General features: G+C 39.5%; 7 protein-coding genes across 8 annotated transcripts; 2 read left to right on the forward strand and 5 right to left on the reverse strand.

The window, feature by feature from the left end:
* The first annotated feature begins 8,824 nt into the window (after positions 1–8,824).
* Positions 8,825–13,458, forward strand: glipr2l (GLI pathogenesis-related 2, like). The gene is made up of 5 exons (XM_080896717.1): positions 8,825–9,187; positions 9,751–9,859; positions 11,569–11,672; positions 12,086–12,163; positions 12,801–13,458. Exons 1-5 carry the CDS (start codon positions 9,175–9,177, stop codon positions 12,965–12,967), a joined length of 471 nt encoding a protein of 156 aa, XP_080752843.1. The 5' UTR covers positions 8,825–9,174; the 3' UTR covers positions 12,968–13,458.
* A 2,636-nt stretch (positions 13,459–16,094) lies between these two features.
* Positions 16,095–28,407, reverse strand: nacad (NAC alpha domain containing). Its single transcript, XM_080895416.1, has 10 exons — positions 28,088–28,407; positions 24,670–24,956; positions 19,042–24,553; positions 18,666–18,899; positions 17,954–18,045; positions 17,461–17,529; positions 17,193–17,339; positions 16,977–17,111; positions 16,744–16,866; positions 16,095–16,250 (listed from the first exon to the last, which is right to left on the reverse strand). Exons 1-10 carry the CDS (start codon positions 28,170–28,172, stop codon positions 16,236–16,238), a joined length of 6,699 nt encoding a protein of 2,232 aa, XP_080751542.1. The 5' UTR covers positions 28,173–28,407; the 3' UTR covers positions 16,095–16,235.
* Positions 28,408–33,923: 5,516 nt separating this feature from the next.
* Positions 33,924–40,272, reverse strand: tbrg4 (transforming growth factor beta regulator 4). The gene is made up of 11 exons (XM_080895621.1): positions 40,180–40,272; positions 39,204–39,713; positions 38,769–39,089; positions 37,923–38,097; positions 37,604–37,761; positions 37,404–37,514; positions 37,166–37,310; positions 35,524–35,766; positions 35,326–35,437; positions 35,064–35,178; positions 33,924–34,474 (listed from the first exon to the last, which is right to left on the reverse strand). The coding sequence occupies exons 2-11, from the start codon at positions 39,624–39,626 to the stop codon at positions 34,373–34,375; spliced, it is 1,905 nt and encodes a 634-aa protein (XP_080751747.1). The 5' UTR covers positions 39,627–39,713; positions 40,180–40,272; the 3' UTR covers positions 33,924–34,372.
* Positions 40,273–43,616: 3,344 nt separating this feature from the next.
* LOC308406020 (potassium-transporting ATPase alpha chain 1) lies at positions 43,617–52,287 on the forward strand (the record flags this gene model as incomplete). Its single annotated transcript, XM_080896828.1, has 24 exons — positions 43,617–43,622; positions 44,066–44,170; positions 44,399–44,458; positions 44,599–44,802; positions 44,995–45,108; positions 45,249–45,383; positions 45,695–45,812; positions 45,973–46,241; positions 46,433–46,511; positions 46,974–47,093; positions 47,183–47,292; positions 47,545–47,679; positions 47,802–47,994; positions 48,194–48,369; positions 48,475–48,611; positions 48,770–48,920; positions 49,191–49,359; positions 49,568–49,722; positions 49,956–50,079; positions 50,819–50,964; positions 51,083–51,216; positions 51,635–51,736; positions 51,969–52,060; positions 52,151–52,287. The coding sequence occupies 24 exons, from the start codon at positions 43,617–43,619 to the stop codon at positions 52,177–52,179; spliced, it is 3,063 nt and encodes a 1,020-aa protein (XP_080752954.1). The 3' UTR covers positions 52,180–52,287.
* On the reverse strand, positions 52,207–89,260 carry LOC308405306 (DENN domain-containing protein 3-like). The gene is made up of 28 exons (XM_080895845.1): positions 89,161–89,260; positions 86,550–86,698; positions 86,156–86,348; positions 85,886–85,978; positions 84,432–84,547; positions 84,158–84,282; positions 83,861–83,972; positions 83,609–83,728; positions 83,404–83,502; positions 82,789–82,908; positions 82,521–82,636; positions 81,146–81,301; positions 80,953–81,049; positions 80,728–80,831; positions 80,221–80,408; positions 79,929–80,088; positions 79,550–79,745; positions 79,295–79,463; positions 78,036–78,322; positions 77,777–77,947; positions 77,028–77,157; positions 76,770–76,877; positions 76,324–76,463; positions 56,167–56,327; positions 55,892–56,028; positions 54,799–54,917; positions 54,295–54,432; positions 52,207–54,102 (listed from the first exon to the last, which is right to left on the reverse strand). Exons 2-28 carry the CDS (start codon positions 86,631–86,633, stop codon positions 53,893–53,895), a joined length of 3,849 nt encoding a protein of 1,282 aa, XP_080751971.1. The 5' UTR covers positions 86,634–86,698; positions 89,161–89,260; the 3' UTR covers positions 52,207–53,892.
* Positions 89,261–91,472: 2,212 nt separating this feature from the next.
* LOC308406268 (solute carrier family 45 member 4-like) lies at positions 91,473–103,320 on the reverse strand. 2 transcript variants are annotated; one of them, XM_080897175.1, is made up of 13 exons: positions 103,121–103,320; positions 100,754–101,060; positions 97,635–97,823; positions 97,357–97,536; positions 96,319–96,983; positions 96,087–96,200; positions 95,745–95,993; positions 95,525–95,644; positions 95,210–95,309; positions 95,051–95,146; positions 94,828–94,958; positions 94,398–94,466; positions 91,473–94,262 (listed from the first exon to the last, which is right to left on the reverse strand). In XM_080897175.1, the coding sequence occupies exons 2-13, from the start codon at positions 101,007–101,009 to the stop codon at positions 93,951–93,953; spliced, it is 2,481 nt and encodes an 826-aa protein (XP_080753301.1). In that variant the 5' UTR covers positions 101,010–101,060; positions 103,121–103,320; the 3' UTR covers positions 91,473–93,950. The 2 variants fall into 2 exon arrangements, with proteins under 2 accessions (XP_080753301.1, XP_080753302.1); XM_080897176.1 differs by having other exon boundaries at positions 91,474–94,262; positions 95,051–95,131.
* Positions 103,321–106,299: 2,979 nt separating this feature from the next.
* gpr20 (G protein-coupled receptor 20) lies at positions 106,300–109,819 on the reverse strand (the record flags this gene model as incomplete). The annotated part of the gene is made up of 6 exons (XM_080897525.1): positions 109,486–109,819; positions 109,107–109,373; positions 108,773–109,017; positions 108,134–108,218; positions 106,652–106,777; positions 106,300–106,485 (listed from the first exon to the last, which is right to left on the reverse strand). Exons 1-6 carry the CDS (start codon positions 109,810–109,812, stop codon positions 106,300–106,302), a joined length of 1,236 nt encoding a protein of 411 aa, XP_080753651.1. The 5' UTR covers positions 109,813–109,819.
* Between the last annotated feature and the right edge of the window lie 7,957 nt (positions 109,820–117,776).

Raw genomic sequence — 117,776 nt, forward strand, 5'->3', positions numbered from 1 at the left:
GTATCGACAGTAACTTACATTTATACTCACATATTTGCACTATAAGATTAGCCGATTTTGAGCGGTAGAAGTAGATTCTTGCACTTGTCACAAGAATTTCTGACTTCAGCATCCTTAGGCTAAATTAGTTTCCGAAGATGCATGTAGTTGAAGTTGACTATTTATTGGTAAATCCCACAGATACAGATACCTGAGAAGAGGTATGCAAATAAATTAGAATTACACTAGTGAAAGCTGGACAGTGCGTGCAAAAGCTCCTGTTACAGGCTTCTTCTTCTTCTTTCAGCTGCTCCTTTCAGGGCACAGCCTCAGGTATCTCCATCTCACTCCATCTCTTGCATCCTTTGCTGTCACGCCAACTGTCTGCATGTCCTCCTTACATCCATGAATCTTTTCTGTGGCCTTCCTCTTTTCCTCCAGCTTTGGCAGCGCCATCTTCAACATCCGATTCGTAGTAAATCCACCATCTCAACCTTGCCTCTTTTATTTAGTCTCCAACTCGCTCAACCTGAGCGGTCACTGATGGGTTTGTCTGGCACAGACCCACCGCTGGAACGAGACAATTCTACTACAATGGCAAAAGCAAGACGCAAGTCACCAAAGTTCTTTGGTAATCACGTGCACGAGGGACAGAACTGTGACGAGTGCTGTTCCTGATGCTCGAACCCCAGTCACTCTCAGTCAGCCCCCCCGTAGCACTGTTGTTTATTGAGGTTACATGAATATGCATAGTCTCATTAAGATATGACATCTTACATAGGTGTACATGTGAACAAAGAGTACCATCTGTGTGTATGTGTAAGTATGCGTGTGTGTGTATGTGGGGGGGGGGGGGGGGGGGGGGGGGGGTGACCCCATGAACGAGTCACCTGCTAAACAAAAGGCACTTATACCTAAACGGACATAGATGTGATTCCAGAGCACTCTGGAATGCATACAGTCTTTGCAGACCACTAAGGATCACACATCCTATCACTACACAATCGATTATACACCTCTAAGAATATATGGTTATATATTTCTAAGCATAAATGACAATCCACAATATAAACCTAACAGTCACTCTGATGTACTCTTTTCTAATCACAAAGCAAGCCATACTATTTGTCAGATAATTGTTCAGGTTTAGTGAGTGGAATTAGCAGAGGTGAAGACCAGCATACAGCTACTGGCCACATGTGTTACAAGTGTCAGTCCAGGCTGTCAGACTCTTAATTATACAGCCTTTAAGTAATATAATTTAAACATCTTATAAAAGCTGGGAAACTTGGACACATCATCTCTACCACATTATAACCATGTTTATTTCTGCTGTAAAGTTGCACATTTTAATATGGGAGTCTAATCAAATTCTCATTTGGAGCCAGCTTCAAGTGGCCACTCATGTTAGTGCGGTTTTTGCCACTTTGAGGCTGTTTTAATTTTCCAGACATGGAGGCTGTTGCTTGTACGCACTGCATCTCTATCGAACATGACCTTCGTAAAAGTTAATGAAATTAGACTGCAATGGGCTGGATGCATTAATTCCAATCATGACTTACAGCCATGTGTGACAGTCAGGAAGACTATGCTTATATTTGTATTTGAGAGGGGCACAATGGTGCCAAATATCTTATTCTATGTGTAGTAATGCAACAATGCTCATTCACATTCGACTCTTCAGTGCAGTGAGGAGGCAATCAGTTCACAGCACTGGAGGAGCAGCAGATTGAAGCACAGATACAGTTCTGCATGTACTGATTAATATCATAATTTCCTATCTGCTAACACACTGAGAAAGTTCCTTAAATCTGCTCTAAAGCATGTTTGAAAATCTAGTCCGCTCAGGAGTTACTATTTTTATCATGAAATATTCATTAACATGTGATAGTCAAATACCCCAAGGACGTATGTATGAATATTTGAAGAGTGCTTACTTGCTGTAATGTGGTTTAAGATGTAATTCCTGCTGGGTTTGCAGCAGTTGGTTTGATTAAATTCCATGCACGAACTCAGTTCATAATACTCACACTCTGTTCATCGTGTCAGCTTAAACACAGCAGGGTGACAAATTGTTGCTCATATGAAAAGGCCTGCATATCCATATGCATAAGCAGTTCTTGGATATGCATGCCTACTGGTGGATGCAACAGACTGCAGGTGACCACTGGCAAAAAATATCCTTCCTATCGTTCAAGAGTTGATGGCTGAATATTATTCATGTCTCTCTCCCTCTCTCTCTTTCTTTCTATGTTTTTCTATGTGTGTGTGTGTGTGGGGGGGTGGGTGTGGTTGACAGTCTGCTGATGGACTAACACCTTTTTTCCCTCTCACTAGAGCTTTGGAGACCCATTCAGCATAATAAATGTCCCTCAGATCCATCTATCTCTATATTCACAAGCATGCAATTAAGTCTGTAAGTATTCGGACAATCCAAAAATTGTCCTAGTAGTTTTCGTCCTCTGTCCATCACAATGATCAACATGTGATTGAAGTGCAAATTTTCAGCTTAATTCAAGCGGTTTTAACAACATTTTGGGATTAACTGTTTGGGAATTACATACATTTTATACACAGGACCAAATTTTAAATATGAAGATAAATGATGAAAATCATTTTCCCTCGATGCCTGCATAGCCATGAGCCAGTGGACATCACTAAATGCCATGTCCCCTTTGCTGAAATGATTTGGTAGGCTTTTACTGCAGCCGGCTTAAGGTGTTATTTGTTTGTGGGTGTCTCATGCTTTTGTTTTGTCCTTCATAACTGAAAATCATTCTCTGTTGGGTTGACACAAGGTGACTGACTTTTTCATTAAAAATATGCCAATTCTTTGGTTTGACAAACTCTTTGGTTGCTTTTGTAGTATGCTTTGGGTCATTATCCACTTGTCAGTTTTTCAGCATTTGGCTGAATCTGAGCAGAGAGCATAGCCCTGTACGCTTCAGATCCTGCTACTTCCATCTCCACTCACATTATCAATAAAAGCTAGTGACCTGGTTCCACTGGCATCCATACATGCCCATGCGTAACACTGACAATCTTTCCTTCTTGTTCTTAAATGTAACCAGGGGTTTCCATCTTGTTGTAAACCAAAGATGTCAAACTCGTTTCACATCAGGGGGCACACACAGCCCTCTTTGATGGTAAGTGAGTCATTCCAGTGAAACTTTGCTTTCTACAAGTGTGAAGAAGTGTAATTACACATTTGATGTCTGTGATATTTAATATAAGAAGAAGAAAAACAAAGCACACAATTTCAACAGCAAATCTCAATTTTCTTTCAGTGTGATTAAAAAAAATGCTGTCAGTGTGACTCCTGGGGCTTAAAATGCAAGAAATAAAACATAAATGTGAAAAATTACAAAAAAGACTGTCCTTTAAATATAATGCAGGCTGTTAATTTTAATTCACAGGTATTATCATTAATTTTTATTATTATTTTAAATTGTGGGCTCATTGTAAAAACAAATGATATTTTTAGAGAAACGATGAAATAATTTTAATTTCACTGTTTGTCTATTGCTTGTTTATTTTAGTGTAGCGTAATTGCTAATAGGGGAGGACTTTGTCAGCAGGAAAAGCTGTTAAAATGATCCAAATATAGCTCAAGGTCAACAAATTTTCCAACACTGTCCAGTGGACTAGATTGGAGTCTTTGTCGGGCCCCGGGGCCTCGTTTTTGACACCCCTGTTGTAAACGTTCTGTATTCCATTCAGCAAGAAATCACTTGACAAGCTCTAGACTTTGACAATAATACACTTACCTCCCCCAGATTTTGACAATGATACACCTACCTCCCCCAGAGTGTTCTTGAGTTGGCTAGACATTTAGAGGCTAGAACAGGGGTGGGCAATCTCAGTCCACAAGGGCCGGTGTCCCTGCAGGTTTTAGATCTCACCTTGGGTCAACACACCTGAATCACATGATTAGTTCATTACCAGGCCTCTGGAGAACTTCAGGACATGTTGAGGAGCTAATTTAGCCATTTAAATCAGCTGTGTTGGTTCGAGGACACATCTAAAACCTGCAGAGACACCAGCCCTCGTGGACTGAGATTGCCCACCCCTGGGCTAGAAGATTTTCTTCTTCTTCACCAAGGAAAGAATTTCACGATCATCCACTTTAGTCATATTCTGTGGACCTTAAGGGGTTTTTTTTTTGGTGTTGCTGACCTGGTAAGTGCATTCATTCTTTTTTAAAATGTACCGGATTTTCAATTTGGCCACTTCAAGTTTTTTGCTAGTTCTCTGATTGGTTCATACATGTATCCGTTCTCTTTGACTTATTCTTATCAGGGATGGGGCGTCTAGAGCCTGTCACAGCTACCATAGCGCAAAGGCAGGTTACACCACGGTCCAGGCCTTCATATTAAGAGTTCCAGTGACCAGCTACCAAATGAAAGTTTAATATGCATTTTTTTTATCTGCTTAATTTGTCATAAAATAGAGAAAAAGACTCATCTTTCTGCGAAACTGCTTGTCAGTCAATTGTCTAATTAACTTTGAGATTCTGAAAATGAGGGGATATGTATGAAAATGATTTTAACTCCTAAACAGCTGAGGTGATGCTTTTGTTTACCCCTTGTATTAAAGCTGAAATCATGCACTGCAGTGCTGTACTGAGGCAAAACTACAACAATTGTGTCGCTGTGCAAATACGTGCAAACCTAATTGTGGCGTTTAAGGGAACTTTATTTAACGCTAACCTGAAGAAACACCTTAGCATTCCCAAAGCAAGGTCATGAAAAAGTACTTAATGATACAAGCACAGCCCAAAATAAACCAAAGAGGCACCATCTAGAAATACAAAATTAGCAAGCCGCCAAGCCCAGCCACAAAAGCTGTCCTAGATGCTGAGAAAAGCGCCTTCGGGAGCCCATGCAGAATGCTTAAGGCTGGGTTGTTATTTTCAGAGGCAATAATTAGGGTCTGTAGTGTCAAGAATTCTCCCTGGCTCTGCAAATATTATTTTGTATGACAACTATTAAATGGCATTAAATCAGCCCAAGAAGCGTATTAGCTATGTTACTTGGGCATAACTATTTAAACTTGAATATGCATAATGCCGGGTGAAAAGAAGCAGAGCAGAAGGAACGGGCAGCAGATCCAAATGCTAAAAAGAGTTAGAAAGCCTCTTTAAACACTAAGAGCTAGAAGGAAATTGAAATTATGTACAAACAGATGGACGAGTGGGAAAAAGTTGATTGAATTCACTTTCTTCCTTGATATCAATTAGTCATGACCCCCTTAGACTTAATACTAAATTATAAATACCTTTGCTGGAACCTGTCAATTATTACACACATCACTTTTAAATGGAACTAAAGGGCCCTTGAAATAAGTAATTACTGAAGATTATTATATGCTGTCGGAGACATCACCGACCCGTCGACTGACAATTGATGCGTGAGAGCCTGCAGTTTTCTGAGAGACTGGCAGTCTCCTTGTTTTAATCAAAACATGACTAATCAATGTATGTCAAGGTCAAATAATACTTGTTAGTGCTGCTCCCATAGATCCACATCATAATCAGCCTGTTACTTTCTCCTCTTTTCACAGTTCAAGGTATCAGCTGACACACAGTTCTCCACACACTTCCTGTGAACATGCATAAATGAATGCACGCTTGCTGAAGTGTGTGGTTTGAGTGCGTGCATGTGTGTCTGTATGAGAATGAGGATGTGAGGATAATTTAATTATGGTCCAGATAGAGTGGGTTACTGGGGTTAATATCCTGCATGCACTCTGTTCCTCTCCGGACACAGTAATTGCTTTAAGCACATTAGGAACTTTATTGACTGTGATGGCCTTTTAAGACATTACATTTCTGCTGCTTAGTGTCAGACAAGCGTCGTCCAGCTCTTACTGTCTCCCACTATCTCGTTTTCTTTCTTTCCCACTCCAAGCCTTCCCTCTCCTACCCCTGTCACTCTCTTCTTTATGCATGTGTCTCCTTGCCTGTATCGGCTTAATTGAGGCTCCATAAATATGATGAGATTTGTATAGCGCCTCATCCGTAGAGGCGGCTTGATGAGGTTTGACTGGCAGGTGATTAACTCCTCTTAACCCACAGAATCATTTGTCCTCCATGGAACAGTTGCACTAATGACACCATAAAAGACTTCTTCATGTGTCAAATTCTGGAGCGGAGCTCTGGAGAGACAGAATCCAACAACTGCCTGGAAAAAAAAAAGTGCAGCCCCCTCACTTTCTTTTTTTTTTTTTTCTCAGCCGAGATCAATCCTCTCAACACCCCCTCAGTAGATGTCTCCATTTTCACTCAACTAGACCCCTTAATAAGGATGGAGGTGAATGGAAGGAGTTATTAAAAAGTCCTCACCTTCCTCCTGGGACCGCTAAAGAGGAATTATATGAAACTAAGTGCACTTACAGCCCCAGTATGAGTTATTTCATATTTCTGTTCTCATAAATCCACATCCACTGCAGTCATGACAGGAGTGGAAAACCTGTTCTGTTCAAGAAAGAATTTGGTTTTCTCTTCTCTTTAGGACAAGACCTGCGGGAAGATTCCTCGGAGGTTTCAAGTGGAAAAAAAAAAGAAAATTACAGGTTGACGGTGTGGTGGTCCGGGATACGAGACCTGGAGAAAGAGATAGGGATGGGGAGAGAAGTTAAGGAATGATGTCACAGCTGACAGGGAGGAGAGCCAAGCAATATCTACAGCAGATAAGGACAGTGTGCAGAGATAAATGATCTAATATCTGCATGGATCAATGTCTGTACTGTCCCTCTAAAAGGGGCTCTCCTTATAAATTGTGCTATCCCTGTTACCACATGCATACAAACACACACTTTCGCACTGCGTATACTCTTTGATATTACACACTCAACAACTATCTCAATTAGTACGAATTAAGATATATTGCTGTAAAGTTCCGGCGTGTCGAGAGCACTACGTAAATGTCTTCTTCCAGCTGTCCAGTCCCATCACTCTGCAGATGGTAGCAGGGAGGAAATCTATTTGTTAAGATAGCACTATCCAGCTAATGAGAAATCAAGTGGCTTGACTTTTCACATGAATCCCATCATGTCCACTTGTATTATGAAACCAGGATGCCATTAGTTGCACTTAGTGTGACTAATGGCCACACTGAGTACCTTTGCTAACAGACCCACCTTGTGGCAAATGAAATAATTACAATTCAAAGCATCACAGAGTTTGTCAGTAAAGTCTTATTTTCATTTATTAAAGATGAGTGGATGATTGCCTCAGTAGGATATATAACTAACTTTAGCTATGTCTCACACTTATTTAACCACCATTTCTGGATTTGTTCTTGAATTTTTGGCCCAGAGAACAGCACATACGTCGTCTGACAAAACAAGGACCCATTTTCCCCACTTTTCCAAATTTCACATTTTTAAATGCTGAATCATTTCGTTTTCATTGCATCTCATTAGAGACCAACACCTGAAGCCTATACTGCAAATTAACATTCAGCTGACTCATTTACGAAGTTGTCTTTGGGATTACCATGTATTGTATTCACGGCATGAACTGCTGCATCAGTTGCCAGAACAGCAAAAATTACAAACCGTTGCAGAGAGCATAGCCTCAGTACAGAGCTACTTTCATCTACCCCCTTATTCACAAGGGGTCACCTCTGCAGGTAGTTCAACATATTTGATTTAGCAGATTTTTACACCAGATGTCCTTCCTGACACAACCCCAAAGGGATTTGTGTATCCGTCTGGGATCAAAACAGGGATCTTTCACTTGTTAGGCAAGTGTGTAAACCGCTGCCCTACGTAGTCAAATATAAATCCTTTTAAGTCTGAGAGGTTTTACAGCGGTCCTCTAAACTACACGATAACACTAGCACAGCAGTAGGCTCACGAAATATACAACTGTTTATTCTGTTCAGTTGTTGAGCATGTCAGCATTACTGCCAAATGCAAAATACAGCTGAAGACATGATTAGTTTTGTATTTATGTCATTATAAATAGACTGTCAAGATTTTATGGCGTGCATCCATCAGTCTTTAAAATATCTGCATATTTGCAAGACGTTTAAATATCTTGATCCTACGTGCATTCATATTCCGTGCTGCGTGTCCTCATTGGCCTTGATTTATTCAAGCCCAGCAAACTGTGGCTGAACAACTGGGAAATTAGCCAGTAAAGACTCTGCATCATCTGCTTTTAAACATTAAGCAGTTTCCTCAGAGCACTTTGGTGCTGACACAATGAAATCCTATTGATGGCAGTAAGAAAGCTGTAAGAGTGTTTTGTTTTCTAAAGTATTCTTTACACAAGCTGTAACATGAAGAAAATACTCCAGACACGATTTCCAAAGCAGAGTCAGACAGATGTGTGATAAAATATGAGGTAATTCTATGTGAGGTTTTGCTGCAAGCCAGCCCTGCTTTTATTATTTATTTTGAAATGACAAATATCTTTGGTAGAAGACATGGATAAAGTGTGGTGGTAACATAGCAAAAGCTCTGCAGCTTTTCTGTAGCATGATGAATATTGAATCACTTTGTTTCAAGGGGAAATTTGTCAGTTACTAATTTCAATCCAGGGAGGGAATTAAGGAATCGCTCATTTTCATTTGGGTGCACTGGGAATAACAATGGAACATATTGATCCTCGGGGTATTAAACGAGTTCCCAGTAGTGAAAGTGAAAGACATTTATTGTCCTTAGTGCACACTATTTAGCTTAATTCTTCATCATGAACATGTAGATTGTGAGAAAAGAAGTACAGGGCTACCAGGGGCAATGTTTTCCTGAATATTAGGAGTTCAGAGCCATATATGGGCATGTGTCTCACAGAGATGATGTCACCAGTGACTGCAGGGGCTCCCCTGCTTGGGTGTGTGCTTCTCTAGGCCAGAAAGGAAGAAGTAGGGCATGCAGATAGTATGGTGTGTGGCCAAAGGAGGGACAAATGAAAAAGAGGAATAGTTGAGCAATAATTGTTACATCCCGATAGAGCTAAAGGGGAAGACTGCAAAAGTTTATGTGAGTTCACGGTAGAATGAGACAGGAAAAACCAAGAAATAAATGCATTAGAAGCACTGTCAGAGTGCCAGCATTACACTGCACTTAAGAAAGAGAAAGTAACAGTGAGAGAGTTGAGTCTGAAAACAGCACAGAGGAGAGGCTGCTTCTAGTTTGCTCTAAGCTTGTTCCTGATCTTACTTGAAGGCTTCCTGTGTCAGCAACATGGGAAAATCAGGTAAGCAGATATTACACCCTGAAGCTTTTGATGTTTATTGTTGGCTGAACTTTGTCCCCATGTAGCTGTACAAGAGCCATGTTTGTTTACTGTCTGCATTTGTGGGCAATGCTCTTTTAAAATTAGAACAGACCACATACAGAAGTCTAAATCTAGTTTCTGTCCGATGTCCTTTTCCGTTATTAATTTACTGTCCTCTTTGATGGCACTAAATTGTAAGGTAAGCTTAATAGTGGTGCTGCATGCTTTCTCTCAGCCTTGTTGTTTCTGCGGGGCTGTTTCAATGTGCCTATTGTGTGAGTGCTCAAGAGACTGTGAGACTCATGAAAAGCCCCATGAGTGATAGGCACCAGTGGTGGTATGGGGGAGGGGGCTGATCCAGATGATGTTTTCTACTTCATCACCTGTCACCAAGTTGGTACTCGCTATCTGAGGTCACTCAGGCTGTAGGTTTCAGCTTGAGTTTGTATTCTACAACCTTCCCCGAGTCTTCATGTTGCATCATTACGTCTGTTTTGTCAGAGGCTGACTTAGTCTTCCTGTCTGTCCTGTTTGTCTCCCAGCCTCAAAGCAGTTTGCTGAGGAGGTGCTGCGGTGCCACAACGACTACAGGATGAAGCACCAGGCTCCTCCGCTAAAGTTGAGCAGCAAGTTGAGCAAAGAGGCTGCCCGGTGGGTTAATGCACAAACAGATCAAATTAGAAACCTAATTAGCAAGGACTGCACATACTAGTCACTGTCAAACTGCTCCAGATAACAGTGACAGTTCCAGCGTAGCCTGTCAGATGCAATAACCACAAATTATAAAAAATATATCTTGGGTGTTTGGTTTGTTTTCATTGTAATTACAGGTTTTGTTGACAATTTGTTGTCACTAATTGCAGCTGCATTAGCATTTTATTCAAATGAAGTTTGAATAAAGCTTCATTTCCACTAGACTCTTAGAGAAGCTCCACAAGAGAGTTAAATCTCTCGAGTATGTCAGCTTGTCCACCGCTGTCAGGAAGGACCGAGGCAGCTGTCATAAAAGTCTTTCTCCATTTTCTTGAACATGTGTGATGGTGCAAAGCAACAATAACATGGTGCTAAAAACCTCTTCAGTTGTGTGATCCCTCACAGGAACATTTGAAGCACAATTAAAATGACAGTATTATTTTAAAAGCCATGTATGAACTTAACTGTAATATCTATCAGTATTCCAATATCAGTATTGGAATTTTGAGATAATCTGATGCTTGCATGGAAAACTCAGTTCACTGGAACTCGACGAATGGGGTCTGTCTCACTCTTTGTGTAAACTGACTGGGCACACAGCTCTTACACGCTGTGTGTCTTGGACATGATTTGTGTATGAAAAACATAAATAAACTAAGTTTAAAGCACAGTTCAGCCAAAATGGATAACAGATCTCACTGCTTCCACAACATATGTTTTTCTTTTCATCCAAAAACCCCAAATGACCTCGACAAGGAAGAATTTAACATGTATTCTGGATCCACAGCACATTGTGTGGGTCAATCAGGCCACTGCACACCTATATGAACAGCTATGCTAACATGTGAAAACTGTAGAAACTACCTTGGAATTGATTATAAATTAGAATAATCTGGACACTACTCCTGAATTATATCACTACAAAGTTCATAGGACAGCAGTTACTCCTATATGTTTGTAGTGAGTTAACTTTATGACTTTACAACATCAAATTAGTCTATGAAAATTTATTTTGACCCCTTGAAATGATCCAAGGGTTGGGCTAACCCAGATTGTTTACAGAGGAAATGGTTTCTGTTTCTGCCCCACAGGTTTAAGGTTGTTGTTCTGTTTCTTGTAGAAGTGGAGAGCAGGATATTGCAGCAAGCTTTAAAAATGTGAAAGCTCTTGAAATTATTCTTGATGAAATATGTCTGTATAAGTTCCCAATCATCCAGGTAGTCCTTTGAGCTTTTCAAAAAGAAAGAAACTAGACTTATTTAAGAAGAAAACATCTCGTCTAAGACCTTTCATCCAACAGGCTCCTTCAGTTTTTAAAGCAAAAGCTGGAGTATTGCAGATATTTTGAGTGGGGGGGGGTCGAAGCACCTAGGAAGAGACTGATAGTCCAGTCTTGAGATCCCTTACCAGGTGCTTCAACCCCCACTCACACCTTGCCTGACAACGGCCATCTCCAAAATATCTGGAGACTGTTCACTGTTTGTTTTTAGAACTGAAGAAGTCTCTGACATGACAAGCGAAATTTCTTTCCTTTTTTCCTAGCTCTTCAATTTACTGATGAAGACTTGGACTTTTTAAAGTGTGCATCCACACATGCATCACCCAAAGTATAAATGGGAATTAACTCAAGCAGTACACTGTACAATTTTCTTTGTCTCTCTTTACAGTTATGCTGAAAGTCTGGCCAGCACACGGATCCTAAAACACAGCGTGGAGTCCAGTAGAGGGAGCTGTGGCGAAAACCTGGCTTGGGCCTCGTATGACCAGACAGGTTATTTTCTGCATTTGAATTTGTCTAAACTTTACAGTAATTCAGATGTCCTGTACATGTAGGTTTCTGTGAGAATGTGGCAGGAAAATCTAATAAGACACCTTCTTCCACAGATGCATTATTTTAGCCTGTGAAGCCTAAATTAGATCCTCTGTGGTGTCTGCCAAACCCTGCAAGTGAACAGCTGGGATCCATTTCCCTTCCACTTCAGATACTATGACTCAGTGCAGAAATATGTCAGCACAGACCGGTGTATTTCACAAGATACACACACAGTGAGGCACAGCGTGACAAAAAGTGCAGCACTGTAAGCAGGAGCTTAAGGAGGATTTGTAGAGTGCTTTCTGCTTACTGTATGACACAAGGCTAATTTGATTTTCCTTTAAGTTCAAGCCAGTTGTTTGCATGTGCAGGTAAGGATGTGGCAGACCGCTGGTATGATGAAGTGAAACAGTACAACTTCAACCGTCCCGGTTTCTCCTCTGGCACCGGTGAGATTCATGCACATCTATCTCTGTCTTTTTTCATCTTCTTTTTTTCCAGTTTGTTGTTTTCTCTGTTTCTTTGTCGTTTTTTTGTTTACTCGATGTCAGTTTCTCCCTCTCAGTGTCACATTTATTCAGGCATGGAGAAGGTTGTTGTTATTCTTGTGCTGATGTCACACCTCAGACAACGTGCAACTGCTTGACTGTGACCAGCCAAGGAGAAACTGAGGGGAAATTACAATCCTATGCATCACTTCTAACCCTGCATGTCACATCCACTGTGCCTTAATTCCTCCAGATGGTTTCCCATAGCCTCAGACACCAGTGTACATGAGCTGGTGTAACTTAATCACACATGAAGCAGATCACTAGTAGGCCATCGCAGTGATTCACACTGAGTCATGCAAAGTTCCCTTAAGAAAGGACTAAAGCGGTCGAGGCAAGAGGAGAGATTTCGAAGCGATGAATGAGAGAGGAATTAAAATTCCTGTGTCTGCAAATATTTGGATAAACTGAAGAGCGTGTGAACTTAGCCTCAACTGTTCACTACAGTAAAAGCACGTTTCTCTCTCTCTTACGTGGTCCAGATTTTGCCTTTCTAATTTCTTTCTATTCATCATTTCTCCTTTTATATGTCGCCTAGGCCATTTCACAGCAATGGTGTGGAAGAGCACTAAACAGCTGGGTGTCGGTAAAGCCATTGCATCAGATGGTTCTTCCTTTGTGGTGGCCAGATACTACCCAGCAGGGAACATCACCAACCAGGGACACTTTGAGAATAATGTCCTCCCAGCCAAAAGCAGCTCTTAAAGAGATATTGATCTCCTGGCCTGACTCGGGCCAGAAAAGGTATTTATTCAGTTTTCCAGAAGAGAAGTTGCTGCTCGAACTGCTGTGGAGCACATTGAGGTGATAACCACTTTTTGCTGTACTACAATTTTGGATGAATTTTGATGATACAAAGCAGGCTTTAAGTCCTATGTTTATATTTTGGAAGGAACTGTGTGTGTTCATAATGAAAGATTTACCACTGTTTGATGTTTGCTAACAGTACATTTCCACTGACCATGGTGACTAATCTTATTTTATAGTTGTTGGGGTTTTTCCCCCCCTATGGCATCATTTTCCTTTTAATACGATCACAGACTGAAACAGACATACTGTCCTTCACATCTGCTTTTGATGCTGCTTTTACATGTGGGAGTTAATTCAGTCAAAGGAACAGGCAATACTCATTAACAGTGGTCATTGCTTGTAATTTGATGATTCATCTGGATCAGTGTGCAGGCTTTTTTTTTTTTTAACAAAGCACCCAGTAAATGTCAAATGTAGGTAGATCACCCACACTAGCAAGTAGATATTTGTACCAAAAATGTTATGCAACAGAACACTGAACTTTAGTGTCAGTGACACATATACATAGTACGTATTATTTTCCCTTATTTTTTTTATAGTTGTGTTTAAGTTTAAATGATTAACCAGTGATCAGTCATTGTGCTCTTGCCTCTACTTGTCAAAACAGACCCAGCATTTCCTCATCTATGCCTTGTATTTTAACCACTTTTGTACAATAAAAAAAATCATTTGGCATCTCTCTGTGATTGTTTTTTTTTTTTTTTTCTTCTTTTTTGTGGCATTGTTATATGTAAGTTGTGAGGGTGAATTTTCAGTTTAGGTCACATACACTTAAGATTGCCTTCCAAAAACATTAAAACAATTACTTGTAATGTTTGTTTAAGATACAACCTGCGGCCAGTTAAATAAAGGTCATCGATATACAATATATTGTGCCAAGCATATTTTATACAGTCTTCATTTATCTCACACATTTAGGCCACAAGACAAGACAGTTTTTTGCAGTTTTGCCTTTGTACATGACCACAGCGCATTGGAAATTGACTGATCATAAATATGTATGCGTGCAGACTTTCAGCTGTAATTCAAGGGATTTTAGAAAAAAACTGCATTAACTATTTTGGAATTACTGACATTTTTATACATCCACCTCACTCATTTTCATAGGCTCAAATCAATTAACATTAACATGGTTTTTAATATTTGGATAAATATTGTTTGCGCCCAATGACTGCCTGATATCTAGACCAAATGAAAGTCAATAAATGCTCTGTTCTTCTGAGCCTTTACTGCAACCACCTTCTTTGTGGGTCTTTCTGCATTAAGTTTTATCTTCAATAACTGAAAGGCTGCTCTGCTGAACTAAGATTAGGCAACTGACTTTTTACAGAACATCCCATTTGTTTGCTTCTTGGGCTGCCTTTGCTGTTTGCTTTTGCTTCTTACCTAATCGCTTTGTCTGGGTCAGTCAGAGTACAGCCCTGTACACTGCACAGTTCATCCTGCTGCTTCTATCAGCAGTCACATCATCATTCTCTTCTGTTTTTTTTCTCCATACAGGTGATCCAGGTGTTTTGTTTGTTTTTCTTTTTTTTTTCTTTCTCCCCCCCCCCTCTCACCATCTCTTCTCCCCTTTGGTTTTCTTTCTCTCCCTCTCTTTCTTTCATTCTTTCTCCCTGTCCTATCCCCCAGTCATGTCTGTCCCGTTTGTAGCAACTGAAAATAAAATAAATTCATAATTATAATAAAGGTCAATCAAATGGACCAATATGGCAAGGCCATGATGATCCACTTGGTAAAATAAATCGCTTGGCATCTTTCTTGGCCTCAAGACAACAATTCTGATGGCTAAAGATCCAAACGGGACACAAAAAGTAAAAAAAAAAAAAAAAAAAAAGCAGTCACATCATCAATAAACAGGCATTATATCCATATTTGACAGATGATGTGGTATGCTTTGGATCATGAGCTGTTTCTTTCCTTCTTCATACTTATTTCTTCCACCATTCTAGTACTATATATTGGAGATAAAATATCTGAATTCCAGGAGCAGGACCACGACTCCAAACATGCCCCTTCTGGGTCTTATCTATATATGACACCCCCAGTTCTAAGGGCTGTTCGTTCTTATTTCCATGCCCCACCCTCCTTGCCCTTTTTTCAATTCCTTCACTTCTTCACTTTTCATTAGTTCATGTGCCTTTATTCACCTTTATCTACTAAATAACGCTGCAAAACCTAAACTGAGGATGTGGGCCCAGCTAATGAATCCTCTTTCATCTGTTTTCTGGAAAAGTCTAATTTGGATTTCTTGTTCTTGCTTGTAACTGGTCTTTTGCACCTTGTTGTAAAATGTCTGTATTCATATTTTCTGCATTTGTGACGGCATCTCTTGATTATAGACTTTGGCAATAAACCTTTTCAATATAATTCTTGCCTTAGTTAAATTCTGTGAAGTGGTTTTTCTTAACCATGGAAATAATTCTGCAATCATTTACTTGTCGTCTGTGATCTGTCAGACTCTTTGCTGTTGCTTAGCTGGTCAGCGCATTCTTTCTTTTTAATAATCTAACAAATTGTTGATTTAGTCACTTGGTGGATTTGGTTTTTCAGCCAACTGACGACCTTCCTCACTTGCACTGATATCGTTTAACTTCATATTTTTAAATTACAGTAAAATGCTATAAAACACTGCTTCATTCCTGCTTCATTTGTAATGAAATTACAAGAGACTGAGCCTCAACTGGCTATGAAACTGTTTTCCACTCGATTTTTCTCATTATTTTTGAGCTTTTCAAACATGGGATTTAAAATTGTTTGATTTAAAATCCCCTGTGGTGGTGTACAGATGCAAAACTGCAAGAATGATGTTTTTGTCCAATAAATTAAGGACGTAACTCTAGCATGGAATCGAATAGCACAGATTTTGCTTCCAATAACCAATCAGAAACATTTCGCCTCTTCTTTCATTTAAATATTTTCAACTTCTCCTGAAGTGAAAGTTGGCGTAAAGGATCAATATAGCATGTTTGATTTAATGAATGTGAAAGACTAATCTTTTCAGTAAGATCAGTTTCAGGGTCCAGTCAGAGCCCACGTTGGAACAGACTTTATTTAGCAGATATTGGGGATGCAACATATAGTAGCAGCGATATAGAAGAGTCAGGTGTTTAGGCTTTATAGGCTGGAATAAAGGGGTCAGGAGTTGAATCGTCTTCACCGCTCACATGGTCAGCTCCTGTGGAAATGCAGGGGAGAAAAGTGAAGGTGAGAAAGAGAAAAGGTGGAAAATTGAATTCAAGATAAATGAAAACAACAAAAATACTATCTTCACTTCTACCCAATGAAAAAGATGTGCCACTGTGGAACATATCTCTCTTTGTATATAATTAAAAGGGATACTCATTATGTGAGGCTTCATTTCCCAGTTATCTTAATAGTATTTTATCCTGCATCAAGAAACAAAACATCTGCGTCACTTGAACAGCTCCAGTTCTTATGAGAGCACTTGCTGCCATCTAGTGGCCATGAGACTGTACTGATGACCTACAGAACAGTGGAGGTTATTCAGTTACTGGGGAGAAATTCTACTTGTCATTTGTCCTCTGCTCTTTCATCTCACCCCCTCCCTGCTCACTGGCTGTGACTCATTATTTTATTCACCATCTGCCCTCCCTCCACACTCTCTGTCTTCCCCTCTCTTTCCCGCCTTCAGCCTCATCGTTTCTCACCATGATAGCATTCACAATGTCATTCTTGTTGTGTTTCAGCGCACGGACGGCTTTGGCTCGTGACACATTGGCCTGAGCCATCACCAGCTCAATGTCTCTCTGCTCAAGGCCTCCCTCATCCACCTGATGTATAGAAAGAAAGAAAGAAAGAAGCAAGGATAAAGAGAGATTTCAGAACATACGTTTTAACGGTTGTTGAAATAGGTATTCAGAAACAATAGTTCAGAAAATACCTCTTCTTCTTCCTCTTCACTCTCCTCCTTGATGGTGAGGCTGGGTGGGACAGGTGGGGCTAAGGGAGAAGAGGTCACAGGCACCTTGAATTTCTCTGCGGCTGCTTTGTGAGCCTGCTGAGACAGGTCCTCAATCTGAGGAGAGAAAAGGACCGGATAAGTAAGCTAAAACTGAAAGCTGAAACTTGAGTAACCAAATAGACAAACAGTACTCACCTTTGCCTCTCCGAACACAATATAAATGTCTGATACGGGGCTTTTGAATACATCTGGTCTGCTGATGACAAACAAGATGCTCTTGGACTTCCTAATAGTGATTCTGGTCACACCGTGGACTGGCTTCAAACCCAGCTTAGACATGGCCTAAATGCACAATAGAGAAAACAAGAATTAGGGATTGAAATGAAAGAAAAAGAATCGTATCACTTTTAATATTATATTTGACCACTTATTAAGTTTATGTAGTAGCATATAGTAGTCCAACCTTGCGGGCCTTCTTTTCACTACGGCTCTGCTTTGGCCTGTTTAACCCTTCATCCGCAGAGGAGATAGACTAGAGAAAAAACAGTTAAGTTTATGAAATAATCCATTATGCTTTTAATATGCAAATGTTGCTAATATGTTTATGCTAATATACCTAAATATAACTCATGATGCTTCTGTTTTGTTTTGTTTTTTTGCTTTTTGCAATAGCAGCAACATTTTGATTAAAGTTTGCCTTAAAGAGTAGCTGGAAATCAGGGCTGCCACTGCTACTGGCTAAATAGCAAAAAGGCTAACATCTGATGAATATTAGATTTTATGAGTTTAAAATGCAATGCTAGTTGAACAACATGTTAAACAACATGCTTGGCCAGAAGTACATTGTGTAAAATATATATACTATATATATATGTATATATACTATATACTATATACTATACATATACATATATATGGAAAGATGGTCACCTTTAAAATCCCATAGACAAACTCACCTGTGGCTCTGATGGTCTCAGTGGTTCCAGTTCTTCCAGCTCAGGAACTGAACCCTCACTCTCAGACTCATTACATGAAGCCAGCACTGAACCTTCACAAAAACAAATTCAAAGCACACATATATAAAATAAGTCCATAGGAAAACTAGAGTAAAAATAATTTGTCTATCTATCGAATGATCTTCCTAATTAGTACATAATTAGCCTATTTTAATGATAGATAGATAGATTAATTATGTACCAATTATGTACATGAATAATCTATATCTGATATCTAATCCGTACCAGAGACTTTAATTAGCTTATGTTGATTAAAAATATAATAAAAAATCACTATGTGATATTCACGTCTTTTGCAATGTGGCTTCACAATAGTATGTAACACAACGTAGCAGTGTGCTCAACTCCAGCCTGAATAAACATGAAAATGACAGAATGCTGGCACACATTGATAAGTGCACTTTCCTTGCTGGGTAATAACACTTCATCCATAATTTAGGTTACAAACTTTGAAACAGTTTAAAATATCCTCTCTGTCAGTAAACTTATAAATGTAAGATGGAGAGAGCGTTATCACGTTGCATAACCTCAAAGAGAGAATCAAAGAGAAAGAGAAAGAGAAAGAGAAAGAGAGAAGGGTGGGTTGTATAACACATAGCTAAAGAAATTTTGGGGGATTTCAGTGCCCCAGAGGAGGTATGAAACCACTTACAATTGCTCTGGAATGATAGGTCAGTCTCTTCACAAATGTTGTGGCTGTGTTTCATAGGACAGCTGGGCCGCCTGCCTGTAAGTTGGTGGGTAGAGAAGGGCTGAATTTCCCTTTGATTGGCTGAACCAGAGTTTTTCTGTAGTGATCCATTTCTGCTTCCTTGAACTCCTTTGGGCTGGGATGTTTTACCTCCATCGCCCTCACTGTCTGTCTCTTCCTCAGCCAAACTAGGACCTTACAAAACACACAATGATTATCACAGCTTTTATGATAACAGTGTTAGGAAGTGTTTACCTTTTCTTTGACAAACTCGCTAACTCAAATGTTTGGATTAGAGAGGGAATGTTTGGTTTGAGGTAATCATGACTTTACTCACCTTTGCACCTGTCTTGTGTGCTCCATGTGTGACCTTGACTGACTTGTTTGTGAGACTGTACTCTTGCGTTAGCATGAGACTGGGAGTATGACTGAGACTGGGGATGGGAACTAGAGTCTGGAATACAGACTGCATCTAAATTCCCCAGCTCGGGTAAAGATGACTCCTGGGCAGACTGAAACAGACTTAATGGCATGGCAGTGGAGAATAAGGGTGAAGAGACAGTTGTGGCAGACACAGTTGATGTACTGAGGACATCAGTGATCTCTTGGAGGTTAGTGGTAGGAAGGAACTGGGAATTAGGGGTGTTCTGTGTTGTAGGGGAGGTTGACAAACGGACAGGGGTGGTGTGGCACGTGAACAGTGAAGGTTCTTGCCGTTGTTGGGCTGAGAGGTCAGGTTGGGATTCCTGCACTGGTGTGGAAAGATCATGCTCTGGGTCTGTTGAGGCACAAGGTAGAGAGCAGGAGGAAGAGGAAGAGGAAACAGGAGATGCTGAGAAGCAAAGTGGATTCAGAGAGTATGGTATGGTATTGTGGGTAATATCTATGTTGTTATCATTAATGTCCACTGTAAGTCCTCTCTGATTATCAGGTAGCGGTCTATTATCAAGAACTTCCTGCTGTACGTCTTGGTTCATCGCCACAACAATATTTAGGTTGTCTGTTGTGTGTGTGGTAGAGACATCAGGACTCGGATTGTTTTCTACCTGGAGCTGTGAACCAGATTCAACCTTGTCTGTCCCAGGCGTCTTCTGTTGACAATCCAGTGATGAAAACTTGTTGCTTGCATTATGTCCTGTCTTAGATTTGGATGTTTCTGCATTCCCCTTTGACCGTACCCCTGGTGTGTTATTTAAAGGAACAGCAGGTTTCTCTGGATCAACAACAGATTCGGGGCTAGAGGCACCTTGACTGTCTGTCAGAGGTGCCCTCTGTTTCTGCCTTCCTCTCCTTCCTTTCTTTGCATCAAATGATGTATCTGTGCAATGTCCCTCCTTGGGGCTGTCACAGGGAAAGTGCTCTGAGTCATTTTGTGCAGAACGGGATTTCCTTTCCTGTTTCTTCTTCTTATCTTTTTTTGCACCTCTCTCTTTTGCTTTCTCTTCCACTTTGTCTTCTTCATTGTCTTCCCCTGAGTTATAAACAACATGCTGTTGTTCTCTAAAGGCATCTTTAGTCTTTGGTTCATCGACAACTTTGTCCATGAGGGGACTGCCATCACATTTTCTTTGGCTTTCTGTCTGAGACTCCATTATCTCTGTTTCTGACAAAGAACCAGTATTGACCTTTTCTTGACAAGCTTTACTTGGTTTGGAATCATCGGATTTGCATTTAGGAGTGAATGATCCAAAGGAGCCCTGTACCAAAGAAAATGATGTGTCACTCTCTGGAGTGATTGTCTGACACTCTGGGCCTGTATGACTTCTTAAGTTGGTTTCATTTTTTAAATCAAAGTGTTTGTTTGTTGCAGCTGCATCTGAGTGAGTTTCAGTTAATGGCACAGAGATGCTGGAGCCACCTTTCTCGGGGAATGGTGTCTGTGTTGTTTCTGGTGTCTGGTTTATCAAACTATCTGTTGATTTCCTGTCTCCATCAGGAATCATGTCCGAAACCTGAGGTGGCATCTCCTCAAGTGGAATATTAGAGACAGAGTCTCTAACACTGACACTCACACTCTGGTGTCTGACTTCCTCTGACAGAGCATTGAGACTCCCATGAGCAGAGCCAAATGCAGACTCACTGTTATTGTTACAATTCTTCCAAGTGTTTTGTATTTGTGTTTCTGTGTTATCGCCGTCATTGTGTGGATTTAGATTACTGATATCATCCTCCAGGAAGCTGCCGTTCCCGTCTTCTCCCCCTCCTTCTACTGAAATCTCCTCAGTGGACTTACAGCGTGCCAAGTTGGACTCAGAAACTCCCTCTCCAACCAGTTCTTCGGTATCTGTTTGGCGCTTCTCTCCATGCAAACTGTTGTTATCGTCTTCATCTAGCATAGACCCGAGAACATTATCATAATTTCTGCATTCTTCACTGTTCATGTTAGAAACCATGGCCGTCTGCTTGCTTTGGCCTTCTGCATCACACATGAGCAAACTTTCCGCCTCTAACTCATACCTCTTCCCCAGAGACAATGATAGAGATTCCCCTGCTCCCCAGACACCAAACTCAGCCTCTGCTCCTAATCCAAGACTGAACCCCATTCCCACCCTGGTGTCACACCATGCCCCTGCTACAGAACCCATCTCTCTGCTTGTGTCCATTTCTGAATTTTCCCTTTTCGGAGAGATGGCAAAAGGTGAGTGTGGGGAACCAACAGCTCCCAGTACTCCCTCATCAGTACTGAGGGTGTTTTCCCTTAGGTTCTCCTGGGAAGAGTCACCAGGGCAGTGTTCAGGTGTTAGGGCCAGATTGTCAGCTAGTTCTGAGATGACTTCTGGAGAGGTCGAAACAGGGATATTACTGGGATTGGGACTAGGGTCTTTAGGACAAGATAGAAGAGGAACACCTTTATTCAAGTCATTAGTAGCAATGACATTGTTCAGAGACGGACCAGAATCACTGATTCTACACTCCACACTCACTGACTCTGCTGAAGCATTCCCATTCTTCTGGTCAAGGTCAATATCAGACTCACTGTGAATACTGGTTCTGCACATGGCCTCTGCCCCTACAGGCACATCATATTTACTGCAGAAAGACTTTGACAACACACGTCTACTTGCTCCCACAGTCCTTTGGCTTTCAGAGTGATAGTGGCGAGGCTTGATGAGCAATTTGAAAGAATCTCTTTCTGGCCCATTTATGGGCTCAGTTACTGAGTTATCACTGTGTAATTTCAAAGAGTCTCTTTCTGGTTCTTTTTCCACTGTGCCACTATTACTGGGCAATTTGAAATCAACATCTTTGCCCTGGTGATCTTCTTCTGGAAAAACTGAAATGTTCTGGTCTGTTGTTTCCTGCACAGAAGTAGCAGAGGGAGGAATGTGGGACATGTGGGACTCTGTTGCAAAAGAAGGTGACACATGGCTGGTATCAGGAGTGGAGGAAGGGTTAAAAAAGGGACTGGGCTTAGGCCCCTCAAGAGGATTGGAGAAAAAATCAAGATAAGTCATTTCACTCTCATTTGCACTCTTATTCGGGTCGTCGGAGTCTGACAGAGAAGAATTCGCTTCTGCAGGACAGGATAGTTTCTGGTGATCCAGTGGTTTGTCTGTGCTTGCTTGTAGAGGGAAATGTTTTGCCTGACCTGTTTCGCTGGTAGATTCTAGTTCAGGGTCTGATTGGGTCTCAGGGATTTTACATGCATCCACAGGACTGGGATCTACATTGTTTCCTTTAGGGTGGGCAGTGGCTTCAGACAGACAGGTGGTTTTGCAGCGATCCGCTAGTTCATCCATGCTCTGCTGTGAGGGCAAAGGTTCATTTTGTACTGTGTCACTGACAGTTGCCCGTTCAGGTTCTGATTGTATTTGACCTGGATCAGGTCCATCTGCTGATGTGGGCTCTAATGATTGTGCATGCCTCTCAGTGCTGTACAGACGTTCGTCTTCCTCCCCGTTGTAGGAGGCAGAATCTGATGACTCCTCTGTATCGTCTTGGAAACAAAAAGACTCATCCAACCCCTCATTAAGAGAAGTTTCTGAAAGCGAATGAAGGAAGGATGCTGAGCTATCCTCATCTGTGGGATCCTCCACTGCTCTGCTATGACATTCATCATTGTCGTCCTCATCTTCTTCTTCTTCCTCCTCCTCCTCTTCGTCCTCTTCTACCACTTTCACTTCCACCTTAGCTTCCTCGCCTGACTCTTTACGGTCATCACTGCCATCATCTTTATTAGTTTTCTCATATTCATCACAGCTGACAGCACCATTAGCATTACCATCAAAATCATCATCATAATCATAATCGTCATCCTCTTCGTCTTCATCGTCATCTTCTACATCTGCCTCCTCTTCTCCCGCTGCATAGGCATCAACGTCCTTTTCTTCGTTTCTGTCATTAACTTCTATTTCATTCTCTTCTTCAGTGGGGAAGAGAGTGATTTCCATTGAATCAGCCTTAAAGATAAGGCTGGTGTGAAGGGGAAAGGAGATGAGGGAGGCAGGGATCATCCTCTCCTCCTCTGGTATATCATCAGCACAGGCTGCCTGGGATAGTATGAAGGAACTGGGACCAAGCCTATCAAACGCTCCAGGAAAGAAGGCATCCAGGGAGAGGACAGGTGAGTCAGGGCTAAGGCTTGATGAGGCCATGGTCATGTTCTCTGTGTCAGGAGTCAAGGCGGTTGAAGGAGGCTCTTGGTGGACATCCATCTGTCCATAATGTTCCTCTGATACGCATGCCTCAAGTTGCAGTCTCAGTCCCGACTGGATAGGTCTAGACGACTCAGCACTTTCTATACTGTCCTCATCTAGAGGGCAGAGTGAACTTTCATAACCCCCTCCATCCTCCTGGGAGTCACTACTGCTACTGCTCCTCAGAGGGGATGTGTCCTCAGTTACCCAGCAGGGGCGACAGCTTTCTCTAGAAACACTGACCTCGTCCCCTTTTAAAATTTCTTCCTCCTCAACTATGACTGTGTCTGTTATACCTGTTGGGGAATTCAAAACAAAATCCCCCTCATGGTACAGACAGAAGTCCCCTGCCCTTTCTTCCTCGCGTTCTGGAACTATTCTTCCCTTTTCCTCCCCAACTTCATCTCCAATTTCAGACAAGGACCCCACAAAACAAGCAGGAGCCTCCTGTGTTTCTTCTGTGAGGAGTGGATTTGGAGATGTGGAGGGGGAGGTGGAAGATGTGTAAGAGGAGGTCCAGCTGCCTCCCTCTGCTGTGATGTAAGAGCCAGAAGGAGAAGTGAGAGGGGAACAGAGGTCCTCACTGTCAGAGGGAGAACCAGGGGACAGTGGAGAGACAGGGGAGCCAGGATATGAATGATGTTTCAGGTGTGAAGAGCGAGATGCCATTTTAATTGGGGTAGAAGGAGCAGTGTAGTAAAGGTCAGGGTCAAGACATGAGGGGACACCCACTCGTAGTGGGTCAACAGCACAGACTGGCTCAGAAAAGGACAAAGCAACTGGACAGGAAGGCTCAGAAAAAGAGTGGGAAGGCACTTCATCTTGAGAGAGGCTTTGACACTCTTCTTTTTTCTCCATCAAGCTGTCATCTGTCGTGAGTGACCCTGGGGAGGTAGAGGGAGGGAGCAGGGGGTTGTGAAAAGGCATAGGGAGAGTCGCTGAGGGGTCTGCACGGTCTTTTTGCTGAGCCTCCTGTTTTGGGGATTGATTTTCCTCTTTTCTTGTTTCCAACTGAGTCTCTTTTGCCTGTGCCTGAGGATCTGAAAAGCTTTGAATATCTGGTAAAGGTACAGCCTGATCACTTGGGGCAGTAAAGGGATTCCCTTTCTTGATCTCTGTTGTTTTCAGCAGTGTTTCTTCACCCATCACCACCCTTGTATCAATAGTTTGTGGCTCCTGGTAGTCACTCTCCACCTCAGAACCAGTTAAGACCTGGGAATAAAACATTTTACATACACAATTACAAATGTTCATAATGGTATCCTAAGTGCTATGAAGCTACAACATGATCAAACACACATACATGCACGCACACACAAGACACGCACCTTGATTCGCTCCATCTTAACAGGGACATGGCGGCCACATGGTCCATGGCCACCTAATTTTCCAGACAGTCTGGGTGTGCTGTTGTTGCGATGATCGGAGCCTTCAGGTTGAGGTCTTGGGGTACCAGAAGAGCTAGGGGACACATGAAATAGTCGTGGTCCAAATGGAGAAGTGCATGCTGGGAGCAGCTTTTGTGGAGTACTGGGAGAGGCACTAGAACCACTGTCACTCGGGGATGAACCACTGTCACTTGGTGTGGAGTCAGTAGATGGGTGTCTGGTCATGTCTGAAAAAGAGAAATGAAAATAAATCAACTTCATAAGTAAAAGAAAAAAAGATCAAAACAAATATTAACCTCCTATGACCCGAACTCTTCCACGACATGCATTTTTGATTTCTCTTTGATATTTGGGCTGACTGGGGCCAGATGAATGTAAAAACAAAGAATTACCAGATTTTTTTTTACCTGATTTTTGTTTCTAAAAAAAATGAGAGACGCATATACGGATATTTGTTTAAAATTTCAATAGCACAGTAGAAGTATAATGTCCTCATAAGTGGATATCAGACCCTTGTTGAGCAAAATTGAATATTTTGGTCTAAATAACCCAAAATGTGATGTCCACATATGTGGACACCAGGTCCTAGGAGGTTAAGAGTTCGGATATTAATACATTTGAACTCTGAGGAATTAACAAAAATATCATATAAGCAAGCTGACTAAATCACCTTAGTACCACGGCACTAGACGTGATGTGGAAAGTCATGCCTCTTTTATTGTATAATATTAGACTTTAGATTTCTGTGTTTGAGTTTCACTTATCTTAGCCCACACATTAGTTCAGAAAGAGCAAAAGAAAATTACACCAAAATGCCAGTCAGTAAACAAATACCCCTCAGCTCTCATGACACAGCAAATGGCTTTCAGTAGAAAAAAAAGAGTACTGAGACTTAAAACAAGACTGTTTTAATGTATTTATTATTATTATTTTTGTAATGCGTGCGGCAATCCTCCAAAAGCTTGGTCTCTATAGATGGAAGTCAGAAACAATGTTTCTTCACATACACAAGAATCTTTACCTCTGCACGTCTCTTTCACAATTAGCACAATTAGCCAGAGGCAAAATAAGCTGTTATTCTATTACAGCGTTCTCTGTCCTCTTGTCCTTCTGGACCTTGTTATCATTTTGTATCCTCACCTGTCATTGGGAATGGAGAAATCACTGAGATGAAATGTCAGGCTGAATGAAGGAAATGAATCAAGAGGGAGTAGAGGAAGTCTTGGGTATGAGTAAGAAAGTAAAAAGCAAGAAGATAAAAAAAATTTAAAATTCTATTTGTCATCTTAAATCAGTTCTTTGATGCTCTTTGATTACTACAATGCAAAATTGTACTTTTTTCAAAATATCCCTCAGAAGATATGCTCTAAGCTCTTTGTCATCCACACACCGAGAACAGAAACCTCATTTAACTGGGCCATTTGTAGGGTGACCTCAATTCACATGCTGATTGGTCATTACAACACACAAGTGGCTCAGCTCAGTGCCAGCCACATATACACCCTCACTGACACATGCACGTGTTTTGTTCTCCATGGAGCATAGATATCACATTCACTTACTGTTATGTAGCTCATTCTTTCTATCACTCCCTTATATTACTCCTTAGCCTTTTCCTAGCTGATCCTCGCTTTGGCTCTGCTTTGTACGCAGATGTATCTAGCAGGGCGTAGTAGTAACTAAGCACATGCTCTTTTCTTCTCCTCCCTCGCTACTGTCCTGCCCTCCCTGGGGAGGTGGCAGATGCAAGCATCAGCACTTAGAAGCTCTTCCCGATCACTGCTCCAATATTAAGATGAAGGTGTGTTTGTGTGTGTGCTGAGTCACGCCACATAGACTAAAAGCTGCTGTTAGGTCAGAGAGATGCACAATACATAATACACAAAAGACAACTCTTCTGCTACAGCACAGCCTAGTCTCAACGGAACATAAACAGGCTGATTCTGATTGTCTTCTCCTGCAGGAGCTCAACAAAACCTCACTATGCTACGGTGACAAAGGCTAATATAGCACTGGTTTTCAACAGCATATCTGAGTTCAAGAAAATCAAGCAATATATACCTTGAAAACACATCTAGAAATGCTCTATCGTGCTTTAGTGACAATCATAGGAAGTACATAAAAACTGTTTGGCTAGGCTGCTAAATAAGTCAGTGACATAATACGACTGCCTGGCCTCGGAGCCTGGTCTCAGGGAATGCAGTTAATCTGAGCACCTAGCTTGCTGTATGAAGAACAGGCCGCAGTTGAGCAGACTAAAGCTGCGTCACAGTGGATGCAGTGCTGGATTTGCCACCCCCAAGAGCGAGTCTCTGATCTATCTATCTATCTATCTATCTATCTATCTATCTATCTATCTATCTATCTATCTATCTATCTATCTATCTATCTATCTATCTATCTATCTATCTATCTATCTATACTCTAATAAGATCAAAGTAATTTATAATTATAATATATAACAATATAATGTATAATATAATACAATAGAATGATTATAAAGTTTAAGGTAAAACTTTCACTATAACCTATAACCATATTTAATGATCTTATATAGTAAACAATAAACAACAAAAATAATGAAAGCTCTTGTACCTGTGAGGTTGTGTTTTTGTGTTAAACTGTGCTCTGCCATGCTGCTGTGTCATGTTCCTGTTGAAGCTGGGGGGTAGGGAGGAGCTACGCCACACTGCTCTGCACTTACAGCTTGCATAAAACTGATGTAGAGATGGGGATGCGGATGTGGCATGAACATGGGGCAGTGGGAGGAGTGATAGAGACTACGGGGGCCAGATTTAGGGTGGGGGTAAGAGCACTGGGAATCCGATGAGGACTGAGGCTGGATGCTGGGGGGGGGGGGGGGGGGGGGGGGGGCAGTTACACAATGAAATTAGTCGGTACATACAATACTGTGGTAGCTGAAAGGAACATATTGCTAATTTGGATTCTGTAATGGGGAGTAAAAGGAGACGAGGTAAGAGTTGATGTCTAGGGGTGGAATCTCTTGGGAGGCTGCTAATAGCTGCAAGGGGGAAGGAGAGGCAACATGCAGTTTACCGAGGAAGCAAACATGCAACTGAATCACAGCTTACTCAGCCTGCACATGTCAGACACACAGAAATCACCCAGGTCTAAAGTGAGATCTCCCAGGTACTTTTGAGCAGTTAGTGCTTGTCAAATAATCCTTTACCTTTGCTTTTCTTCCTGCTAATACTTCAGTCCTTCCTATCCTATCTGTTAAATACTACTTGCTCAACACAGTCTTGAGCCTTTCTTCTCGATTACGCCCTGGTCTCTGTCTCAATTAGTATCAATGGAAACCCTCTCCTTTCCCAGTGCTCAAGCCCAGTGGTCCTACCTGGTCCAGGGAGCCCTGTTTCCTCAGGTTCCTGCCCTGGATGCTTGCCGCTGGGCACGGATCTGTGAGTGCTCTCCCCCGGCATGCTTCTCGCTGGCTGTCTTTGACTCTGACGCAACGATAAACCATACAGCCAGAACAGACAAGGTGAACGAGGAGAGAGAGTGAGAGTGAGAAAGAAGAAGAAGGGGAGGGGGATATGAATGCTCAGCGACCCAACACTCAGATCTTCCCTGCAGCACGTGTCTGCCTCTATGTGTGTGTGTGTGTGTGTTTGTGTGTGAAAGAGAATGAGGCAAACAGAGAATGAAAGAGGGAGAGTCAGAGATGGGAGTATAGGCTGGTCTCTCTCTGTGGTGCAGCACAGTGATGCTGCTGTTGTGGGCGTGTGCTTCAGAGCCTCATGATCCAGTTCATCGGTGTGTGCGTGGTGTGTGTGTGTGTGTGTGTGTGTAGAATCTGAGAGGGAGCTGCAGTATTCTCTCTTGATGCCCAGTTCCTGCTTTCCTCCCTCCTCCTCTTCCTCGCATCTTCCATCCTCCGTGTATCTCTCTCCCTCCTCTCCTCCCTGGTCCCCCACCCTTCCCTTCACGCCCATCCAAGCTATGACTGGATCTTTGGAGATGATGTCAGCACATTTCTGCTGATCTCTCAGTGCTGCCCCCAACCTTAAAGGAAAGAAGCGGTACTGCAAAAACAAGAGTGAAATGGATAAATCAAATGGAAAACAAAACAGACAGTGGAAAGAGAAACCTGGAACACAGAGAATCGAATGCGCAGAAATGAATCCTGAAAGTATACTGCTGATTACACCCTCTGCCTCCTGCTCTGATTTGATCCAACAGGAATCAGGAAGGAGATATTTGCCCCAAGGGCCACTAAAACATCTGCTTCTGCCCTCCATCTTCATCTCTCATTAAGACAGCATCATTTAAAAAGCCAATTCAAAGTGCCTTACAAAGACTAAGTGGGTAATAGATGGTGTTAATCTTTGAGCAAAGGATTTTGGGACCTCAAGCTATGCTTATAGCAGCTCACTCTGATAGTTAGATGAGGAACATGCACATGAGTATTCTGTTGGGGTCATTTTGTAGGGCTCTAGGAGCACTCCTCCTGTTCCTCCTCCTACAAAGGCGCAGATACAAGTCCTGCTGCCAGGCTGATTCCCTCCTAAGGCCCTATCCTTGTGTAACAGCCATTCTCCTGGTATCTCTCTTCAGACTCTGCTGGGAGATACAGAAAACCTTCTTGCAAGGAGTTGGTTTAGCTGTAACTTGAATGGGCTGCAGGTACAATATCATACGACATGCAGTGGACACTTGCAACAAGCAAAACTGGAGTAAAATCAGTCAGGGGGGATAAGGAGATAGCAATGACCCGTAGCCACCACCTGCAAAACCATCAATTTTCAGGAGGGTCGTCTTGTTCACCTGGCTTACAGTGGTTTATGCCTCCATTCTGAATGGACTGATATTGCTTAAGTTGAGGTGACTTTGTGTTATACTGTGATGATCAAGTATCACACTCTTTTGAGCTTTTGTACTTTATAATGCTCAAGTAATCTAGTTCTAAGATACCTGATAGACCAAAGTCTGTTGTTGATATGGTTGATGGGCTAATTCTTTTGTATATTTAAGTGATATGCCAAATATTTCTCATCTAAAGGGGAAAAATAAAATAACAGCAGGCCAGAAACAGAGTGGCAATACTGTTTCAGTGAAGCTATAATTGATAATAACAGCCTCAAATTGCAACAAGAAACAAAGTAACAGTAGAACAAAGAAACTCATCAATCAAAACCACAGAAGAAGAATAAAGATTTTCATTGGGACTGAAGCTGCTATAATTAGATCAGATGTGAATAATCATGGAGGTGATTTCATGTGTGTGCAGTTAAAAAAGCTTCTGTTTGTTTGCTTCAGACTCCATAATGACCTAAGAGCTCTCGATACTAGGTTTATTCTTCATGAGAAATGTGTTTAGAGCCAAGACTGCTTAAATGGTAAATGGACTGATTCTTATATAGCGCTTTTCTACTCTCCCAGAGTACTCAAAGCACTGTATACAACATGCCTCATTCACACCCAGTTCTAAACACAAGTGCAAACTAATCTACATTCACACTCTGATGAACACATCAGAGAGCAACTTGGGGTTAGTATCTCGCTCAAGGATACTTGACATGCAGACTGGGGAAGCAAAGGATCGAACCACCAACCTTCCAATCAGTAGCTGATCTACCACCTGAGCCACAGCCACCCCTGCTTATTAACATTACATTAATATACAGCAGCACTTTAGCATAAGCTAATGCTGTGTTACACTCTTGGGGTATTAAAGTATTAAAATAGTTACTCCTGAAAATGAAACCACGAATGAGCTCCTCTTGGCAGGATACGTGACCTTTAATGTCTTTCTTCGAGATAATAGAGCTTGAGCATGTCATGCAAAGCTGTGATTAAAATTATTCTCAGATAAGATTTTTACCAATGAAAGCATTAAAACCTGGAAAACTCCAAAATGTTGTAGTAGTCTGCTTAGATTTCAGGACTGTGAAAGATAATATCTGTCAGTTTTCCAGTCTGCCCAGAAGTTTTTCTCACCTAAATGGTAGGGATTATACCCATCCCCAGCTCCATGGTCATGTTATCTCCCTTTACCCTGCCTTTAGGCCAACTTTGTTACTTGATTGGCTGCTCCTTACAAACAGCAGGACCAAAAAGAAGATAAGTTTATGGCTAGAACCTCTCACATATGCATCTGCACTTTCCTCATTTCATTCAACATGAATATGATCCAACGGTATGCGCAAAGACGATATTAGGACCAATCAGTACCATAAAAGATGTTTTATGTCAATATTTTTTTTAAACAGCCAAACAGCATTCTCAGTGTCATTTTCAATCACTCTGGCTGAAATGTGACCAAAAGGGCATTTGCATTTTCCTTTAGGAAAACATGTTGAGAAAGCTATTTTGAATAACTTGCCTCCAGAAATGCAAATGCCCTTTTGGTCACATTTCAGCCAGAGGATTTAATAATGGGTCTGTATTAAATTAATAATTCAAGAAACAATGGCGTCAAGGTCAGAACAGCAGGTGGATGAATTAAAATGCTCCATTATGTCCTCCAGAGTTTCGACTTTGTTGGCTGTACAGTGTAGCCAGTTCATTTTCTGCACACCTAGAGCAGGAACCCTTGTTCCATTGTTCAACATGGAGCAATTTATGGCCACTGTCATGTTTTCAATTAAAAAATGGTGCAAACTCATTACATTTACTGAGAGATAAGAAGTCAAGGGTAACTGTGTTGGGGATTAGTCAGAGCCCAAGCAGTGATAAACAATAATTTATTCCTGCTGACCGTGTCAAAAAAACTCTTGTTTTTCCTCATTTATGTCAAACTAATGTCTTCTTGTGTCATACTCAATCTGAATGCGTTTTCCTCTTCAGTGGAGCTGCTTCCTGATTTTCAAAAATGTTCTTTTACCTTTTCTCATAAAATTGCAAGAGTAAAAATTTGGTGTCTCATTGATGTAAGTGCCACAGAAAGAACTCTAGCATAACCATTATAACAGCAGAAAACAGCAAACTACTGAAAACACTGAAGCTGTCAGAAAGGCGTTAACAACATTGCTTAAAATATCTTCTTTTTTCCCCAAAAAGAAAACCACCCTGTGGCCTTGAGTGCATGTGTGGGTTCCAACAGCTCGGCTTACCTCAGAAGTCCTCAGCAGTTTTCTCTTTATTGTTGTGAATAAATAAATAAATAAATAAAAATGTGAGACAAAAGATGAAAGCCTCTCAGTGATTTTTGTCAATCATTTGTCTCAGATTATGACTCTTTAAATAATCAACTGCCTATCAATCACTGGGTTTTTTCCCTCCTCTTTTATAGACAACTAGCGAAGGAAATCTAGCCAGAAATAGAAAGCACGAGAGGGGGTGGCAGCAGTGAGCAAAATAAACAGCAGTGGTAGTTTCCATGGCAACCCAAAACTTCCCATGATGGAGTGCCAGCTCAGCACAAGTAATTAATGCTTCACTGGTCCGATAAAGTCTGATAGACTCTGTGCAAAACAGTTTACCTCAACCTTCAAAGCTTAAAAAACTGAAAGAAAAATGTATTTCTGGGTTTTCAGCTCCCAGATTGTCCTCTCAGATTGTGAGTTTCATGTGAAAGTGCTGCTGTGCCCATTAAATCTGCACCTGAAGCCATGTGCTAGGAGCAAAGGGGATTTAAAAAACAAAAGCAAAAAACATATATAACAAATAATATGGCTTGCTTTGTGGTTCAATACACTAACAGCTGGAGCGGGAGAAGCTGACAACAGACAGAATATTTTGGATGAATTTTTCACCAAGCATGTAACGGTTTTTCTTGTCTCTGTGCTGTGCCTGATATCATACTATATAATACTAAATTAATGACTTCTCTTAATCTGCATTTGGACATTGCATCATATATTATGACGTGCTTTGAGGGATGGTGGAAACTCAGCTTTCCCTCATCAGTGACGTGAGGCCAACAGATCTAATCTCATTTTACGTCACTGCTTGTGTGAAGCTCTGTTAACTTCCTGGTCTTGATGGAGGTTAAAGAGTGGAGCTGAGCAAAATAGAAATGTAGCAGATTTCCAGAGTACATGCTGTCAGCATAGCCATCACCAGTGTTCCCATTACACTTCTTCTGTTCTGTTATTACTCCTTGATTCAGGTACAGAGCTTGAAAATGCCTGCAGTCCTGCCCAAGTCACTGATTGACCATCAGAGAAAGTGTTCTTTAATATCAAGATGCCACACTTTTCCTTATTTGATTTCACTTACTTTAACATCAGCAATCCCACTAAGCAGTCACAGGAAGGTGTTATCAGCTAATTTTGTCAAATCTGCCAATATTTGTGATTAATAACATGCAGAAAGTGGGAGTCAAAAGCGTGGACCATAAACACACATTTAATTTTGTGTATTGTCACAGTGCCACCATAGCTTGTTCATGTGAGACACGCAACACAAAAAGTTACACATTTCATGTTTTTGTTTTTTACCAGAAATACTGTTCAGGTCATGATTTAACTTTAACCCTATCTTACTTTTATCATGAAATTTATCTTAACACCACTAAGCTGCAACTTTTAAACAGCAGGAAACAAAGGAGAGAAGAAGCAGCAATCTCAAATCGATTTCTTTGGAAAGTGCATTCGAGTTAAGTAATATTTTCTTTCTTGCTGCCTCATTCTTGGCTCTGGTTTTATCCACGCAGTGCTTTAACCATCGTTAAGTTCTCTCCTCTGCCCTGGTTTGCAGTTGTCAGTCTTCCTTTATACGCCACAACTGAGAGCTGCTGCAGCTGTCCATGATGATGTGTAAGCAGTTTCAAGTGAGCAACGTGTTTTATCAGTGAAGTTTACCCTAGCATGTTTCATCGTGGCAGTACTGCTGGGCTTCAGTAAACATGCACATTAATGCACATGCATATGAAGTTTGGAAAAATTACTTCAAATGCGGTGGAGTTATTTAAGAGATAACGCATTCACAAAATTCATGTTGCCGCTCAATACAGAAAATCTGGGCATCAAATGACTCGTCATTTTATCTGACATAGCAGTGAGAAGATCCACACACACACACACACACACACACACACACACACACACACACACACACACACACACACACACACACACACACACACACACACACACACACACACACACACACACACACACACACACACACACACACCGGTTGCGAAACACAGAATTGAGCATCTTGTATCTGAGTGCCACTCAAAGCAAACGAATGCAACAGCATTAAAACACAAAGGGAGGTAAAAGAAAATTAAATAAAACAATTTATTCCATCACAAGATGACACACATTCAGAGATAAGTTATTTCAGTATATTCACACCCTGACGCTGAGCACATTAGGAACAAATTGAAACACAGCCGTGCTGCTTCGGTTTTGCCTTGTCACCACTGATGACTTAGTCCTCGATCATAAAATTTCTGCAGAAGCCTTGTGTTCATTTCAGCCTCTCTCTGGCTCCAAAACTCTATCACTGTCACCATGGAAACAGGGAAAGCCCCACACGTTTCCAAGGGAACCAGATGGAAATTATATGCTTTTTTTTTTTCCTTTTCTTTTTTTCGTGCCAGTATATGAGAGCTTCTCTGCAATGCTGCTCTGTTCTGAGTGTGTGAACGTGGGTGTGTGTATTCCCGGTGGTCCCACATTTGATTGGGAAAGCTCCGATTTAGCTGAGCCTGCAAATGTTGCCCAGTTCACTTGGCCATGTCCTCGGCCACAGCCTTCCCCATTTTATCTTTGAGGTAGGCTAATTTCTGCCACTCTGTCTTGAGCTCCAGCCACTCGTAATACGGCACCTGAAAGAAAATAAAACAGACAAAGCATGTGTTTACAGAGCTGATGACCATCTGTCACCATTAAAGATGTATATTTAAAATAAAATGTTGGTTTTCACTCTTAGATTCATATAGTTGGTCAGTTAATACAGTCTGAAACACTGCAACCCGACAAGCAAGTGAGTATACAGTTGGCTAAGGAGATTGTCCTAGATGAGAGAAGAGACAGAGCTTGGATTGGCCTAGATGAGGCAGAGCTGCGGCTGGAGCTCTATTTATACCACAGACTGCAGCGGGGCCCACCTGACTCTCAGCTCTACAAGTATTAGCTCCATTGTTTGCACACAATCAGCCTGACAGAAACAGCAGCAGCGGCGGTGCTGGTTCTCTGCTTCTTTTCTTTGAAATATTGCTCACGAGCAGAGAAAAAAAACAGAAGATCTCTATTTCAGTTGGCTTTAGTGTGAGTTTGAGTTTGGGCAATAAAAAAAACTAATCTAAAGAACAAACAGAGCTGTTCAGCCTATATAGAGAAAATTATTCAGTCACTGTGGGGGGGGGGGGAAACACCACCATCTCAGGCACTGCTACAACGCTGGCTTCTACTCACCTCTACTGTGATGAAGCCAGCCAACTGAAGATGTCGCTTCATCATGACAAAACGTCCCAGAAGGTCTTTACTCTTTGAGCCAAAGTTGGGAAATTCCCAAGATAGGAAAGCTACCCTAAAAAAAAAAAAAAAAAAAAACATATGTGGGGAAACAGGAGGACAAATATATTTAGATTCCTGGAGCAAAAGATGCTGCAACATTAAAAAGCTCAAAATAAATCTTTAAGTACCCAAACCCACATGACTCTTCCCTATGACTCACCGTCGTGCTCCTGTGGGTAAAGCCTGATCTCCTCCTCCGCTTGGTAGATGAGGGGCTTTTATTGTTACCATGTCAACTGGTTTGTTGTCAGCATCCACGACGAGCTCACCATCTGAGAACATAAAAAACAAAACCGCTCTAGTAGTGATGAAGCATGTAATCTCATATTATATCTCCAGGCTTATTATATCTCCTTACCAATAGTCCATCCATACACTGTGTCAGCACCAATGCGAAGGGCTTCTGACCTCCCGCCCACAAACTTCAGTAATGTTTCTCTCAGGGTTCTCTGCAGAGGGGACAGGGGGGAGCTGCTGGCCGGGAAAGACGGGACACTCTGAGAGGACAGAGTATCCAAAGAACCAGGATGCTCCAAGCTGAGAGTAGCAGCGATATGCAAGAGCTTCAGTTTGTAGTTCTCTGCTCGAGCTGGACTTCCTTCTATAGTGAGGGGAAAAAAAAAAAAACAACACAAAGGAAAGAGAAGGAGTGACGACAACTCACTGGCAACAGGGCTTCCAAAACCCTTACAAGAAGGTTTGAGGAAACAAAGCAATTTTTTGTCTCTACAGGAAAATGGGACTGATGATCAATCTTGTCCAGTCAGAAGTATAGTGGTGTGGTACTGCCATCTGCTGAGCAGGAATGGTATTTAGGTAGTTAACCATAAATGCCCAGAAAGACACTACAACACAACGTTAAAAAAAGAGAAAAAAAGATGGGAATCAGAGAAATCTGAGGTCTTTTATATATATTTTTTTTTCTTTTTTTCCTTAAAAGTTTCCTTCCTGTCTTGCCTATATAGCCCAGACAGTTTCGTGGTTAGCATCCCTGCATTGCAGTTACATTGATTCAGTCACTCAGCTCTACTTCACCAGCTACTGTGAGTGGTAAGAGGTCTATACAATTGTCTTTGTTTGTGCACACCAACCACAGTTAGGGCTAAAACCTGTGATTAAGAAAACTACGGGGCCAATTTATTTTCATTTATCTATTCCCTTTATTTAACAAGGAAGTGCCACTGAGATCAAATCTGGTTTTACACGGGAGACCTTGCAAAGGTAGCAACCGAACAAACTCAAAATCTCTCAAAAACTGAACAAATACAACATAAAATGCAAGAGACACTCAGAGAACGCAGACCACCACCAAGGCAGCTCAGTATTTATTTTAAAGGGAACAGTATCATATTTTGTATCTAAATTCCATTTTCTTTTAAATATACTTTAAGAAGTTTGCACTAAAGGTAAAACAAGCATTAGATTATTGTAATGCACATAAAGTCAGAATAAAATGAATCAACTGCACTAAAAAAGTATCCCATGCCAACATGTTCCTGTCAGCTCTTTATTCTGGTATGACTATTTAGTTTACAATCTTTGAGCTGCTTTATGTATCGGTCTCCATGACAACTGTGGTGAACATTTCCTCCATGTTTCAGCTTGTAAAACTTTCAGCCTGTGGTGTCACATAGGTGCTGTGTGGGGATTCAGCTCTGAATTGTGGGAGGGATGTTTTTCAAGTCTTTTATTTTATTTGGCAAAACAATCTTTGTGCTGGTTTTCTGGGTCTGATTGGATGTCCTGCTGTTATCATCTGTTGTTTCTGCCTCAACGCATACCAGGAATTTTGGTAATGTGCTAGGGGCTTCCTTATCAGTTACCTGAAGCACATTCACCAGCCTCTCCTACTTTAAAGGAGCAGGCCGTGTATTTCACCCTGAACGTCTGACAATTTAGAGGAAACCTGATTTACTTGTGTGAGCCTGCTGTGTCACATAAAGCGCATATCTGCAGAACTGAGAATTGAGGATAAACGCACACACAGTACCGATTCTTACCTGAAAGTTTGGAAACGTGATTTTGCTGTATGAGGGGAATGAGATAGTGGGGTTTGGCCTGCTGTAGCACACACAGAGACCAAACCACATCCGTTTTCAGAAAGGGTTCCAGGCCTGAGACAGCCTTCTCCAACACAGAGTGCACCTTTAATCAAAACAGCACAGAGAGCAATCGTTTCAGTTAGGAAGAAGAACGAAATGTGCACAATCAACAAAAAGCCTTTAATGACATTAGCACCTTGTTAAAGAACTCTTCTCCTTTGCTGGGCTGAAAGCCCAGTCTGGCAAAAGTCATGAGCAGATTACACAGCTGAGAAGTAGTATACTTGTCGCTGTTTGCTGTGTAGTGCTGATAAAACAAAATGTATAGAGAGAGAATTTGAAATCACAGATGCACAATGTTTTGAAAATGACTTTTATCAGGGGCTGATTACTCACCTCAGCAAAGGCTTCAAATAGAGGCATATGGAGCCATTTGAGAAAACCAAGTGACTTAGCACAGCGTGTGATGTCAGCAGAACTGAGCTCAGGGACTCTGGGTAATAACTCTGAGGCCATTCGCTGAAATACCTGAGAATGGTGGAAACTCAGCTTCCCTAAAAGCAATGATAAAGGTTCTGTTGTTAGCAGCGCAGAGCGTGTGAGCAGACAGTCATATACAAAACACAACAAAACCTCATTCATCAGGTTTATCAAACCTAATATAAAGACTTGTGATGATAACACATACATAGCCTATTATTTATGGTGTTATTACCGTATGCAAAGGCCATGTCCATTATCAAAGGTGTGGTGAACTCTGCCGAGGGTTTCTGGAGAAGGTGGTAGGACAGAGCCCTGAGAAGTGGGACGCTTCTGTGACTCTGAGCTGCCAAAGATACACAGACTTTGCGAATATCTTCTCCTGAAAAGCCCTCTGCAAGCTCCAAAGCCTAAAAGTGGAGAAAGAGGATCCTTCATATGATTTCAATATATGTCAAGTCAAATCAGTGTATTCATATAGCACATTAAACACAACTGATCTTGCCCAGCTGCATAAGCAATTAAAATTAACAAAGAAACAACACAAGTAATTAAAGAAGAATAAAAACAATAATAATAATAATAATTAGGGAATGGAGTAATAATATAAAAATGATAATAGTGAGTTACGGTAGATGAAAACAGTAAAATGATATTAGAATAAATGCACAGAGGAAAATGACAGTAAGCTTAGGTTATATTTATACTCCAAAAGAAGAAGATGACTGTATCGCTGCCTTAAATACTAGGTAAAATCTCTGTACAGAGTTTTATGTATATGGACACAGTGTCTAACTCTAAGTTACTTTCACTGTGCTGCCACTACAGACACAATCATTTTTATCATTTCTAATCAACACATTAATATTTCAACTTTTTCTATAATATATATATAAAATTTCACACGTGCTTTCTCCATTTAGCAATCTCAAGGGATTGCATGTAAATGACTTTAACCCAGTGAGAAGGGCCAAACTTTTAAACACAGAAATCTGCCTAAAACACTGACATTAAAACTTTAAACTTCAAAACTGGAACTTTAACCGTGTTTTAAAGGTGACCGTTGTTTGAAGTCTGATACCTTGTCCTCCAGTCTGTCCATCAAGCTTGGCGACATGCGTTCTCCTTTGGATATCAGCGCACTGACAGTTTTCGTATCATCAATCTCAGTCCAGCGCAGTTCAAGTTGTTTAAGCGTAGCGTTCACTAGTTCCACATCCTGCTGAGCTTTCCTGCCTGCTCCCCAGTCTACCAAGTAGCCCAGCTGTCTGTACGTCAGCCTTCGAATTCTCCACAGGACTTCTGTCTGGACAGAACTGAGCACCGGATCACTGGGGGAAACACCCATAATCCAGAGAGTTCGCAAGACAGACACTAGACTGCTGTTCCACACAGAGGCCACCTTGAATACACAAAGATAAATGAGATATTTATCTCAACAGACAAGCTTAAAGTTCTTTTGAATGTTGATAACTTTAATAGATGAGGGCAGAGCTAGTGCACTTCACTCATGTACCTGCCGAGATAAAGTATTCATCATATCCAGGAGCCTTGAATCCATCATCAGTTCTGGTTGTTGTTCCTTAAACTTTCCCTTGGTTTTTAGTACCAGCTGGGCCCACTTCATGAGGGCGGTGGCAGCTTGATTACCATTACCTCCATACTTTTCCCAAGCAGACAGGATGTCCTCTGGCACTGTTGCCTTGTCCACCGATTCGTCCAGCTGTGTGCGAGTAGGGCTCACTGAATAGTGGTCTTCTTTGGTAACTGCTGTTCTTTCACACATTGACCTCTCTGTGAGCCATGGCCAGCCCTTGGCTCTTTGATACTCTGCAGGCCCAGCAGCAGATAGAGGTAGGCGAGCAGCAGCAGCAGCTGAGGCCTGAGAGGAGGACCTGCAGAGCAGACGGGCACATCTGCCCAGGAGGCGGCCAGCCATGGAGTCTGAGAGACAGAGAGTGGCTAAAGACAGGAAAGAAGGGCTTTCTCACGGCTCAGCAGCTGGTGTCACCATCCCACTTTAAACCTGAGGGGGCAGTAAAGAATTCAACATTAAGTGTGGCTATAAGAAAAGGGTCGCCTTTTAAATCTCACTACAAGTTAACACATTTTCAAGTCCGCCAAATGCTTTAGCCATGTTTCATCTTCTACTTGTGATACAGCTTTCCTGAACAGCGTCGCTAATGGTGATAAAAGTGGTTGTGTAACCAGTGGTACGCAGTTTTTCTTCGTCAATAATGCATCTAAGCCTAGCTCTGCAGTACATGCCACTGTAACGCTGATTAAAACCCATCTTCTTTACACGGAACCCGGCAGCAAGAGAGAACACGCTGGTCTTGTCATGTAACGTTGAATCCTGACCTTGTAGAGAGGAAGAGGCGCAGTGAAACGCCGGTCTGCCATCTACCTCCCCTCATAATACTCGTGTCTGTGCGTCGGAGAGCAGACTCACTGCACGGTTTCACCGGCTACCCAAATAACCAAAGGCTTACCTTTAATTTACGATCATTTTGGCGAAAGTTGTTCACATGGAAAGTGTCTAGGAGAGGTGGTCGCAGAAAATTGACGTCGTCGGACGCTGTCACGTGATCAGCGGATGTCGCTGTCATTGGCTGGAGTCGCCCGACAAGAATCGAGAGTCCAGGTCGCGTTCAATAGTGTGTGTTTGAATCTATTTTATAATGTAATGCATTTCTATATAAACCAAATCCAAACGTTCGCCAGTTCATGAATGAAATGAAGCTCACATTCAGGGCAAATCTGTCTTATTTGCAAGCTACTTAGTTTACCGTCACAGTTGGTGTGAACGCTCTCATCACACTTGACAGGAGAAAGCACTGTGCAAAACTCTTGAACCACCCATTGCATTACTTTGTTATATTTTGCTTACATTTTTTTTTTCTTCTTGAGCAATAGTTCTACAGATTTTCTGAGGGTCAGTCAATCTTTCGACATTGGCTGCTTTTTCATTCGTCAGCACTGTCCTTGTACCTGGCCATTTTCACAGGAATTGGGCTTTCTCTTTTTCTTCTTCTTCTTCTTTTTTTGTTTTTGATCAGCCACTTAACATTGACCAAAGAATCATTAAAAAAGGGGCGAACCAGTGCTGTGTCTACACATAACAGACAACTTAGCAAAGAACTAATTTTAAATTCTATCTTTAGGCACAAAAACCCATCACTAGTTCCCATTTTATTTTCCATATTATTGTAGGTTACCATTTTGACAGGCAAAGTGATTTCCAAAGAGCTACAGCAAAAACAAAAACTTGGGGAAACCAGAGCGGTGGAGGCAGGGCTGGACTGTCTGAATGTGGCATACCTGGATTTAATGGGCCAATGGAAAGTCTAATGAAAGTGGTGAAAAGGTAGAGCTGAAAAGCTGAGAGAGAGAGAAAAACAAACAGAACATGAGATATGCATCTGGACCTTTATTCTACCCATCTACTGTTTGCTTGAGCCTCATCAGAAATGGTCTCTGTGCAAGGTTGGCTGTAATGAAGACATGCTTAAGGAAGAGAAACGGGGAGAAAAGAATCAGAATCAGAATCAGAATCAGAATACTTTATTGATCCCTGGGGGAAATTATTTTTTGTTACAGTGCTCCATTTTAAACCAACATTAAGACAAGACAGACAATACGCTAACTAAGAATAGTACAATATATACATATATATACATACATACATACATAAGTCACTCATAAATAAATATTTGGAAAAGAAACATGTGTAGCTGTAGCAGCAAACAGTGTGTTAAGTGGATGCGTTGTACAGGGAGATGGCCACAGGCAGGAATGATTTCCTGTGTCGTTCAGTGGTGCTTTTCAGTAATCTCAGTCTCTCACTGAACGAGCTCCTGTGACTGACCAACATGTCATGGAGTGGGTGGGAGGTGTTATCCAACATTGTCTTTATCTTGGACAGCATCCGCCTCTCCGACACCACCTTGAGGGAGTCCAGCTCCATCCCCACAACATTGCTGGCCTTACGGATCAGTTTATTAAGTCTGTTGGCATCTGCGACCCTCAGCCTGCTCCCCCAGCATGCAACAGCATAGAGGATCATAAAAGGCTGATATATGTCAAATTACATAAACTGAACAAAAATCAGTGGCGAGAGGTCTGATGGAGCAATATTTAAAAATTTGAAATTTTGCGTTCAAGCCATTGTCAGTATGTATAAATGAGGAAGGGAGAGTGGTTACAACAATGAGTGTCTGCAGACATCTGTAAAAACACGGCAGAGGCTCTGTCATGTTTGGGCCCTGCAGACGACAATCTGAGCAGAGAGTTTCCCCTCACCTATCCACCCTCCAGCACTGCGTTCTTAGAGCTGATAAAAGTACTTTGATTATCTAACCACTGTACAGACTATTATACAGTGTGGTATAATATTGACTCTCACAGCTTATCGTACCTGCTATTTATCTTTTTATTTACACAGCATGCAAAGAGTTCTACGTAGGAACAGGTAAGGGACAGTATGACCTTAACTCCGTTTGGTACATAACCACAGGCTATTATAGTTAAAGTATATGTTGATACATAAATCAACTCTGAACTGTCCATTTATTATTTTTAAATGTATTTCTAAAAATTACATATTTTTTCTTCTTTGCGTCTTTCCAATCTAATATCTGATAAGCAAAGTCCAAACTGAGTCAAAACTACTAAACGTTTTGTCCCTCAACACGACGGTCTCTATACAAGCTAAATCTTTTTTTGTACTTATTAACCAAATAGCCTATTCATCATTACAGTTTTTTGATTTGGATTAAATCGATTGATTTGCAATTGCTAATGTTTAAAAATCAAATAGCCAGTAAAGGTGGAGATTCAGAATAAGGTAGAAGGAACTGGTAAAATTAATTTGTAGTTTGGGGTTAATGCTGTAAACGGAGGAGGATATGGGCTTAGACCGAACGAGTATGAGCTGTCACAGTGCCAGTCTCTGCGACACTCAGCTTGCAGCGGGAGGCAAGCGACATCAGTGAACACGCTGACACCATTAACCTTCCTCTGTGGTCGAGGTAACCTGCTCCAGCACCGCGGATAAGCTGAGATTGGCAGCAGGTGTGACAGCTGATTAACACAAGCTGCAGGCAATTTCCCCTCTGATGTTTTTGTTTGTAATTTGCTTTGTGGAGCTGCAGGCCGTCATTGGCTGTCTGGTCCTGTGGCACAGCTGTTAGGGTGTGAATTTTAGTTATGTCTGTTTTTTCACATCTTTTCCATCAGAACTACATTTTATTATATACTTATATAATTAGTAATAATCAGTGAATTATTTTCAATAATTCAGTCAATTAGATGTCTGAATTTATCAGAATCTATCAATGTAAAGTAGATTGTTGTTCAATATTGAGAGGTAGTGGGTGCACTGCAATGTTAAGATTATGTGGTTGGAATGACATTGGTCTCTATTAACCTTCACTGTTCCTTGCTTTTAATTTCATTCAGTTTATCAGGAAAAACATGCTAAGGTTAGATAAGAGATACACAATACAGTTTCACTCGTATCATAAGCTTGTGTGTGTGTGTGTGTGTGTGTGTGTGTGTGTGTGTGTGTGTGTGTGTGTGTGTGTGTGTGTGTGTGTGTGTGTGTGTGTGTGTGTTCCGTGTAACCTGACTAGAGGTGACATTTTACGCAGGCTGCTTGATAAACACGAGTCTGTTTCCAGCAGTGGGAGTGCGCATGTGCAAATTAAAAGGACTTTTTGAGGTATAAAAACCTTTCCCAGAAAATTTGTTGTGTCTCAGACCATTGTGTGTGTGTGTGTAAGATCGCGTGTGTGTGAGAGAGAGAGTGAGAAACAGGGCGCGTGTTCGGGACTGTACCTTAAGTGACAAAATTTCGGGGGCAAAGAAGGACAGAGTGGTGTGGACCTCCATTGATTTGGGAGAACCTTCCCGTGTCACACCTGCAACCATGAAAGTAGGTGACACAGAATATTATGAATTAAGCGTGAAAAAGAGCAGCAGGTCGATCTAATATAAAAATAAAATGGACCTGTTTTGTAGTTTCTGGTATATTTGGGAATGGGTTCAAAAAAGCGTATATGTTTATAGATGTCTATAAATAACTGTGCAGTATACAGAAATGCCTCAGTTGAAATAGCAATACATAATTTCAGATATATACATAAATACATAAGTATTATTTATCTAACTGTACAGTTCATCTGTGGGTTTTGTAATGAAGTGGTAAAAAAATAATTTAACAAAAAACTCATTTAAGAAGCATTTAATGTTAGCAATACAAAGGTCACATTGAAGGGTGCTGTGTATACCAAATGTATGAAATTATTTTTGTTTTGGTCTCTTCACCATCAAAAATATATGGACTTAAGTATTGTTTCCATATCTACCTGCATTCAGGACTCATACGACATGTTCGAAATGAATGGCGACATGGACAAGAAGAAGAAGAAAAAGATGAAGAAGAAGGAAAAGCTGGAGGGCATGAAAAAAGAAATGGATATAGTGAGTGATTTTAAGAAAGCTCTGTTCTTTTATCACCTTTAATCATGTAGAAAGGATTGGGAATTAGTTGAATAAAGGCTCTATCACTTTCCACGTTACTTTTATGACTTATTCCAGCTGCTGTTGAGATCTGACCAAATGCATCAATTTAGATATGAGTACATAACCTTAGCTCACTCCCCTTTGGAAGATTTCTGAATCTGTAATTTTGTCTGTCTCCTTCTGCAGGATGACCATGAAATAACAATTGAAGAGCTTGAAATGAGGTACACCACCAGTGTCGATAAAGTAAGACATTTCTCATCTTTTATTTCAGTCTTGTTTATTTATTCTTTATTATGCAACATTAAACAAGACAAAGGCAGTGCCTCTGTCCTTTTTTAAAGTTCACTTTTTTTCATGTGTCTTGCTCTGTACTCCATCCACAGGGCTTGACCTCCTCATTCGCCCGAGAGGTCTTGGAGAGAGATGGTCTTAATGAGCTGAAGCCTCCTAAAGGAACTCCTGAGTATGTGAAGTTTGCCAGGCAGCTGGCTGGAGGCCTTCAGTGTCTCATGTGGGTTGCCGCTGTTATCTGCTTCATCGCCTTTGGAATTGAACTTGGAAGAGGGAACCTCACAAGCTTTGATGATGTGAGTCAGCACTCTTCCCTTTCTCTTGCTTCTCCTTTAGTGTACAACTGAACCGAATGCATTATGGCTCATGTAAATTGATTTGAGCAGGAAGTATCGGAGAGAACTGGGAGGCAAATGAAGAGAGACTGTAGGAAGGAGGGCAACGACGTCCTATTTTAACATCCTCTGTCTCTCTCTCTCTCACTCCAGCTGTACTTGGCCATTGTCCTTATTGCTGTTGTCGTGGTAACCGGTTGTTTTGGTTACTACCAAGAATTCAAGAGTACTAACATCATTGCCAGCTTCAAAAACCTAGTTCCACAAGTAAGTTGCACAAATGCAGGTGTCAAAATGTTACCAAATGTTGGCCTATATTATTAATGACGTCTGTTATATCTCTCTGGCCTTCATGTTTTAATCCTCTTTCATCTTGTCTAATCTGGCAACCCACTCTCCAACATTAGCAAGCCCTAGTAATCCGTGATGGTCAGAAGAACCAGATCAATGCTAACGAACTAGTGGTGGGGGATCTGGTGGAGATCAAAGGAGGAGACAGAGTCCCTGCTGATATTCGCATCATCACTAGTCAGGGCTGCAAGGTAAAATACACACATACTGCAGTGCACTGTGGACAGGATACTGTCCTATAGCATTGGATACTTTATTAGAAATGTTATAATGCTATGTTATAATGCAGGCCTATGGTCAAAGTTTAAAAAGTAAAATTTCTTTAAATAACACGAGTTGATGATTTGAATAATGGAGGGACACTAAAAGGTTCACATTTACTTGGCTAATGGAATTAAAAACATGAAAGAGCTCGGTCCATTATCGCACACCTCTGTTTCTTATCTCGATTTCAACATGCAGATATGTAGGAAATCTTTTGTAAATATACTTTGTGTGCCAGGTTGACAACTCGTCCTTGACTGGGGAGTCTGAACCACAAACCAGGAGCCCCGAATGTACTCACGAGAATCCCCTGGAGACCAGGAACATTGCTTTCTTCTCCACAACCTGTCTGGAAGGTACATTAGATAACAGGGTTGGCTTTTGTACTCTTTAACACATTATCTTTGCCTAAAATAGGTCTATGATGGCTTCTGCTAATATTTTTCAGTTTGTTGTGAAGCAGAAGCAGTAACTAAACACGGTAAACAAACATACAGTATCTCCTCTCCCCTCCAGGTGTGGCCACTGGCGTGATCATTAACACAGGCGATCGTACCATCATCGGTCGGATTGCCAGCTTAGCAAGTGGTGTAGGAAACGAGAAGACACCTATCGCTATCGAGATTGAGCATTTTGTGGACATCATTGCTGGTCTTGCGATCTTTTTTGGGTTTACCTTCTTTGTGGTTGCCATGTTTATTGGATATGCCTTCCTGGAAGCCATGATCTTCTTCATGGCTATTGTGGTGGCTTATGTGCCAGAAGGGCTACTTGCTACAGTAACCGTAAGTTTCACATCTACTATAACATCTGTGTGTGTCAAATACCTGTCTGTCTTATAATAAGAGAACCCAGCTTTACAAGTGCTCATTTTGAAGAATCACGTGTTGTGTATTAGTACACAGTTACTCGTTTTCTCTGTGGTTCTTCTTTGTAGTAACACACCAGCCCATAACAAACTGTTTCTTTTGGACAGGTTTGTCTGTCTCTCACTGCTAAGCGACTTGCCAGGAAGAACTGTGTTGTGAAGAACCTGGAGGCCGTGGAGACATTAGGTCAGCATATCAGACTGTTACTCAGCGGAGACAGCTTATTATAAAATCACTTCATGATGAAAGGGATCATTTTATTTATAATTAGATTATTTAAAGTCTCACTGAGTTCAATTGTGGTGATAAAATCATTGCAAGTTTGGCAATATTTAGATATTAGTTAATAATAATGTGCTGAGTGGTTTTCCACAGGCTTGACAGTTTATATCTGTCTGTGTGTTAAATTGTTTTGGTTTTTTTTGGCTGTTTTATTGTCTCAAGTTATAATAAACCTACATTTTTTATGTTTTCTCTTTCATATGAAGCTTATGTAATGAAATGTCTTATGAATAAAAACTGTCATTGCCATTCATCAAAAAGTTTATCACGTATGCAATTCATAACATCGTAAAAATGTCCTCATAAAATCCAGTCTCTCGTACGTTTAGAAGACGCGTGTGTAACCTTTGACCCTTGTGTGCTTAGGCTCCACTTCAGTGATCTGTTCGGATAAGACGGGCACACTGACCCAGAACAGGATGACTGTAGCTCACCTTTGGTTTGACAACCACGTTCACGCTGCTGATACCACAGAAGATCAGTCTGGTAAATAAGCACATTTAAAGCAGTGCCTTTTGAAATCACCCAGTTGTATTGCTGTAAACAGTTCTATAACAATAATCAAATATGCATAGGTCAAAGTTTCGATCAGTCATCAGAGACATGGCGTTCCCTGGCGAGAGTTGCAGCCCTCTGCAACAGAGCTATATTCAAACCGGACCAGGAAGGAATACCCATTCCTAAGGTACAGGATGATCTCTGGTGTTACTGTCTCATATGTACGTAATTACGTGAACTCTGTGCTATTTAATTAAACTTGGTTTGACTTGATTTGGAGTCAGCTTGCATATAGTGCAACTCTGGCCCTGCAAAATGTTGCATTTAGTCTTGCTTTATTATAAACATTATATAAAGTTATAGTAGCTCGGTGGCCCATTATCTAACTCTTTCATGAAAAGATTTGTTCTCATCACATTGCTTTTACCGCCTCTCATAGCGGATTGTGGTTGGAGATGCATCTGAGACCGCTCTGCTCAAGTTCACTGAGCTCACTGTAGGAAACACCATGGACTACCGAAACCGCTTTAAGAAAATTGTGGAAGTGCCTTTCAACTCTACCAACAAGTTTCAGGTAGCAACAGAGATATTTTGTCATGCTTGATGAATCCCTGCATTCTTAATGATAAAAAAAAAAAGATCATTTTGTGGTCACCTGGAGCTTTACATTACTTAATTGTCTTGTCTGATCCTTAGCTGTCTATCCATGAACTAGAGGATCCGCTGGACCTGCGTTATCTGCTGGTGATGAAGGGAGCACCAGAACGTATTTTGGAACGCTGCTCCACCATTTTGGTAAAAGGCCAGGAGCTGCCGCTGGACGAGCAGTGGAGCGAATCCTTTCAGACGGCTTACATGGACCTGGGAGGGCTGGGAGAAAGAGTACTGGGTTAGAGTGCTTCTCATTAAAATGTTGCTAGAGTTGTTTGTTTTTCCCGCCACACACTGTTGGAGGTTTGAGCAAATCTTTCAAAACATTTTCACTGTAATCAGCTTTGTTTTATGGCCCGTAATAATTGATAGTACATAATTAATTTTGGTGGCGCTTTGGGTTTTGTGTTTTTAACCATCCTTCCCTGCGCTCCCAGGTTTCTGTCACCTTTATCTAAATGAGAAAGAGTTTCCTCGTGGCTATCAATTTGAAACGGATGACATGAATTTCCCCACATCTGGATTGTGCTTTGCTGGCCTCATCTCAATGATTGACCCACCAAGAGCCACTGTACCCGATGCAGTGATGAAATGCCGTACTGCTGGTATCAGGGTGCGTTACTATGGCCACACTTAAACGGCTTGTTTTTTTAGATGGTTTGAGTTCTAAAAAATAGTTTTTACTCACGTAATGCAATTTTTTTTCTCATAACTTTAGGTTATCATGGTAACTGGAGACCATCCAATTACTGCAAAGGCAATAGCAGCTAATGTTGGCATCATCTCAGAAGGCAGTGAAACAGTTGAGGATATTGCCCAGAGGAAGCGCATACCTGTGGAACAAGTCAACAAGAGGTGACTGCATTGCTTCAGACCACAGTTTAAACAATTCCCATTTCAGTGGCTTATACATTTGACTGTCTGTACATTTGAGTCTAATGTTTATTTCTCACAATCATTCAGCATATGTTGTGACAAATAAATAAACGATGTATATGTATGTGTCTGCACAGTGAAGCTCGTGCTTGTGTGATCAGCGGTGGCCAGCTGAAAGACATGAGCAGCGACGAATTGGACGAGGCGCTGCGCAACCATCCTGAGATGGTGTTTGCAAGAACATCCCCTCAGCAGAAACTGATTATTGTGGAGAGCTGTCAGCGTTTGGTAAATACAAATACACTGTGATCTCTCACTACCCTGCCTCCACCTCATAACTCGCGGCCTGACTTTTAAACTTGTTGTGCACATGTTTCATAAAAGCATATGCTAATATCTTACGGTCCCCTTACAGTAAGATATTAGATATTAGACCTTACTATGGCCCCCCTGTGAGGACAGTGAATGAAGAAGCAGCAGGGGAAGAGATTGGTTTGCTCATATCATTTTACCCAGTGTGTTCAGGTTAATGACTGTTTTCATCTTTCACCACCCCAGGGCTCCATTGTGGCTGTGACAGGTGATGGCGTGAACGACTCTCCCGCTCTTAAGAAGGCCGATATTGGCGTCGCCATGGGGATCGCTGGCTCAGATGCTGCGAAGAACGCAGCAGACATGATCTTACTGGACGACAACTTTGCTTCTATTGTCACCGGAGTGGAGCAGGGTGAGACTTGAGAAGAAACTCTGCTGTGTATTAAAAGTGGTCGTATGTAGAGTGAATTTATATTTTCCTACTTAAAGTACTATTGATTTTGAGGTAAAACCTGTGGTAATTATAAACATCCTGCAGTTGCTTGTACTAAGCAATGAACAGTTAAAGCTAAAGCACATTGAGTCCTTTTGTTGTCACACCTGTGTATGTGTGTCTGTAGGCCGTCTTATCTTTGACAACCTGAAGAAGTCTATTGCCTACACGCTAACAAAGAACATTCCTGAGCTGACTCCATATCTGGTCTACATCACCGTCAGCGTGCCTCTTCCTCTCGGCTGCATCACCATCCTGTTCATTGAACTGGCCACTGACATTGTGAGTAACTATGTCATTAGTACCAGTTCCTTAAGGAAGAAAATTGCTTAATTACAGTCATTACGCTGATAATTTGGTTTAACTAGTGATGATTGCTGTTATCCTATATTTGCTTGCACCACTCACACACAGTTTAGCCCTTAACAGTGGGTGATTTAGTGATATTAATATATTCTTCACTCTCATATGTGCTTTGGACTGATATCTCGTATGTTTATTTCTCTCTGGTGTAGTTCCCCTCGGTTTCTCTGGCATACGAGAAAGCAGAGAGTGACATCATGCACCTTAAACCTAGGAACCCCCGGCGTGATCGCCTAGTGAACGAAGCCCTGGCTGTGTATTCGTACTTCCAGATAGGTGTGGCTATAAGTGTTTGTGTCATTAAAATATACATGCAGTACAGTTTTACTATTGGAATTGCTTATCCCAGTTACCCTTAACTGAATGACAAACACAAAACTATCTCAGTCCATCCTGTAAAGTGCAGCAGATGAGATAATAATAATAATACATTTTATTTAAATAGCGCCTTTCAAAGCACCCAAGGACACTGTACAACAGATAAAAACTGGAAATATACACAATGATAAAAATAGAAGATAAAAGTTAAAACATACAGAAATTTAAGAATAGGCAATTTTAAACAGATGAGTTTTGAGGGTGGACTTAAAAAGAGAGAATGAACTAATATTTCTGAGGTCCGGGGGTAGGGAATTCCAAAGTCGAGGGGCAGAGCAGCTAAAGGCCCTCCCTCCCATTGTGATCAGACGAGCAGAGGGAACAGAGAGAGAAAGAGAAGATGAAGATCTGAGGCAGCGGGATGGGAGCTTCATCTGTAATAAGTCAGAGAGGTACGGTGGAGAGAGAGAATGAATAGCCTTGAATGTATACAGAATTATTTTAAAATGGATGCGAAATTTGACCGGGAGCCAGTGAAGTTGCTTCAGGATTGGGGAGATGTGGTGGGTAGAAGAAGTCCTAGTAATAATACGTACTGTAGATGGTACTGCTAATACTTAGAATATCTATTTTTGTCTCTCTGCATCTACATACTGTTTAGAAACTTCTGACCCTTTTTATTCTATGTATGTTTTAGGAGCCATTCAGTCTTACGCAGGTTTTACTGATTATTTCACCGCCATGGCTCAGGAGGGTTGGTTTCCACTCTTATGCGTTGGCCTGCGGGGTCAGTGGGAAGACGTCAAACTTCAAGACTTACAAGACAGCTATGGACAAGAATGGGTTAGCTTAGACCTTCTGTTTTACTTTCAGTGTTACTATAAGTGTTTTTGGTAATAGGGATATTTGTAATTTCTTTATGGAAGGACTTACTCTCTCATTTCCTCTTCTCTGTGTGCAGACCTACAGTCAGAGGCTGTATCAAGAATATACGTGCTACACCGTGTTTTTCGTCAGTATAGAGATTTGCCAGATCTCAGATGTGCTCATCAGGAAAACACGACGTCTCTCTGCATTCCAGCAAGGCTTCTTCAGGTCAGCAAAGACCCGTCTATACCATGACTTGCTACTAGCTAAATGTGAAGCGGAAACATTTCTAGTTTGTCAATAACTGTGAAACCAGGATAAAGTAGAAAACCAGCATAATTCCTGTCTGAGTGTTTAACTGTTATCCAAGATGGCTAACCCTGCTGATTGTCTTGAAATTAAGCAAAAAGAGCTTAAAGTGCAACACATGAAACTAGAGTCAGGAAAGTGGCAACATTAGATGCTTGTATAGCCACTTTTCTTAAGAGCTACAGCTGACTACAGAGTCTTTGTTAAACACTAATTTTGCAATTCCTAAACACAAAACACAAGTTTGATACATTTATCTGGGAAATTTCCCATGTGTTTGGTCTAATAAGTGACTGTAACAAGATCCAACTGGGAGATTTTATGTTTTCGTGTGCAGGAACCGAGTCCTGGTGTCCGCCATAGTCTTCCAGCTCTGCCTGGGTAATCTGCTTTGCTACTGCCCTGGAATGCCCAACATCTTCAATTTTATGCCCATCAGGTAAAAACACAGGTCCTCATTTACATGGTCACCATCTTAAAATCATAGTTCAGACTGGATTGGAAAACAAATTGTCAGTAATCTACAGAACACATTTTTTATTAAAACATAATATTGAGACAATAGGTAGAAAATGTTTAATATTATACTTACTAACTTACACAATCATTTTTGCTTGTTAAAAACCAAAAGGTTCTTTAAATGTTAACACATTGGGTTATTTTCTCTTCAGGGTTCAGTGGTGGTTTGTTCCAGTTCCATTTGGTATTTTAATCTTTGTCTATGATGAGATCAGGAAGTTGGGAGTGAGAAGACACCCAGGAAGTAAGTTTAAAAATCTTCTTCTTCTTCAATCATCATTAAATTAACCATTCTCATTCCATGACGATGAATCTATCTCTTGCTGTTTCACAGGTTGGTGGGATCAGGAATTATACTACTGAGATCATAGAAGAAATTTCAGCCTTTTGTCCAGTGACATGCATGAAAGCATCCTTTATTCACAGAACATGACAAACCAGGAGAATGTCACCCAATTCAACAATTATCTACATTTCACTGAGATTTATGTATTTAATTTAATTTCAGAAATTTATGAATTTTCAAAACTTCCTAAATGCTTTTGACAAAATAAAAAAGGGTTAATCGCTATTTCAAAACTTCACAGATGTGTGTTTTTGCAAATCTTTGACTGATTGCATTGTATTTATATTAATAATGAATTTTATGACTGTCAAATCAATTACGTGTCTTTTTAATAAAATATGCTTCATGTGTGCTGACCTTTTCCAACCTACAATGTGTTTCACAAATGTTAACACTGCACATGTGATTCAGATTTTGGGTTATCAGTTTTAATGGTTAAGGATAACCTTTTTAAATTAATTTGGCAGAGGTCTTTATAGCTAATATGCAGTGCAACTGTCATAAATACAAACACACACAGATATTTTAGAAATTTGTCAAAAAATTATTTAAACTAAAATTATATCGTTTATTAAACAAATAATAAACAATTTGGATTTTTACACCCAAATTTGAGCTGGCACATTGGACTTCTATTCAAATTAAAATAATTTTTTGATTTAGGATCTTAATCAAAAAACAAAATTAATGATTTTTTGCAAAACAGTACATTTGCAAATTTTTGACTAACAATGATATTTTGGCATTACAAATATAACTTTGATTAAAGACCTTGCACACATTGGTGTATTGACGATTAAAAACATAAAAAAATGATTTTGATAACTACGAATACTGTTAATTTGCAGCAGCTGTGACATAAACCTTACACTGGGAGGTGGTCTAATACATTTGTTAAGCACTGTGTGCAAAAGAATTTCTCCAAGAGAAATTTGATTTCAGTTGTTTTTGAAAAACACCAATAAACTGACAACAATTCCATGTAGAACTGATATTTAAAGGATGGGAAGCATATGAATTAAAGTTTAAAATCACACAATCATGTGGCAGATTGAATCTTTTTACATGTTGTGAATATGCAAAAATTAAAATCTCAAAATGCCATGTTTAAGGGCTTTTTGAGATTAGGGGTTTTTTGTTCTTAGATATCATTTACATTTGAAATATTGGTACAAATGTTTTCCCCTTTTTTAGTCTTCAGCCTTTTCAACTTTGTTGTATTACTATCACAAATGATCTGTGTACAGTAACAGATAATGTGTCTTCAAACATGAGATATGAATTCATTTCCTGTGATATTTTGCTGTTTCATTAAAAAAGAAAAGTGTTGCAGCTCTTTTGAGGACTCCTTTTAGGAGTTTCCACTTTTTCCTTTCACAGAGGTAAACTTTGCATTAAAGTCTATTTTGCCATTATTTAGTGAACGTCACGCTTAAATACGACTTGAGTAACGACTTAAACCATAAATATTTTAGACAAGTGTTTACTGATGGTGTGAATAAATGAGACGTAGGGTCATTTTTCTTCCACACATTCTTTTTTCAGCCAGATGAGTTGCACCCTGCTTTTTCGTTTTCTTTTTTTTTTTTACAAAAACAAATGTAATAATAATGCTGGTTTAAGACATGCATTGGCTTTCAGACTAACAAAACTGTTCAAAAATAGTAATTCTAGTAGTTCTTTTTTCTCTTCTTCTTCCATCTCTTTGGATCCTTCTTCTTTTTTGGACTCTATTCGACCTTCCAGATGGCGATCTTGCCGTCACGACACGCAGAGCCACTGAGGACATATCGATCCTCGGCAGAGCAGAGCGTCTGAATGCTGTCTGAATGGGCCTGCAGCTCCTTTGCTACCGTGTGGCTCTCTATGTCCACTACCAACACTTGGCTACTCAGCTGACCATTACACTGACCCCCAGCATCACTCCTTCCAACCCAGATCTAAGAATACAAAAGGACATCAATGAAAGGTTTCATTGGATAAATGAAAATGTTTTGAATGATTAAAACAACTGAATGGTTGACATGTTTGTGTAAACCTCACAAGACATGCTGACAACAATAGTAAAAATATCAATACAAAGCAGCAAACATAAGATCATTTCGTGACCTGACATGCTAATCACAGCTCACCTGGTCTTTGACACGAATCATACATGTGACCCCTGAACTTCCAGGCAGGGAGATTATTTTAAACGGATGCCTGTGATTGTTTGTGTGCCAGAGACACAACTCTACTGAGTCTGCACAGCCTGTCCACAGCTGTCCTCGCTGAAACAAACACACAAAACACATGAACAATCCTGTAACTGTAGGAGTTCAGAGTTAAGAGGTCAAGAGTTAATGTTTCCATTGTAACCCCTCCAGATTTGACAGAGAAACACTCATTTTTAACACTCGGTTTTAACTACTATCATTTTACACCTCAGAGTTACATTAAAAGAATGTGACTCTGCTTAGAGTAAAATTAACTCTACTTTTGCAAGAAGACTATTAACACCAAAACATTTAACACTTTTGAATTTGCTGTGTACACTGTGACTGCATGCCACCTACTGACTGAGACATGGATTGACACAATGAATCACCACTAGCGTTCTTAATTAACAGACATATAAGCAAGGATTGTAAAGTCACCTCTGGTATATAAATGAAGCTGCTGAAACTACTGGGCATGCTCTGTAGGTCCTTATGAAGTGTTATCTTTCTTTGTGGTGTCCCACTCTTTTTCACTTCCACAATGCCGTCACCACAACCTGCACGAACACACATCCTCAAATCATCATCCAAACACATTTGGCTTAAGGTGGCTTAATGTGTAGACATAATTGATCTACTTAGACCACCAAGAAAAAAATGTTAGGCATTGTCCCAGATACCTCTGGGCAATGTATGTAAGCAATGAGAACAAGTGGACTGTCATGCTCCTGGGCCTCCAGCCCAGTGTTTTGTTTTGTTTTTTCTGCACTTATTATAAACTTCCTTGGATTTAAGAAATATGCAAATTCAAGCTCTGTATTACTGAGTCTGGAGTTCAGTATTCCCTAGTACCACTGCACTTTTGTTATTTATATAGTTAATTCTTGGTTCTTGTTTATGTTAGTTCCCTTTTGTGTCCACTTCACCCTAGTCTCGTCTCCGTGTCTTGTCTCTGTGTTTTGTTACCCTTTTTTCTCCCCGGTCTGGTCTCCCTGTGTCCTGTCTCTGTGGCTGTATGGTTTCCCTGTCTTGCCAAGTTGTTACATCTTAAGCCCTGATCCCCGTGTTTGTCCCATCCTGTCCCTGTAGTCATCTCTCTGTGTTTCATCCTGTGTTCATCCTTTTTGTGTCCCCTTAAAGTCTGTTAAGTCTCTGTTTTTATAAGCCTTTCGTCTTGATCAAGCAGGTATGTCTTAGTCTCTGCCTCAATGCTTATGCTTCCTGTTTTATTTTGACACTCCGTCGTCTCTTGTGCAATATGTTTGGTTTAACTTGCCATGTCTTTGATTGGCAGCTGTGCTCCCACCTGTTTCCTCTTCACCTGTATGTATTGTCAGCATCGCCCTCATTGTGTGTAAGCTTTTCTCAGTCTGCTTTTGCGTTTGTAAATTACCATCAACTCTGCTCTGTTATTGCCTGTCTCACGCCCGCTCTGTGACATGAAGCTCTTGAGAGAGAACTCATTACTCCGAAACACATAATCAGAAACATTGATTAAATGAGGGAGAAAGAGGAGAGAGCGTGTACTCACAGCACCACAGAGCACTGTTGTGGATCTGTATGGAGGAGAGATAATCACAGCTGAGTAAAAACTGCCGCTTCACTTTAAGACTGGATGAGTCCCATTGCAGGATCATCCCATCGCGGCTGCAGGAGTATGTCAGCAGGCTGGGAAAGAAGGCTCATTTAATACAGCATCACAACATGTTCATTAACACATTGAGACTCACTGTAATAAGACTGCTCTCATTTTTGCGCGTGTTGGTTTTTGTGCTTTGTACGAACTACAGATTAACACGTCTCTACCTGTTGGCTTGGTTGCTGGAGTCCACTGTGAGGCCAGTCACTTCATGTCTGTGTTCGGTCAGCTGTTTGTTGCTGGACATGCTGTGAGTGTCGATAATGTAGATTACAGAGTCCTGAGAACCAATCCACACCTGCTCCTGGACCAGTCCTATCATACAGTTCTACACAAAGGATAAGATAAGATGTATTTTATTCATCACAAAGCTGCCAAATTTCTATTTTTTACAACAGTTAAGCAGAACAAACAAATAACAAATAGTTTAAATAAGAAGATGAGTATGTAGCTCAATCAAATACACTACATATGTCTAAAGGTAAAAACTAATAAGAAACTAGAAAAATTTGCATTTCCTGCGAAAATGCAGTGTGGATGCTTAAAGCTGAAGCTGTATGCAAAAAGTAGCTGAAAAAGCTGAAAAGTTGCAGAAATTGTAAAAACTTTGCAGAAGCAAAAGAAGTTTGCTAAAATGGAATAACTTAGCAGAACTGCAATATCTTAGAGGAAACATAATACTTGGCAGAAATACAATAGCATAGCAGAATTTAGCAGAAATATTGTAACTTACCAGAAACATGATAACTTCTCAAACATACAAGAATTTAGGAGAAATAGTATAAGATAACAGAAAGAATATATTTAGCCAAAAATACTTAAACATTACAGAAACACTATGATTTAGAAAAATAGTACAACAGAGCAGAAATACTGTGATTTACCAGAGACACTGTGATGAACTATGAATATTGTAATTTTAAATTGAGACTATGTTTTAGCACAAATATTATAATTTGGCAGAAATACTATAATTTAGCAGAAATACTATATTAAGCACAAATCCTATGAAAAGCAGAAATAATATGATTAAGCATAAATACTACATTTAGTAGAAATACTTTGTTTTAGCACAAATCCCATAAAAAGCAGAAATACTGTACTATGATTTAGTAGAAAAACTATAATTAATCAGAAATACTAAATTTAGCAGAAATACTATATTAAGCACAAATCTTATAAAAAGCAGAAATACTATATTAAGCACAAATCCTATAAAAGCAGAAATAGTATATTAAGCACAAATCTTATAAAATAGCAGAAATAGTGTGATTTAGCAAAATAGTAATAAGTTAAACAGAAAAATTGGAAAAGCAAAATGGACAGCTGAAAAAATGCTGAACATGCTGAGGTTCCCTCAAATATACTTGTTAAATGACAAAAATCAGCAAAAAAATTTATGACTGCCACACAATTACAAATATGTACACATGAGGAAACACACATGCACAGAGAGACACACACACAAGATCCAATTCAGTCAACCAGTCTAAATATATTGAATTTGAATCTTACAATGGGATCATCCCATTAAAAGGCTTTCTCTCTCTCTCTCTCTCTCTGTCACACACACACACAAACACACACACACACACACACACACACACACACACACACACACACACACACACACACACACACAGAGGGAGAGAGAAGTAAGTTTCTAGGTCAGCCTGGGAGCTGGTGAATTTGAATCCACCAATCAGAGAGGCTGTGCACTTTTCCCCACCAAAACAGGTGCATCTGTTTACACACGCAGCAGCACAGAGAGACACAGGATTTTTGCAGTCTATTTCTCATAGTGACGACTCCCCTCAAACAAATGACCGTAATTTCCTAACCGTAGGGGCTAGAACGGTCATTCTTACACCGTTTTGTTCAGAAGAGATGGGGGAATCTTCAAGTGTTGACAATTTAATATTAAAATATGAATTTTTAGAGATATATGACATGGATGACTTGTTGACTTAGAAGCCACGAATTCCCCAATATGCAAATTTGAATGCCTGAGACCACATATGTGATTGGCTGGCTGGGAAGCCGTGCAGGCCCTGATTTGTGGATTTGAATTCCTCAGCCCTCAGATATGATTGGCTGGCTTAGAAGCCACGAAGGCCCCAATATGCAAATTTGAATGCCTCAGGACACTTATTTGATTGGCTGGGAAACTGTGCAGGCCCTGATTTGAAAATTTGAATGTCTCAGTCCTCACAGAGGATTGGCTGCCTGGGGACCTGGCAGAAATATATAGAAATACTATTATTAAGCATAAATACTACATTTAGTAGAAATACTATGTTTTAGCACAAATACTATAAAAAGAAGAAAAACTATAATTTAGCAGAAATACTATATTAAGCACAAATCCTATAAAAAGCAGAAATACTATAATTTAGAACAAATAGTATAAAAAGCAGAAATACTATAATTTAGCAGAAATACTATGTTAGGCACAAATCCTATAAAAAGCAGAAATACTATAATTTAGCAGAAATACTATATTAGGCATAAATCCTATGAAAAGCAGAAATAGTATGATTTAGCAGAAATACTGTATTTAGCACAAGTACCGAAAAGTACCAGAAATACTATGATTTAGCAGAATAGTAATAACTTATTGAAACACAAATGCACAGAGGGACACACAAACACAGGCTCTAATCCAGTCAACCAGTCTAACTATGTTCAATTTAAATCCTACAATGACATGCTGCCAAATAAGGGCAGGGTCCTCTCTCTCCCACTAAACACACACACACACACACACACACACACACACACACACACACACACACACACACACACACACACACACAGGGAGAGAGGACTAAGTTTCTAGGTCAGCCTGGGAGCTGCTGAATTTGAATCCACCAATCAGAGAGGCTGTTTACGTTTTCCCGCCAAAACAGGTGCATCTTTTTACACACGCAGCACAGAGACATAGACCTGCTTCTTTCAGTTTATTTCACATAGTGAGGATTCCCCTCAAACAAATGACCATAATTTCCTAACCATAGGGGCTAGAGCGGTCATTCTTACACCGTTTTGTTCAGAAGAGATGGGGGAATCTTCAAGTGTTGACAATTTATCATTAAAATATGAATTTTTAGAGATATATGACATGGATGACTTGTTGACTTAGAAGCCACGAATTCCCCCAATATGCAAATTTGAATACCTGGAGCCCACATACATGATTGGCTGGCTGGGAAGCTGTGCAGGCCCTGATTTGTGGATTTGAATTCCTCAGCCCTCAGATATGATTGGCTGGCTTAGAAGCCATGAAGGCCCCAATATGCAAATTTGAATGCCTCAGGACACATATATGATTGGCTGGGAAACCGTGCAGGCCCTGATTTGAAAATTTGAATGTCTAAGTCCTCACAGAGGATTGGCTGCCTGGGGACCTGGCAGAAATATATAGAAATATATAGAAATACTATGATTAAGCATAAATACTACATTTAGTAGAAATACTATGTTTTAGCACAAATACTATAAAAAGCAGAAATACTATAATTTAGCAGAAATACTATATTAAGCACAAATCCTATAAAAAGCAGAAATAGGATCATTAAGCATAAACACTACATTTAGTAGAAATATTATGTTTGAGCAAAAATCCTATAAAAAGCAGAAATACTATATTAGGCACAAATCCCATAAAAAGCAGAAATAGTATGATTAAGCATAAATACTACATTTAGTAGAAATACTATGTTTTAGCACAAATAGTATAAAAAGCAGAAATACTATATTAGGCACAAATCTTATAAAATAGCAGAAACAGTATGATTTAGCACAATAGTAATCAGTTAAACAGAAAAATTGGAAAAGCAAAATGGACAGCTGAAAAAATGCTGAACATGCTGAGGGTCCCTCAAATATACTTGTTAAATGAAAAAATCAGCAAAAAAATGCACAGGGAGAGAGAAGTAAGTTTCTAGGTCAGCCTGGGAGCTGCTGAATTTGAATCCACCAATCAGAGAGCCTGTGTACTTTTTCCCGCCAAAACATGTGCCTCTTTTTACACACGCAGCACAGAGAGGCACAGGATTATTGCAGCCTATTTCTCATAGTGAGGACTCCCCTCAAACAAATGACCATAATTCCCAAACCGTAGGGGCTAGAGCGGTCATTCTTACACCGTTTTGTTCAGAAGAGATGGGGGAATCTTCCAGTGTTTACAATTTATCATTAAAATATGAATTATTAAAGATATTTGACTTCTAATGCACCATAACTGAGTAGAGCGAAGCAAAAACTGCCTTGACTTGCCCTCAAACAACGCTTTGTAACTCGAAATCTATTTGGAGTATCGATATCATTCTTTCACCGTAAGAGACAGCAGGCTTTGGTGAACAGTCATGGAAATTTTCAGGTCTCTGTGGAAATCCAAAAAAAAATTATGACGAGAGAAAAAAGTGGTTCATTTCCAGAGTTTTAAATCTGAAGAAATCTGAGCGAAGGACGAATTTCCTACCCTCAAACAAGTCCAACTCATTTCAGAACGGTAATAGGTGAGAAAGAAATTCTTGAATTGTGAGCGTCAGGGGTGTCTGAAGATATTCGGGGACAAGCCTCATGTCTTAAAGTCGCTTCGTTAAGGAGATATGACGATTCGAATATGCCTCTCATTACAGAAATCCAGCGATGATTTTGAACAAGCTCTCCATTGACTTTATATGGAGAGTTTTGAGACCTTGTGTTGGTCTGAGGAGATTTGCGAAAATTCTATAAATCCCACAACAATGATAGTGACATTTTCTGAAAGCCAGCAAAAATACCTACGTTTTGATGTATAATTTGTGGAAGTTGAGTGAAAATTGAGCAAGTAGCAAGAAGTTGTTCGGACATGAAGTGAAAATTGCAAAACCTTCAGTGACACACTGGAAGCCAAGAGCATAGCAACCATAACAACGCATGTATTTTGTGAAAAATCACAATTTTGCAACTCAAAACTTTAAGAGGCATAAAAGTAAAACAGTAAAACATTTGAAAAAGCTGAATCATACCTGAATAGCCCAATAATTTGTGAACAGTTTAAAGTTTGAATGGTTGTTCTAGGTGAAAATATGAGGAAGTAGTTAAGTTTCAAAAACAAGCAAATTTTAGCAGAATTGCAGAAGTTTCCCATTCATTTCAATGGGACAAATTAAAGGAAAAAAGCTTAATATTTTAAAAAGTATAATAGTTAAAAATAGCAAAAATCATAGCGTAAATTAGCAGAAATAGCAGAATAGTTTAAAATTTGAACGGTGAAAATCGGCTGAAAATTGTGGAAGTAGTTAAGTGCCAAAAAGTGTACGGAAGCAACTAGAATAATAATAATAACTAGAAAAATTTGCATTTCCTGCGAAAATGCAGTGTGGATGCTTAAAGCTGAAGCTGTATGCAAAAAGTAGCTGAAAAAGCTGAAAAGTTGCAGAAATTGTAAAAACTTTGCAGAAGCAAAAGAAGTTTGCTAAAATGGAATAACTTAGCAGAACTGCAATATCTTAGAGGAAACATAATACTTGGCAGAAATACAATAGCATAGCAGAATTTAGCAGAAATATTGTAACTTACCAGAAACATGATAACTTCTCAAAAATACAAGAATTTAGGAGAAATAGTATAAGATAACAGAAAGAATATATTTAGCCAAAAATACTTAAACATTACAGAAACACTATGATTTAGAAAAATAGTACAACAGAGCAGAAATATTGTGATTTACCAGAGACACTGTGATGAACTATGAATATTGTAATTTTAAATTAAGACTATGTTTTAGCACAAATATTATAATTTGGCAGAAATACTATAATTTAGCAGAAATACTATATTAGGCACAAATAGTATAAAAAGCAGAAATACTATATTAGATACAAATCCTATAAAAAGCAGAAATACTATATTAGGCACAAATCCTATAAAAAGCAGAAATACTATATTAGGCACAAATAGTATAAAAAGCAGAAATACTATAATTTAGCAGAAATACTATGTTAGGCACAAATCTTATAAAAAGAATAAATACTATAATTTAGCAGAAATACTATATTATGCACAAATCTTATGAAAAGCAGAAATAGTATGATTTAGCAGAAATACTGTATTTAGCACAAGTGCCGAAAAGTACCAGAAATACTATGATTTAGTAGAATAGTAATAACTTACAAAATTACAAATATGGAGGCATATTGAAACAGAAATGCACAGAGGGACACACAAACACAGGCTCTAATCCAGTCAACCAGTCTAACTATATTCAATTTAAATCCTACAATGACATGCTGCCAAATAAGGGCAGGGTCCTCTCTCTCCCACTAAACACACACACACACACACACACACACACACACACACACAGACAGACACAGAGGGAGAGAGCTGCCGAATTTAAATCCACCAATCAGAGTGGCTGTTTACGTTTTCCTGCCAAAACAGGTGCATCTTTTTACACACGCAGCACAGAGAGGCACAGGATTTTTGCAGTCTATTTCTCATAGTGACGACTCCCCTCAAACAAATGACCATAATTTCCTAACCGTAGGGGCTAGAACGGTCATTCTTAAGCCGTTTTGTTCAGAAGAGATGGGGGAATCTTCCAGTGTTAACAATTTATCATTAAAATGTGAATTTTTAGAGATATACAACATGGATGACTTGTTGACTTAGAAGCCACGAATTCCCCAATATGCAAATTTGAATGCCTGAGGCCACATATATGATTGGCTGGCTGGGAAGCCGTGCAGGCCCTGATTTGTGGATTTGAATTCCTCAGCCCTCAGATATGATTGGCTGGCTTAGAAGCCATGAAGGCCCCAATATGCAAATTTGAATGCCTCAGGACACATATATGATTGGCTGGGAAACCGTGCAGGCCCTGATTTGAAAATTTGAATGTCTAAGTCCTCACATAGGATTGGCTGCCTGGGGACCAGGCAGAAATATATAGAAATACTATGATTAAGCATAAATACTACATTTAGTAGAAATACTATGTTTTAGCACAAATACTATAAAAAGCAGAAATACTATAATTTAGCAGAAATACTATATTAAGCACAAATTCTATAAAAAGCAGAAATACTATATTAAGCACAAATTCTATAAAAAGCAGAAATACTATATTAAGCACAAATCCTATTAAAAGCAGAAATACTATATTAAGCACAAATCTTATAAAATAGCAGAAACAGTATGATTTAGCACAATAGTAATAAGTTAAACAGAAAAATTGGAAAAGCAAAATGGACAGCTGAAAAAATGCTGAACATGCTGAGGGTCCCTCAAATATACTTGTTAAATGAAAAAATCAGCAAAAAAATGCACAGGGAGAGAGAAGTAAGTTTCTAGGTCAGCCTGGGAGCTGCTGAATTTGAATCCACCAATCAGAGAGCCTGTGTACTTTTTCCCGCCAAAACATGTGCCTCTTTTTACACACGCAGCACAGAGAGGCACAGGATTATTGCAGCCTATTTCTCATAGTGAGGACTCCCCTCAAACAAATGACCATAATTTCCAAACCGTAGGGGCTAGAGCGGTCATTCTTACACCGTTTTGTTCAGAAGAGATGGGGGAATCTTCCAGTGTTTACAATTTATCATTAAAATATGAATTATTAAAGATATTTGACTTCTAATGCACCATAACTGAGTAGAGCGAAGCAAAAACTGCCTTGACTTGCCCTCAAACAACGCTTTGTAACTCGAAATCTATTTGGAGTATCGATATCATTCTTTCACCGTAAGAGACAGCAGGCTTTGGTGAACAGTCATGGAAATTTTCAGGTCTCTGTGGAAATCCAAAAAAAAGTTATGACGAGAGAAAAAAGTGGTTCATTTCCACAGTTTTAAATCTGAAGAAATCTGAGCGAAGGACGAATTTCCTACCCTCAAACAAGTCCAACTCATTTCAGAACGGTAATAGGTGAGAAAGAAATTCTTGAATTGTGAGCGTCAGGGGTGTCTGAAGATATTCGGGGACAAGCCTCATGTCTTAAAGTCGCTTCGTTAAGGAGATATGACGATTCGAATATGCCTCTCATTACAGAAATCCAGCGATGATTTTGAACAAGCTCTCCATTGACTTTATATGGAGAGTTTTGAGACCTTGTGTTGGTCTGAGGAGATTTGCAAAAATTCTATAAATCCCACAACAATGATAGTGACATTTTCTGAAAGCCAGCAAAAATACCTACGTTTTGATGTATAATTTGTGGAAGTTGAGTGAAAATTGAGCAAGTAGCAAGAAGTTGTTCGGACATGAAGTGAAAATTGCAAAACCTTCAGTGACACACTGGAAGCCAAGAGCATAGCAACCATAACAACGCATGTATTTTGTGAAAAATCACAATTTTGCAACTCAAAACTTTAAGAGGCATAAAAGTAAAACAGTAAAAGATTTCAAAAAGCTGAATCATACCTGAATAGCCCAATAATTTATGAACATTTTAAAGTTTGAATGGTTGTTCTAGGTGAAAATATGAGGAAGTAGTTAAGTTTCAAAAACAAGCAAATTTTAGCAGAATTGCAGAAGTTTCCCATTCATTTCAATGGGACAAATTAAAGGAAAAAAGTGGAATATTTTAAAAAGTATAATAGTTAAAAATAGCAAAAATCGTAGCGTAAATTAGCAGAAATAGCAGAATAGTTTAAAATTTGAACGGTGAAAATCGGCTGAAAATTGTGGAAGTAGTTAAGTGCCAAAAAGTGTACGGAAGCAACTAGAATAATAATAATAAAGAATAAAGAGAAACAGGAACTCAATAGTGTGGATGCTTAAAGCATCCACACAATAACTAGAAAAATTTGCATTTCCTGCGAAAATGCAGTGTGGATGCTTAAAGCTGAAGCTGTATGCAAAAAGTAGCTGAAAAAGCTGAAAAGTTGCAGAAATTGTAAAAACTTTGCAGAAGCAAAAGAAGTTTGCTAAAATGGAATAACTTAGCAGAACTGCAATATCTTAGAGGAAACATAATACTTGGCAGAGATACAATAGCATAGCAGAATTTAGCAGAAATATTGTAACTTACCAGAAACATGATAACTTCTCAAAAATACAAGAATTTAGGAGAAATAGTATAAGATAACAGAAAGAATATATTTAGCCAAAAATACTTAAACATTACAGAAACACTATGATTTAGAAAAATAGTACAACAGAGCAGAAATATTGTGATTTACCAGAGACACTGTGATGAACTATGAATATTGTAATTTTAAATTAAGACTATGTTTTAGCACAAATATTATAATTTGGCAGAAATACTATAATTTAGCAGAAATACTATATTAAGCACAAATCCTATAAAAAGCAGAAATGGTATGATTAAGCATAAATACTACATTTAGTAGAAATACTTTGTTTTAGCACAAATCCCATAAAAAGCAGAAATACTGTACTATGATTTAGTAGAAAAACTATAATTAATCAGAAATACTAAATTTAGCAGAAATACTATATTAAGCACAAATACTATGAAAAGCAGAAATAATATGATTAAGCATAAATACTACATTTAGCAGAAATACTATATTAAGCACAAATCTTATAAAAAGCAGAAATACTATATTAAGCACAAATCCTATAAAAGCAGAAATAGTATATTAAGCACAAATCTTATAAAATAGCAGAAATAGTATGATTTAGCACAATAGTAATAAGTTAAACAGAAAAATTGGAAAAGCAAAATGGACAGCTGAAAAAATGCTGAACATGCTGAGGGTCCCTCAAATATACTTGTTAAATGACAAAAATCTGAAAAAAAATTTATGACAGCCACACAATTACAAATATGTACACATGAGGAAACACATGCACAGAGAGACACACACACAAGATCCAATTCAGTCAACCAGTCTAACTATATTCAATTTAAATCCTACAATGACATGCTGCCAAATAAGGGCAGGGTCCTCTCTCTCCCACTAAACACACACACACACACACACACACACACACACACACACACACAGAGGGAGAGAGCTGCCGAATTTAAATCCACCAATCAGAGTGGCTGTTTACGTTTTCCCGCCAAAACAGGTGCATCTTTTTACACACGCAGCACAGAGAGGCACAGGATTATTGCAGTCTATTTCTCATAGTGAGGACTCCCCTCAAACAAATGACCATAATTTCCTAACTGTAGGGGCTAGAGCGGTCATTCTTACACCGTTTTGTTCAGAAGTGATTGGGGAATCTTCAAGTGTTGACAATTTATCATTCAAATATGAATTTTTAGAGATATATGACATGGATGACTTATTGACTTAGAAGCCACGAATTCCCCAATATGCAAATTTGAATGGCTGAGGCCACATATATGATTGGCTGGCTGGGAAGCCATGCAGGCCCTGATTTGTGGATTTGAATTCCTCAGCCCTGATATGATTGGCTGGCTTAGAAGCCATGAAGGCCCCAATATGCAAATTTGAATGCCTCAGGACACATATATGATTGGCTGGGAAGCCGTGCAGGCCCTGATTTGAAAATTTGAATGTCTCAGTCCTCAGAGAGGATTGGCTGCCTGGGGACCTGGCAGATATATATATAGAAATACTATGATTAAGCATAAATACTATATTAGGCACAAATAGTATAAAAAGCAGAAATACTATATTAGGTACAAATCCTATAAAAAGCAGAAATACTATATTAGGCACAAATCCTATAAAAAGCAGAAATACTATATTAGGCACAAATAGTATAAAAAGCAGAAATACTATAATTTAGCAGAAATACTATGTTAGGCACAAATCTTATAAAAAGAATAAATACTATAATTTAGCAGAAATACTATATTATGCACAAATCTTATGAAAAGCAGAAATAGTATGATTTAGCAGAAATACTGTATTTAGCACAAGTGCCGAAAAGTACCAGAAATACTATGATTTAGTAGAATAGTAATAACTTACAAAATTACAAATATGGAGGCATATTGAAACAGAAATGCACAGAGGGACACACAAACACAGGCTCTAATCCAGTCAACCAGTCTAACTATATTCAATTTAAATCCTACAATGACATGCTGCCAAATAAGGGCAGGGTCCTCTCTCTCCCACTAAACACACACACACACACACACACACACACACACACACACACACACACACACACACACACACACACACACACACACACACACACACACACAGAGGGAGAGAGCTGCCGAATTGAAATCCACCAATCAGAGTGGCTGTTTACGTTTTCCTGCCAAAACAGGTGCATCTTTTTACACACGCAGCACAGAGAGGCACAGGATTTTTGCAGTCTATTTCTCATAGTGACGACTCCCCTCAAACAAATGACCATAATTTCCTAACCGTAGGGGCTAGAACGGTCATTCTTAAGCCGTTTTGTTCAGAAGAGATGGGGGAATCTTCCAGTGTTAACAATTTATCATTAAAATGTGAATTTTTAGAGATATACAACATGGATGACTTGTTGACTTAGAAGCCACGAATTCCCCAATATGCAAATTTGAATGCCTGAGGCCACATATATGATTGGCTGGCTGGGAAGCCGTGCAGGCCCTGATTTGTGGATTTGAATTCCTCAGCCCTCAGATATGATTGGCTGGCTTAGAAGCCATGAAGGCCCCAATATGCAAATTTGAATGCCTCAGGACACATATATGATTGGCTGGGAAACCGTGCAGGCCCTGATTTGAAAATTTGAATGTCTAAGTCCTCACAGAGGATTGGCTGCCTGGGGACCAGGCAGAAATATATAGAAATACTATGATTAAGCATAAATACTACATTTAGTAGAAATACTATGTTTTAGCACAAATACTATAAAAAGCAGAAATACTATAATTTAGCAGAAATACTATATTAAGCACAAATTCTATAAAAAGCAGAAATACTATATTAAGCACAAATTCTATAAAAAGCAGAAATACTATATTAAGCACAAATCCTATTAAAAGCAGAAATACTATATTAAGCACAAATCTTATAAAATAGCAGAAACAGTATGATTTAGCACAATAGTAATAAGTTAAACAGAAAAATTGGAAAAGCAAAATGGACAGCTGAAAAAATGCTGAACATGCTGAGGGTCCCTCAAATATACTTGTTAAATGAAAAAATCAGCAAAAAAATGCACAGGGAGAGAGAAGTAAGTTTCTAGGTCAGCCTGGGAGCTGCTGAATTTGAATCCACCAATCAGAGAGCCTGTGTACTTTTTCCCGCCAAAACATGTGCCTCTTTTTACACACGCAGCACAGAGAGGCACAGGATTATTGCAGCCTATTTCTCATAGTGAGGACTCCCCTCAAACAAATGACCATAATTTCCAAACCGTAGGGGCTAGAGCGGTCATTCTTACACCGTTTTGTTCAGAAGAGATGGGGGAATCTTCCAGTGTTTACAATTTATCATTAAAATATGAATTATTAAAGCTATTTGACTTCTAATGCACCATAACTGAGTAGAGCGAAGCAAAAACTGCCTTGACTTGCCCTCAAACAACGCTTTGTAACTCGAAATCTATTTGGAGTATCGATATCATTCTTTCACCGTAAGAGACAGCAGGCTTTGGTGAACAGTCATGGAAATTTTCAGGTCTCTGTGGAAATCCAAAAAAAAGTTATGACGAGAGAAAAAAGTGGTTCATTTCCAGAGTTTTAAATCTGAAGAAATCTGAGCGAAGGACGAATTTCCTACCCTCAAACAAGTCCAACTCATTTCAGAACGGTAATAGGTGAGAAAGAAATTCTTGAATTGTGAGCGTCAGGGGTGTCTGAAGATATTCGGGGACAAGCCTCATGTCTTAAAGTCGCTTCGTTAAGGAGATATGACGATTCGAATATGCCTCTCATTACAGAAATCCAGCGATGATTTTGAACAAGCTCTCCATTGACTTTATATGGAGAGTTTTGAGACCTTGTGTTGGTCTGAGGAGATTTGCAAAAATTCTATAAATCCCACAACAATGATAGTGACATTTTCTGAAAGCCAGCAAAAATACCTACGTTTTGATGTATAATTTGTGGAAGTTGAGTGAAAATTGAGCAAGTAGCAAGAAGTTGTTCGGACATGAAGTGAAAATTGCAAAACCTTCAGTGACACACTGGAAGCCAAGAGCATAGCAACCATAACAACGCATGTATTTTGTGAAAAATCACAATTTTGCAACTCAAAACTTTAAGAGGCATAAAAGTAAAACAGTAAAAGATTTCAAAAAGCTGAATCATACCTGAATAGCCCAATAATTTATGAACATTTTAAAGTTTGAATGGTTGTTCTAGGTGAAAATATGAGGAAGTAGTTAAGTTTCAAAAACAAGCAAATTTTAGCAGAATTGCAGAAGTTTCCCATTCATTTCAATGGGACAAATTAAAGGAAAAAAGTGGAATATTTTAAAAAGTATAATAGTTAAAAATAGCAAAAATCGTAGCGTAAATTAGCAGAAATAGCAGAATAGTTTAAAATTTGAACGGTGAAAATCGGCTGAAAATTGTGGAAGTAGTTAAGTGCCAAAAAGTGTACGGAAGCAACTAGAATAATAACTAGAAAAATTTGCATTTCCTGCGAAAATGCAGTGTGGATGCTTAAAGCTGAAGCTGTATGCAAAAAGTAGCTGAAAAAGCTGAAAAGTTGCAGAAATTGTAAAAACTTTGCAGAAGCAAAAGAAGTTTGCTAAAATGGAATAACTTAGCAGAACTGCAATATCTTAGAGGAAACATAATACTTGGCAGAAATACAATAGCATAGCAGAATTTAGCAGAAATATTGTAACTTACCAGAAACATGACAACTTCTCAAAAATACAAGAATTTAGGAGAAATAGTATAAGATAACAGAAAGAATATATTTAGCCAAAAATACTTAAACATTACAGAAACACTATGATTTAGAAAAATAGTACAACAGAGCAGAAATATTGTGATTTACCAGAGACACTGTGATGAACTATGAATATTGTAATTTTAAATTAAGACTATGTTTTAGCACAAATATTATAATTTGGCAGAAATACTATAATTTAGCAGAAATACTATATTAAGCACAAATCCTATAAAAAGCAGAAATGGTATGATTAAGCATAAATACTACATTTAGTAGAAATACTTTGTTTTAGCACAAATCCCATAAAAAGCAGAAATACTGTACTATGATTTAGTAGAAAGACTATAATTAATCAGAAATACTAAATTTAGCAGAAATACTATATTAAGCACAAATCCTATGAAAAGCAGAAATAGTATGATTAAGCATAAATACTACATTTAGCAGAAATACTATATTAAGCACAAATCTTATAAAAAGCAGAAATACTATATTAAGCACAAATCCTATAAAAGCAGAAATAGTATATTAAGCACAAATCTTATAAAATAGCAGAAATAGTGTGATTTAGCACAATAGTAATAAGTTAAACAGAAAAATTGGAAAAGCAAAATGGACAGCTGAAAAAATGCTGAACATGCTGAGGTTCCCTCAAATATACTTGTTAAATGACAAAAATCTGCAAAAAAATTTATGACTGCCACACAATTACAAATATGTACACATGAGGAAACACACATGCACAGAGATACACACACACAAGATCCAATTCAGTCAACCAGTCTAAATATATTGAATTTGAATCTTACAATGGGATCATCCCATTAAAAGGCTTTCTCTCTCTCTCTCTCTCTGTCACACACACACACACACACACACACACACACACACACACACACACACACACACAGGGAGAGAGAAGTAAGTTTCTAGGTCAGCCTGGGAGCTGGTGAATTTGAATCCACCAATCAGAGAGGCTGTGCACTTTTCCCCACCAAAACAGGTGCATCTGTTTACACACGCAGCAGCACAGAGAGACACAGGATTTTTGCAGTCTATTTCTCATAGTGACGACTCCCCTCAAACAAATGACCGTAATTTCCTAACCGTAGGGGCTAGAACGGTCATTCTTACACCGTTTTGTTCAGAAGAGATGGGGGAATCTTCAAGTGTTGACAATTTAATATTAAAATATGAATTTTTAGAGATATATGACATGGATGACTTGTTGACTTAGAAGCCACGAATTCCCCAATATGCAAATTTGAATGCCTGAGACCACATATGTGATTGGCTGGCTGGGAAGCCGTGCAGGCCCTGATTTGTGGATTTGAATTCCTCAGCCCTCAGATATGATTGGCTGGCTTAGAAGCCACGAAGGCCCCAATATGCAAATTTGAATGCCTCAGGACACTTATTTGATTGGCTGGGAAACTGTGCAGGCCCTGATTTGAAAATTTGAATGTCTCAGTCCTCACAGAGGATTGGCTGCCTGGGGACCTGGCAGAAATATATAGAAATACTATTATTAAGCATAAATACTACATTTAGTAGAAATACTATGTTTTAGCACAAATACTATAAAAAGAAGAAAAACTATAATTTAGCAGAAATACTATATTAAGCACAAATCCTATAAAAAGCAGAAATACTATAATTTAGAACAAATAGTATAAAAAGCAGAAATACTATAATTTGGCAGAAATACTATGTTAGGCACAAATACTATAAAAAGCAGAAATACTATAATTTAGCAGAAATACTATATTAGGCATAAATCCTTTGAAAAGCAGAAATAGTATGATTTAGCAGAAATACTGTATTTAGCACAAGTACCGAAAAGTACCAGAAATACTATGATTTAGCAGAATAGTAATAACTTATTGAAACACAAATGCACAGAGGGACACACAAACACAGGCTCTAATCCAGTCAACCAGTCTAACTATATTCAATTTAAATCCTACAATGACATGCTGCCAAATAAGGGCAGGGTCCTCTCTCTCCCACTAAACACACACACACACACACACACACAGGGAGAGAGGACTAAGTTTCTAGGTCAGCCTGGGAGCTGCTGAATTTGAATCCACCAATCAGAGAGGCTGTTTACGTTTTCCCGCCAAAACAGGTGCATCTTTTTACACACGCAGCACAGAGACATAGACCTGCTTCTTTCAGTTTATTTCACATAGTGAGGATTCCCCTCAAACAAATGACCATAATTTCCTAACCATAGGGGCTAGAGCGGTCATTCTTACACCGTTTTGTTCAGAAGAGATGGGGGAATCTTCAAGTGTTGACAATTTATCATTAAAATATGAATTTTTAGAGATATATGACATGGATGACTTGTTGACTTAGAAGCCACGAATTCCCCAATATGCAAATTTGAATACCTGGAGCCCACATACATGATTGGCTGGCTGGGAAGCTGTGCAGGCCCTGATTTGTGGATTTGAATTCCTCAGCCCTCAGATATGATTGGCTGGCTTAGAAGCCACGAAGGCCCCAATATGCAAATTTGAATGCCTCAGGACACATATATGATTGGCTGGGAAACCGTGCAGGCCCTGATTTGAAAATTTGAATGTCTAAGTCCTCACAGAGGATTGGCTGCCTGGGGACCTGGCAGAAATATATAGAAATATATAGAAATACTATGATTAAGCATAAATACTACATTTAGTAGAAATACTATGTTTTAGCACAAATACTATAAAAAGCAGAAATACTATAATTTAGCAGAAATACTATATTAAGCACAAATCCTATAAAAAGCAGAAATAGGATGATTAAGCATAAACACTACATTTAGTAGAAATATTATGTTTGAGCAAAAATCCTATAAAAAGCAGAAATACTATATTAGGCACAAATCCCATAAAAAGCAGAAATAGTATGATTAAGCATAAATACTACATTTAGTAGAAATACTATGTTTTAGCACAAATAGTATAAAAAGCAGAAATACTGTAATTTAGCAGAAATACTATATTAGGCACAAATCTTATAAAATAGCAGAAACAGTATGATTTAGCACAATAGTAATAAGTTAAACAGAAAAATTGGAAAAGCAAAATGGACAGCTGAAAAAATGCTGAACATGCTGAGGGTCCCTCAAATATACTTGTTAAATGAAAAAATCAGCAAAAAAATGCACAGGGAGAGAGAAGTAAGTTTCTAGGTCAGCCTGGGAGCTGCTGAATTTGAATCCACCAATCAGAGAGCCTGTGTACTTTTTCCCGCCAAAACATGTGCCTCTTTTTACACACGCAGCACAGAGAGGCACAGGATTATTGCAGCCTATTTCTCATAGTGAGGACTCCCCTCAAACAAATGACCATAATTCCCAAACCGTAGGGGCTAGAGCGGTCATTCTTACACCGTTTTGTTCAGAAGAGATGGGGGAATCTTCCAGTGTTTACAATTTATCATTAAAATATGAATTATTAAAGATATTTGACTTCTAATGCACCATAACTGAGTAGAGCGAAGCAAAAACTGCCTTGACTTGCCCTCAAACAACGCTTTGTAACTCGAAATCTATTTGGAGTATCGATATCATTCTTTCACCGTAAGAGACAGCAGGCTTTGGTGAACAGTCATGGAAATTTTCAGGTCTCTGTGGAAATCCAAAAAAAAATTATGACGAGAGAAAAAAGTGGTTCATTTCCAGAGTTTTAAATCTGAAGAAATCTGAGCGAAGGACGAATTTCCTACCCTCAAACAAGTCCAACTCATTTCAGAACGGTAATAGGTGAGAAAGAAATTCTTGAATTGTGAGCGTCAGGGGTGTCTGAAAATATTCGGGGACAAGCCTCATGTCTTAAAGTCGCTTCGTTAAGGAGATATGACGATTCGAATATGCCTCTCATTACAGAAATCCAGCGATGATTTTGAACAAGCTCTCCATTGACTTTATATGGAGAGTTTTGAGACCTTGTGTTGGTCTGAGGAGATTTGCAAAAATTCTATAAATCCCACAACAATGATAGTGACATTTTCTGAAAGCCAGCAAAAATACCTACGTTTTGATGTATAATTTGTGGAAGTTGAGTGAAAATTGAGCAAGTAGCAAGAAGTTGTTCGGACATGAAGTGAAAATTGCAAAACCTTCAGTGGCACACTGGAAGCCAAGAGCATAGCAACCATAACAACGCATGTATTTTGTGAAAAATCACAATTTTGCAACTCAAAACTTTAAGAGGCATAAAAGTAAAACAGTAAAACATTTGAAAAAGCTGAATCATACCTGAATAGCCCAATAATTTGTGAACATTTTAAAGTTTGAATGGTTGTTCTAGGTGAAAATATGAGGAAGTAGTTAAGTTTCAAAAACAAGCAAATTTTAGCAGAATTGCAGAAGTTTCCCATTCATTTCAATGGGACAAATTAAAGGAAAAAAGCTTAATATTTTAAAAAGTATAATAGTTAAAAATAGCAAAAATCGTAGCGTAAATTAGCAGAAATAGCAGAATAGTTTAAAATTTGAACGGTGAAAATCGGCTGAAAATTGTGGAAGTAGTTAAGTGCCAAAAAGTGTACGGAAGCAACTAGAATAATAATAATAATAATAAAGAATAAAGAGAAACAGGAACTCAATAGTGTGGATGCTTAAAGCATCCACACAATAATAAAGAATAAAGAGAAACAGGAACTCAATAGTGTGGATGCTTAAAGCATCCACACAATAATAAAGAATAAAGAGAAACAGGAACTCAATAGTGTGGATGCTTAAAGCATCCACACAATTAGAGAAGAAACAAATGTTCAAATTAAGTATGAATTTAAATTAGAATCTTAAATAATAATAGATAAAAGTAAAAATGTGATGGGAACTTGATGTATGTAGCTTAATGTAGCTTAATGAAAATCACTATATCTTAGAACACAAAGGCAATACAATGTTGAAATATTGGTATCTGTTTTACTTCTATTACTTTAAACTAGGGCTGCCACAAACGATTATTTTGATAGTCGACTAGTCACCGATTATTTATGCGATTAGTCGACTAATCAGATCATCATCCACTGGACGTAAAACTACAGCTTATTGCACCAGCAGCATCTGCTCTTATATAACTATCATTAGCTTACAGCTTTAAGCTTTTAAGGTGCTAACTAAAAATAAAGACAAGATGATAGTTTATTCAGTTTTAATGAAATTTGCAGATTGTTTCGGTAAAGTTTAATAAACTCCTTGCTATCTAAAATATAACAGGACACCGGAGTATATTCTCCAGCATCTCACACTTCTGATAATCAGCTGTCTGCTTGACGTTTATTCAGCTGTGTAAAAACTATAACTTTAATCTCAGCCAAACCGATTTACTCAGGAACAAATAAAATACTAAAAAAAAGCCAAACAATAACATTTTTAATTTATCTAAGTGACTCATATATATTTAACCTGAGTCGCGAAAGACGGCGGTGGGTTTGAAAACAATTTGCTGGGAGTCCGGTGTTCTCACAGCGCTAGTGACCTAGCCCCCGGCTAGCTATCGAGCTAGTGGGTAACAGACGTCTCCGAAAACGTCGGAGCGCTTTTGAAAATATGTGGTGTCCTGATAAACTGAGCAGATATTTGAGGTTTACACAGCTACATTCTCGCCTGAAAATATGTTAAACATTTATTTTGTGACCCAGAAAGAATAATAAGAGTAATATTAAAACTAACTAGCTACCGCCATTGTTGGAAACTAAGCTGGGCCGCGCTATGAATTCTGGGACACAGCTGCTTCTTCTTCTTCGGGGTTTAACGGCAGCTGGCATCCTTGTACATGCTGTGCTGCCATCTTCTGTTTCAGTCCGTTATTACACTCTTAAATCCTGCTATTATTCCTGCGTCTTTTGCGATCTTACAAAGCTTCAAACGACACGTCGACTATTAAATCAGTCGTCGACGATTTTGATAGTCGACGTAATCGTGACTAGTCGACAAATCATGGCAGCCCTACTATAAACCTGCTCTTTTTGAATAATAAATACAGAGAACAACACAGAGAACAACAATACTGAAAACAACTGAATGTTGCACGAAAGCCCTCGACCAAAACAAATGTGTCCATCGACCACGCTTCCTGTGTCCCTTCACATCCTCTGCATGGTGTGGTAAACATAGACTGTGGATAAACAATTGGATGTAGCCTCTGGGTCTGAAAAGTGAAACTAATGTGGAAATGTCCCAGACCCCCTCTCAGCAGAAGGGACAGACATGACCCAGCTTTACACTTGCCATGTATTTGTAACTCAGCATGATATTTCTGGCTACACCTGTGGTCTAAAAACTGGCAGCTTGTGCGATAATATTGCAAGATGGTCTAAAGTTTGAATCACTGAGTACTGTAACAATCTAGCAATGCAAAAACTTATTGCATTTTCAGTATACGAATAACTAAGTCAAACAGCCATGACACTTTATACACATGTTGTTTGAGATCTATAAGCATGTTTCATTTTCATGGACAAAATCAGTGGAGAGATACATTAAATAGCTCATAGCTCAAATAGTAAAAGCACGCTTCCTCTCACCAGCTGCGACTGTCCAAGCTGGATACAGTCCTGCAGCATTGACCAACTCGCCGCATCAAATACAACCACCTTACCCCCACTGAGAGCCACCCACAGCTTTGGGTTCATATCACCCACTTTGCCAGTACCAGTCAGCTGACCTGAAATGAGAAAGAAACGTGCAAAAAATAAGAAAAAGTGTTCTAAATACATAAAAAAAAGGATAACAGCAGTCAGTTAACACTGATTTTAAATTCATTAATTAACGCTTATTTCACATTTTCCATACATAGTTTTTTTACATAACTATATCACGTGGTAATAGCTGTTTTATATAGTTGTACAAATATCAGATCCTCTTCAAAATAGTGTGTATGGATAACCAATGTTGATATTGACAAAATATAAATAGGTTTAGTGATATTCTGTTGTAAAGGTAAGTAGCCTCCCCCTCATTTCAATGATACCTGGAGTGTAAAGCAGCACATGTACGGTCTGTGGCTCAGCCAGGTCCAATGATGGGTTGATCTTGTGTTTGAGAGTCTCTGAGGTAGTTTTAGGCACTATCATAGGCACTGGCCAGAAACAAGAACACGATAAACAAATATAAACAGCATATACTGAACATACTCTTCTATATTTATTTATTTTTTCTTTTATCAAAATTACACGATTTGACAGAAACAGTCAAAAACAAAACAAAACAACAAACTCTGAGCCCAGACCTTCTTGTCTGATTTTATCAAAGTAAGCCAGCTTTGAAGCAGCAGTGATGGATCTCTGATTCTGCAGGCAGCCTGTGACAGCATCTATTAGCAGAACGTTGGTCAGAGCCTGAGTCATGTACTGAGGGTCCTAGAGACACAAAGTGAGATTAAAAACCTAAAATAATAACAAAAGGATTAAAAGAAGGGGTAAGGCAGGTTGTACTTAAGAACAGAAAAGTTATGGCAAACCAACAGAGTAGCTAAATCAGTAACACTGCAGCAAAAGCTATAAAAATACTGGTGACCAGTGGTACCCATCAGCCTCCTAGTAGATACACCTATGGTATAAATTTTAAAATGTTAGGCGACCTATTTCTTGAGTTGTTACAAGATTTTTAGAAAAGTTTGAGGTCAGCGTCACTGAGATTCAAACTCATGAGAGATTTTTAGTAGATACAGGTGTGGAATCAAATTCAAAGTCCTACCCCACTTTGTTCTTGAGTTATCAAACTAACAAACTTGGGTGTCCACATCGCCTGCCCACTCGCCAGGCATGGTGATGACAATACCCCATCAGCCTTTTATGGCTGACAGGTAAAAAGTATAATTTAGACGCAGCATGCAAGCAGCAGCCAAACGTCTACGGCTGACAACTTGAAGGACAGTAAATCCTCGATCCTCAGCATTACATAGATGTGGACTGGGAAGGTACGTCTAATAAAATCACATCTGTTAAACTGTTTTAAGATCATTTGAGTTTTCTGCACCTTGTGTTGATCTGCCATCTTGCGTCCAGCCCACATCTCTTTGATCACGAGGTTCCAAAGCTCAGTCTCTGTTTTTAGGTTGGCCTCAAACACTTCAGGCCTGCGGGATGTCTGGATACGAAGGGATGGAATACGAACGAGCAGAAAGGGAACTGAGGTAATTTTTACCTCCTGTAAGAGATTGTTTATTTATTAACAGACGAGAATGAGAACACACAAGGCACAATTATCAAAAATAGTCTTAAAGATGCTACTTGACCTGTATATCTCTGAACTTTGTGATTTCCAAGAAACCGGGCCGTCCTTCAGTGAGCAAAAACAGCCGTTTCTGCGTCATGGCGATTTTACCAACGCCGTGGGAAGTCTTGACACAGGAGGACAACTTGTAGACACACTCATTATTGTCAAGTCGGTCAATGACATCAGAGGGCAGGTTGACATCTTGTGCTTCAGCTTCCATCTCTTTCCAGAATGTGTAGAAGACTCTGAAAAGTTCAGGGTCCACCTGCTTTGGCTGACCTCGGACAGAGGGGTGTGCATACGCAACTAGATGCAAACAGACAGAGATATAGAAGACAAAGACACCCAATCTTACAATCTTAAAGTGATCCAAACCAAAATGTCAGTGGTTTTTCCTTTGTCCATTTATCCACAGCTTTACCAAGAGCTGTGGATAAATGAGGCAGACCAAAAACATACCCATGCTAAGGTCCACTGCTTTGGTGCACAGCTGAAAACAGCTGTTCTAAAGACGACCGGCATAATACTACACCATGAGCAATAAATTTTCACACTCAGCACTGAAACAGTTAGCATTTGGAGTCATGTTCTTCCACCACAGAGTGAATTAAAGGCCAATATTTACTGCCCTTTTAGCTATTTTGTTGTTTTTGTTGTTGTTGTTTGCTAGCCCCCTGGGTTTTGCTAGCATTGCTTCTTGCCCAGCATCCAGCTGCCCACAACCCTGAAATCACTAAGCAGTTAAAAAACTGATAAATGGGAAGCTTTGGTTTGTTCACAGAGTTTCTTTTTATATGCATTAGCGTACAGTTTTTAATTTCAGCAGTTGATAAGAGTAAAGAGAATGATCTTAAACTATTAGTCTTGGTTGTACAAACCCAAACTATGGCCTGAAAGACTCAATCTGAGACAGATATGCAAATCAGAAATTATAATTTCTTCGTTAAGCTGTAATCTATAGATAAAGGATTATACTAGATCATCTGATAGCTGCTTAAGTTAATCATAATGGCAACTCTGGAGCGTTAATGGAGAAAATAATTAGTGTAAGTAACTTCTGTGTCCATCTTATCAGGTCATCTAATAAAATGACTTGAAAAATGTCTTGGACATTCACAAGCCAATTGTGCACCGCAGCATTTTAGTGAGTTCCCTTGGCTTGCACTCCTGATTACAAATACACACGTAACAGTTTTAATTCTGAGGGATCTTGAGGTTACACACAGCTCATAAGAGAAAGCTTCAAAAAGCAGAAGACAGCTTTTCTGTTTGACTTACTGTCAGTGAGAGCATCAAATAAACGCTGTATGGTCGCCACATCTCTAACAATCCTACACTCTTGAACGCATCGCATAAACTCCTCCTGATACAGAGGCTTACAGGGAAGCTGAAACTTCTTTACATGGTCATCAGGCTCCACCAGCGGCTTCTCATTGTCTGTCTTAACCTAAGGCAGAAAAAAAAGACAACATCACTGCTTCATCACCAGCAGGTGCAGAACTTCAACCACGATGAAAACGTGCGTGAACCAACCTTGAGGATGAGTCTCTTGAGTTCAGGCCGCCTTTGAGCTTGTTGTCTCTCATCTCTTTGCAGCGAGTCTACGAGCCATGTGACCAAGCTAGTGGGAAAAATTGCAGTGTCGGTCTTATTGAGGTTTTGGAAGTCGCTCAGTGCGTCCAGTCGCCGCGAACACAGTGTGTTGATTAAACCACGCAAGTAGTAGTATCTGCAGGAGAAAACTTATTTTATTCATGTCTCAGGTCACTGGTGTCAGCAACAGCACTGAAAAGCTTTATAAAAGAATAAAGCGCAGGGAAAGCTGATTCTAAGCAGCGGGAAGCACATAAATATAGATATAGGTGTATATAATATAATATATAGGTGCGTATAAAGAATAACAAGAGAATACCTGGCCAGCATGGCAGGGTTCTCACTTTGGACAGAGAAAATGGCTTTTCCAAGCTGCTGGATGAGCTCAATGTAATAACTTTGGACAGAGTGGAAGGACAGAGATGCTGGGAAGTCTGGAAGCTTGAACACCTTTATAGGTTTTGGAGTTGTGCTTGGTGCTGGTAGAGACAAAAAACACAAAGGGGAGGAAGGCAGATTAGACAGATTTTCTTTGTCTTGACAGTGTTTCCTTCATTAAATCAGTCAATCAAGTATTATATCTAACTGGGTATTAACCCCTGGGGTCTCACCGGGGTCAGATAGGAGGATCTTGGAGAGCGGTGTGTTTCTTTGGAAGCCGATAATCTTATCTTCTCTCAAGTTAGGGAGACTCATGCCCAGTCTCTTACTCAGCCTCGTCTCTGTGATGGAGCCCTTTCTCCTGGCTTGAATCTGCTGCATGGTGGGTCTGTGTGGGGCTTCAACCATGGCCTTCATCCTAAAGGATGGAGGATAGAGACAAAAGAGTGCTGCAGAAAAAGTGTTCACCTGAACATTTACCAGCAGCGTAGTTGTCATATGCCAACATAAGCATATCCATCATAACTTTATATCTGAATATATTTTTACTTTCCGGCTTAACAGGTACATGTAAGTAAAGCTGATACAGCCAAACGCGACATCCCTGTAACAGATCCTAACTTGATGAAGGTTGTGGTGCTTCTGAGTTTTTCCAAGAGCGGTTTGACCACCAGATTTGTGCCTCTTTTAATATTATCAGTTACCTCGAGCTCATTAGGTTAAAAAAATGGACATACTTTTGCATCTCAGAACGAGTGCTGAGCTCCATTCGTGCAAAGCTATCCATTTTCCTGTTGAGACGATCCTTGAGAAATGAATGGAAGATATGCGTCTCCAGCACCTGCAACACAGTCCTGTCAGTTCTTTTAATTATGCGTAACCTCTCCAGCATCAGTGTCTGTTGAAAGATGCCGGCTGATCTGTCGCCCTTCTAAGCAAAGCCGCACCGAGTCAGCCTTTACCTTCTTATAAAAAAGTTGCTCAGCTGGCTCTCTGGTTTTCAGGAACTCTTCACTGTGAAACACTCGATGTTCATAATTCAGATGACTGCTCACATCCCTGTTACACACACACACACACACACATCAGCAAAATATTAACACATATCTAAAAGAAGCATCCCACCAATAGTGGACTGATTAGTAAATTCAGAACCTGAAAATGTTGACAATTAATTCCAGTGCAATCCTCTGGATGTCGTTGTTAAGGCTGCGTTGCCATGTTCGCCTCTGTGCCCGCTGTTCACTGATGTCAGTGCAACTTGCATGGTGGCACTGATCCAAGTCTAAATGTATTCGTAATAACTTACACCTGCAAAATAAATTCAAGTTAAGTGAAAGTACGCCCTCAAACCCTCATCAGGTTCTTATCAAGGTCTACACCATGTTGCTACTTATTTACCTAATCCAGAATGCAGAAGCAGTGTGTGAAAAACTAAGTACACCCTTACTTCTTAAGTAGCAGCCAGTTGCTGCTAATCTAATGCACTTCCAAGATCATTAACAAATATGAGCATCTCTATAAAAGCAGATGTTTTGGCAGTTTGCAGGTCTGGAGTACTCAGCTGTATGTTATTAAAATGCTAAAGGAAAGGCTACAGCAATGATCTTAAAGAAGCGCCTGCTACTACCCATCAGTCACAGAAGGGTTTAAAGCAATTTCCAAACAATTTAAAGTCCATCATCCTACAGGAAGAAAGATTATTTATAAGTGAAAAACTTTCAAGACAGTTGCCAATCTTCTCAGGAGTTGACATCCCAGCAAATTCACCCCATTGTCACATGAGCAGTGCTCAAAGAAAGTGCCAATAACTCAAGCGCTGCATCTCAAACTCAGGTTAGATGTTAAAGTTCATGACAGCAAAATTAGAAAAAGACTGAACAGAGGTTTCAATATAAAGACTCTTTTTCTATTTAGAAAAACAAGGCAGCACAGTCTCCACAAGGTTTCTGGCACAGTGTCCTTTGGACAAATTACCAAAGAGGAAATGTTTGACCATAATGCAGATTAATATTTGATGAAAACCAAATTGAGCATATTAGCACAAACACCCTAAAACAACGATCAAGCACGGTGGTGGAGGGGTGATGCTTTGGGCTTATTTTGCACCCACAGGAACTGAGCATCTTGCAGTCACTGAGCTGAACTCCTCTGTATACCGAAGCATTCGAGCGTCAAATGTGAGGCCAACCTTTAGCTGCCCAATAGCTAAAGATGGTTCTACAAGTTTTTGAATCATAAGGTGTACTTAGCTTTTACTCACTGCTTCTGGATCTTGGCTTAGTTTGTAATAAACGATGACACAGTGTAATATGTTCTTGTTCATCTGAGGTTGTAACTAAATAACTGTAAGACCTACTTAGGATGAGATGATTTGTTTTTTAATGATGTATTTAAATTTAAAGTGTTACAATAAAAAGAGGGTGTACTTTGGTTTTCACATGACTGTAAGACTCTGACTTTTTAATCATTACCTGGTATTACAGCATAGTATTTACTTTAACAGTTTTTTGGCAGTAAAATAAAGTACCTCTGTGTGAAGCAGTGTGCAGCAACTGGAGGAATGTCCGGCAGGTTAACAGTATCAAAAGTAGAAGTGCTGAGACTTCCATTATCAATGTTAATTAAGATCAGATCATCTGTTTCCTGTAGAACACAGTAACATGAACCAGGTTCAAACAATTATAGAACTACTAACTTATATTTGAGCTTGGGGGGTAACTCCATTTCTTAACCTTATCCTTTACAAGAGGTGGGCGAATTACTGGGAAATTTAAAGTAGAAGGTTATGTACTTACAGCTGATACGTCTGCAAAATGACTGAGATGGCAGCCCATAAGAAAGGCTGTAGGAGCCATTAGAAAGTCCAGCATGCCTTTAGCCAGGACAGGAACATATGGGTGCTGCCACAGCAGAGGCTGGAAGAGTTATTAGACAGGCAAGGAAGAAATGAATGGACCAAAGATTAAGGAGCGGATGGCTTTATTGTGGACTGAGGGGGTCCATCGCCCACTAGTGTTGGCACTTTTTAGACATAATAATTTAGGTTTTCTATACAGAAGCTCTAAAGTTTAATATATGTGACTTTTTTAATGCTTAAAGGGAAATTAATAATTGAGTTATCCATTTTTATATCCCTTACTGTAATTTGGTGTAACATTAATACCAATTAACATCCATCATCCAGACACACTCATTTACATAAGAGGAATTTCATTTTGGCAAATTTTATGAAATACCCATATTCCCAAGGTTTCCAGCTGCACCCTTCCTTTTAACTGTGGCACTGACCCTTTAAGACTTTGATTGTAACTCTCAATACTTTTTTTTTTTTTAAAGGATGGAATTAATAAGTATTGCATGCTTATACTAACTCTAGACCCTTGAAGATATGCTGTGGATTTTGATCTAACCTGCAGAAACAACAACAAGCTCTCTGCCATCAGCGTGAGTCTTGCCCAGTCAGCAGAAAATAACACCACCCGCTGCTCCTGCAAGAGACAAGACAGCACCTACAGGGCGGGAGACAGAAGAACAGAAACAGAGGGAGGGAAGTGGAAATGAATGTGAGTCTCCACTCGTTCGATTAACACAAACACAAAACAATGTGTGTGTTACCTGCAGCAGCTGCTGTGGCCTGAAGCAAAGGAAGGGCAGGTGGAGGTCTAAATCTATAACCGGGTGGTCCTTGTCTTCTCTGGAGGGCAGTATGATGGTCAGAGGACGTATTGTAAACATCTGTAAAACATGTGGATATGAATGTAGTGCACTGTGCTGGATACACTGGCCTACTCTGAGCTCCAGATTTTGAAGTCTCTTAAAGACAAATTTCAAAGTCTTTATTTAAGCCGATTACAAACACACACAAACCAAGTGCAGCTGTCCAGGAGGTGGAATTGGCACAAGTGTCAGTTTGGCCGCAAACTCCTTCACTCTCTCTTCCATGTCTGACAATCGACAGGTTCTCAGCTGGATTAAAAGACTAGCAAATCAACAGAAAGAGTCAGACGAGAAGAAGGCTCTCTAACCTGCCATAACCACACTTCTGAAAGTCAGATTTCTTACAGCTATTTTTAAACTCAAGAGTCAAAAATGTCACAAAAACCCCTTTTTGATCTTAGCAATTTAATTTGCTGAGTAATTAGGTTCAGTTCTCGGGTTTCTTACCATGAAAGACAGTCTTTGAGTGCAGTGAAGTAAGGATGCTTGGATATGACACAGATGCTGTAGGCACAGAAGAGTTTAGGACACTTTGAAGACCCTCTACCATTTCGATAGAGAGACATCCCTTCCTGTGGAAACACAGATAATCCAACAGGGACTTATTTTCTTTTAAGGGTTTTGTTAGTTTCATGAAACATTACAGTACACTGCACACATGCTGACTGCTTATCTTATTATTATACTATCATATGCAGTATTATGTGTAAGTAATTCGTACCAGTATTGGACGGTAGCACTGCATTACTACTCCATGGGTCTTGTTGCCAAGGATGTCTGTGAAAACCAGGAAGTGGAATTGTTCCTCTTTCTGTTCACTGGTTACTTGGAGGCCACCTGGTTAAAAAATGAAAATGTACATGTGCATTGTGTTTTATGAACACAATGTGTCATTATAGTACCGCTACAGCACACACAGCCAGAAGGCACATGTACAAAATCTCTGAAAAACTCTATAATTAAAATATATTTAAGAGAAGACTGTTGGTGTTTTTTGATGGTATTTAGGTGCAGTATATACAGTACAGTGCAAAAGTCTTGAGCCACCCATATTTCTTCATTCCTTATATTTTGCTAGAAAAACAGGGAACAGGTGCAGAAATATATTGAAACATGCAAACATGAATGGACATACAGTATGTAAGGCAAAAACAGAGTTTGCACTATTCTAATGATCTGGTGTTGCATGGTGGCTCAAAATAACATGCAGTTAGAAACAACGAAAGCACCTCCACCATTTTTACCGATGCCTGTAGACACTCACTGTTGTACTTCTCTCCTGTTCTCCTCTGTAGATTCACTCTATCAGGGCGGTTGCCACTGATTTTCGCTCCAGTTCTTGAGTAATTTGACATACCTGAGGCTTTTCTCCCTGTTTCCTTTCCTGAAGAAAGGCTTCATAACAGCCACCCTTCCACAGAGACCATTTCTGATGAGGCTTCAGTGAACAGTAGATGGACCAGCTGAAAGGTCAGATGCATCTCTGAGTCCGTGTGTCAGGTCTTTGGTGGATTTTTTCTTATTTCATAAGGATGTGACTTTCATATGCTGTAGATTGTTTTTAGGTCTACCGCTTCTTTTGTACTCCACTTGTCCATCCATCCAGCCATTCATTCATTCACTTCCACTTATCCTTTTCAGGGTCGCGGGGGGCACTGGAGCCTATCCCAGCTGTCATAGGGCGAGAGGCAGGGTACACCCTGGGTAGGTTCGGTGAGATAGATACCACGGTGGCCTTGTCAGAGGGGTAGGTAAACCCAGAGTTTGCTCCCCCAAAGTCAACGGGGCTCTGTCTGGCAAACACGGTTTCTCAAACCCTCACCACGGTCCATATTTGCATCCAGAAAGCCTCACCCTGGTCAACAGGACTCAGTAGCCCCGAGCGAGCACTCTCGCACGCACGCAGCGGTACCGCCGCCGCCCGAGGGGCTACCTGGTTGATCCTGCCAGTAGCATATGCTCAACACCATATACAAATGTTTGTTGTAAGTTTGCCAATGTCCGCCATCTGAATGTTTCATCCCCATTAAAAGAACCATTACCATGTTCCAGTGGACGTCAGTAACATGAGCTTTCATCGTGCATTGTGCATGTGTACATGTACTATACGTGTGAGTGAGTTGTCTTAGTGTGTCTTTGTGTCTGACGTTGTGTGTGCTATGGAAAACCTTTTACCGGGGAAGCAGAGCTGAGGTAAAGCCATGAGATCGATGTTTTTAGGTACACTGACATCTTCTATTCCTCCTCTTCGACCTGCCTCATCTCCACCTGCAAAAAGGCAGCTGGTTGGAGAGACATAAAAACTCCAAGACACAAAAAATCTATGGTAAGATAGGTAAAATGAAGAAATACGATATTAAAGATCAATAACTGTTTTGTATTTAATAATAAAGTGTTTTTTTCTCATGTTCCAACTGGTGTATTTATGGGTCAAATGTACCAGACCTTGACTGGGTGTTGGTGCAGCTGAAGGAGGCAGTTCTCTCTTTTTCCTGATAAAAGAGCGCCGCAGCTTCCCATGTGATCTCAGCATTTCACTTTCAGCCTGTGTTCTGCTAACAAAAGGTGGCGCCAAGACTGAAAGAACCTCCGGCTCCAACAGGAGGTGTTTGAGAGTTTCATCATCGTTGTTAATGGTCTGAGTGGGGCAGAAGATGGGAAAGATTTAAGAGGGTGGGAAGGGGGAGGAGAGTCCTTTCTCATACTGTACCTAAACTGGAACTTTGCTGATATAACCAGTAAAGGTTTCTGTTTATCATTACCATCACCCTTTTATCAGTTTATAGTAAATTACTTATGTCAAACATTTGTGTATCGGAGTGTATTTTAAGGCAAAAACCTGGCAGATTTCCTGGAGTTTGTCACTGGATGCTCCAACCACCACGCAGGCTTCCAGCAGAGCAGGCAGCAAAGAGTCTGCCATCTCTGAAACCAATCCACGACCTGGGTGAATACACCTGACCAAGGGTCTACTCAGATGTGCTGGATCTAGAGAAATAGAGAGGCAGGCTAGAGTAAAATGAGCCAGAAATTAGATACACATTAGGAGGTAAAGATAGAAGGCAAAAAATACACTTAAACTTGTTTGTGTAGTAATAAATCAGACAGTTGTCTAAGCTCTCTGATCGTCATCCTTCTCTTTAAAAACAACACTTCTCAGCTAAATAAAGCTATAACACATGACCGAGCGGCTGTTCCAGCTCATTATTAGAGTCGCTGTTTTTGTTAGCATCATAAGAAAAATGGCTCAGATGAAAACTTCTCAGAAACCAGTGAGACAACACCACGCATTTTATTTGCATAAAACATGCTGAATGATTCTGTTGTGCACTTGTTTTTGCACTTCCCTCCATAGTCGGTTGAAATTAATTCAAAGAGAAAAGTATCGATACAGAGCAAAGCATCTCTTGTTACTCTTGTTAAATGCACAGGGCTTTAACTTCATATAAAATTATATCACAACATTTCTCCCTTTCATACTTTAACATGTGAAACCATCACTGTCTGACTGATTTTACATATTGATACCACTAAAGAATGGTAGGATTTGCCAAATAAAAGCATAATTTTTCCATTTTCGTGACAAAAAACAAAACTCCTGAGACATGGTGTTGACATCATAAGTTTAAAGCTGCTGACTGAGTGCTCAAAGAGCTCTGTGAGAATATAAAATGAACCTCGCCATGATGACTAACAGCCCTCTGGTTGTCACAGCACCGTACATCACTTTGTAAGTGCATTATAAACACAGTTGATGTGGACAGTCCAAATTTTTCACTACAATTTATTCATCAGCTAAACCTTTAATGTTTGTTGTTTAACTCTCAGACTTGTTAATGAAACAAGCATATTAATATGTTGTGGCCTGTAAAATGAACAACAATAAATGGCCAATAATATTGAGAAAATGTTGCCTTGCAGCTTTAATCTGAAGGCAACCATAAAGCAAATCCAAAGTGAGGCCATACTTGACACGATTACATGTGGAAAGTATGGACAGTATATGTCATTGCACCGCATATATTTCCTGTAGCACAGTTTCCACAATTCTGTCTACGTTGTATTATTATCTTTGGCTGTACAGAGCATTATTATTATTAGTAGTATTAGTAGTAGTAGTATTAGTATTGTAAATCCTATCAATAGGCATCCTATTCCCTTTATCATCTGCTTCTTTTTCCTTAGAGCTTAATCACCACATCACATTTCCCTGATGGTCCAGACAGTCTAGTCTTTTCCTGGAAAATTGGGATCATGTGTGCAGAGGAAGATGGAAACATGCACAGAAAGCAGAGATTACTTAGAAGTAGGCCACAAGTTCTACATGAGGGCTACATGAGTTGATATACTACCAGCTGGCTTTGATATAGTTAAAAGACTAAAAGGACTTTCTTAGAATCTGAGCGGCACGAAAGTACTTTAAATGCTCTCACAGGGACATGAGCACTTCAATCAACTCATTCTAACAATATCTTAACCTTGACCAAGTAACCATGGGAACAGGGTGAGACTCCCCTTGTTTAGTCTAAATTAACAGCTACTGGACAACACCAAGAATGTTAAGAATAAATAAAGTATTATTGCAAAAGCATGCTGCATACACATGCAGACGGCTTCTTTCAGTGATGTGATTATCATTTTATGCAGTACAGTCACATGACCCCTGGAGAAAAAAGGGTAAATTCCATACAAAACCACCACAGCACATATCAAGGCAAGTGTAACATGTTCTGATACCGCCACAACACAATCGTTTACATGAACACTTGTATCTTTGATACAAGTGCTTGATAGCAGCCAGACGTAAACATGATTTAAAAAGGAACATTGTGATTTTTACTATCAGTTTAATGGAAAATGCCCTGAAGTTGCCTGATGCCTAAAATATGATGTCTCCTTTGATCTGCTCCCATACTAATTGTGAAAAGTGCATCAAACAGGGTTCAGCTTGAACAGTGGCACTGTTACCAACGATCGAGATGAGGTTAAAGTGCAGTCAAAACGGCTCACTGAGATCTAACAATGATTCTTTTTACTGTTTTAATTTTTACTGTTCTTTTTATTGTTTTACTGCTGGGGCCATCCTAAGCTGCCTTAAAACTATGCAGCCCCTGAAACATAATGTCCAAGTCAGATCATTGCCACTGTTATGATGGAAGGTAGCATATGCTTTTTTCTGTATAAAGGTCACAATGTATAGTTGTATATCGACACTTGCATTCCTAGAGAACATTAAAGTGCCACACTTTAAGTTTAGCAATAACTGTTGTATAGATGTTGTGACATGTGATTCCGAGTCACACGCTAAACGGGTGAGACGCTTCTGTTTGCACAGCACACACACACACACACACACACACACACACACACACACACACACACACACACACACACACACACACACACACACACACAAATGTGTTTTAAAGTTTCTTTGACTTGTCACTAACCTCCTCACTCACAGGCTTCGCAGCTCCTTCTTATTTTTCCGCTCTCACATTAATAACGCCGATGCGGAGCTGAGCAGTGCGCAGCACGGACTGCGCAACCATGTCCTGAGCTGCTGAATGAAACAAACTCATCCCAGATAGTTCCCTTTAACGCGGTCTGTTTCCCGTTTCGCTATTGTAGCGGTTCAAACATGCGCACTGAATATTTGAGGAAGCGCAAAAAGCTTTTATGGACTTCAACACACGTTAGGTTTAAAGAGTGCATAAAGCGTAACTGGGCTCTGTATGAATGACTGGAACAATCTTTAACAATTAACGAAACACGTGTTTATTCTAATGTATTATATTTACAAAACGCTCATATTAAACACAAATACAATCTTGGGACTTACTGTGGTGATTTTTTATTACATGAATTCAATGTAAAAGGTTACACCCATTACAAAGAGCCCTATCTGAGTGGATTAACCGCTCAGGAGATATCTACGTGTCTGACTTTTCACGGAAAATTTATGATTTTCGATAAATAGTAAGTTTCCTTTTTTCAGCATCCTGTCCGCATCTGTCAACGGAATGAGGTCCCCCCCCAAAAAAGAAAAAAAATTACTCTCGCAAAGATAAAAAAAAAAAAAAAAATACATATCTCTATATAACAAAATGGAGCCCGAAAGGAAAGAAAAAGAAACGTTTCTGCTGTGTGGGATCATTTCGATATTTTAACTGTTTGTCTGTCTTTGTTTCAGTGTAATCTATCAGAATAGGAAAAACAACAGTGTGACCTGCAGTGTAAATTATGTTTTTCATTTTATGCAGGTTAAATGTCGCATCTGTTCTGCGGAGCTTTCTTACACAAACAAAAGCACCTCCTCAATGTTTAGGCATTACAGAGCCAAACATGAAAAGGAAGAGACAAACACAGGTAGGCTTATATAGACATTGAGCAGCTTTATCATAATTTTTTTTATTAATTAATATGTTTTATTATTTTGAAATCAAGCATCTAGGAAGACTGTTCTGGGCCAGGCAGTCCTGAATTTTATTATAAAGGCCTGCCAACCCCTTAGTATTGTGGAGAGTGAGGGGTTCAGGGGGCTGGTTCAGGTGATCCATCATACGTTTTGCCAACCAGAAAGGTTTGTATAGACAACGTCTCATCAGGTAGCTGATGTTAAGTACTGCATACTGATTTAATTTTGTTTCATCTTCAGACCATCAAGGAATTGATAGCCAAAAAACATGCGGAGAAACTCGAACGAGTGAAAATGGAAGTAAAGCAAGCTGTGGCAGTGAGTATAACAGCTGACATGTGGACCTCTTTGAACATGGAGGCTTACTTGGCTCTTACCTGTCACTACATTAATGAGAATATGCAGTTATGTACATCTGTGTTGGGTGTGAAACACTTTCCACAAAGTCACACTGCAGACAATTTGGCCCAATTCAAAACAGGCATGATGGATGACTGGGCCATCACAAATAAGGTAAGGTGTCCACTGACCGACAGCACCAAACATGATTGCAGCAACAAGAACTCTCCAAAGTCGACATTCAGTTTGCATTGCACACAAAATAAATTTATTAGTCAAGAAATCATGTGATCAAATCCCTGAACTTTCATCCATAAGAGACAAATCTAGACAAATCGTATCATTCTTCAGATCCAGCACTACAGCCAAAGAAAAGCTTGCCAAAGTGCAGCAGCAGATGGGACGGCCCATCTTGAAACTTATCAACGAGGTACCAACACATTGGAACAGCACATATCAGATGCTGTCACGGCTACATGATGAGAAAGAACCAGTCTGGGTATCTGTTGCTTCTCTTCAACAGATTTAACTCCACTTACGGCTGATGAGTGTAACATCATAAGGGAAGCACTTCTTGTGCTGGCCCCTTTCCATCAGGCCACAGTGGAGTTGTCTGAGGAGAGTTTCAGGATCAAAGATCATCCCGATGATGAAAATGCTTTATTGTGCACTTGACCGGAACTCTTTACATCTACGCACACAAACAGCCACCCATCTCCATGACCAACTTAGGCGTCATGTCACAGACACTGCTTCTAACCTGGAGTCATTAAGTGTGTTGACCCTATCAACCCTTTTAGACCCCAGATTTAAAACACTCGGATTTCGTAGTTCCTCCAAGTGTAGTGAGGCAGTCAGTCGCCTGAAAATGGAGTGTGCTGCAGTCCCGCACAGCATCTGAGCCACAGCCTGGACCTTCATCAGAGCAGTCACCTGTTCCAGACAAGTTCAGTATTATCAGCTTATTCTTACATTTATTTTGATGCTAATGTGTACTAATTTGGGGTAGATGACAAAAACGAAAATGGCCATGCATTTTTTATTATTTCAGAAAACCTGCAGCTCGATGAAGAAGTTGGCAGACAAACCAACAATGCAACAGCGGACTCCATCACTGAGGTCCAGCTACTTGGCAGAGAGAAACAGTCCAAGATCAGAGGATCCTTTAACGTACTGGGGGAATAGGAAGACGTCTTATCCGAACCTTTTCCACCTGGCTTTACAGTTTTTGTGTACCCCAGTTTCATCTGTGCCCCGTGAGCGTGTGTTTTCCAAAGCTGGGGAAATGGTGTCAAAAAAATGCAATAGACTGAATGGAAAAACATTGGATAAACGTATTTTTCTGAATAGAAATTTATAATAAACGCTGAGTCAATTACATTTAAATGGGTAATATTACATTCACAATACTTTCATTTTAATTTTCACTTAATGTCATTCACAATATATTTTCAAGATGCCTACAATATTTGAAATGTAAAAGATATAAAATGATTCCATGGAAAGTACAATACCTTACAGAGTATACAAGTATGAGTAGGTCATTGAATCAGTGTCTGTTGTGAGTCTCAAGTAAGTTGCCTGCAATGATATTTAAGGTCCAGCAGGTGTCAGTATGGAGCAAAACAACAACACTGTGTCGACATAGTATCGATACAGTTTGGGGAATGTGCTGAAACGCTTCACGAGGCCTCGTCTACCCATCACTAGTAGGATGTTCTCAGATGAGGAGTTTATCAAAGAGTATTTGGTGGACTCTGCCTGGCTAATTAGCCCTGAGATAAAAGAAGTATTTGAAAATATGCAAATAGTAACAAGACAGATCAAGGACACTGTGAAAAATGTGAGGCTTTAGCCAGACAATTTTAACTTTTCACTTCAGTTCGGGATGAGCGCTGTTAGGTCCGCAACACAGCCCAGTTTCTCATCTTTGTACGTGGGATAACAAAAGAGTGTGAGATTACAAAGGAGCTGGCAGAAATGCACTCTATGAAAGGGACTGTGACAGGGAGTTACTTGTTCACGGAGGTAACTGCATGAATTGATAAGCTGGGGGCTAAATTGGGACAAACTGGCAGGTGTTAAAAGCGATGGCTGTCCAAATCTGAAAGGAAAAAACATCTGACTTTTGAATCAGATATAGTATAAAGTGAGAGAAATGAACCTAGAACTGAAATTGGCATTTTTTGCACTATTAAATACACCAGAAGGTGTTGTGTAAGTCACTGCTAAAAATTAACTATGCTGTTGATGTTTCGGCTAAAATAGCTAACTTCATCAGGGTAAGAGCGCTGACTCACTTTGTTACACTTTCACTTGAAGTCAGTGTGACTGCTGGATTTTTATTCTTTTATTCTTCAAAGAGGATAGCCTTCCACACATAAAGAGATGTTTTTTACAAACATTCTCAGTCCTGACATTTAACAAATAAAGATAAACAACCTCTTTCAGCAATGATCACTTGTCTGCTTTCCTTCACATTTTTAACTCTGCCACAGAACCTGATTTTCATGAACTTACTCAAGTTCAAAACAGCCTAGATTTCGTTTGCAGAATTGAAAAACTGAGGATAAAATCTCAATGGTGCGACTAAAAAAAATGCTTTCGTTCAAGTAAACACAAAAAAGTCTCCACAACTCTGAAAGTCTCTGTGTGGTCAACAACAGACACACATTATGCATTATGGAACCTCTCAGATGCCCAAAGAGAATTCCAATTATCTGCCAGAGACAATACTGACAACAACAGTTTTCACAAATGCAACAAACCTTATGCACACATGACAAAATACTGAGTGAGCTAAAGTGACCTATGTCTAAATGACAGAATCCCATTGCATTAAAGCCAGCAACATTAATATCTCAAGGCACTTCAGCAAGAAATTGGAAAATGTTTTCTGCATCTGTATTTAGCCTGCAGGTAATGCAGGAATACACATAATTTTTACAGCATCGTGATTGTCTATTAAGCAGTTATAGAACAGCTTCTATGATGTAAAGTGTCAGACATTACTTTACTCTGCAGCATCAGCATTCAGAAGAGAGACAGAAAGTGCCCTGTGTGCTTCTTAAATCCATTTTTCAATAAAGTTTGTTTCAGTAGTACCATCTAATTTACTTTCAACAGTCACAACAGATAGCTGTCATTTGTCTTTTGGTATTCTAATGGCTTCTTTAAATCTAAGCAGCTGGAAATTTATTTGCATTAGAGCTGAGGTAGTACGACAAATGAAACATATCAAAACTGAAATACTTATTTCTGTTAGTACACAAAGCAAATAATTGTTCCAGCTCAGCTCCACCTTGATATCTTAATATGGACCTAACTTTCCGCCATGTCTTTTTTTTCTTTTTCTGATCTTTCCTTCAGAAAGGTCCAGAATGTAAAATCTGTAAATCAGGTAGATGCATTTGGTAAAAACCTCACATCCTGTGATTTCTGCTTGATGAGCATAATCCTAAGCAAGTCTTTGTATGGTCATGCTCAGGTAGAAGAGTGGTTTTCCATCTTATTCAAACTCTCCGTTTCTGTATCTGTGTTTGTGAGTTTCAGCAGAGCCTGTGTCTGCTCACTGGTATTTTCTGCATTCTGGTCTTCTACTCCAGGAAAACCCACCGAATCCTCGTCCTGCTCTGAGCTGCTGGGCTCCAAATCAGGATAAATGAGAAGGAAACAAGCTGCAAGAAAGCCAAGGAAAGAACCTCCAGAGGCCACAATGGGAATGACACGCACACTGCCAACTGCCTCTACCACAGATCCAAGTGCTGATGCAACCAAAATCTGGCTGATGTAAACCTGAAAGAGGAAATACTGTAACCAGACTATTTACAAAAACCTAAACATGCTGTTTCACTTTTGAACGTTTCTCATTTTGCTCAGTGTAACCTGAATTTATGCATCAGGGTCAGCTTAATTTGGTACAGTACTTACCTGGCAGGTTAAAATAGCGCAATCAATCCCAAAACCTCTTCGAGTGTTTTCTGGGCTGTGGTTAATGTACTGAGAAAAGAAGCATGACAGGAAAGACTGTAACTATACTGAAACGACCGATGTTTCTAATTGAATAAATGGGGAAGAGGCTCAAAACAAATAGTAATTAATTAAAGTGGTTTAATTGAATTATTGCATTAACTGTTTAGAAACTATAAAAACTGGAGCCATTTATAGACACATCAATCATTTTCAAAAGTAATTGGGGATATTAACATAATTTTAAATATAAGGATTGTTTTTAATTTTTGTGATTTGACACTATATAAATAAAACTGAATTGAACTGAATTACAGCACATTTGGTCAAACAACCTCAGACTTGACCATAATGGTTTTAGTATGCACCAGGAACATAAGTGTGATCATACCTCTTTTATTTCATGGTACTGGCCAAGTAATGCATAGGGACAGTAGGAGATACTCATGGAGATGATGCCCATGGTACTGATCATCACCATCGCAACATAAACATTAGGGATGATTGCCATGACTGCAGTACCTAAGATGAGAGGGAATCCAATCCGTAAGTAACTTTACAGAGGCTAACAACATTTATACTCATATTTCAACTATTCTAATAAGTCAGCTCACCTACTGAGAATCCCAGAGTCCCAAGAATGTAGATGACCCTAATGCTGAGATCAAAATGATCCAGATACTTCTGAAGGATGGCTGGGTGGAGAAAAACTGTCATTCACTGAGTAGTTAGCTGAATAGTTCTATAAAAAAATGAAGCCGTTTGAGTTTTACCAGAGCAGACAGCAGCAGTAGCAGCATAAACCACCAGTCCCCAGCAGCCCATCTGTACTCCTTTGTGATAATTTTGTAGCTCTGTGGAATTGGCTGGTGCCTTAAAGAAAAAAGAAAAAAAGTAGAAACACTGACGATTTGACTTCCACTGACATTTTAGTGCCTCATACTCATAAATTGTAAAATGTGCTAAGTCCACTGCACTACTGTGTGGTTTCCAAGGAATACAAAATACCAAATGATGTCAGGTAGTGCTTCAACAACAATACAGATGGGATTTGGAAGGTATCTGTATGTGTGTGCTTGTGTGTATACCTTGGGGTCTCCTTGGAAAATAACCTGCCCCATGAAATCTGTATAAAACACAGCTTCAGCTATAATGGAGAACCATGTGAGCAGGTGACACACACATAATCTCCAGAGCTGACTGGGCATCTAGAGTGAAAGTAATACAGGCAGTATTTATTACTGGAACATCAATCATCTCTGTTGACATAATCCAGTGCTGTAGTAGGAGAATGAAGAAGAAATTCACCTTCAACATGGACAACCACAGCAGCCGTACACTCCCACCCTTGTCTGTTCCTCCCTCACTGCTTGAGCCCTCAGATGACACACTGCTGGCTGAAAGCTGCAACCGTCGTCTGTCTGTATGCCGCTGGATGATGCTTAAATCATTCAAACTTTGGGACGTGGTGATTGGCCGAGGGGTGAAATGTCCTGTGTGTCGCATTCGATGCCGTTGTGCTCCAACTCGACCATAATATGAAAAGGTAAATGAGGGCTGAAGAGAAAAAACCCACCAAAATCAGTTTTTATACATCTGCAAAATAACCTATGTTGTCAATTAAAGATTAAACAATAAATTAAACCATACTTGTCTGTAGTAGGTGGGTCTGCCTGGCCGTGTACTGGATGTATGGTTTCCCGGCTTGGTGCCATGGGTTTTCATAACACTGGGGAACTCAGAACCATTGGCAGGTTTGGCCTGCTAGGACAGAAGAGAGAGGCAGTGTGGTACAAATTACTGAAGGAACACTGTTTGTCTCAAAGTTACCATAAGCTAAAAAACAAACAAAAACCATATTTGATCACAGCAGCCATTTTACCAGTTTCAACTGGGAATCCTCTGAGCCCCAGTTGGTCTGCTGGAAGGACGGATGACCATTTGCTGAATCTTTAAGTTCAGATAAAACTGAACTTATAGGCGTCACGTCGGCCATCCCATCAGGAGGGGGTTGTGGTCCGAAAGAAGGTGGGGCTTCAGCACTGGAATCTGATAGTTTGAAAACATCTTCAAGCTCTTCTTGCATTTCAGGTTGAAAGTGTGTCTCTGGCAAGAAATTTTGTGTGTCTGGGTCAAGGTCTGCATCTAACTCAATTGTAGCATCTGGCATGGCTAAGACTGAATCACTTTTACTCCTTACTGGCTCCACAGCAAGAAAGTCAATTTCCACTTCCTTAGGATCTGATTCAGGGTCGTCTCTGGATCGAGCTCGAGCAGAAGCATCCTCTTCTGTAATTACATCCAGTGTGCGGCCAGCTGGCTTCAAAGATACCTGGCCAGTAGAATCCCCATTTTCTGTGTCTTTAACCTGGTTTGATGGACTGAAGGGCTGCTCAGGGATACTGAACATGTGCAGTGTGACAGAGATAATAAAGACGATGGCTGCAAACATGAAGAGAACCTGCTCCTGTGATTGAAATGCTTGGCCCAGAGCTGTGCCAGTCCAGTCTAGACCTCCAAGCATGTATCCTATTGCTCCACCAAGCCCTAAAGAGACAGGTATAAGGGGATTAGTGTAGCATTATTATTTGTAAATATGTATGGAGGGTTGTGCAACTGTAATCCTAACATTATGCATGTATTCAGATTTGATAATATTCAGAACATTCGCTTTCTGCATCCATGTGAACATTCAAATTACACGGTCCATGTCTTTCCTCCACTGTGTCAAAGAGGTGAGCCTTCAACTTAAATTTCATTCTGGGAAAGAGGACGAAGTAGCTGTAGTATGCGTGGTGAACTGTGTGTTGGTGTCCAGATATCTAAGAATGTTGACAGTCTGATCCCCGCTGAATGAATTCCTGGTTCACAGTCTTGTGAATGTTGAGAACGAAACCTCCAAAAATCTACATAGACTTACCAGCAGAGAATGCATGAATGTTCAGCGCAATATCTTGCTCATCTGTGTCTGCAACATCCAGCAGATAAGCTCTGATTGGTCCCTCTGAGGCATCAGCGCAGAAGTCCAGCACCACCACGCCCAGCACAGTAAGAACGATGCCGATAGTATGCTTATTGGGAGTGTCGCCGACGGAAAGGCCTGAAGAGAATACCACAAAATATACACAGACCGGATTTGCTGAACTGCATTTTTTATGATTTGTTAGCAGATTATCTCCCTTGAAGCCTTGCACTCACCTATTAATGAACCATTTAAAAACAGTGCCACTCCCAGCAGTACACCTACACAAAGACCCAGAATGAACGGTCTTCTCCTGCCCCATCGCAGGCTACAGCAGTCACTGGCTGTGCCAATCAGAGGTGTGAAGAGGAGACCCAGGATAGGACTGAGAAACCAGGTTAAACTGTAATACTTTTCAGGAAGACCTGGAAAATAAACACAATTGATTCATTCAAGTATTTTCAATTACACTAAAGCTAATATAAGAATTAAAAAACAACCACAGCATAGTGAAGTGTGTGTATGTATATATATATATATATATATATATATATATATATATATATCTATATATCTATATATATATATATACATATATATATATATATATATATATATATATATATATACATATATATATATATATATATATATATATATATATATATATATATATATATATATATATACACACACACACACACACACACTAACACACACACACGCATACATCATCAAATAACATAAAAAAACAAAATAAATGAGACGGAATAGACTGTGTGTTTCCAAGTGATCTAAAAGCCTGTGAAAATAGGTAGGTCTTCAAGTTGAGTTGAAGATTTCCAATGAGAAGGAGAACTATATAAAAGAGGGAAGACTTGCAGAGTCTTGGAGCAGCAACAGAGAAAGCCCTGTCACCTTTAGATTTTAAATGGGAGCATGGGACCCACATAAGTATTTGACTGGAGGACGCAGAGTTGGAGTGGTTAGGTGCAGGCTAAGGAGATCTGAAATGTAACCTGGAGCAAAGCCACAGAGAGCTTTAAAGACAAATTGCAAAACAGCAATCTGATCTGATCTGATCTAAGAGCAAGTGTTTTTGTTTTCTGACAGGCCACAAAACTTAATACTTAATGTATTACAACCAAATGTAAGTAAATGTCTCATATTTGTCATTTTATTTAGGCGGTGGTGGGAATAAAACATACTCTGCAGAATTTAATACCTTTATCTGTTATTTTTATTTTGATGCAAGGCAGTATTTGTCCATTGTCTATTCTTTTAAATATTGAGATCTATCAGGCTTTGGCATTAGATATTTGTATTTTGACTCTTTTGCATTAGATATTTGTATTTTGACTCGTTTGCAAACCAGTTTTTAGCTTTCACTAAAATAAAATAAAAATGCTGACAAAAAGCTGATGATTGTTTTGTAATAAGTTACTTATCTACCAGGCTCTGTTTTGAATAAGTTAAGTCAAAGTTAAGCCAAATTTAGATGCAGGAACAGGCACAGAACGTTTTCATTATGATTTCAATACACAAAGGGCAAGTTTTCCCATGTTTTAATAATATCACATGACTTGCATTCCACAGCTGAAGAACCACTAGTCCTTTTCCATTATCAGTGGTTTTTAACTTAGCAGAAGCATTTTTGGTAATATGGCGGCCAGTTACATCAACACAGTCAAAAATATGCTACAAACAGGAAAGTGGTGAAACCTGTAGTTGTGCATGTCGAAGACAAAACTATGTTACAGCATGTCTGCAAATCTCAAAACACTACTCTTCAGTTGTTTTTACCCATTTCCAAACCGGAGAGGCATTTCCATTTTTAGTGTACATCAACTCTAAAAGAAGTGGACTTTTAGGTTTAAAATCTGATGAATTATGTCAGCAGGCTGACTGAGCTGGATAATTCTCAAGGGAACATTATGCTCTGTTCCTGCCTTCCTTCTCCCTTAAGTCAACAAAAGCGAATATAACTTTCTCACAGCATGAAAAATATCTCTCTCTCCATCTGTCTTTTCCATTACTGCTTATTTCCTCTTCAACAGACTTATGCAGCAAAGCTCAGAGATGCTTTATACACTTTTCACTAATGAAGTAGTTATACATGAGTGTGTCTCTGTGTGTCCAATACAAGTACATGGGGAAGAAAACTCTAAATGTTTGTCTGAGCTAAAGAATACACATACGGTAAGTAAAAGCATGATAAACCCATGAGACAAGAAAAATCGTGTCTATACTTCACTTGAGTTTTAGGTTACAAACATACCTTGTGCACTGTGAACAAAGAAACATGAACAAAGTTGTGTATCTGCAACAAGTTAATAAAACACATTTACTGTGCTTAAAGGCAATGTCAAACAGTTTTCTAAACACATGTTCAGTCAAGAACCCTGGGATTTCAACAAGCTATGGATGCATTTATTTGGCAATAATCAAAGGTAAGTTCAAAATTACAACCTGTCCCAGCATAAAATGAACTGCACTGCACTTGCTGAATGTTTGTTTTAAAGGTGTTGGCTATGGCAAAGTAAGCAAGAGTATGAGTGGTAAGACAAAACAAATCCTGATGTTTCACCAGCTCAGCAGTGTCTTTCAGTCTTAACACAATCGTTTGCAAGTCCTGAAGCTTTAAAAAGCAAAGAAAAAGCATAAAGATTTCTCCTTTTCTAATGTAATTAGCTTAAAACGTATCCATTCCAAAAAATAAGTGAGGCTGATTCAGTTCAATAACTTTAAAAAAAATCCTATGTCAATAATCCGTTGTCATCTATAACCAATATCACTTGGTAGATCATTCAACAGGTTTAGCAATAAACTTTATTGGCATATGAAAAAATAACTACCCAATCAGACACGTTAATTAGAATCAGTCAGTCTTATCATGTTGTTAATGGAGCAGAAAAGTGAAATGTGCTGTGTTAAACATTCTTCTCATACCTAACCAGTAAAAAATGCTTTTGTTCCAGGTCTGTTATGGTTGCTAACTTGACATCAAACCACAAAGCTCCCCGCTTGAGTAGAGACACGGGCTACATGATACAGAAGAGCAGCCCTGAAACCAATGAATTGTGACAACAATCAAATTCCACAAAGTCACCACTGTTACCTGACTACTACCACAACCACAGACTGATGTGCATCTGGTTTGGATAACAGTGGTTAGCTTCACTGCAAATCAAATCCAGCTATTGTTATATAGATAGTGAACCAAACACAGCATAATCGCTGCTACACTGCAACCAATCTTCAAGTTTTTTGACAGTGATTAGGAGAATGCTGCCACAAATGTGTCACTAAGATAACTAACTAGTGGATAAGGAAAAAACTGTGTTGTGTCTCCTACCTATTTGCAGCAGAACTGGTGTTACCAGAGCGGTTTCCATGGCATAGCAAAACTCACGTCCAAACATCACTGTCCCGTGCATTACCCAGCGATGCAGAGGGATTCGTACTCCTCTGCCTTCCTCGTCCATGTCTGTCTCACTCTCACTGTCATATGCTTCTTCTTCTTTGGGTCTTCTGATCTCTGGAAGACGAGAAGCATCTCCACCCTCAGCTGCCATCTCCATTTCAGTCTGGTTTGACTTCAGGGGAACCATTTGTTGTGGCTGTTATAGATCAGTATATATGTCTTTGTGCCACAGTTTTTCCTATAAATGCAAGCACAATCTTACCATCTTATCACTGTCAAAAAGTGTAATAGGCATAGTTTTCACCTTGATTTTTTATAGCTCATGAGAAGATAAAGCTATTTCAGAAGACTAACAAGTCACTACTAAGGTCAAAGCAAAAGAAACACAGAGGCGAGAACAATCACAGTTTTAGCACATCTCCAAAAGTATTTAATGGTGATGGGTAGGGAAGAGTGTAAGAGAGGCGAGGTGGGGTGATAAGTGTTTTATGGTCTCCAGCAGATGTTTGTGGTGGTGACCTGCAGTGAACTCCTGAATAGAAGTGGCTGTGTGCATGAAGTTTGGGCAAGTCCAACTAAGAAAGTTAGTGCTAGTCAGGCAAGTCCGGGTTAAAATATCTTGAGATTTCTCAGTAAACTCCTACTAATAATGTTACAAATTAACCTGCAAAAACAAAACAAACAAGAAAAACAGATACCAGCTGTGCAAAAAGCTAAAGCTATGACAACACAGGATGTAGCTTTGCCTTGATTTAAACAGGGAAACCTGTTAGTGCATTTTCCAGAAAATCTGTTCAGTCTCCAAATGCTGATACAGAAGTCTTATTATTATTAAGTAGATTTTTTAATGAACTGTTATTTCTGCAAGTAAATTCTAGTGTGAATGAAAAAACAAAACAAAATACACCACTGTCCTAGAAGGGTGCTGTAGCAACATCTTCCCCCAGAATTGCTTTATTCCCTCCTTATAAGATAAGATAACCTTTATTAGTCCCACACATGGGAAATTTGTTTTGTCACAGCAGGAAGTGGACAAAACAAAAGTTATGTAGCAAAAATTAGAATACAATACATTATATTAACTGTATAACTCCCAGAGCCACTACTCAAAGAGATAATACCTCCCTTAATGATAAGATGATGTTGATGGAGAGAGTGGTCAATCAGATCAACCCATACCAATGCACAGGTATCCAGTTTGGTTCAGATCTGGTGACAGTGAAGGTCATAGACTCCTAGCACTCTCATATCTATCATCATCCTGGAAGAGATCAGTGCCCTTAGGATTTAATTTTCTTATCTTACAACTCTCTTTTCAAGGGGAATAAGTGGAACCAGACACTGCCAACAAAAGGCCTAAGAGTTCGAACAGAGACACCTGATTCCCTTAGTCTAGGGTTTGAGAGGTTCACCCCATAATGGGTTTGTATAAATTAAGCCGTAAGACATAACAAATAATTTACAATAAGTATAAGCATCATAGACTCAAATAAAGGGCCAAACGATCAAAAAAATTAGACTGAATTAACCCAAGATTGCTCTGTTAAATCCAGTGACATCGCCACTATCTAGAACCTTGAAGTCATAATAGCAAAATCAGACTCATAGACAAGAGCCACATTAAAAAATAAACCATTATTACACCACTATTGCTGTTGCGTAAGTGGAGCAGAAAGCAAGCAGATCCTATTGACACATACCTTACAAGAGAGCATGGCAAAGACCATTCTTCTATTCTTTACTTATTCATTTTCTGCCTGGCTCTTCTGAGTTGAGCAATATGAAAAAAAAGCTTAGATCATGTATAAGTTGATGTTTAATGAGAGCTTTGTGCAGTTTTCTGTCATTTTCACAAAGAGACAGATCAAAGTGTTTTTGTGTTTAGTTAGTAATCCGAACAAATTAATGTAGAAAGGTAACTTTTTTTTAAACTTCATCGAGGTGTGTGAGCTGAATTCTCACAGGACTGTGTGTACACGTGAAGGTCCGAGGGGCTCGTTGGACCAGTTATGACATGTTTTGCCTCACCTGAACTACCTGCCAGTCTATAAATAATAAATTAATATATTAAAAATTATTTGCCGTTTTATGCGAATAAGGCGCACAGCGATAAAAGTGTATTCTCGTCTGGACTGAGAGGAAAAACACCAGAATTCAGGCGCATTACCGTTAACCTGACTTTGACTGACGCAAAAAGTTACCTTAGCAAGCTAGGCTTGGCTGATATTAAGCAGCTTACGTTAGCGAGTTAATAGCGGAGAAACCCACTTTCATGACAGACAGGAACGTGTAACGTACCTGAGATTTTACAGCGCTGTGGTAAAGCTCAGCCAGTTCCGCGTTGTGGAAAACTTCTATGACGTGTTAGCACAAAAAAAAAAAAGAAGAAGAAGAAAAAAAAACCTCTCACTTCTTTAGGTTTGCAAAACCTTTGCAAGCTAACTGGGTGACCATAGGGTTTACTACACTCACCAATTTCAATGGTTTCCACATTAACACAGCGGGGCGTGGCCATCAGAAAACCTTCGTGACGTCAGCGAACGCCTCACCTATGGACGACGGTGAAAGGGCAACTAGCTAGCATGATATAAGTGGAACCAACTGCATGGAAAATTGCATGGATTGATAACATAAAGAAATGAAAATATGTCAACAATAATGGACCTCAAGAACTGGAAAAAAAAGACAATTCACAAAGTCATAATGGAGGATATTTATTTATTTATTCATAATTCATTAATTCATTTACTCTTTTGTTTATTAGCTAGCACGCTTTCGACTCTTCCTAGAACTTGGTCCTATAGCTCTATATATGTTCCTATATGTTGTTCCTAAATCATTGACTTTGACTAACTTGACCATTAATTCGGTTAATTTCCTCCCTGCTCCAATATACATTTATTGCGATCTAGAGCTTCAAAAACAGGCTCTGAAGATTGATTAATTAGAAGCCATCAGTTCTTCAGGCTATTTAAAAATCGCATAATATTATACTCTGTTGTAAAAAATAAATAAATACATAAACAAACAAACAACCCTGTGCTTACATTCACAGAATCATTCGTCCAAGCGGTTTCCAATGCGCTGAAGTTTCCTTCGGGCTCGTTCTCCATTGGTTTTTTCAAAGAATAGGCAATGCTGCTCCCTGGTGTACATCAGTAGTTATTATTCTCTAATATGTTCTGATTATATTACTTGTTTGGGGATTGAGGAGGAAAATGCCCTCACTATTAAAGAAAGACAAGAAGAGAAAACGTATTTAATATACTTTTTAAATTCACATCTCAGTTTCTGAGCTGGTTAAAGATTGCATGGGATTAGAAATTAGTATGTATCAGAGGAACAGCACAAGTTGAGCTGTTTGGGGACAAAGTTAGAGAGGCAAGGCTGAGATGATTTGGACACATGGCGGGCAGAAATGATGGATATACTGGACAAACAATGCTGAAAATGGAGCTGCCAGCAGGAGGAAAAGAGGAAGACATCAGAAGAGTTTCGTGGATGTAGTGAAGGAGGAAATGCAGACAGAAGAGGATGTTAGATATAGGGTGAGATGGAGGCAGATGATCCACTTTGTCAACCTATAAAGTGAACAGTCAAGAGAACAAGTGTTTAAAATGAGCTCCACCTTAAATATCAGGAGCAGCAATACTGATCCATATATCACTGATGGGGAATTTTTTTGGTGCAGGATGAGTACTTTTACTTTTGACACACCTAATGTACAGTTTTCCATTGATACAGTTTAATGGGCAGTCAGGTATTTTCTAAGTGTTTTATTGCTTCATTTGCTAAACTAATAGTTCTATAAATGGTAACGACACTGCTCAAAAGTTTGCCTGTACTGATGTGGACTGGGTAATGTGTTAGGAAAGAAAGGATCCCACATTGTTTGACAGAAATGAAAACGATCAACCAACAGAGAACTGAATTTAAAGACGCCCTGAAAACCAAATTGAAAAAATGATATAGCAGCCTAGTCCGTTTTTCAGAAATTTCATTGCAACAATTTCAAATGTTACTCAGTATGTTGTATGGCTTTATGTATGGCCTGTTTGCATGCATGCCTAACAAGGATGAGGAAACTTATGGTGCCTTGGAGGATCTCCTCCCAGATCTGGACGAAGGCATCACTGAGCTACTCGACAGGACAGGACAACTTGGATGGACATAATATCCCAGAGGCGTTCCATTGAATTTAAGTCAGGTGAGCGTAAGATTTCATTTTGATACCAAATATCAGTCAGGGTGGGTAACCTAGCCTGTAGAGGTCTGTGCATCCCTCCATAAGCCTTTTCATCCCTGACCCATCCCCAAACCAGTCGTGCTGAACAATGTTAAAGCCAGTATAACGTTCTCCATGGCTTTTCGAGAACCTTTCATGCCTCAGGGTTAATCCTCAAGGTGACCCTGCACGAAAAGTTCAGGGCCGCAGTGGCAAATTTTGATATTATACAGTAAACATCAATTAGGCTCCAATGTCCTGACAGTAAGCACAGGGCCCACTGAGTAAAGCTACCCTCATTAAGTTTGTCTGTGAATGATTGGTCAGAGACATTCATACTGGACGCCTGCTAGTGGTCATTTTGTAGGGCTCTGGCAGTCTTCTTCCTGATATCTGCTTTTTGCACAAAGGAGCAGATACCAGTTCTGCTGATGGGTTAAATACTTTTTAAAACACTTTCCAGCTCTTCTAATGTAACTGTCTGTCTCCTAGAATCTACTCCATGCTCTTGAGTCTCTGCTGGAAGACACAGCAAACCTTCTGGCATCCTGGAGGATTGGACTACCCGTGCAACCTCTGTAGGGTCCAGGTATTGTCGTATGCTACCAGCAATGACACTGAGTCTAGTCACATGCAAAACTGATGAAAAAAAAAACAGCCAGAAAAGATAAGGAGGGAAAAATGTCAGAGGCCAAACACATTTTGTTTAGCAGTGTATTTAAATGAAAACTATAGAAAGAATAACATTTTACAATTTTTCAGCCAGGAAGAGGCCAGCAAGAGGCTGCGAGCACACTGTTTTAATCTGGTCCAGTTCGTCTTGTTAAAGAGTCTCACCTTTCTGTAAGAGTGACACCGCGCCACTGATGAATATGCATCTTATTTCTGCCAAATTGAATGGCAGAAATAAAAGGAAAACAGACAACACTGGAATATTTACCATTTTATTGAGACATTTTCTTGTGTAGTTTCTAATAATATCCAGAGGGCAGTTGGCTAAATTGACCAAGTGTCTATAGACATTGACAAATGAAAAGTCAGTCCAGAGTGATGGCAATGTTTCTTGGTGTGAATATCATATCATATACATGTGAATATCTGCATGTTATTGTGTTGGCGCTCATCATTGAAAAAAACAATGGCAGCACTGAGTGTCTGTGTTGAGTTCTGCTGGTCAGCAAGTTGCAGAACTCAGAACTTTAACTGTGCCATCCCTATAACTTATAGTTTTATGCACCCTTTGTAAAATATTTTACAGTGTGCGGTCCTTTCCTGTGTTGCTGCTCTGCAGTGATCTGAGAATCTTGGTCATCAATATAACATTATTAGTCATGGCGTTGTCCGTCCCTGCTGAGGCTTTAGAGCTGTGCTGCATACTGACAATGTCACCACTGGTCTGCTTGGGCTCTGCGCGGCGGAAAAGATGTCTCATAGTGGCCTGGAGACAGCAGGAGAAGTAAATTATTTGGAGAATCAATGAGTAAAAAAATGATGATGGGCATATCACACCTGAAGGGACAGGTGGATGTGGAGAAAAGAAGAAAAATGTCAAGTTAAGTTAAAGAATGTGGAGGAAGAGAATAGGAAAAGTGCTTCAGTCTTACCTGGAAATTATTTGTAACAAAACAGTAGACAACAGGATCCATACAGCTATTCAAACTGCTGAGGGTGACAGTTAGATGGTACACTATCACATGGTGAGGCATGTCAGGGTAGAAGTATACCACCACCTGCAGCACAAACAGGCAATGCCAAATGTTCCCATAAAAGCAAATACATTTTTCTCATTAAGTCAAACAAAAACGTTCATTTCATTAATATGTTTATTGTGTTTTACTGTTTACTGTTTTTATCTTTGTTGTATTTTATTAAAATTATAACTTTGAGATCCTTACTATTTTCCCTACTTTTGTATTCAGCTTTTTTAAAATAACATTCTATTGTATTTTAGTTTAGTATTTTATGTTAACTTTGCAGTCAATGACTGCCTGAAATCTAGAAGCCATTTATATCCAAATGCTCAGTTTTCTCCTCTGCCAGGACTTTACTGCAGTCATCTTCAGTAGCTGTCTGTTTGTGGATCTTTCTGAATTCAGTTTTGTCTTTGGTAACTGAAAAGCCTGCTCTACTGGGTTGACTGACTTGGGCATTGAACATTGTCCGATTTCTTTGTCTTGGGAAACGCTCTGGTTGCTTCTGCAGTAAGGTTTTTGTCACCATGAAGTGTTTGGTGCTGCTTCTGTTAGCAGTTGCATCATCAATAAATACTAATGACCCTGTTATACTGGCAGCCATACATGCCCATGCGATATCACTGGCTCCAACCATGTTTGACATATAACGTGGTATGCTTTGGATCATGAGCTTTTTCTTTGCTTCTCCATACTTTTCTCTTCCCACAATTCAGGTACAAGTTAATCTTTGTGTCATCTGTCCAAATAATCTTTTCCTGCACTGTTCAGGCTCTTTTAGATGGTTTCTGACAAAGTCTAATCTGCCCTTCCTGTCCTTAAGTTTAACCAGTGGATTTGCACCTTGCTGTAAACCCTTTGTGTTTACATTGATTGCAGACTCTGACAATGATACATGAACCTCCTGGAGAGTGTTAGTGAGGAAACAGGCTTCATCTGACCATAAAATTATTTATCAGGAAGTTGTCCAATTATATTTGAGCTGCTGAAAATGGAGGACTGTGTACTGTGTGTATACTGTATGTGTGTGTATACATAAACTTTCTGTCTTTTTAATACATGTCAATATTGGTTTGAAATATTGTACATGTATTTTTGTCTATATATTTATGTTATATATATAGAGAGATTTTTCTTTTGTTGCTTTATCACCTGGTAATATTGTCTAATCAAAATTGTCCTGAACCTACCGGTGACCCACAATGCAGGGTCAAGGTTCACCCAAGCATGGACATAATTTATGAGCAGTTCAAGCAAAGGCTGGTTTTCTGCCTCACATTTGTTCATTTGTAATCCTTTTAGAGGATAAAGTTGAAAGCATCCACAGTTTCATAAGGGAGAATACAATCATTAATACTACTTGGCCTTTTACTTGTTCAAATACTTGTTGCTCACCTGTCTAACATGAAAGGGTGTGAAACAGACTGTGAAGATGATCAGCACAGTTGTCAACAGCTGGACAGCTTTCCTTCTCCTATCCCTGAGAAAATAAAGTTAAAGATACCATTATCTGCATATTTTTATGGGATATAAACTATCCTATGTGTCAGTGAGTCAAAGACAGACAGACGGCTCACATACACACATGGAACAAAGAGGCTCACATTCAAACCCAATTTCAGTTCAGAATCAACATTTAACAAACCCCCTGCACATCTTAGGACTGTACGGTGAAGCTGGAATAACTGGAGAGAATCCATGTAAACAGTTAATGCAGTGCATCCTAAAAGTATTCAGAGCGCTTCACTTGTTCCACATTTTGTCATGTTACAACCTTATTCCAAAATCGATTTATTTACATTTCACTCGAGATTCTGCACACAATGCCCCATAATGACAATGTGAAAAAGGTTTGCTTGAAATTCTTGCAAATTTAAAACAAAAAACAAAAACATAACATGTATATAAGTATTCAGAGCCAGTGTGTGATTTCCTCTGAATATTTTGTGGATGCACTTTATTTTCTTCAATACAAGAAAAACAACTTTAGTTTTCTTTCCCGCCATCTGTCAGTGTAATATTAGTTCTACCTACCTGCTCTGTTGCATCAGACGACGGTCTGTTAAGGCCCACATAATGCGCAAAGTGAAGACCACAATGATGACAAGTGGTAGAAAGAACTCAGTGATGGTGAGAAAGAGGAGCTTTGAGAGACAGCAGCCTGTGTGCTGAAAAGCGGTGGAAAGAAAGGAGTAGGTAACCACAATGGCAAACAGCCATACAGAAATGCAAACACATTTGGCCACACTGGAGTTCCTCCAGCGACGAGAGGCTTCAGCCTACAAAGACATAGCAGAATGTGCAGCCTTGTAAGTGTCTAGCATTTTCAAAAGCACGACTGTGTAACCAAGCTACAGACGACACTCACCTGCACAATGGCAAGGTACCGGTCGACGCATATGCAGGTTAGAAACAGGATACTGCAGTACATGTTGACAAAGTAGCTGAAGATGTGCAGATATGAGCAGGTGATACAAGCTCCTCCACTGTAGTAGAGCAGGATGCGAGTCGGTAGAGAGAGATTCACCAAGAGGTCACTCACGGCCAGGTTGATGGTGTAGATGACTGAGGTGGTCTTTTGCTTGGTGCGGAAACAGAAAACATAAAGTGCAACTATGTTGAGCACCATGCCCACCTGAAAAACCAAAAGAGTTAAAAGATAGATGCGAGGAAAATTAGTAAGAGGTACTAAATTTCAACATAGAAATTATGTGCAACATTAAAAAGCCTTCGTCAAAACACCTTACCAGGAAAATAAGGGAGTTTATGACCACCAGTGCAATCCAAAGGCCATAGAAGTCATTGTAGAGCCCCTCATCTAAATGTGCCAGTCTTTGAAGATATCTTTCCATACCACTTGTGTTTGCTGGACCCGATATTTGAGGTGTATTAAAGGAAGTGTTGATGAAAAGCCAGGACTCTGTACCATTAATGTTCATCATCATGATGATGTGCGATGAGGTGATAAGCCGCCTTAATGATGCTGATGAGGATTGTGAGGATGACACGGATGATAAAGTGGAAACTGTCAGAGAGAATAATACAAGTTTTATAGAGAGATATATACACCACATTTACTGACAGATCCACGCATTAGTTGCATTAGTTTTCATGTTTAAACAGAAACCTGCAGTTTTACAGTTACATCGTCTCTAAAGGCCTGCCTTGCTGTACTATGTTACTTCCTCTTTTCTATGTTTGACTTCAGCATCTACAGAGAAACATAGGGACACACACTGTCCTCCTTTTCTCTGATGCTCACTCTCTCTGTCTCTGACCTCATACTGGCTGTTGCTGTTGTCACAGATACACTGCCATGGCTATTTTAAACCAATATCTGGCTTGTTGAACCCATATATTTATAATGTAACTATATTTATTTATCACTACAGCAATACTCCCTGAGGGGCTAGGATTAATTCTCATTCCAGCTATTATTATAAATAAAAAATAAATACTTTTGCTCTTATTGGCCAAGATATAACCCTCTCACAAAGTACAGAAACAACATGTCATTACTCTGGACATCCAGGGACCTTTTCATTTAATCATAATAAAAAAGAGATAGATCATTTGTTTTCTTTTCCATTTAAATAGCTCACAAAAGCTTAGATCTATAGTAAGAGAGTCATTTCATGGCTACATTAATTAGCCCCTGTTTGAGCTGGTGTGTGTATGTTTATTTACTTTAATTATTTTACTTTAAGTGACTTTTACTAAAAGTGATCTGAGGATTTTACACCTAAAGCCAACAGGACAGCAGTAGCGTGTTGAGATGAAGACTGTGAAGGAGAAGAAAAAGGTTACAGAATCAATCTCATGGAGAATCTACTGGCATTTAAAGCACTAAAAAAGGCCAAAGTCGCGTGATGTTTCGCATAAATGAGCTGGATTTCACTCCTGCATCCTTTGTCTTCCATGACAAATCCAGTTTAATTGCTCCTGTGAGTGCCACACTGGGAAGGTTTAAGAAGCCCAGTGTATGTGATGCCCGGAGTTTGTGTTTTGTGCTCCTTGCTTACAACAAATCTCTTAGCAAAATAATCATCCGGCTGATGAAAAATGTAGTCTATTCATGCTAATGGGAATAACATGCTCAACTGAGGGTGAGGCATGAATAATGTGATTCATCTACATGAACCGGAGCAGTCTAGCCACACAACATTAAGAGCACTGAAGGAAATAAATGAGTGTTTTCACAGTGACACCCTCTGATATTAGTCAGCTTATTTGACCTAGTTCATCATTATTAACAGTGCTTACAAGCGTTATAGTGGAGCACTCTGAGGAAAGTTTTTATTTAGGCACTTGCTTCTTTCTCTCTCTTTTATGATATATGCACAAATATGAATGTTATTCATCCTAAGCAACCCATGAACTATGTGTAAGTTTCAGCAGAATGGCAAAAAAGTTAGCCCTGTTGTCATTTCTTCTTTATTTCTAATAACTTGTGCATTTAAGAGTTACTTAAAAACTGTTCCCAAACATTCTTTGAGAATTTTTCTTTTCAGTTTGTCAAAGTTTTTCCACTTAAATTTCACTCTTAGAAATGTAGTCAGACATTTTCCTGTGACACCCGTAACTACAGCCAGTTGCATTTAGTTTGCCCTTACACACTGTTCATAAACCGTGTCTTCACAGGATCCAAATGAAATGCTTTAAACTTTATAAATAGCCTATGAGACAATATTAAATTAAATAATATTTCACAGAGCATGAGAAAGTGTATATTTTTGGGTTTTGTAAAAAAAACCTCTACTATCACACAACATCATGCCCTGTTTAATCTAAATAATAAAAACATTGCAGCTATAATTGTTTAAATATATTTTATTGAAAGTAAAAATGGCGAGATCACGCTGGAACTGTTGGGATTTATTATACATTATAACCATTAAACATCATGTCTACTGCTTATTGTATAACTGCAAACTAGTCTGTGTATCCAAAACAGCAATAAGATATCACCTAGCACTGATCTACCCACTCCCTATTCCTCTTCTGAGTTCTATTTTAATCTAATTTAGCTGTCACCTAATTTAATCTCAGAAGTTCAGAATACAGGGATTCTACTGTCTTCATTTTTAGATTATTTAGTTACATTGTTGCTTCTCGCTCTTGCACATCTTGTGTCTGTATCAAGGCACCATCTGACCTCTGTTCTTTATGTGCATCATACATATGATCACTTCTATGTTTGTTTGTTTTTACTATTTCCAGACCAGCAAGTGCCTACCTCTGTGGGAACCTGGGCAGCTGTGGTGGGAACACAGTGTCAAGGTCACCCTCAAACTCTGTCACCACTATCCCATGGAAAATACACACATAGTTTCAAGATTCCCTAAATCCACAATTTTCTGTGATTTGACTCACACGAGTGGATCTAGAATGCATCTCAACAGACGCGGCTCAAAATTAACCTGAAACAGCCTCAATGTACAAAATCTAGTAGCACCTGCAATCGTATAAATTGACTGACCCTCTCAAGTCATCACTTTTCAGGCTAAACGAATGACATTTAGGATATTTTTACTGATGTCAAATGTCAAATAAAGCATGTAAGAGTTAATACATGTGATACAGCTATAACATGATTGGAATCCTTAGGCAACCCTAACAGCACGACGAGCTCATGTTTGTTCTTCTATTGCCATCATGGGCCATCAAGTAAAGATTTATGATAGGAAAATTAAAATGCTATTAATTTAAAATAAAATTTACAGTAGGGCTCGCACTCTCTATCTGCTATAAACTGTAAATACTGCCTAGTGTAACTGTACTGTAATACCGCAACATTTGGCAACCCAGATGTAATCTAATGCATCGCTGTTTCCATTTTATTGTTGCTCCTCTTCTTCCGAAATCAAAGACAGTCATGATGCAATAACTGTAAAATGATACTGGGAGGAAAAGAGAGGGCTCAGAGGAAGATCCAAAATAACACTGTGCAAATAAATCCTAGCAGCGTGGGAGTCTGGCTTTATGTGTGTGTGTTTGTGTGTGTGTGTGCTACTGATCATCTAAAAGACAGCATTCAAGAAAACAAATAAGGCAAAATTATGGAGTGTGACAGTGATATATTATGTTTTTTCCTAGTTTTACTTAAACCCTTCAAGACAACTCTGATTTTAGAGACATATGTACTCGCGATTGGACTAAAAGCTTGCCGTTGGTGTTTCAGCACACCCTGATTAAGAAACAGTTCACAAAAATCTAACTTGGTGAAACACTTCATTAAGTTTTCAATTTTTTAATAAAATAGAAATTTTATATGACATACCTGCTGAGAAAAAGGAGATCAGTCAAATGAGTAACTCTGAAGTCAACTATGATGAAACTGGGGTGTCTTTAAATCCTAATCCAAAATTCCTTCATCGTTGTCCAAGGATACTTCAGCTTTCAGTGACCTTTGCAACTTTGTATCTTCATCCCCGTTTCTGGAAGTCGTCTTTCTGCGTTAAGCAGTTCATCATCAGGTAGAATTCCATTTCTGTTTTGTGCGTAAATCTGTGAACGAGATGTACTTGCCCATTCTGAATATCTCCAAATTTTTCAAACACCCTCCTGTCTATTGGCCTCTCCATCTGTGTTTGTAAATCTCACCTGTGTCAGTGTGTTCTTATTTTTCTCTTTTCCTATTTCTCCTTCTTTTTCCATCATTTTTAGTCTCTCTCTTCATTCAGCGGCTCGGGCTTAATACCTTCCTCCCTCACTCTCTAAAGCTCTCTTCAGTTTCATCCCCGGACAGGAAGTCTTAAAATGTGTTTACATTCCCGGGAACATGCATGTGCCCATATACACTATGCACACACACACCAGTGTAAAGCACAAGCATGCACACATAAAACATATTCTGTAACAAATGTTGTGCATTTTCTAGGGGTTTTTCTTTCTGATTTTGTGACTTTCTTTCATATAAACAGAGTGCGCAGTGATGGATTCTTATATCAAACATGGCCAAAGTTTCAAAAGCTTAGTCAGTGTTTGAAGTCATTCCTGTGAACCAAAAGCTCAGGCTTCAGACTTGGCTCTCCATGATGTCAAACAGAAGGAGTATCTTTAACATAGTCCTCTCAAGCACAAGAGTTACATACATCTGCTGTTCAAACCCTTTGTTTGAGCTGAGTGGCCAATCAGGAAAGGCAGATGTTTCAGAAAAATGAACTAAGGGCATGCAAAGAGACATAGTGTAAGATACATATAAATTTGGCTCATCTGCACTTTACTACAATCGAAATAAAAAAATATTGGTGAACTTGTATGAAGGAAAATTAGAGGCTAAATATTGTTTGCTGTTTTTCTTCACTGGATTTTTTAAAAATGTGTGAAAATTTGTGTGGATATGCACACGCACATGTGTGTGTTAGACACATCTACTGTATTTTGTAGACATTTCTTAAATGTGTTGATAAATGTATAAAGACATGATTAGATTGCTTTAAATGTATTTACAAGCAACAATTACATTACAAACTTTGAAAAACTCATGTAATGTAATGTACTCAAATTGATGGATGCTTAATTATTGTCATCATGTCTCCTGTAATGTGCAGCATTTAGCATATCTTATATTTTTTATCCATAACCTAAATACAGGAAGTAAATACACTGGTCTGACTAAAAATCACATTCAAATGTAAAACTCGGGCTGTCTCTTGATAACTAGTCCTGGTTCAAGCATCCATCAGTCTTGCAGAATGGGACAGGTTTAGGTCTCCTGGTTTCCTGGCAGGAGAATCATCATCACTCATAACTTGTCAGGCTAGCTAGAAAAGATCCGGAATAACGGATGCCAAGAGAAGCGCCATGGATCAACCTGTTAGAACGAGCAGGGTAAGAACAGAATGGAAAGAAGTGCATGGAGCAAGGGCACGGGAACATTTTAGAGAAATACTCAGAGAAAAACATGGAGTAAATATATATGTCTGCACATGTGGGTAAACAGAAGACAGACCGTTACAGTATATAATGTCTTTGTGAATGAAGGCTGTTATAGAGATGGTGCATCAATCTGTGGGTAAGAGGATCTGGAAGGTGTGGTTTATATCATTCTGAACACCGATGATTCGTAACAGATGTTGACATTTTTTGCATTTCTTACATTGGTGCAGCCATCTGCAGCAAAAAAGTAAAGTCTCCTGCCTTCCTTGTTTAACGGGAATGAGGAGATTTTTTAAATTATTCTGTAAACAACTACATGTATCCCTCATGACAACAAGCACAAGAGGAAAACGTGAACTTACTTGTGGAGTCTCTACAGAAACAATAATATCCTTAAAGACAGGAACCAAACTAGCCTTGTACAATTTCCTACCAAGTCCTTAAAGAAAGAATTATACCTGTTTATTTTTGTTTTGAAGGGATTGCCTCACATATCCAAAGTCCCCTGTCTTATCTACAGTCTAATCACCCGTGATGATTGTTTAACCAAATGTCACACTTGAGAAACTTTATGATTTGTCCCAGACTTCATGTTTAACTCTCTGTCAACCTGACAAAATGCAGGTTCACAGCCCTGTCCTCACACCTATGGATGACTAATCTACTAGCACATGGAGAGAAAGTGAGAATGTGATCTGGTTTTGTGCCCTTGGATAAAATAAAAAACTAAAATAAACTCTCACTGTCTTACACTGAATATTTAGCCAGGTAGGCAGTGAGCCTGATCATCATGACTATCAGTCCTTAAACCCTGGTTTGGTAAATGTCTGTGACTAAAGATTGAAGTGTATGAGTATTAATGACTGTGTCTGGATGTATTATTATATCTTTGCAGTTTCTGCTTTTACCTTGCTATCATCCAAACACACATTAAATAGTAACCATTAAAAATAAACTGGTAAAAGAAATAGGAGAGTAAGATTTGAGGTTATTTTGGAAAATACATGATGTATATGACTCTCACTGTAATTTGGGATGCAGGTGAAGTGAAGCATTAACCCATCATCCAAGGATGGAAGTAAATTTGCTTTTCTGAATGCATCACACGATCGTTCTAATCTTGATAAAGGAGCTGAAAGAAGAGCTAAGTGGTGAGTGTCACAGACATCATCATCATCATCTTGATTACAGATTTATACCACTGCCTGGAGGTATTAATATTTGATTACTTCAGAGCCTCAGACAACAGGGTCTTGAATTTAATGACAGGAGCCACTGGCGGTACATACAGGTGTAAAATTACTATGCACTGCTGTACATCGAACACTGTTAAGGGGTGAAAGGAGTGCTTAGGAGAAAGCTGGAAGGAAACTGCAGTAGTTGTCTTTTTCCTCAATGTTCTTTGAGGTATGATTCTCTGAATGGTGAAGTCTCGGTAGGGTGGTAGTTTGAGAAAAAAGTAATCCTTTAATAGAGTAACTTTTATCAGCAGTGTGATCTTATACAGTGGCAATTATGGGAAATGGCCTGTATTTGTATAGTCCCTAAGGACCCCAAAAGCCATTCACACACTGGTGATGGCAAGCTACATTGTAGCCACAGCCTGGGCGAGGCGAGGCTGCTGGACACTGGCGCCACCGGGCCCTCTGACCACCACCAGTAGGCAACGGGTGAAGTGTCTTACCCAAGGACACAATGACCAAGACTGTCCAAGCCGGGGCTCGAACCGGCAACCTTCCGATTACAAGACGAACTCCCAACTCGTGAGCCATGTGAGCAATTAGATACAGTGGGGCAAAAAAGTATTTAGTGAGCCACCGATTGTGCAAGTTCCCCCACCTAAAATGATGACAGAGGTCAGTAATTTGCACCAGAGGTACACTTCAACTGTGAGAGACAGAATGTGAAAAAAAAAATCCATGAATTCACATGGTAGGATTTGTAAAGAATTTATTCGTAAATTAGGGTGGAAAATAAGTATTTGGTCACCTCAAACAAGGAAAATCTCTGGCTCTCACAGACCTGTAACGTCTTCTGTAAGAAGCTTTTCTGTCCCCCACTCGTTACCTGTATGAATGGCACCTGTTTGAACTCATCATCTGTATAAAAGACACCTGTCCACAGCCTCAAACAGTCAGACTCCAAACTCCGCCATGGCCAAGACCAAAGAGCTTTCGAAGGACACCAGGAAAAGTATTGTAGACCTGCACCAGACTGGGAAGAGTGAATCTACAATAGGCAAGCAGCTTGGTGTGAAAAAATCAACTGTGGGAGCAATCATCAGAAAATGGAAGACATACAAGACCACTGATAATCTCCCTCGATCTGGGGCTCCACGCAAGATCTCATCCCGTGGGGTCAAAATGATCATGAGAACGGTGAGCAAAGATCCCAGAACCACACGGGGGGACCTGGTGAATGACCTGCAGAGAGCTGGGACCAAAGTAACAAAGGTCACCATCAGTAACACACTACAACGGCAGGGAATCAAATCCCGCAGTGCCAGACGTGTTCCGCTGCTGAAGCCAGTGCATGTCCAGGCCCTTCTGAAGTTTGCCAGAGAGCACATGGATGATACAGCAGAGGATTGGGAGAATGTCATGTGGTCAGATGAAACCAAAGTAGAACTTTTTGGTATAAACTCAACTCGTCGTGTTTGGAGGAAGAAGAATACTGAGTTGCATCCCAAGAACACCATACCTACTGTGAAGCATGGGGGTGGAAACATCATGCTATGGGCCTGTTTTTCTGCCAAGGGGACAGGACGACTGATCCGTGTTAAGGACAGAATGAATGGGGCCATGTATCGTGAGATTTTGAGCCAAAACCTCCTTCCATCAGTGAGAACTTTGAAGATGAAACGAGGCTGGGTCTTCCAACATGACAATGATCCAAAACACACCGCCCGGGCAACAAAGGAGTGGCTCCGTAAGAAGCATTTGAAAGTCCTGGAGTGGCCTAGCCAGTCTCCAGACCTCAACCCCATAGAAAATCTGTGGCGGGAGTTGAAAGTCCGTGTTGCTCGGCGACAGCCCCAAAACATCACTGCTCTCGAGAAGATCTGCATGGAGGAATGGGCCAAAATACCAGCTACTGTGTGTGCAAACCTGGTAAAGACCTATAGTAAACGTTTGACCTCTGTTATTGCCAACAAAGG

This window comes from Rhamphochromis sp. 'chilingali' (assembly GCF_963969265.1).
Source record: "Rhamphochromis sp. 'chilingali' genome assembly, chromosome: 11".
Classification (NCBI taxonomy): Eukaryota; Metazoa; Chordata; class Actinopteri; order Cichliformes; family Cichlidae; genus Rhamphochromis; species Rhamphochromis sp. 'chilingali'.

Excerpts from the sequence above, each read along its gene's own strand:
- nacad (XM_080895416.1), bottom strand. The coding sequence starts at position 28,172 with ATGCCGGGGGAGAGCACTCACAGATCCGTGCCCAGCGGCAAGCATCCA. Across the intron at positions 17,530-17,953 it reads TGAGACCATCAGAGCCACAG|TCTATCTCCTCTGCGGATGA; the intron begins GTGAGTTTGTCT and ends TTTTTTCTCTAG. Across the intron at positions 16,867-16,976 it reads GTGAAGAGGAAGAAGAAGAG|GTGGATGAGGGAGGCCTTGA; the intron begins GTATTTTCTGAA and ends TCTATACATCAG.
- tbrg4 (XM_080895621.1), bottom strand. The coding sequence starts at position 39,626 with ATGGCTGGCCGCCTCCTGGGCAGATGTGCCCGTCTGCTCTGCAGGTCC. Across the intron at positions 38,098-38,768 it reads TGGACAGACTGGAGGACAAG|GCTTTGGAGCTTGCAGAGGG; the intron begins GTATCAGACTTC and ends CTCCACTTTTAG. Across the intron at positions 37,311-37,403 it reads GAGAAGAGTTCTTTAACAAG|GTGCACTCTGTGTTGGAGAA; the intron begins GTGCTAATGTCA and ends TTTTGATTAAAG.
- glipr2l (XM_080896717.1), top strand. Across the intron at positions 9,860-11,568 it reads TTGAGCAAAGAGGCTGCCCG|TTATGCTGAAAGTCTGGCCA; the intron begins GTGGGTTAATGC and ends CTCTCTTTACAG. Across the intron at positions 12,164-12,800 it reads CGGTTTCTCCTCTGGCACCG|GCCATTTCACAGCAATGGTG; the intron begins GTGAGATTCATG and ends TATGTCGCCTAG.
- LOC308406268 (XM_080897175.1), bottom strand. The coding sequence starts at position 101,009 with ATGGTTCCCCTGAAGTCAAACCAGACTGAAATGGAGATGGCAGCTGAG. Across the intron at positions 96,984-97,356 it reads CATTCATGCATTCTCTGCTG|GGCTTGGTGGAGCAATAGGA; the intron begins GTAAGTCTATGT and ends CTGTCTCTTTAG. Across the intron at positions 96,201-96,318 it reads AGGATTCCCAGTTGAAACTG|CAGGCCAAACCTGCCAATGG; the intron begins GTAAAATGGCTG and ends CTTCTGTCCTAG.
- LOC308405306 (XM_080895845.1), bottom strand. The coding sequence starts at position 86,633 with ATGGCAGACTCTTTGCTGCCTGCTCTGCTGGAAGCCTGCGTGGTGGTT. Across the intron at positions 86,349-86,549 it reads AACTCCAGGAAATCTGCCAG|ACCATTAACAACGATGATGA; the intron begins GTTTTTGCCTTA and ends TGCCCCACTCAG. Across the intron at positions 54,433-54,798 it reads GCTTCATTTATATACCAGAG|CGAGGACAGCTGTGGACAGG; the intron begins GTGACTTTACAA and ends TGTTTGTTTCAG.